This window comes from Oryctolagus cuniculus, chromosome 11, assembly GCF_051225735.1.
Source record: "Oryctolagus cuniculus isolate XC-2025 breed Fujian yellow rabbit chromosome 11, ASM5122573v1, whole genome shotgun sequence".
Lineage (NCBI taxonomy): Eukaryota > Metazoa > Chordata > Mammalia > Lagomorpha > Leporidae > Oryctolagus > Oryctolagus cuniculus.
The window spans coordinates 53,230,501-53,360,252 of record NC_142877.1 but is presented as its reverse complement, the minus strand read 5'-3'; the positions used below and the strand labels follow the sequence as shown (position 1 = coordinate 53,360,252).

Here is a 129,752-nt window from a genome sequence, read left to right as displayed (position 1 = left end):
TCGCCGCACCGCCACTCTCAACCACACCCCCACCCCGCAGCCGCCCACGCATCCAGGGCCCTGACCCACAGGCTCCCCGCCTCCGTGTGCTGTGCTGCGCACACACATGCACACACGTGAACGCACACAGCCCTGGCCGCCCAGACCCCATCCTCCATGGAGGCTGCATGTCTGCTGCCCCTCACTTCCAAATCTCTAAAGCAAGAGCAGAAAGCAAGAAGGAGAAATCCCAGAGGTCAAGGGGATTCGGACAGAAGTGAGGAAAGGGAGGAAGAGGGGGCAGGATGGAGAAGGGTTGGAAGGGGAAGCTGTGTGTGCCCTGCGCGCCCTGAACCCAGGCCTGGGAGCTGCTTCGGCAGCTCTCGCCTCTCTCCTTCCCTCCCTCCCTCCCTCCTCCTGGGGGGGGGGGGGCTCCCTATCCAATTAACAGAGAAGGCGCAATCAAGGGAAGTTGTTAATTTGCTGATGCTCATTAGGGGCTCTTAGCACGGAGGCTGTTGAGGTCTGATGGTGTCAGATGATGAACACGGAGGGTGCGGGGGACCAGAATTCCATCGCTAGCGGCTCTCGCAGCCCTGGGAGAGGAAAGATGAGAAAGAACCTGTCGTCGTGAGAAGGGGCGGGCGCAGTGGAAAGAAGGTGGAGGAGAAGTTGTGAGGGGCTGCGAGTAAGGGGTACATACGAAAAGAACAAGGATCTGTCGATCCGTAGAAGGAGTATGGAGCTAGGAGGGATGTCGGGATCCACAGACGGCGGCCTGAGCTGCCCAAAGGAAGGGAGACTCTTCAAGTGTTAGGCTTGGGGAGCTGTCCAAGCAGCACCAGGCGGTGCCGGCAGGCTGTCATGTCTCTGGGCAGCCGCTGGGTGGCAGCACACTCCCAGATACTCAGCATCCACTCAGGGGGCATTTGGGAGTGGGAATCCTCCTGGGAGGGTCCCAAACAGGGACCCGAGGAAGCGCGGGGCAGAGTCTGACTCCTGAATTCCAGATGTCCTCAGGGGGAGGGGAGGAGCACTTTGGAGCATCTTGGAATTTCCCCAGCTCCCCACACTGGCAGGCTGAGTGACACGTGGCGCCTCTTCAAATGGCAGCAAATTGCTTCAGTCACCTGGGAGCTACTGAGGGAGCAAGCAGCGGGGGTGGAGGGAAGGGGATGAGGTGAGGCGGAGGCAGGCCAGGGCTGATCGAGGCCAAGGAGGAGTCGGGAAGAGAGGAGGCAGGACCAGGGGATCTCAGCTTCCAGACCTGGCCATGCTGCCCATTAGCACGGGCAGGGCCTTTTCTGAAAGATGGAGATAATATTGGTTTCACATGACTTTTTGAGGATCACATGAGCTGATGCATGGAAAATGCTTAGTACGTTGGCTTGTGCTTAGAAAATAACTATTACTGTTCGCGTTTGAGTGCAGCGGTAAAACCACAGCCTCCAAACTTAGAAAGTGTTGTCTTTTTAAAACTTTTTCTTTTAACGTATTCTCAGGGGCTGATGCTGTGGCATAGCTCACTAAGCTTCTGCCTGCGGTGCCAGCATCCCATATGGGCACCGGTTCGAGTCCCAGTTGCTCCATTTTTGATCCAGCTCTCTGCTATGGCCTGGGAAAGCAGTAGAAGATGGCCAAAGTCCTTGGGCCCCTGCACCCATGGGGGAGACCCAGAAGAAGCTCCTGGCTTCTGGTTTCAGCCTGGCCAAGCCCTGGCTGTTGTGGCCATCTGGGGAATGAACCAGTGGATGGAAGACTCCTTTCTTTCTCTGTCTCTCCCTCTCTCTGTCTGTAACTCTGCCTCTCAAGTAAATAAATAAATGATTTTTTAACTTGTTTTTCTTTAATTGAAAGACAGAGAGATAGAGACAAAGAGAGATCTTCCATTTGCTGGTTCACTCCCCGTAAATGGCCAAAACAGCCAGGTCTAGGCCAGGCTGAAGCCAGGAGCCAGAACTCCATCCAGGTCTCTCACAAGGGTAGCTGGGACTCAAGTATTTGAGCCATCATCTGCTGCCTCCCAGTCTGCATACTAGCAGGGAGATGGAATCAGAGGTGGAGCCAGGACTCAGACCCAGGCACCCTGATATGGGATGTGGGTGTCCCAAGCAGAGTCTTAACCCTCCTAACTGCTGCCCACCGTGGGAAGTGCTTTCTTATGCATGACCTAAATCCCTCATGCTGTTGTTTCTTCTTCATTTGAGCTGAGAAGGGTTCCACCTTTCCCCCAATCCCCTACCCCAGACTTTTGCCCCATTCCTGCCCTGTGACTTGCAGCAAATCACCACTGTGGATTTTCCTGGGTCAAGCCCCACGATTGGCTGTGGGAGCCATGGTGAGAAGGGACTGTCCTCAAAATCTCTCAATGTCAAGTTGTTGACAGTTGAGTTTAGTGCACAGGCCGGGAGTAAAGGTAAGGCATCGGGGATGGCCAGTGCACAGCGGCAGGGGCCATCATCCTAGCAGAGGGGTTGTAAGGCAGGGGTGAGGGGAAGAGGAAGCTGGGGCTGCCTGTGCCCCCGGGTAAGACTGCACGGAAGGCTTCAAGAACGTGGTTGGTGTCTGCCCACCTCCGTCCAAGCCTTGACAGACCCTAGTTCCTTCAGCATCCTTGTGGCTCCTGATCCGCACTTCATCATCTCTTGTCCCTGTTGCCCCAGGCCCTTGGTGCGCTTCTTCACCTGGGGACTGACAGGAGAACAGGCCTGGTGCTATTCCTCCCTCCACTGCACTGGGGAAGGGCGTCTGGCCAGGACCTGCACCGGGCTGACCTGGATTCAAATCCCAGCTCATTGCACTAGTGCTGTGTGGTCCCAGGCGAGTAACTTAGCCTGTCTGAGGGCGCACCCTTTTCTGCAAGCCATAAAACCCAGCGGATGCCCACGCTGTGGAGCAGGCGAGTGCTTAGCAAACAGTAGGTGTCCCGGCAATAGCAGCAAGTGGTACGCTCATCCCCGAAAGGCAGAGGGAGGGCAAATCCCCCATGCACGGTTCCCTCGCAGATGGCCCCATCTGCTGTAGGTGCCGAAGCGGGGGAGGGGAGGGGAGGCAGAGCGGGGACAAGGCCCCCTGGGATTCCCAGACAGCTCCTCTTCACTCCCCGTGCGTGAAATCGCACGCACCCCAATCTGTCTGCATCCACTTCATCTGCCGGCTCAGCAAATGCAGAGACAATTAAGGAGTTAATTAGCAGGCAGCTGGGAAGGGGCGTAGCAGCACCCCCCCCCACTCCTCCACTCTCCATGTTGCCCCCCGACCCATGACCCTCTTCTCCTCCTGTTTTCTCTGTGTTCCTTTGGAACCCTACCCCCACCATTATCTGCCACTCTTGCCTCCTCCCCCTCTACCCTGCCCATCTCTCCTGTCTTCTCCCCCTAATCTCTCTCCTCTTCCACTCAGCTCCTTGCCCCATTCCCACCCAAGGAATCACCTTCCCCAGCCTTCAGGGACTCCCTTTTCTCCTCCCATGACAGCCCCCTCTGCTCTCTCCAGCCTTCTGCTCTCCTCTCCTCATCACCCTTCCCTCTGCAGTGTGACTTCAGGTCTCAGTCAATGTGCCTTGTGCGCTGGTTCTTGCGCGTGGGGCTCCGGATCTGCTATAGGAGTCGGGTTCAAGGCTGCCTGCCTGCCTGCCTGCCTGCTGGGTGTTGGCCTCTGCCGTCCCACAGCGCTGCTCACTGCTAGCAAATCTTTGGGCTCTCACTCCCCTACTGCTGCCTCTGCCCGGGTCTCAGCAGTTTGTCTCTGCATCTAGGACCATGCCGCAGCCTTCGCCTCCCTCCCCCTCCCCGAGGGGCTGCTGGGGGCTGGCAGGCGGCCACCTTTCTTCCATCACACATCGCGATTTGTGGATCAACATGCCACTTTTCAAAGTCACAGCTTCAGGGATTGAGAGAGAGAGAGAGAGAGAGAGAGAGAGAGAGAATATATATATATATATATGGAGAGAGAGAGAGAGAGAGAGAGAGAGAGAGAGAGAAGATAGAGAAACAGAGCAAGAGAGAGAGAGATGGAGAGAGATCAGGGCCAAGGCAGAGATTAAAAGGGCAGATGGATGCGCAGTTCAGAGGAGGAGAGAAGGGAGGGCGTGGGCAGGGCTGAGGTTTGGAGGAGAGAGAAGGCACAGGTGAGGAGGCATCGATCAAGGGAAAGGGCTGCTAAGGTCCACCCCCGATTCACAATTCTGGGTCTCTAAGAGGAGTCGGTGGTGCAGGGGAGTTCCCCAGGGCTTTTCCTTTTCCAAGAACCTGGCCAGGTTAATCCTCCAGTCCCAGCGCCAACCCCCAGCTGCGCACCTGTACTGGTTGTTTTGGTAGGGGGCTCCGGCTACCCTGGCAGCAGCTCTTTCCTCTGTCTTCCTCTTGTACCCCTTGGGGTGAGGAGCAGCTCCCTGGACTCCCAGAGGGAGGCAGGGAGGACCCTGCAGGAGGCAGGCAGGAGCAGTGGACGGTGCTCAAGCCCAGACCCAGCACCGTGCATTCAGTAGGCACATGCTATTGAGGGCACCCTTAGGCAGGGTCTGGATCTCTGACTTGAGGATGCCGGGGAGCCCAGCCTGAGCCTGGCTAGCACACCTGCTCAACAGTGTCTAAGGAGTTGCATAATCCAGGAGCACCCCTGGGGGCTCTGGCTGGGTGGCAGGGGTCCCCCAGCCTGGGGCGCTTTCCTCCCACAAGGGAACTTGTGCCTCTGAGCTGTCCCCCAGCTAAGCATGGTCTTCCCCTTTCTCCCACTCCCACCCCTAGCTCCTCTGTAGCCTGCTGTCCATCCCCATGGACCCCTCCCACTCTACCCCAGTCCCTCTGGAAGGTGCAATCTCAGCGCCCAGGGCGGCTGACAAGCCATGGAGGCAGTGCCGGTGAATAATTCATGGGGCTGGGAGGCCCTTATCTCCCTGGCCGGCCCCACCCGGGGCCCCTGCACCGGCTGCCGGCCCTCGGCTCCCCGGCTTTATCTCGACGCCCAGCTTGTAACGCAGCCCGCCGTATCGCAGGCAGAAGGGGAGATTAATTTTCTGGTTTTGCATGGGCGGGGAGGAGGAGGGGGCGTGGGGAGGTGCTGGGGAGCAGAAGCTGGGGATCTTTCCGATTTCAGACTCCAGCGGCTTAATCCTCTCCCAGGCTCGCAGGAAGGGGAGGAAGAAGGTGTTGCAAGCCAAATTTCATCATCAGCGGTAGCCCCAACAGAGGGAGGAGGCGGTGAGGGGCACACAGACGGGAGAGGCCGCGGTGCTGGCACAGAAAGAGGAGCTGTCTGGAAACAGGGTGGAAGGCAGGCAGCCCTCCACCTGGCTCGCCAGCGGCTGGAGCTGGGGTGTGGTGCAGGCCACGTGTGCGGTGTGCCCCCGCAGGAATCCTGGGCGTGGGGCATGCCTTGTGGTTGCTGAGACCAGCCTGGTGGCTACTGCTCCTGGCACAGCCCCTGGGGCAGAGTGGTCTCGAGAGAATGTTGTCTCACTGAGGAGTTGAGTAGAGGAATGGTGATGAGCTGAGCAGGCAGCACACCACATGCTCCTGGAATCTGTCTCTGCCAGCTTCTCCGCCATCTGCCCCCCGGGGCCCTGGTACACATAGCTTTGGAGGCTTCCTCATTTTCCTGGGACCTTGTGTTTGACACAGGTCAAAAGCAGTGGCCTGGAGAGGCCACAGGTTCCTGCTGCTTCTGCTTAGACAACCTGACTACCCAGAGGTAGAGGAAGCCACCACCGGTTAACTGAGCATCTATGTATTTACTTTTTAAAATTTTAAAAAAGGATGTATTTATTTACTTGAAAGTCAGAGTTACACAGAGAGAGAAGGAGAGGCAGAGGGAGAGAGCAGAGAGAGAGAGGTCTTCCATCTGCTGGTTCACTCCCTAGTTGGCTGCAACAGCCAGAGCTGCGCTGATCCGAAACCAGGATCCAGGAGATTCTTCTGGGTCTCCCACACGGGTACAGGGGCCCAAGGACTTGGGCCATCCTCTACTGCTTTCTCAGGTCACAGCAGAGAGCTGGATCAGAAGTGGAGCAGCCAGGACTTGAACCGGTGCCCATATGGGATGCCGGCGTAGCAGGTAGAGTCACCACCTGCTATGCCACAGTGCTAACCCCTCTATTTTTAAAAGAGATTTATTTATTTGAAAGGCAGAGTTACAGAGAGAGAGAGAGAGAGAGAGAGAGAGAGAGAGAGATCCCAGCAACCTAGGCCATCTTCTACTGCTTTCCCAGGCACATTAGCAGGGGGCTGGATTGAAAGTGGCACAGCCTGGTCTCAAACCGGTACCCATATGGGTGGCCAGCATCATAGGCAGCAGCTCAACCTGTTACATCACAACCCCAGCCCCTGCGCATCCATCCACTACACACCAGGGCCACAAGCAAGGCAGCCCTGGGTTTCCCATGATCAATCAGAGGTGGATCCTGCCATCAAGGAACCTGCGCTCCAGCAGGGCTGATCAAGCACGTAGGTCATGGACGCTGGCCAGGAAAGAGGTACTCAGAAGGTGCTCAGAGGAAGGGGACCAGCACCACCCAGGAAAGCATCTTGGAGGATGTGGTATTTGAGTTGGATTTTGCAATTTGGGTAGGAGTTTGAATTGGCCGTAATGGCACCGGATGGGGGTAAGGCATTTCAGGGGCAGGTCGAATGTAAATTAAATGATGGGTGGGTGAACCAGGGTGAGACAAAGAGATAGTGGTTTCCTTTGGCTGGCTGGCCAGATGGAACATGAGGGCCAAGGCTGGAAGCAGGTTGGGTGGGGGGAGGGGGCTTGAGGGTGCCTGGCATCACATGGAGGGGTTTGAACTTGTCCCGGGGTTCCCAGGAAGCAGTTAGAAGGGTTTTGAGCAGGAGGAGGTGGTGTGACAAGAGCAGTATTGGAGAAATTTAGGATGATAAATTCTTTCTTTTTTTTTTTGAAGGTTTATTTATTGATTTGAAAGGCAGAGCCACAAAGACAGAGGAAAGAGCAAGAGATTGATCTTCTATCCATTGGTTCACTCCCCAAGTGGTGGCAACAGTCGGGGCTGGGTCAGCCTGAAGCCAGGAGTTTCCTCCAGATCTCCAGCGTGGATGCAGGGGCCTACCCTCCACTGTTTTCCCAGGTGCATCAGCAGGGAGCTAGATCGGAAGTGGAGCAGCTAGGGAAAAAAACCGGCACCCATATGGGATGCCAGCATTGCAGGCGGAGGCTTAACCACAATGCCAGCCCCTGGGATGATAAATTCCTTAACATTTCTGCACTTTTGGGCCTGGAGAGGAATACTCATTATTTTTGTGCTTTGATGTCCAATTTATTAACCTTTATTCAATTATTAACAGTTCCCTAAATATTCTATTACTTATGCAACTAATAAATCAAAAAGTTATGAATTTAGCAAATTATAGTCCCCCAAATATTTAAACATTGATAGCAAGTGGAATAAAACTGTTCATAAATCTATCAGTTTTTATTAAAAGCTTTAACACTTTTAACAGCAGTCTCTCTCTCCCTCCTCCACCTCCTCAATTAAATAAAATAAATAAGGAATTTTTTAGGAGCTGCTGTTGTTGTGCAGTGGGTTAAGCTACCTCATGCAATGCTGGCATCCATACCATCACATGGGTTTGAGTCCCTGCTGCTCCACTTCTGATCCAGCTCCCTGCTAATGCACCTGGGAAAGTGGTGGAGGATGGGCCTAGTGCTTGGGTCCCTGCTACCCATGTGGGAGACCTGGATGGAGTTCCAGGTTCCTGGCTTGGGCCCTACCTGGCCCCAACCGTTCCAGGCATTTGGGGAGTAACCAGCGGATAGAAGATCTCTCTCTTTCTTTCTGTCTCTTTCTCTGTTTCTCTCTGTAACTTTGCTTTTCAAATAAATAAATACATTTTTATTTAAAAAAAAAAAGGAGAGAGAAAGAAAGTAACTTTTTTAAAAGTGAGAGACCCAGATTGAGTTCCAGCTATTAACTTCAGCCTGGCCAAGCCATGTCTGGTGCGGGCATTTGAGGGGTGAACCAGCGAATGGTGGCTCTGTCTGCCTTTCAAATTAAATAAAATTTATTTTATTTTATTTTATTTATTTGAAAGAGTTACAGAAAGAGATGGAGATGGAGAGAGAGGTCTTCCATCTACTGGTTCACTCCCCAGAGGGCCGCAATGGCTGGAGCTAGGCCAATCCGAAGTCAGGAGCCAGGAACTTCTTCCGGGTCTCCCATGTGGGCACAGGGGTCCAAGGACTTGGGCCATCTTCTACTGCTTTTCCAGGCTGTAGCAGAGAGGGAGAGGGGCAGCCGGGACTCGAACCGGCACCCATTAGGGATGCCGGTGCTTCAGGCCAGGGCTTTAACCTGCTGCACCACAGCGCCAGCCCCTAAATTATAAAATTTAACGCAGTCAAAACACACACTATTACAATGATTGCACAAAAGAAAAAACTTCACCCATCACAAAATCAGCATCGTGAATTTCAATTTCTCCATTCAATATTTCTAATGTGACTTCCTTCCCTCTCATTCTTGAATCTGCCCCGGGCGGGATTTTCCTGACAGCAGTGTGTAGGCTCGCCTTCGCCTGCCGGTACCAAGAGCAGACTGTGGAGTGGAGGGGCCCTTCAGGGAGTCTTCCAGAACTCCTTACACATTCCTTCCCCAGAGGATTGGCCTTCTCTGGGCTCAGACCAATCTTGGTTCTCGTGTTGTGTATGTGACCCTAATCTGTTCCCCGACGTGATTAGTTCAAGAGCGCCTTATCTTTGCAGGCCAGCCCACCTTGTAACCACTGTTCCGAGTGGGGCCCGGTCTGATGCAGTTACGTGGTGAGTCCTTGGTCACTGGTTAGCTGGAATCACATCCTTCCCTCCCCATCATCTGCTAAGACCCACGCTATTGTCAGCGGAGCACCGAAGCAAGCTTCTAAGACGAGGTATTAAGGGCCTGAATTAGGGCAGTGGCGACGGAAATAAAAAGAGAGGACAGTTTTCAGAAACTCCATGAAGGCAAAATCGACTTCTATTAAACGTGGGATAATAGTTACCTCCTAGAATCAAATGAAAATACTTGTGAAGCCCTTTGTGCTGGATAAGCACCCTTAATTCCTGGTTGTTTTGGCTTTTGTTGTTATGTTGCTATTAGGGGCTGGCCAAGGACAAATACCTTAGGGGCTCACCCAAATTTAGGGGGTGAACAGAGGAGGGGAGGCAGGCCAGGAGGCTGAGAGAACCGAGAGAGATTGGTAGAGAGAGGGGAGAGGAGCCAAGAGAGAGGTGTGTGCGGAGGCCAGCAGAGAAGTGCAGCTTTGAGCTCGGTGGGACAGCATGCATGTCTCTGGGGACAGAAGAAAAGAAATGGAGAGGTTGGTGGCCTGGGCAGACCCAGGAAAGGAGGCACGGAGCCTGGGCTCCTGACCAAAGTCTCTCTGCTGTGACCAGGGCAAACAGGAATTATCTGCCCTCTAGCTCAGCTGTCACCCTCCACTCAGCCTCCAACCCTGTTCAGGAGAAACACCATCCCTACAACTCAGAACTGGCAGTCTTTGGAGATTACCTATACCACTATTCTCCTTTAACGTGGCACAAGGGACAGTGAGGCGACAGAGCAGAGGGGGCATGACCAGGGAGGGTCTCCTGACTCCCAATCTAGGATTGTGTTCCCTTGTCACTCAACCAGTTGATCCTACTGGAGGAGAACTTGGTCCCCCAGCCACCTGCAGAGCCTGTCCCCTATACTCAGGCTTTATTTCGGCTTCTAGGCTTAGAAGCCCTGGCTTTGGGGAGGTGTTAGGGGGTTGAACTGCAGAGATGAGGCTTTGGAAAAGACTGCCTTTTTCTGTTCTCAGCCAAGATCAGTGGTGCTGTGGCGATGTTTGAGGACTCGGAGGCGATGGGGAGAGGTTGGAGGCAGAGAGACAGTAGAGAGGCTGGGCTGCCGCTGGGCTCGGCGGAGCTCTGGCTTGAAGCCCACACAAGGGATTGAGAGTAGGAAGCTGGCGTGATGGTGGGGCAGGCTGTCTACAGGGCCGTGGCCTCTAGACCAAAGACAAGCGGGCTCAGTGCAAGAGGGTACCGCCACCTTGACAGAACCACGGCTGACACCCCCCCAAGCTGGCAGTACCCTCATCTCCCCTGCACCCCTGCCCCTATTCTGTTGATGACCGCTCTCTGTTTGGTGACTACTTAGCCTAAAGGAGAGCATTAGCCAAGGGTTGGGAGTGACTGGCAAAGAGAGAGTGATGGGTAGGGAAGACTTCAGGGGAGTGGATATGGACTTGGGCCTGCAGTGTGGTAGAGGAGGTTGGGTCTTGTAGTTCTGGCTCCAAGCCAAGCAGATTCCTCAGCTGATGTCCTGTCTGCGGGATGCACTTTCCCAATGTCACATGGACACAGGACTTTGTTCTCAGACACCTTCATGTCCCTTTCTAATCACACCTTGGGTACCGCTATCACTCTCCAGTGTTCCTCCTGCACTGTCACCATCACCTCCCTGTATTATTGTGGTAGGCAGCTAGCTGCTTAGCTGGTTCCTGGTGCCCCTTGCCCCCTGTCACGGATGCCACTGTGTCATCCTATCCCTGTAGGCATGGGTCGTGTTTGATGAGTTGCTTCTAATGAAGAGTCTTTGGGAAAGATGACGGGATGTTGCTTCCTTCCTGGGCTCTCTCCCACCTGACTGGGGAAAGCCAGCTGACACACCATCAGCTACTCCATGGAGAAGCCCACGTGGCAAGCGACTGATGAAGGTCTCAGGCCAGCACCCTGCAAGATCCAAGAGCCTGAGAGGAACTCAATCCTGCCAGCAGTCATGTGAGTGCCCTGGAAGCAGATGTTCCTTCGTGGAGACAACCGATGAGAACTCAACTCCAGCTGGCACTGTGGGAGCCCCCTGGTCAAAGACCTTGGGCTAGAGGCACCTGGCTAAGCCATATCCAAGTTCCTGACCCACTGCAACTATGAGATATGAAATGCATGTGGTTTTGGGCCACTCAGTTTTTGGGGGGGTGCAATTTGATACATAGGTGACTATTTTTTTTTCCTAAAGATTTATTTATTTTGAAAGTCAGAGTTACACAGAGAAGGAGAGGCAGAGGCAGAGAGAGAGAGAGGTCTTCCATCTGCTGGTTCATTCCCCAGCTGGCTGCAACGGCCAGAGCTGCACCAATCCAAAGCCAGGAGCCAGGAGCTTCTTCCAGGTCTCCTGCGCAGGTGCAGGGGCACAAGGACTTGGGCCATCTTCTACTGTTTTCCCAGGCCACAGCAGTGAGCTGGATTGGAAGTAGAGCAGCTAGGACACAAACCAGCACCTATATGGGATGCTGGCACTGTAGGCGGCAGCTTTACCCGCTACACCACAGCACCAGCCCCCTAAGCTAGCATCTTAACCACTGCACCAAACACACACACCCCAAATACAGATTCCAGTGTAAGCCTTGTCACCAGTCATCAGCACCAGCTGCAAAAGTCTTTCTGGCACAAAATATGTCCCAGACCCCATACAAGCCCCGAGATTACAAAGAGGTGGAAGACCAGGTTTGTACTGCCAGAGAATCAGCTGGAATCAGGATCTGTTGATTAAAAAGCAAATGGTGAGTCAAACAAGGCTGTGCTTACTGCCAAGGTAGGTCAGGGGATAGGGAAGGCTTCAGGGAGGAGGGGCACTAATCAGTGTGCTCTGGAGAGGCAGTGGGGGAGGGGGAAGCCTTGTATGGGCTTGATGCTGCAAGTCCAGAGCAAAGTGAGGGGTTCCAGCAGGAGGGGAAGGCCAGGGCCACACAGGAGAGCAATGGGAAACAAAGTTGCAACCAGAAACAGAGCACATGGAGGCGTGATGCATCCTGCATTGGCCCATAGCTCTGTGCTTCCCAAAACATGGTGCTCTGTGCTTAGTCCGTCAGTGCCATCCTCTTAACAGGTGAGAAACCTATGGCTTCTGACTATTGAAGGATCCGCCCAGTTTTCCAGCGCAGCCTCATGGGGGAGACAGGCGCCAAATCCTCTGCTCCAGCAGGAGGCAGTGTGGAGCGACGGGAACCTGTCACCCCCCCACTCCCACCCCAGTCCCAGTTCTTTCCACCCAGGGACAAGCTCAGCAGTGACTCCCACCTCCCACACGGCTGTAGACAGCAGAGAGCCCAACACCACAGGGGGCTTGGCACGTGGCAGCCTGGTAGCAACTGTGAATTCTGTCCTCGCGCACCTTGTCCGTTCAGAGGCTGGGCACATGCTTCTCGCCCAGCATCCAGGCAGGCCTGCCCCACCCGCACAACTACAGTGGGCACCATTCCTGGGTGGACGTGGGGTTAGGAAGAGTTAGGAAGGAAACACTGCTGACCACCTGCTTCTAAAGCTTCTCCTTCCAGGGGCGGGTGAAGATGCCACTTGGGATGCCGGCATCTCATGTCAGAGGGCTTGGGTTCAAGTCCTGATTCTGTTCCTGATTCCAGCTTCCTGTTCTTGTGCACCCTGGGAGGCAGAAAGTGACGGCTCAAGTACCTGGGTCCCTGCTACCTACATGGGAGACCCTGATTGAGTTCTTGGCTCCTGGCTTTGACTTGGCACAGCCTCAGCTGTTAAGGGCTTTTGGGGAGTGAACCAGTGGATGGGGGAGCTGTCTCTCTCTCTGCCTTTCAAATAAAATGACAATTAAGAAATAAAAAAAATTTAAAATTAAATGACTATTTTATACAGAAGATAAAAATTAATAAAAAAAAATCTCTCCCCTTCCAGGATGTCTTTCAGGATTGGTTCAATGGCAGGTGATGGCTAATCCTCTTTTTTAAAAAAATGATTTATTTATTTTATTTGACAGGCAGAGATATATATAGAGAAATCTTCCATTCGCTGGTTCATTCCCCAAATCGCTGCTGGGCCAGGCTGAAGCCAGGAGCCAGGAGCTTCTTCTGGGTCTCCCATGTGGGTCCAGGGGCCCAAGGAACTGGTCCACCCTCCACTGCTTTTCCCAGGCCATTAGCAAGGAGCTGGACCAGAAGTGATGCAGCCGGGACTGGACCGGCATCCATATGGAATGCTGGCACTGAAGGCGTGACTTAACATGCAACCGAACAGTACTGGCTCCCAATGGCTACTCCTCTTACTGTAGGTCTGTTTGACCAAGAAATTGCCAAGGCAAGGCCCAGAGCTGGTATCCTAGGACTGGAAGGAACTCTCTGGAGCCCTGTGAAGCCCGGGCCCAGCAGGCAGCAAGGAGCGTCCCGTGAACCCTAGTGTCTTGAAGATGCTGCCCTCGTAATTGTTTGCAACTTGAACATCTGTGGCTCTGTTGGCACTCACTCCCACCCTAGTACACCTCTCTTATGATCTGCTCCACCCCATTTTCTAGATGAATGAGTAGGAGCTCGGAGAGGGTACGTGTTGTTGCCTGCGGCCACTGATCACACTGAGCTATCCAAATGCCGTGTTCTCGTCCCCACGTACACGCTCCTGTGGCTCAAAGGGGCTCAGTGACTTGCCCGTGCTTGGAGGTAGTCAGGGGTTAGAACCGGGGTCTCCTTTCCAGTCCTTGGAGAGCAGTGTTCTTTCTGCTCTGTCACCCTGCACCAGGTTAAAAAAAACTGCTGCAGCAAACAAGGCTGGCGATGGAGAAGGAGAAATGACATGAGCTGGAACCCCACGGGTGACTGCGCAGGTCAGGGTCGATGCATTAAGCGAGCTGGGACGCCAGGGTCCCCAGTTGATGGTGGGGGGAGGCCCAGCCTTCCCCCTGCTCTGTCAGGCCTGGGGCTGCAGGCTGCCAGTGCTCCTCCATCAAGACCCCCGGAGAGCCAGAAATCAAATATTCCTCCTCCCCGGCTCAGGCAGCCTTATTGCCATTGACAGCAAATGTATTGCTCTAATCTGGTCTCATTCTGCCGGGATGGGCTCCACTGTGCCCTCCTCCCTCCCAGCCTTGCCGGTCTCATGGAGGCGGGAGGGAGGCGCCGCCGAGGACCAGAAGCAACAACAGGGTGGAGAGGGAGGTGCAGGGGTTGGGCTGTAAGTGGGGCAGCTACAGCGATCCCAGGCTTGATATGGCTCAAAGACGCTCAGGATTGGAGGGGAGGAGGGGTCCGTGGTGAGGGAGGAGGCAGGCCCTGAGGTCCCAGCACACAGGCTGCGAGTGTGTGTGTGTGTGTGTGTGTGTGTGTTTTACGGAGCCGGAATTCCAAGCTTGGGCGATGGTGCGATGCTTCTGTTGACTGTCAACAAGGACGCTCTCCCAAGCTTGGAATTTCGGCTGCAGTTGACCTGCCCTCCTGTTCCCAGGCAGCCTCTGCTCTTCTGCCTGCCTCTCCTGCTGCTCGCCCCTGCTTAGCAGCAAACTCCAGAGAGGACGGGTGGGATGGAGCAGGCTTGGGAGGGGCTCAGCCCAGGGGGCCAGGAGCCTAGGCCAGGGGCAGAGGGGCAGGTGCAGCAGCAGTGTGATTGTGGGAAGGGAGTCACAGCTCTGAGCCAATGGAGGCTCTTGAGGAGCCACATGGTGGCCTGCTAATGGGGTGGGCGGGACTGAGGAGTGGGTGGCTGGAGGCCTTGGGTCCTTCTTCCCTTCTTTCACCAGCACGTCTGTCTGGTCTGTCTGTCTGTTCATCCCAGGGTAGGGTGAAGTCCTTATGTCCTACCACGGTGAGCACATGTCAGTCTGGGTGCACCTGCAGGCTGGGTCTGGAAGTTTTCTGGATCCCAACAGTGGGAGAGGGTCTTAGGGGTGTATGTTTGGGGTGGGGGGCGGGGAGCCAACTTCTTTCTTGGAGAAGCTCCTGCCTGCAGGGACGGAGCTGGGTCACAGCTCAGAGCTCTGCCCAGGGTTCCAGAAGGGATGGAGGCTGTAGGGGGAATATTGGCCTCTCCAGCCCTCTCCTCTGGCCAGGAGGTGCTGCCTCCGCCTGCCTGGTGAGACAGACCCTTCCCAGTTCCTTCCATAGGAAGCTCCGCCTCCGGTCTGTCGGTCCCCAGCTCCAGTTTCTGTGGCTCCAGGCTTGGGACAGCCACCCCTGCCTCACCAGGCACGTTTTCTTCCCTCGGGGCCCCTTCTTATATGAGGAGAGCGGAGGTGAGATCTTCGAGCAGGTCTAACCTGATCGGGGAGGCCACTCACTGCCAAAGAGAGACCGCGAGAGGAAGTCACAGCCGCCCACACTCCAGGAGCATTTGCTACTTGCCGGGCACAGCGCAAACACAGCGGTCCCGCCTCCCCACTAGGGTCTCCCCTATGGGGGGCGTGCAGAAGGTAAACATCTCCTCACACAGGTTGCAAGGGGGCGTAACCGGGCATAGAAGGCAGGCCAGCACTGGGCGGTGGCCTGGCCTTCCCCGCGCCCCCCTGGCTGCCCAGGGCACCGGGACAGACCCTCGGCTCCGGCGATAGTCCCTCGGGCGCGGCCTCGGGCAGGCGGCCCAGCTCTGGGGGCGTAGGGCGCGGGAGGTCCCCACGTGCCCAACGCCAGGAGCGTGAACACCATTAGTGGCTCCCGCACTGCCGCAGGTGCAGGAAGCGGCCAGAGGGGGGCGCCCGCCAGAAGAGAGCGGTCGTGGGACAGCAGCGACCCCCCTGGCACCCCACCCAACTGAATAACCAACAGGAGAGTCCCCCTCGAGCAAGGGGCAGAGTGGAGAAGCGAACCCAGGCTTTCTGGCACCAGAGCGCGTGCTTTTCAAATTACGGGTGGGGCCCAGGATGCTGTCCCCACTCAAGAGCCATTTCTGGGAGAAAGGGAGTTAAGAGTCCCCTTAAGAGACCAGGAGGAAGCACCTGGCTCCTGGCTTCGGATCGGCACAGCGCCGGCTGTAGCGGCCATCTGGGGGCTGAATCAACGGAAGGAAGACCTTTCTCTCTGTCTCTCTCTCTCATTGTCTAACTCTGCCTGTCCAAAAAAAAAAAAAAAAAAAAGAGTCCCCTTAAACATACACACACACACAACATACATCACACCATGGGCACCACACACACATACACCACACCACACGCACACAACACACAGCACACATCACAGCATCCACCACACCACACACACACACAATACACAGCACGCACCACACCACAGCCCACCATAGCACACCACATCATACACACCACAACACAACACATACATATACCACACACAACACACAACACAGCACTACACACACCACACCACACATATGCACCACTTCACACCACACATACAGCACACCACTACTCACAGCACACACTCTACCACATCACACACACACAGTACACCACACATGTACACCACTCCACACCACACACACACTATACACATACTCCATACCACACCACACACACCACAGCATCCACCACACTACACACACATATACCACACATACAACACACAGAATACAATACCATACAACTCTCAACACACCATAACATCACACACACACAACACATAAACCAAATCGCACCACACATACCTTAGACACAAAACACACCACACCACACACTACTCACATCATACAGTGCACATACACACACTTACCTTTGTTTTCCTCTCCCTGGACTGGTGCAGCAAGGCAGGAATTTGGGAGCAATGGGCGGGGTGCTGTGGGGGAAGGGAAGCAGGGGAAGAGTGTGTCTCCAGCCCCCTCCTATCACTGGGTGGTGGGCATAATGCTGCCACCATCCCGTAGAACTCAACTCTCCCCAGCTGGAGTAAGGATTGGAGCTGCAAAAGCAAGAGAACAGGGCCTGGTGCTGTGGCGTAGCAGGTAAAGCCATCGCCTTCAGTGCCGGCTTCCCATATGGGCGCCGGTTCGAGTCCTGGCTGCTCTACTTCTGATCCAGCTCCCTGCTGTGGCCTGGGAAAGCAGTGGAAGATGGCCCAAGTGCTTGGGCCGGAAGAAATTCCTGACTCCTGGCTTCCAATTGGCCCAGCCATTGCAGCCATCTGGGGAGTAGTAAACCAGTGGACGGAAGACCACTTTCTCTCTCTCCCCCTTTCCCTCTCTGTAACTCTGCCTTACAGATAAATACAATAAACCTTATAAAAATAAATAAATAAAAACAAGAGAACAAAGCAGTGAATGAAAAGCATACCACATACACCACACCACATCACACACCACACACACACACACCTGGAAGTTGCCTGGAAGTTACAGTCTAACAGAGAAAACAAAGAGTATGTACTGAGCATTGACAATGTGCCAGGAACCGTGCAAAGTGTTTTACAAGATTACCTCATTTATTCCTTTCCTTTTTTTTTTTTTTTTAAAGATGTATTTATTTATTTGAAAGGCAGAGTTACAGAGAGGCAGAGGCAGAGAGAGAGAGAGAGAGAGAGAGAGGTCTTCCATATGCGGGTTCACGCCCCAGATGGCTGCCAGGAGCCTGGAGCTTCTACCAGGTCTCCCACATGGGTGCAGGAGCCCAAGGACTTGGGCCATCTTCCACTGCTTTCCCAGGCCATAGCAGAGAGCTGGATTGGAAGTGGAGCAGCTGGGACTCCTACTGGCACCCATATGGGATGCCAGCACTGCAGGCAGTGGCTTTACCCGCTACACCACAGTGCTGGCTCCTCATTTATTCCTTTCAACAGCCCTATGAGGGGCGGGCATTTAACCTGGTGGCTAAGACATCTCAGATCAGGGTGCTTGGGTTTGGTGGCTGGGTCTAGCTCATGCTGATGCCGAGTGCTGATAGCTGAGTCCCTGCCACCCATGTGGGAGACCCGGATTGTGTTTCCAGCTTCCAGCTTTGGCTCCAGCTCAGTCCCAGCCATTGAGTGGGGGGGTAATCCGGGGAGGGGGGCAGAGCAGGAGGTGAACCAACAAAGGGAAGCTCTATGGCCGGCGCCGCAGCTCACTAGGCTAATCCTCCGCCTGTGGCTCCGGTACTCTGGGTTCTAGTCCCGGTTGGGGAGCTGGTTCTGTCCCGGTTGCCCCTCTTCCAGGCCAGCTCTCTGCTGTGGCCCAGGAAGGCAGTGGAGGATGGCCCAAGTACTTGGGCCCTGCACCCACATGGGAGAACAGGAGGAAGCACCTGGCTCCTGCCTTCGGATCGGCGCAGCACACTAGCCGTAGTGACCATTTGGGGGGTGAACCAATGGTAAAGGAAGACCTTTCTCTCTGTCTCTCTCACTGTCTAACTCTGCCTGTCAAAAAAAAAAAAAAAAAAAAAAAAAAAAAAAGGGAAGCTCTGTCTGTCTCTCTAAAACACACACACACAACCCACAACAATCCTACTAAATAGGTGTTGTTATTATTATTTCCATTTATAGGCAAGCAAACAGAAAGACCAAACAATGAGGCAGGCAGATAGGACAGGAGTTCCAGAGGAGCTTATAGCAAGGGCTTGGAGCCAGGGGTCAGAGAGGCCCCTGCGGAAGGCAGTGGAAGTCCAGCTGCCCAGAAAGGTGAGCAGAACTTAGCAAGTGAAGAGGCAGCAGGGGCCAGGAAGGGCGCTGGGGCAGATGGAGCAGCAAGGGTGAAGTTCCTGGTGCACTTGAGGAATGCAGACCCCAGAGGGCCTGGCGGTGCAGCTAGAGCGGTGAGCAAGGGTGCATTAGGAGAGCGTTGTTCAGGACTTCGGTCTTCATGAAAGAGCCGAGTTGACGTCATTCATGGTTTTGTACAAGGAAGAGGCATGTTGAGAATGGAATTTAACTTGTTTTTAAGAGATTTGTTTTACTTATTTGAAAGACAGTTACAGAGAGGCAGAGGCAGAGAGAGAGAGAGAGAGAGAGAGAGAGAGAGAGAGAGAAAGTCTATCATCCACTGGTTCACTCCCCAAATGGCCACAATGGCCAGAGCTGAGCCAATCCGAAGCCAAGAGCCAAGAGCTTCTTCCAGGTCTCCCATGCAAGTGCAGGGTCCAAGCACTTGGGCCATCCTCCACTGCCTTCCTGGGCCACAGCAGAGAGCTGGATCAGAATTGGACCAGCTGGGACTCGAACTAGTGCCCATATGGGGTACTAGCACTGCAGGCCAGGGTTTTAACCTGCTGCATCACAGCACCAGCCCCTTAATTTTTTTTAACAAAATTTATATTTGAGGAGGATATATATATAGAGAGAGAGAGAAAGAAAGAGAGAGAAGAGGGAGGGCTCCCATCCACTAGTTCATGTCCCAAAAATGCCCACAATGGCCAGGTCTGGGTTAGGGCCAGAGCCAGGAACTTAGTCCAGGCCTCCCAGGTGGATGGCAGAGACCCAAACACTTGAGCCATCCCTGCTGCCTCCCACGGTGAGCGCTAGTAGGAAGCTGGTGTCAGGAGCCTGAGCTGGGAATTGAACCCAGGCCCCGCAGTGAGGTCCATGGTGTCTTAACTGCTACACCAAATGCTTACTCCTAGAATTGTATTTTTATTAAATTAAATTAATTGATTAGTTAATCTGACAGAGTTAGACAGTGAGAGGGAGAGAGACAGAGAGAAAGGTCTTCCTCCCGTTGGTTCACCCCCGAAATGGCCACCACGGCTGGCACTGCACCGATCTGAAGCCAGGAGCCAGGTGTTTCCTCCTGGTCTCCCATGCAGGTGCAGGAGCCCAAGCACTTGGTCCATTTTCTACTGCCCTCCAGGGCCACAGCAGAGAACTGGACTGGAAGAGGAGCAACCGGGACTAGAACCCGGCACCCATATGGGATGCTGGCGCCACAGGCAGAGGATTAACCAAGTGAGCCACGTTGCCAGTCCCAGAATTGTATTTTTAAAAAATCACACAAGAGGGGCCTGCACTGTGGCATAGCAGGTAAAGTCGGCGCCTGCAGTGCTGGCATCCCATATGGGAGCCAGTTCTAGTCCCGGCTGCTCCTCTTCCAATCCAGCTCTCTGCTATGGCCTGGGACAGCAGTAGAAAATGGCCTAAGTGCTTGGGACCCTGAACCTGTGTGGGAAACCTGGAAGAAGCTCTTGGTTCCTGGCTTCGGATTGGTGCAGCTCTGGCCATTGCGGCCATCTGGGGAGTGAACCAGCGTTTGGAAGAACTCTCTCTCTCTCTCTCTCTCTCTCTCTGCCTCTGCCTCTGCCTCTCTTTTAACTCTGCCCTTCAAATAAATATTAAAAAAAAAAAAAAAAGATCACCCAAGATCTAAAGAATTCAAGGCCAGAGTAAATAGTGTCGTTACACTAGGCTGCTGATAGTAGACAGGAGAACAAAAGACGCATTCTTAGAACTGTGCTCAGTGATGGGTGTCAGGGAGTCGGCGGAGGCATTCCTCACCCTGTTTCCTCCCTCAGCCTGGAGGTCCAACCACTGAACACGCCTGTTTCATTTTGCTCATTGATCTCATGAATGTCTTCCCCTCTTCAGAGTTCCCCATTCTCCGTCCAGCCTCATGCCACCTCATACACATTCTATGTAAAACACAAGTCAGTTAAGTCAGTGCGACCCTCTTCTCGTCACTGGGTCTAGTACGGGACAAAGTCCAATCCCGACCATGCCCGGGTCTCCTCCCCTTTCTCAGGGCTGCCCACTGACCCCCAGCGCCCCACCCGAAAATCCAGGTAAGAGTTCCCTCACAACCCTAATCCTTCGTCAACTGCTTGTGTGTTTATTAAACACACACTTGCCTCCTCCGTCAGTGCTCATGTGATCTTCCCTTTGCCAGGAATTTGCCAACCCTTCTTTCTGGTAAATTCCTATTCACATTTCATGTTCCAGTTCGGATATCAAGTTCCTGTAGGCTTTTCTAACACCCTCCCCCCAGATAGGATTAATTGCTTCCTCCTCTGTGCTCCCAAAGCACTTTGCACCCATCTCTGTCCTCACATAGTCCTTATTTATTCTACTCTTAAGTATCAAGACAAGGCTAATGCAATCAGTGAGTGCTCCTGACCCTAAAAGGATCAAATGGGATCATATGAGTACAGCTAATATTTCCTTTCTTCATCCCTTTCCTGATAATATTAATAACAATCTGTATTACAGTTAGCAAGCATAAACTTTTTATTTTATTTATTTATTTTTATTTTTGACAGGCAGAGTGGACAGTGAGAGAGAGAGACAGAGAGAAAGGTCTTCCTTTGCCGTTGGTTCACTCCCCAATGGCCGCCGCGGCCGGCGTACCGCGCAGATCCGAAGGCAGGAGCCAGGTGCTTCTCCTGGTCTCCCATGCAGGTGCAGGACCCAAGGACTTGGGCCATCCTCCACTGCACTCCCCGGCCACAGCAGAGAGCTGGACAGGAAGAGGAGTGACCAGGACAGAATCGGGTGCCCCGACCGGAACTAGAACCTGGGGTGCCGGCGCTGCAGGCGGAGGATTAGCCTATTGAGCCGCGGCGCCGGCCCCACAAGCATAAACTTTTTTAAAATGACTTTTTTTTTTTTTTAAGATTTATTTATTCATTTGAAAGTCAGAGTTACACAGAGAGAGAAGGAGAGGCAGAGGGTGAGAGAGACAGAGAGACAGAGAGAGAGACAGAGAGAGAGACAGAGAGACAGAGAAAGAGGCCTTCCATCCACTGGTTCATTCCCCAATTGGCTGCAATGGCCGGAGCTGCACTGATCCGAAGCCAGGAGCCATGAGCTTCCAGGTCTTCCCACGGGGGTGCAGGGGCCCAAGGACTTGGGCCATCTTCCACCACTTTCCCAGGCCATAGCAGAGAGCTGGATTGGAAGTGAAGCAGCCAGGACTCAACTGGCACCCATATAGGATGCTGGCACTGCAGACGGTAGCCTTACCCACTAGTATAAACTTTACAACATACCACACACTGTTTCAGATGGTATTATTTCTCTTTTATAGTGGGAGGAGGTTAGGAGTGGTAGAAACTGATAATGGTGCAGTATTCCACCCGCCACACAAGTGTGCTCCACTGCTATTTGTTTAAACAGAGTCCAGCTTTCCATTTATAAATCCTGCGCTTTTTAATTTTTTTAAAAGATATATTTACGGCCGGCGCCGCGGCTCACTAGGCTAATCCTCTGCCTAGCGGCGCCGGCACACCGGGTTCTAGTCCCAGTAGGGGCGCCGGATTCTGTCCCAGTTGCCCCTCTTCCAGGCCAGCTCTCTGCTGTGGCCAGGGAGTGTAGTGGAGGATGGCCCAGGTGCTTGGGCCCTGCACCCCATGGGAGACCAGGATAAGCACCTGGCTCCTGGCTCCTGCCATCGGATCAGCGCGGTGCGCCGGCCGCAGCGCACCGGCCGCGGCGGCCATTGGAGGGTGAACCAATGGCAAAGGAAGACCTTTCTCTCTGTCTCTCTCTCTCACTGTCCACTCTGCCTGTCAAAAAAAAAAAAAAAGAAAAAAAGATATATTTACTTATTTTGAACATCAGAGTTACAGAGAAAGAGAGAGAGAGAGACCCAGAGAAATAGTCCATCTGCTGGTTCACTCCCCAGATGGCTACAATAGCCTGGACTGAGACACACTGAAGCCAGGAGAACCTGGGGCTTCATCCAGGTCTCCAATGGGGGTGCCAGGGGCCATCTTATAAGTCTTTTCCCAGTGCATTAGCAGGGAGCTGGATCAGAAGTGGAGCAGCTGGGACTCGAACCAGCACCCATTTGGCATGCCGGCATCACATGCGGTGGTAGCTGTGCCACAGTGCCAGCCCCTGCAATTTATGTTTAAATTGATAAAAATTGCTTTTATGTGTGATGTACAACATGGTGCTTTGATGTGCAAATACATGGTGGGATGACTGAATCAAGCTAATTGATATATCCATTATCCCACATATTTGCATTTAATTTCTTGGGTAAGAACATTTAAAACCTACTCTCTTAGCAACTTTCAAGTACACAAAACATTGTTATTAACTGTAATCACCATGTTGTACTATAGATCTCCTGAATTTAATTCCTTTGCGTAAGTGAAATTTTATATCCTTTGAACAACATTTCCTCACCTGCCACACCCATCTGTGATCTTTCTATTAAACTCACAGCTTCTTCTCATAATTGAGTAGTAAATTCAATGAGGTACAGACACCAGTACAGGGAGAAAAAGAAAATGGAAAGTTTAAAGTACACCACATGTAATAAGGATGCAACTAACATAAAATGTATTTCTCACTGCAGGCCCCAACTTTTTGCTTTCTTAAAGATTTATTTTATTCATTTGAAAGACAGAGTTAGACAGAGAGGGAGAGAGAGAGAGAGAGAGGAGAGAGAGGTCTTCCATCTGCTGGTTCACTCTTCAAATGGCCACAATACTCAGAGCTGGGCTGATTTGAAACCAGGAGCCAGGAGCTTCTTCCAGGTCTCCCTCATGGGTGCAGGGGTCCAAGGACTTGGGCCATTCTCTGCAATTTTTCCAGGTGCATTAGCAGGGAGCTGGATGGGAAGTGTAGCAGCTGGGACTTGAACTGGTGCCCATACGGGATGTGGGGCTTTAACCTGCTGGGCCGCAGCTCCGGCCCCAATGGAAAGTATGCAAGCCCCTGGACTGAGCTCTAAATAACATTTATTAAATGGAATTACAGCACTTTCACTTTATATTTATTTTTGTTTCCTTGAGTTGGTGTCTCCATTCCTGGCTACAGAAAAGCAGAGACCATGTCACCTGTATTTTTCTGATTCTTAGCAGAATGACTGTTGTGTGAAGTTGGTGCACTTAATGTGTGTCAAATGGAAGCATAAATGAAGATATCAGTGAGTGAAAGAACAACACAATGCAGTAAATGTAACATTTTTTATTCACGCATGTGCACCTTTCTGGGGGTACACTGCAATATTTCAACACATGTAACACAGCATAAACTGATAAACCAGGTTACCAGTCTCCCTGCTCCCCCAAACTTCTTCCATTTTGGGGGTCTACAAACCCCTCTCATCCAGTTCTTTAAATAGTATATACCACGTTATTGTGATCTCCTGTCTCCCAACAGCCTTGTGGGGCACTAGAACCTATCCCATTTGTGTTTTGATAGTATTTATCCAAACATCCTCTATCCACCTCTGGTATAGTTGAAAATGACAACTGTTACACACTCTTCCGGAATTTTTCCTATTCTAAACCCGACACTGTTTAGTTAATAGTGTCCAAGAATCCTGTTTTCCTGCCAGGGTTAGGCAAGATAGCCAAATTATAAGCACTCAAAAAGTACGCTTGCCCTCAGTCAATATGGCAACCAGCATGACTTCAGAAAAGGGCGCCGCGAAAGCAAAAAACAAAGTTGACCTTAGTCAAAATGGCTACTTTTGGCGTCGCTACGAGAATGCGCATGCGCAATTCTGTTCCCGCCCTCCCCCCCGCGACCCGACGCCTGCGCCCGGCGTAAAGGGGCGGTGTGGGAGGAATCAATTTCTCTGTGATTGGTTGGTGCCGGATTTCAAACCGGAGCTGGCGGCGCGGTGCTGCTCTGCCGTTGGGTGAGGCCCGGAGGGAAGTGGAAGGCGCCCAGGTGGGGCCGGGCGAACCCCGCTAGGTGAGTGCTGGGGACTGCGAGGCGAGGGGCGTGGGACGGCTTGAGCGGTGGGAGCTGGGGGCCGCGTTGACAGCCGCGGCGTGTGGGAGCGGGCCGGCAGCCGCCACACGGCGGGGCGTCCCTGGGGCGGGGGCCGGAGGTCGCGGGCTGGTCCCCCGACGCGGAGTGCGGGGGACTGCCGGGGGCGTGCTTCCGCCGCACCTGCCGCGGAGCGTACGGGCGGGTGGGGGCAGCACCCTCCATCCTGGAGGGGCCGGGCCGCCGCCGCCCCTCTCCCGCCCTGCTGACTGTCGTGGTGACCTGGCCTTCCCGTCCTCGCCCTTAGCCTGGGCGTCGGCGAGGCTTTGCTTTGAACACATCACGCACCTTTCTGTCCGTGGTATTTCATCCGTGGCGCGAGTAGCAAAGTGGAGTGGGTGCACAGATAAGCCCTTGGCGGGGGGACTTTAAATGACTTTCTCTTGAGTATGTAGGACAAAATTTTTTTTTTTTTTTTTTTAGTTAGTGGAGGTGTTTAGAGAAGGCGCCTTTCCTGTAGTTTAATCATCCAACAGATTTTTCTTAAGTGCACAGTGTAAAACAAGCTTATGTGGCCTTAAAGTCGTTTATTTGGGGTGATAGAACTTTAAAAAAAAAAATAAAGCAGTGGTGAGTGTGGTGGGCCTACACAGTGTCGAGAGCTCCGTAGATCAGCACAGCTCTTCTTAGAAAACGTTTCGGTCATTATCAAGAGCCAGCGTCAGTTTTACACCCCATACAGTAATCCCAGCTTGGAAATCTAGTCTAACGAACACAGCCCTCCCACCCTGAGAAAAGCACTGTTCCATAGGGATGCTGATTCGTTCAAGAAATGTCAATCACTTACCAGTGTTAGGCATTGGTTTGGGCATCAGGCATGAACAGGACAAGACACAATCTCTGCCTTGTTGGACTTTCAGCGATTGCTGGAGGCAGACAGTAAAACTAATAAGGAAATACGTGTTAGTGCATTGGAGGAAAAGAGAGCTGGGAAGTGTGGGGGAAGAGGCTGGGATTTCACTAACATTGGTTGACTAGGAAAGGCCTTGCGAGAAAGACATTCGAATAAAAGAGGGAGCTGAGGCTGTGTCCACACAGCGATGCCAGGCAGAGATACTGAAAATTACCTGAATGTCCAGAGAAGGGAACAGTTAAACAAATAGTTGATCATCAATTTTTTGGGGACTTAGAGGAAACATGATAATAAGAATCAAAGCCACAAAATTGTGTATAATCTGTGGCTGCCACTCAGAAATATGAGTATAGTAGGCAGGGATTGGATAGGGAGCACATGGAACCATTTAGAGTGGTAAGGTTTCGTTTCACTTTTTAAAGAAAATACTTTTTTTGGACATAGAAAATGGACAGTAAGGGGGACTGTTTTTCTGTCTGCCAAATGCGTGTTGCAGGGCATGAAGAAGAGCGTTCTGTACTCCAGGGTTAGGGCTGTACTTCACTGTACTTCAGTGAATTGGTGGAAGCATTCTTGGAGAGGTGGGGTTGGGAGAAGAGCTTGGCATGCTGACCTGCTAATACTTTTCCAAAAGGATCATAATTACCTCGTGTTTTATCATTCATGTTGGACTGAGGACATCCTGTTCACTCTTTCTGTGATTGATTTGCTCATAAACACATTGGGTTTCAAGATAGCATTCCTTGGCCTGCCCATTGTCTGGAGAGTTGATACGGAGAAGCAGAAGCCAGACCTTTGGGAAGGGGAGTTGTTCTGAAATGCTCTCGCTGGAAGTATGGAGGTCGTCTTGAGGAATGACTCCTTGGCAGCAGGGATCCTGTCGTGTTGATTTCTTGGCCATCTTCAGATTTAGCAATGTCTGTGAGAATGTTTTTCATTAAGACACATTCCTGTGAAACTCAAAGCGACCTCCCCTTGCTTTGCTGTTACAATATTTAACACCCTTGATGCATCTGAAAACCCTGATGCTAGATAAATGTCTTAGATAATGCTTTTTAGGGGGAGGAAGAAGAGAAGAGGAGAGAGACTTCCCAGGATGCCCTGCAGTAAAATCTGCGGTAGTCTGTTATTCTGAAAGATGATGTCTGTCTCTTGGCTGGGTGATTGAAATTAAATTGGGAACTCAAAAGCAATCACATCAAGCTGAGACTCTTTCATGGTGTTGCCAAATTGCTCCCTTAGGGACGCTCACAGACTGGGGGTCTGGGAGACAGTGACTTCTCCACCTCTGGGGCTCCCCATCAATAACAGCTGAGAGTCTCCGGCACCTTTTTCCTAAAAGTGCTCCACAAACTGATTTCCTTGCTACACACGGGGACCATTTCAGCTTTCCCCGAGAGGCGATGCAGCCTCTGTTGAGGAGGAGCCACAGCTGTTTTACAGCTGCACAGCTACAATATGACTCTGTTTTTGTATTAGTGTATCTCCTAGCTGTGGAGCTAAATTATACAGGGGAAGAAATAAACAAGTACTCAGGAGGGTGAAAACACTACCCAGCAGAATTAAGACCAGTTTCAACTGATTTGGAATAGGATGAGTAAGTTTTAGCTTTGTGAGTTACAATTTGGCAGAGACATGAGTTAGTATTGTTGCAGACTGATTTTTTTTAATCTATAAATAATTCCTGAGAGTCACTTCTGTAGAATGTTAGTAGAGCTATATGGTCCTCCAGCATGTAAAGCAAAGAGGATTATATTTTGCTAGCACTGTTTGGGGATGACCCCAAGTAAACCTATAGGAGGGAAAAAACTAACTCTTCAGAAGCAACAAGCCTCATCTAGAACAGCTTGCTGAAAAGCCGTCTCCTGGCTTCTTTCTGGTTGGGTTCTAACTATAGTCTGTGTTTTATATGTGATACTCTGTGTGTGACATGGTATGCCTTGGCAGAGGTGTCTGAGAATGCAACATATGTAGCCTAATTGGTGTTTTTAACATAATAATATCTCTCTAGTGTTTCCAGTGAAAAAAACATGGATTTTGGATTGAGATCTGGGTTTTAATGTGAGCTCTACATTTATTAGTCATTTAAGGTCTCTGAGTCTTAATTGTTCATTGCATGCAAAATGGAGATAACTATGTTTGACTAACTATGTTAGTCAAAATTCATGTAAACAAAAAACATGTGTCTGGTGCCTAGTGTAGTGCCTGAAACACTTCAAAGGCACCTACTGGTTTCCTTTCTTTCTAACTGTATAGAACTATGATTAAAACGGTCTAATGTTCTCCATGAGTGATAGCTGAATGTGGAGATAGCCTAGACAGCCTCTGGAAAATGCTAGATTTGGGGATCACCGTTCTAGGATGCAAATAACAGCTATCAGAACAAAAACTGTAAAAATCTACTTCCTGTCCATTTTTTTTTTTTTTTTTGACAGGCAGAGTGGACAGTGAGAGAAAGAGACAGAGAGAAAGGTCTTCCTTTTTGCTGTTGGTTCACCCTCCAATGGCCGCAATGGCCGGTGTGCTGCGGCCAGTGCACCGCGCTGATCCGAAGCCAGGAGTCAGGTGCCTCTCCTGGTCTCCCATGCGGGTGCAGGGTCCAAGCACTCGGGCCATCCTCCACTGCCTTCCCGGGCCACAGCAGAGAGCTGGCCTGGAAGAGGGGCAACCAGGACTAGAACCCGGTGTGCTGGCACCGCAGGCGGAGGATTAGCCTATTGAGCCTTGGCTCCGGCCTTCCTGTCCATTTTCATAATCCATGCCTTATATGTTGATAGATTCAACTTACTAATTTATTAAGTTTTTACCTATGCTAATTTGCAATATTTCATGAGGCAAATAGGGCAGATTTTTTTTTTTTAAGATTTATTTATTTATTTGAAAGTGTTACACAGGGGGAGAGAGAGAGAGGAGAGGCAAGGAGAGAGAGAGGTCTTCCATCTGCTGGTTCACTCCCCAACTGGCCGCCACAGCCAGAGCTACACCGATCTGAAGCCAGGATTCAGGAACTTCTTCTGGGTTTCCCACACAGGTTCAGGGGCCCAAGGACTTGGGCCATCTTCCACCACTTTCCCGGGCCCATAGCAGAGAGCTGGATTGGAAGTGGAGCAGCTGGGATTTGAATCGGCGCCCATATGGGATACTGGCACTGCAGGTGGTGACCTTACCCAATATGCCACAGCGCTAGCCCTAGGGCAGATGTTATTGTTCCTCCTTTATAGGTAGGTCTCAGAGTTGAAGGGAGTTATCAAAGGTTTTTAGTACTAGTAGACAGAAGACCTGAAGCTCCCAACCCCCTCAGCTGTTGTTTTTGTTTGAATCTGTATTACTGTAAGTGTTGAGGGAGAATGGATGTTCTTTTGACAGCATCATGGAAGGATGTGTTTGTGTGTACATGCATCATGGAGGGGGTGTGTGGGTATACATATATCATGGAGGGGTGTGTGTGTGTGTACATGCATCATAGAAGGATGTGGATGTGCGTGTACATACATCATGGAGGGGTGTGCGTGTGTACATGCATAATGGAGGGGTGTGTGTGTGCATGTACAGGTGTGTACACACTTATTCTCTGATTTCCATTTATCAATTACTTATGTGCAATCATCATGTTAAATACTGCATGTCTGTATTTTTAACATAGTAGTGCCAAATGTAAGGTTTCTCCCTGCAAACTTCCAGCCTTACACCTGTCCCAGGGCAGAAACCTAGTGTAAAGTTAACTTAAAGTACAAGCAGTATGCCTGAGTGGCAACTCTGTAAAGCATTGGGGGAAGGGCTGGAGGCAGGGACGTCAACTGAAGTGAGCGGTGACAGCCGCCTAATACATGCGTGAAAGCAGAGTCTGCAAGGCTTGGTTATTCTTGTAGGAAAGGGAGGCTCCAAAGGTGATTTTGAAGTTTGGAAATGAGTTACTGGGAAAATGATAGAACACAGAAATCAAAATCGGGAGTCAAAGGGAGAGGGGCTAGAGTAAGTCAGTGGGTAGCGTAGGGTAGATATTGGTGAGGGGGACAGGGAGAGCATGTCTCAAAATCCAGTTCATAAGGTAGGGCATCCCAGGCAAATTGAGAGCTCCAGGACTGGAGTTAGGGGAGTGTGGCTCAGTCTGAAGAGACAGTGGTAAGTAATGGCTCAAGTAGAATAGTTGGAGAGGTCAGAAGTCTGAACTTGAGGGAATGTCTGGTACAGAGAGGGAAGAGTAAAGAAAAGTCAGTAATCAGGCTGTTCGTAAACTCTGAATCTGGAGGCTGAGGGTCTGACACTTCAGGGTCGCCTCTTTGTTGCTTTATAACAGAGCATGGGGAGTTTAGTTGAACTACCTTTAGGACTAGGCGTCATTCAAGGAGTTCAGTGTAGATTGCCTTAGTTGTATGTATACCAGTTGCATGGTGAGGAGATGCCCCCTTCTGCACCATGGGTTCTCTGTGTCTTTTTTTTTTTTTTTTTTTTTGTGAATAGTGAAGTTGTGTTTTCTTTTTTTTTTTTTTTTTTTGACAGGCAGAGTGGACAGTGAGAGAGAGAGACAGAGAGAAAGGTCTTCCTTTTGCCGTTGGTTCACCCTCCAATGGCCGCCGCGGCCGGCGCGCTGCGGCCGGCACACCACGCCGATCCGATGGCAGGAGCCAGGAGCCAGGTGCTTTTCCTGGTCTCCCATGGGGTGCAGGACCCAAGCACCTGGGCCATCCTCCACTGCACTCCCTGGCCACAGCAGAGGGCTGGCCTGGAAGAGGGGCAACCGGGACAGAATCCGGCGCCCCGACCGGGACTAGAACCCGGTGTGCCGGCGCCGCAAGGCGGAGGATTAGCCTAGTGAGCCGCGGCGCCGGCCAGTGAAGTTGTGTTTTCAAGAGTGCCTCTTTCCAACCTTTACTCCAGGGAGTGGTGTGTAAAGAACCAAGGGGAAAAGAATGGTAGACTGGAGAAACCTAGCAAACTGAGGAATATTTTAGGGGGCCTGTCACAGTCTGTTCCTCCCACTGCAACAAAATCCTTTAGACTGGGTAGTTTATAAATAATAGATATTCATTTCTCACAGTCTGAGAAACCCCAAATCAAGGTGCCAGAAGATTCTCTGCTTTCTGCTTCCAAGATGGCACCTTCTCTCTGTTCTCACTTGGCAGAGGGCAAAAAGACCCAGACAGGCTCCCTCAAGCTAATCCTGTTACCTCCTAATCACTTCCTAAAGACCTTACCTCTTTTTTTTTTTTGACAGGCAGAGTGGACAGTGAGAGAGAGACAGAGAGAGAAAGGTCTTCCTTTGCCATTGGTTCACCCTCCAATGGCCGCCACTGCAGCCGGCGCACCGCGCTGATCCGATGGCAGGAGCCAGGATCCAGGTGCTTTTCCTGGTCTCCCATGGGGTGCAGGGCCCAAGCACCTGGGCCATCCTCCACTGCACTCCCTGGCCATAGCAGAGAGCTGGCCTGGAAGAGGGGCAACCGGGACAGAATCCGGCGCCCCAACCGGGACTAGAACCCAGTGTGCCGGCGCCGCAAGGTGGAGGATTAGCCTATTGAGCCACGGTGCCGGCCTGACCTTACCTCTTTTTAAAAATTTTTTTCTAGAGATCTATTTTATTTATATGAAAGCCAGAGTGACAGAGAAAGGGATCTATCTTCCATTCACTGGTTCACTCCCCAAACGGTGCCAGTGGCTGGAGCTGGACTGTGCCAAAGCCAGGGGCCGGAATTCCATCTGAGTCTCCCACATGATGGCAGGAGTTCAAGCGATTGGGCCATCTGCTGCTGCCTTCCCAGGTGCATTGGGGAGTTGGCTCAGAAGTGGAGTAGCTAAGGCTCCCACGTGCCCATGTGGAATGCTGGCATTATAAGTGGCAGCTTAACCCACTGCACCACAATGCTGACCCCTTTAAGTTTTATTTATTTTTAAAAAGATTTATTTTATTCATTTGAAAGACAGAGTTACAGAGAGAGGTTGAGACAGAGAGAGAGAGGTCTTCCATCCACTGGTTCACTCCCCAGATGGCCACAACAGCCGGAGCTGCACCAATCTGAAGCCAGGAGCCAGGAGCTTCTTCTAGGTCTCCCATGCGGGTACAGGGGCCTAAGGACTTGGGCCGTCTTCCACTGCTTTCCCAGGCCATAGCAGGGAGCTGGATAGGAAGAGGAGCAGCCGGGACATGAACTGGTGCCCATATAGGATGCTGGCGCTTCAGGACAGGGTTTTAACCTGCTGTGCCACGGCGCTGGCTCCCCCTTTAAGTTTTTTAAAGAAAGTTTGCTGGGTGCAGCGCTGTGGTGCAGTGGGTTAAAGCCTCAGCCTGCAGTGCCAGCATCCCATATAGGCGCCGGTTCGTGTCCTGGCTGCTCCTCTTCCAATCTAGCTCCCTGCTAATGTGACTGGGAAAACAGTAGATGATGACTCAAGTGCTTGGGCCCGGCACCCACATTGGAGACCTGGAAGAAGTTTCTCACTCCTGGCTTTGGATTGGCTTGGCTCTGGCCATTGTGGCCATTTGGGGAGTGAACTAGTGGATGGAAGACCTCTCTTTCTCTCTACCTCTCTCTGTAACTCTTTCAAATAAATAAATCCTTTAAAAAATCATCCTGTTTTTAAAAAAAATGAATCCTTTACTTATCTGAAAGTTAGAGTGACATAGATAGATAAATAGATAGATATCTTCCACGCTGGTTCATTCCCGGAATTCCCACAGAAGCTGGAGTTTGACCAGGCCAGTTCCAGGAACCTAGAACTTCATCCAGGTCTCCCACATGGGTAACAGGGACCCAAGTACTTGGACCATCATCTGCTGCTTTCCCAGGTGCATTAGCAGGGAGCTGGATCAGAAGTGGAGGAGCTGGGACTTGAACCAGCACTCTGAATTGGGATGTGGGTGTTCCATGTAGTGGCCCAACCTGCCACGCCACAATGCCTGCCCACTCCCCACCCCCATCTCTTAATAGTATTGCATTGGGGATTAAATTTCAACGTGAGGGACACAAACATTCAAACTGTAGCAGGAACAAAGGATCAGGCTGTAGTGTCACCTAAGACAGAAAGATCTTCCATCTTCTGGTTCACTCCTCAAATGGCTATAACAGCCAGGGCTGTGCCAGGAGCCAGGAGCTTCCTCTTGGTGTCCTACATAGGTGCAGGAGCCCAGGAAACTGGGCCGTCCTCTGCTGCCTTCCCAGGTGCATTAACAGAGAGCTGGATTGGAAGTGAAGTAACTGGGACTTGAACCAGCGTGCACGTCGGATGCCAGTACCTCATCTTTGCTTCTGTCCTGTAGCTCCTGGGTGTGTTTGCCTGTTTTGTTATATTGTTAGATCCATGGGCATCTCCATGACTTCCAGATCTCTTCCTGCCAGTTTTAATGCTATTCTTTTGGCTTTGTTCTTAGTTTATAGAATGATCTTTGTAATAATTGTGTTGGTCTGGATGCTTGGCAGCTTGCTGTGATTATGTAGCTTGAAACAGAAACATTGCCCTTTGAAAATCTTGGTTCCCAGCCCTGATTCAGGTATATCTTACATCCAGGCTTAGAATTAAGAGCTTTTCTTGCTATCAAAGCAATCATCATATGCGTACAAATGAATTATTCTGTCGCATTTAGAACATAGCATTGTATTAAAATAGTCTGTTGTCCTCTGTGGTTTTCCTTCCTTTTTTTCCCTTTCTTGCCCTCATAGCTCATGGTACAACCTTAATTTCAAAGTCACTAAAGCTTCATAAAAGAATTCTTAAAATTTTATTTACATGCATGAAATGATCTGGATTAGGATGTTGAAACAGTGGTTAGGAGGAAAATGTAAGGAGAATCCTTTAATGATGTTTCTGAGGACATTCAATTTTACAAATTTGACTTTTTATTTCCTTGATAATTTTAAGAACATTCAGTTAATGTCTTTCTTGACTATTAAATGAAGATCTTATTTCTTCCAGGTGTTTCCTGTTAATTCTATTCAGAGCAGAACTGCCCTTAAGGACACCATTTTTAACATAGTATCAATAGGTCTTGGGTAGGGGTTAGAGAAAGCCTGAAACTCACTGTCCAGAACTCAGTAGCAGATGCTTTTTCCTTTGCCCTTCTAACTGTGAAGGTGGTGTATTGTCTCTCTGATGCCAGAATGTGGTACAACATAATCCTTTGCCTATAGTTAGTACAAATTTATTAGACGTACTCCCTGCGTGCTGTCCCGCAGAGAGCCCTGCATTACAGAAATAATTCTTGTGCTGCTGACCTGGCGATTTCCCCACTTAATCACTTGCGTGACGTCATCTGTGCTGTTGGTGGGAAATGTGCTGACCATGTCCTGCCTTTTAAAAGGCAGTTTTAACAGGGGCATTAGCGCCAAATGAAATCAGAAAGCAATCTTTTCGGTTACGTTGTACGTTGTCGACGTCCAGATTAAAATGGCAGAAGTGTTTTATTAATCAGCAGGCTTGACTCACAGGAACCACTCTGTGTGGTCGGAGTTGGTCACAGAGAACCCAGCTGGCCTGCCTGTTCCCAGTTGCCTTCTTCCTAGCTCCGCAGTGATTGCCTAGCAGCGGGAAGCGATGGAGGCAGGAAGGAGTGTTGGAGGCAGAGGTCTGGGGCGGCGTTCTAGTTTCTAACAGTCTGAAAGCATTCTGACTTTGTTTCTCACACACCACGTCGGGCTGTTGGTTTGGAATTCTTGTGTTGGTAGCTACAAATACAGCGTCCAGATGTGGGTTCCTGATGGCTGTCCTGGGTTGCTGCTGAAGCCTTTGCTGTGGGGAGAAAGCAGGACCCCTAATGCATATTTGATTTCTCGGCAGGAAGATGGATACTATGATGCTGAATTTGCGGAATCTGTTTGAGCAGCTTGTGCGGCGGGTGGAGATCCTCAGTGAAGGAAATGAACTCCGTAAGTCATTTTGAGCTGGCCTGTGTACGGAGAAAAGACTGATTTCAGGTTTGGGTTTTCTACAGAGCTGAAGGGTGTTCCTTCTTAGGGGTGGTTTCCACTTGAGTTACTTGAAAAGAAAGTAGGGTCCCTTACCATGGTCGGAGCTCAATGCACAGCCTAAGTGGTGACTGAGATTTTTTTCTGTAGTTGCTCCTAAGTGGGTTTGACCCAGACTTTTCTCATCATCGAGGTCGTTTTTCCACTGAGTAGTTGGCATTACTTTCAAGTTTCATTTTTGTACCATAAACTGGGGAAAAAAATCTGGATTTCCAAGGCTATTACTTTTTACTTTCGAGTGGTAGTTTATATTTTTTATCCTGTGCTTTCTTAGTTTTATTTTTTTAAGGCCATCTATTGACTGGAACTTAGTTTTTAAATTTTTTTTAAAGATTTATTTATTTATTTGAAAGGCAGCTACAAAGAAAGGGCGTGAGGCATGGGGCCGGTGCTGTGGTGTAGTGGGTAGTGCTGCCGCCTGCAGTGCTGGCATCCCATATGGGCACCGGTTCAAGTCCCAGCTGCTCCACTTGCGATCCAGCTCTCTGCTGTGGCCTGGGAAAGCAGTAGAAGATGGTCCAAGTCCTTGGGCCCCTGCACCTGCGTGGGAGACCCAGAAGAAGCTCTTGGCTTCTGGCATCGGATCAGCACAGCTCTGGCTGTTGTGGCCAACTGGGGAGTGAACCAGCAGATGGAAGACCTCTCTCACTCGCTCGCTCTCTCTCTCTCTGCCTCTCATTCTCTCATTCAGTGTAACTCTGAATTTCAAATAAATTAAAAAAAAAAAAAAAAAAAAAAGGCGTGAGGGAGCGTGCACTTCCATCTGCTGGTTCATGCAACAGCCAGGGCTGGTCCAGGCTGAAGCTAAGAGCCTAGAACTGCATCTGGGTCCCCAGCATGGGTGCCATGGGCCCAGGTACTTGTGTAATCTGCTCTGCTGCTTTCTCAGGTGTGTTAGTGGGGAGAGAGCTGGATCAAAAGTGGAACAGCTGAGATTAGAACTGGTTGCTCAAATGGGATGCTGGCTTTGCAGGTGGCAGCTTAACCCACTGTACTACAACATTGGCCCCCTCTATAAAACATTTTTGGTTGAAGAAGAGAAAGAAGTAATTTCTCTCTCTCTTTTTTTTTTTTTTTTTTTTTGTTAGAGATTTATTGATTTATAAGAGTTACACAGAGAGAGGAGAGGCAGAGAGAGAGAGAGAGAGAGAGAGAGGTCTTCCATCTGCTGGTTCACTCCCCAATTGGCCGCAATGGCCGGAGCTGCGCCTATCTGAAGCCAGGAGCTTCTTCTGGGTCTCCCACGTGGGTGCAGGGGCCCAAGGACTTGGGACATCTTCTACTGCTTTCCCAGGCCACAGGAGAGAGCTGGATCAGAAGTGGAGCAGCTCGAACTGGCACCCATATGGGATGCCGGCGCTTCAGGCCAGAGCTTTAACCCGCTGCGCCACAGCGCCGGCCCCAGAGTAATTTCTTTTTGAAGTGGGAACTAGGCATCTGCCTTAGCCTTCTTTGTGTATTTGCTGTTTAGTACTAAATGGTTGAGATTGGGTAGAGAGCTGAGGGGAACAAGGAGGTCTGGAAAGTGAGTTAGCGAGAAAGGAAATGGAGCTGATAGCCCTGATGCATGGGATCGAAGGGAATGTTCTGGAGCAGCTTCTCTGTGGAGTAAGCTCTCCTAGTTCAGATTTTCACCAGTACCTATTTTAGTAAATGTTACTGTCAAGCCAGGCTCACTGCTATAAAAATAATGTGAGAACTGTGTCTTGAACTCTCCTTAAATCTCCATGGTACTTAGTAAAGCATTTTGCTTATGCCATTCAGTATTTTCTTTAAATTGATGTTTTTAATAGCTTATCCACTTACAGGCCTTTTAAAACAATATTCTATTTTCTCTCTCTGATAGCTGCTACATGACCCTGTCATGTGGTGTCAGCTCAGTGACAGCAGTGGCATACTAATTAGGCTTCTCTTTGAGGTCACATCATCTTAGAAGGTAGATTACTTTGGAGTCCAGAGGGGTGGGAGAAGAGTATGAAATAAGAACTTTTGAAACTCAGGTTTAGGGCCCAGTGTTGTGGAGTGACGGGTTAAGCTACCACCTGCAAATCTGGCCCACGAGGTTCAAGTCTTGGCTGCTCCACTTCCAATCCAACTCCCTACTAATGCTCCTGGGAAAGCAGTGGAGGATGGCCCAAGTGCTTGGGCCACTGCACCTATGTGGGAGACCCAGAAGAAGCCCCTGGCTCCTGGCTTCAGACTGGCCCAGCTCTGGCCACTGCAGCCATTTGGAGAGTGAACCAGTGGATGGGAGATCTCTCTCTCTCTCTCTAATTCTGCCTTTCAGATAAAAATAAATCTTTTTTAAAAAAGGCCTCAGATTTATTCCACAAACATTTTATGAGAACCTATCAAAGCTTCTAGCCCATATTGAGTTTTGGGAAAGGGATAACTAAATGGCTTCACAGGGAAAAGTAGGGATTGAGTTGAACCTTAGGTGCAGGTCAGGATCCCAGGAAGCAGAGATGAGAGAGGGCATTTTAGGTCAGCAGCATCCTGAGTGTAGGGAAGAGGCTTTAGGGTATGAGGGGAATAGGAGTTGGGGGAGTGATACAATCAGAGCCAGGTTTGGGAGGATTAACCTGACCGACAGAGACTGTGAGAGGTGGCAGCTGGGAGAATGCTGAGGAAGGAGATGGTGGCCGTGGCTCTGGAAGGAGGCAGCAAGTGCACTGACTGGAGTGGAGGCTGTGAAGATGGAGACAGGGCATGGTTGAAGACACGGGTGGTGAGAACTCCAGCAGGAGGCAGCTGATAGAATATGGAGGCCCAGAGAGGGGTCTCAAGGGGAGGGTCCTGACACTAGTGCTGGGCTGTTGACGGGTATTTCTGGGTCTGTTTCTCCATCTGTAAAATAGGAATTTAAATGTCTTTATCTCCTTTATGGGAACACTGAGGGGATTTGGAGATAAATTGAGATACTGGCTGTAGAAATACTTCTGGAAGGGATTTTGCCAACCCTCCACCCTCAAAAGAAAAGCATAGGACATTTATTTTTGTAGATATAAGTAGATTTCTATCTTCCCATTGATTTCTATTATAAAATAGAGGAACATTTCATCCCCTTCTTCTAATCTGTAACTTGGGATGTTGGCCTTTGAGAAAGTGAAGTAGCTCAGTCTTTTTTAGACTCTAGAATTTCCTTTGTGCAAGTATCTGTCCTCTTTTTATTTTTTTTTTTTTTGTAATATTTTATTTGTTTACTTGAAAGAGTTACAGAGAGGTAGAGAGAGAGAGAGAGGTCTTCCATCTGCTGGTTCACTCCCCAATTGGCCACAGTGGCCGGAGCTGAGCTGATCCGAAGCCAGGAGCTTCTTCTGGGTCTCCCATGTGGGTGCAGGAGCCCAAGGACTTGGGCCATCTTCCACTGCTTTCCCAGGCCATAGCAGAGAGCTGGATCGGAAGAGAAGCAGCCGGGACTAGAACCGGCACCCATATAGAATACCCACTATGCCCCAGTGCCGGCCCCCTCTCCTCTTCTTAAGTCTTGAGATTTCTTCCGCGCCCAAGAATCCTTTTGTTCTCCCCCTCCTCTTCCTGTTTATTAATATTTTACTGGTAACAGAAGTTCATAAAATGAATTAACCAAAAATTTATTTTCATTGCCTTGGTACAGATATTTTATTTTTCCGTTATGAAAGATCAGAATGAGACAGTGGTGTTGTGCAGCAGGTTAAGCTGCAGCCTGCATTGCCGACATCCCATACAAGCACCAGCTCCGTGCTAATGTGCCCTGAGAAAGCAGTGGAAGATGGCCCAGGTGCTTGGGGACCTGCCACCCACATGGGAGACCCAGATGGAGTTTCTGGCTCCTGGCTTCTACCTGACCCAGCCCTGGCTATTGGGGCCATTTGGGGACTGAACCAGTGGATGGAAGATTGCATTCTCTCTTTCTCTCTGTCTCTCCCTCTCTCTCTATAACTCTGTCTTTGAAATAAATAAGTAATTTTAAAAAGATTAAAATGAAAGTTAATGTTCAATTAAAGTTATTTTAATAATCTAGGGATTTTGTTTTCCCCAGTATACATGGTTTTTATCTTCTTTTTATTTATTTATTTAAGAGACAGAGAGAGTACCTGTGCACTGGTTTACTTCCCAAGTGTTCTTAATCGCCTCCCAGCCAGGCCTGAAGCCGGAAGCCAGGAACCCCATCTGGGTCTCCCATGTGGATGGCAGAAGTCCAATCACTTGAGCCACCATCTACTGCCTTCCAGGGTGTTCATTAACTGGGTTGGAAGCAGAATAGCTGGGATTTAAATCAGGCACCCCAATATGGGATGGGGACATCCAAAGAGATGGCTTAATGCCTGGCCACTATTCATTCAAAGTAGAATTGTACATAGAAGTAATTTCATTTCTTTTCTTTTCTTTTCTTCTTTCTTTTTTTTTTTTTTTTTTTTTTTTGACAGGCACAGTTAGAGAGAGAGAAAGGTCTTCCTTTTTCCGTTGGTTCACCCCCCAAATGGCTGCTACAGCTGGCACACTGCGCCGATCTGAAGCCTGAAGCCAGGAGCCAGGTGCTTCCTCCTGGTCTCCCATGAGGATGCAGGGCCCAAGGACTTGGGCCATCCTCCACTGCCTTCCCGGGCCACAGCAGAGAGCTGGACTGGAAGAGGGGCAACTGGGACAGAATCCGGTGCCCCAACCGGGACTAGAACCCGGGGTGCCGGTGCCACAGGCAGAGGATTAGCCAAGTGAGCTGCGGCGCTGGCTACAAGTAATTTCTTAATCAGGTATACAGATGTTCTGAGTTTGGTGTAGCTTAAACTAAGCTGGACCAGTAATTTAATAATCTGTACTGTTAAAGTAAGAACTACTTCCTTGAAATGAACTGATGTTTGATTTGGTTTGGCTTGAGTCGTCTTCATCCAGTTCAGTTAGACTTGAAATGTGTGGCCAGTTAACAATGTATAGAACTTAAAACTCCAATTGAATAAGACTTATCAAGAAGGAGTATCCTAAAAGACGAACAGTTCAGCAAAATTAGGTCAGATAGAAATATTTTCATTCTTTGAATTTAGAAAATGTTTGAGTACATGCAGCACTGTATTTAGAAATATGTGTAAAAACGGGTCTGGTGCTATGGCATAGAGGGTAAGCTGCGGCCTGCAGTGCCAGCATCCCATATAGGCGCCAGTCTGAGTCCCCGCTGCTCCACTTCCTATCCAGCTCTCTGCTATGGCCTGGAAAGCAGCAGAAGATGGCCCAAGTGCTTGGGCCCCTGCAGAAGAAGCTCCTGGCTCCTGGCTTTGGATCTGCACAGCTCTGGCCGTTGCGGCCGTCTAGGGAGTGAATCAGTGGATGGAATGACCTCTCTCTCTGCCTCTGCCTCTCTCTAACTCTGCCTTTCAAATAAATAAATAAATAAATATTAAAAAAAAAGAAAAGAAACACCAGGAGGAAGCTCCTGGCTTTGGATCAGTGCAGCATGCTGGCCGTAGCAGCAATTTTGGGGGTGAACCAACGGAAGGAAGACCTTTCTCTCTGTCTCTCTCTTGCTCACTGTCTAACTCTGCGTGTCAAAAAAAAAAAAAAAAAAAAAAAAGTAATTGACCACAGCGGGAGGCTATAAGGTTTTTGGACTATAGTTTCTTCTGTCACAGGGGTGGGTGTTTGCAGCTCCTAAGCCACTGCTGCGATGCCTGTGTGCAGTATCACAGTGCTTGGATTTGAGTCCTGGCTCTGCTTGTGATTGCCTCTCCTGCTAATGCAGATCCTGGGAGGCAGCACGTGGTGGTCAAGTAGTTGGGTCCCTGCCACCTACATGGAGACCTGAGCGGAGTTCCTGGCCCCTCGCTTCTGCCTGACCCAGCCCCAGCTGTTGAAGGCATTTGAGGAGTGAGCTGGTGAATAGAACAGCTCTCTCTGCCTGTCTGTGTTTGTCTTTCTACTTTCAAATAAAAATAAATAATAAAAATTAATAAAATTTTAAAAAACCACAGAAGTATACAGATCGAGTGTGGTGAGCCTAGTGGTTAAGATGTCTACATCCCACACCGCAATGTGTTCAGGTCCCGGCTCCGGCTCCTGATTCCAGCTTCCTGCCACCTGGTAGACTCTGGAGTCAGTGGTGATTACTCAAGGTCATTGGCTTCCTGCCACCCAAGTGATCCTCCTGGCTCCTGGCTCTGGCCTTGGCCTATCCATGGTCGTTGCAGGCATTTGGGGAGTGAACCAGCAGATAGGAGCTCTCTGTCTCTGGGTTTCTCAAATAAAAGAAATACTCAAGGGGTCAATGTTGTGGCATAGTAGGTAAAGCTGGTGCCTGCAGTGCGAGCATCCCATTTGGATGCCAATTTGAGTCTGGCTGTCCCACTTTCGATCCAGCTCCCTGCTAGTGGCCTGGGAAAGCAGCAGAAAATGGCCTAGGTACTTGGGCCCTGACACTATGTGGAAGACCCAAATGAAGTTTCTGGCTCCCTGGCTTTGGACTGGCCCAGCCCTGGCGGTTGGGGCTCTACTACTTCCCCAGGTGCATTAGCAGGAAGCTGGCTTGAAAGTAGAGCAGCCGGGATTCAAACCAGCGCGCATATGGGATGCAGGTGCCACAGGTGACAGTTTTACCTGCTATACCACAGCACTGGCTCCTTCCAGGAAATTTTTGAAGAAGCCTTGAATTGTTTTATTTTTCCTTAAGTTAAAGAAAAAAGTCATTTGTCCCAGACTGTTAACTAAACCAGTATACTGTTTAAAACTGAATTGTAATACTTTTTTTTTTTTTTTTTAAGATTTATTTACTTGAAGGGCAGAATTATGGAGAGGGAGAGACAGAGAGAGAGAAAGAGATTTCCCATCTGTGGGTTCACTCCCCAGATGGCTGCAATGGCCAGGGCTGGGCCAGGCTGAAACCAGGAGCCTGGACCTCCCTTCAGGTTTCTCATGTGGATGCAGGAGCCCAAGAACTTGGGCCATCCTCTGCTGCCTTCTTAGGCACATTAGCAGGGAGCTGGATTGGAAGTGGAGTAGCTGGAACTAGAACTGGATGTTTGCGTTGCAGTTGGTGGCCTAACCCAGTATGCTACAACAACCAGCCCCAATGCTTTATTTTTTGATCCTTGGTATTTGTGTTGACTCTATCCTATTTTGTTAACATTTGTTGTCTGCTTAAAACTAAAGTTTCCTTGTGACTTAGTTTCCCTAGAATGAGTTAGGTATCCTAATTTGTAAGTTTGAAAATCAGCCAAATTATGAAAGTTGCTGAAAAAAGCACTGTATTGTTTCTGTACTGCTAGGTTAAAATCAAATAGAAAAAGTGCCCTTAATACTTAGGAATCTGCTAGCTTTGTGTGAATTTGGCCTAGTTTTCATTTATAAACTGGGTTAGTTTGACCAGCAACAGATATACACTTTGGGACTTTCCTCCATGATGCTGATAGAGAGTGATGCTTAAAGATGGATTAAGGTTAACTAGAAAATTATAAGACACTTGCAAATACATTGTGGAAGAATAGTCTTTGCCAATAACAGTTGATAAGAATGAATGCCAGGGCTGGTGCTGTGGTGCAGAGGGGTAAAGGCCCAACCTGCAGTGCTTATATCCCATATGGGTGATGATTGAAGTCCCAGTTGCTCCACTTCCGATCCAGCTCTCTGCTATGGCCTGGGAAAGCAGTAGAAGATGGCCCAAGTGGTTGGGCCCCTGCACCTACATCTGAGATCTATAAGAAGCTTCTGGTTCCTGGCTTCGGATCATCTCAGCTCTGGCTGTTGTGGCCACCAGCAGGTGGAAGACCTCTCTCTTTGGCTCGACCTCTCTCTATAACTCTGTCTTTCAAATAAATAAAGTAAATAAATTAAAATAAGCAAAAGATAAAATCATTTAAAAAAAAAAGAAAAAGAATGAGTGCTGTCAGGGTTATCTTGCTTTGAGGTTCTGTATTGGAAGCGACACTTTGTTGGAAGTATCTCTTTGTAGACACTTGGAAAGAGTCCACATTCTGTTATTAGTGACTTTCCAAAGCTAGTATGGTCTTCTCTTTTTTTATAAAGTAGAATGTTTACATGCCCTTCAGGGCAGTGTTAAACAGCGAAAGCAAATTGGCTGTTTACTTTCAAATCAATATTCATATAATTATATAGCTGAATGGAGATGCAAGCCTAGACATCTATAATGTTAATCTATATCTACTAGAGCATATTGCAGCAGTTACGTTTGAATTTGCTGTTCAACATCTCTCTGGCCCAGCACTGTGTAACTGTAAAGGAGGCTGTTTTTGTTTTACAGCTGTAACTGTCCTGGTGTGTGACAGCTGCCCCAAAGGTGTCTTCCCTTTAGTTGCATTCTGTTCAGGAGTTTTCAGTGTTGGTGTTACATCTGGAGCCAGGTGACTGATGAGTTACATGTTCCACAGCAGATGCCACTAGCTAAGCCGAAAAGTAAGTGGCCCATTGAAACAGGAATTGCTTCCTGCAAAGCTCTCATCTAGAGTGCAGACCTATCCAGAATCTGCTCCTGGTTTTCAGCTGGATTTGCCCATAATTCAGCTGGGGTCTTAGTAATGTGTTTGGAGTAAGACTAACTGCCATGACTTAAGAGCAGTTGTACTCTGTTTGGCACTTGAATTATTAAAGTTTCCTCCTTTCCTCAGAATTCATCCAGTTGGCAAAGGACTTTGAGGATTTCCGTAAAAAGTGGCAGAGAACAGACCACGAGCTGGGGAAGTACAAGGATCTTTTGATGAAAGCGGAGACGGAGCGAAGCGCCCTGGATGTGAAGCTGAAGCATGCGCGCAATCAAGTGGACGTGGAGATCCGACGGAGACAGCGAGCCGAGGCGGACTGCGAAAAGCTGGTGTGCACCATGCTCTGTGCTAGGACAGGATGACCGCAGTGGGGAGCGTGGTCTGATAATATTTCTGCTTGTTATGTGTGCCCAGGTTCTTCTTCTACGTTAGAGAACTGAAAGTGACCTATCCTTTACAACTTGCCCACTGTTGGAGCTGAAATTGCAGCCTAGGAGTCCTGTTCTCTGTAGTTTGAAATTTAAATTTTTTTTTTCTTTTAGACTTAAAATGATTGCTTTAATAAGCAGATTTAAAATGAAAATTTTAAATTTTTCAATTAGGGGTGGGTGTTGGGTGAAGAGGCTTAAGTCACAGCTTGGGATGCCACAACCCATATTGGAGGGCCTGGGTTGAGTCCTGGCTCCTCTGTTTCCAGGCCAGCTTCCTGTCAGTGCACACCAGGGCGGGCAGCAGATGATGGCTCCAGTGCTTGGGTCTAGCACCCATGCAGGACATCTGGATGGAGTTCTCATCTCTTGGCCTTGACCTGCCATCCCTGGCTATTGTGACCATTTCAGGAATGAACCAATGAATGAAAGATCTCCCTCTGTCTCTCTGCCTTTTACATAAAATGAAAGCAAACAAACATTTAAAAAACCAATAAAATATTAAAATTAAGGTGAAAGGCAGGGAAGTCCCAGTGTACTTGATCAGTCACAAGTTGGTGATCATTCATTATTTATTACAGTACTTCTGAGAATACCTTCATCCTTATGTGAATTGCTGGTACTTTGTCACTGATACAAGCCAAACAGCTCTCAGTCTTTGCTTCGTCAGTGCTGTCTCCTTCAGAGTAAAGAGCTGGGTGCACTCAGCCAGTTGAGCAGTGTGGCTGACAGTGATGGAGACCACTATCATTTCCATGTGCCAGGGTGGGTCATGGTGCAGAGGGAAGCCTTTCTGCTGAGAGACTACTCCGTCCTGTACACAGTTCGATGCCTCAGCGAGCTCAGATTGTCTGCTTCCAGTGTGTTACAGCTTTGTATCTATTTTAATGCATTTTGCTCCACTATTTAGAAAGGTGGGTGGCTGCTCTGATCCATAGAAGCAGCCCATAATTGTCCTGATAGGAATGACACTAAAGTGGTTTTGCTATGTGAGATCTATTTTAGGACTCTCATTTTTACATTACTGTCTTGGATTAGCTGTTTGATCCAGAAGTCTTAGAACAGAAAGCCCACTGTTCCAGGTAGGGTTCGTTTTACCAGTCAAATCAGAGACACAATCAGGGCTTGGTGTGAATTAATATGCTGTTGGTGTAGCAGCCCTCCTGAAGGCCCATTTGCATAATGCCATATTTTAATGTCTTGTGGTCTGCCTGTCCCATAAATCTCAGGTGGAATTTTCTCCCCTGGCTGGGACTGAGGTTTCACTTTGCTTTGGTCTGTAGGAACGACAGATTCAGCTGATCCGAGAGATGCTCATGTGTGACACATCTGGCAGCATTCAACTAAGCGAGGAGCAAAAATCAGCTCTGGCCTTTCTCAACAGGGGCCAGCCATCCAGTGGCAACGCCGGGAACAAGAGGTGGGGGAACCGCATCTGTGGCTGTATGATCATGAGCAACACAAGTGTCAGAAGTTCTTGTTATCTGAACTCTCAAAATATACTGCTCCTGGAATGTGTGCTTAATAGAGCAGAAGACTGGAGGGTTAGGGAATAAAGGCACAGATTCCTCCCTGTTTCTTATATTTTCTTATCTTTCCTTAGGATATTGTTTCACCCTGGATAAAACTTTGATGTTGGTGCTAAATTGCACATCAATAACTAATCCTGCACATTGCTACGAAACCTAAAGGTGAAAGTGGCAGCTCAGCAGTGCTTTCAGTGTTTACTCTCCAGAGAGCTCTTGTAGCTCCTCTGGTTTAGAAAGGTGCCTGTGAGCCCAGCCTGGACAGTAATTTCAGTTGTACTGCATCACCATTTAAAATAGTCTCAAGCAGGCTTTGGATTTAGCACCCCCAATACAATAAGTAGAGAAAGGTCAGCATTCTTAGAGCTATTTGTTTTGTTGCCTGATTGTTTTATGGGGAATCTTTATAACTAAGAAGATGTATGGGCTTAATTTCTTAAAGCTAATGCTGGGTAGTACTCTCTATTGTAGAAAGCAGCCACAACTGGGATCAAGGGAAACTTCACCCATTAAACTTCCTCGTGAATTTTTAGCAGCCTGTAGTAGGAACCCAGCAGGGAATAGCACCCACAGGCTTGACTGTTGCCTGAAGCAGCTGTGACAAGACCTTTTGTTACATGACTTCTGCTGAAACAGCAGCCGCGTTGCATCAGTACTCATGCAGCACACACATTCTCCCATGAAAACCGTAAAGAGCAACCGCCCCCTGCTAGGGTTTCAGCTTGTGGTTGTCTCCATAGAGAAGCTAGTGCCACGAGTCTGCGGTGTGACCCAGCCAGGGTACTTGTTCTGAGTGATGGTGGCTTTTATGTTCTGCAGTCTTCCATGTCTAACACTGCATTGTTTCACTCATCTAGACTGTCAACCATCGATGAGTCTGGTTCCATTTTATCAGATATCAGCTTTGACAAGACTGATGAATCACTGGTAATAACATTTGATCTCCTCGCTTATCTACCTTTCTTACCCCTGTTCCCTCAAGCATCTCTCCCGCCTTCTCCTCTGGACAGACTTTATTACCCTTTTATTAGTTGATGTGTTATAGATTCTGAGCTAGCAATTTAAAATATAAATCAACACAGGCTGTAAGAGATGGGCTTATATATTTGTTTAGTTTCTGGAAGTGAGAATATAGAATTCAGGATTTGGTATGAGGTTGAGTTTACTTAATGGATCTCTGTGAGCAGCATGTCCTAATTGATTATATCTTGACTTATTTATTAAAGCTCCAGCTAGCAGTAAAAAAAATTTAGCAAAATCATGTCCAGACAGAGTTTGTTTTCTGCTCTTGGGGTAAATAAGACTTGTGCCTTATTTCTGAGTCTGTTTGGTTCTTTAGAAAAGTTCAGCCATACTTCACAGTTAGAAGAAACCAGCATACCAGCACTTTAGCCAGAAGTTTGTGAAGAGAGTTTCTAGGCACTGTAGAATGCTTTGGTCAAGAGTGGCTCACTTGTGTGCGCCCTGTTACTCCACAGTCATCGGGCAGCGCCCTTCTCTTAGTTCATGGGCATTTCTGCATGAAAGGTGGTCCCCTGATTTCATCTTGGAAAGTCAAGAGACTGTCACTGATTTGTGTGTGTGTTCTGTTGCTCACTGAGAACTGGCAAACAAAATAATAAATCAGAGGAAGTTATCGGTTGCTTTTCTGATACAGCAAAATGAGAGAACTGCTTTTACATGGCTAGGAGTTTTTCACCCAAAGTTAGCATGTGATTGAGAGGAAGATGGCCATTTTATAGATACAAATATTAGGCATCACCTTCTGGAAAACAGCAATGATAAAAGAATGGGTATGGAATGTATAATAGAACCAGAACATGTTATCAACTGGTTTTGGAGCCAGATTTCCAGATATGATGTTTGTTGAAGTTACATCATAACAACCAGTAGCTAAATAACTTGGCCATGAATTAGAGAAGTTAAATTTATTTACCTATGATACCGTTTGCTCTATGCAACTGTTTCTAGATCCTATGTTTTCAGGAAGCACCAGGAATAAGGAAATGAATGCTAATTAGCTACTAAAATGGATCCAAGTGGTTAAAATAAGTATATTGAAGCTAGACCATAGCAAAGGCCAAATAATGCTTCAGCGGTGAGCATCTTTTTAGGACCCAAGGAGGAGGGATGACTCGGAGATATGAAACCTGAACTGGGACGTTTTAAGTGGCAGTACTGCACAGAACATTTGGTTAGACAGTAACAATCCCTTGAGGGCAAGAATCACACCTAACACGATCAGTATAGTGCCTAACATCCTGTAAGTTTTAAAACTAATTACAAAAATAATCAGAAATAAAGGACCAGGCACCGGAAGTAATCACGGCAGAAGGTGATTCTTTAACCTTTTCTTGCCTCTGTGGTATTGATTCCTGATTCTATTATAATAGCTTCAATTTTTGAAAGAAAGCATATTAACTTCCTGTAACTCTGCAGCTAAAGCACTTGAGACCTTCCCTTCACACCCACCCACCACCCCCCATCGTAAGTTGGGTGGTAACTTGAGCAGCCTTTAAAGTTCACTACATTTATTTGCACGGGAATAGGCAAGGCCTAACCAAAGAAGGAAATTAATGCAGTGTGATTGTCAACAGGATTGGGATTCTTCTTTGGTGAAGACCTTCAAACTGAAGAAGAGAGAAAAGAGAGTATGTATAGTTTCTTTAGTTTTTTTTTTTTTTTCTAAAGTAACAATAAGTTTCCTTTGGAAAATTTGCCATGAAATTACATTCTGACACGTTGTTCTAGCCATTGTTAAATACATATTACAAATCAATTCCTGCTGTGGTGGGGAGTGGTATTGATAGTCTTTGAGGTAGTAACTCAGGATGGGATGTTGTTCCCCTGGCCTGGGCTGTGCCTCAGTTCATTCATACAGTAGAAAGGGAAATGCTTAAGTTGTTTTCAGGCTGTCATGTGAATTTTTATGCAGGACTTTTGTGCTGTAATATAAGCTTAAGATGAAATGTGTGTATAATGGGATACAGAGACCTATCTGTGTGTGCTTGTTTAGGGTATGTAATGTGTTTCCAAAGACTTCACATCCTTAGATAGGATTACAGCTCTCCTTTTTTGTGGCACTGTCATCCGAATTTCTCCAAAGCTTGTTCATTTTTTCCCCCTTAGGGCACTGAGGGTATTTTTGTGTTGGTACAACTTACTCTTCATGTGGAAATGGGTATGAGAAAGAGCACATTGTTTATTTACTGTAGGACTTGCCAGCATATCGTCTGATAGAATGGTTTTAGCTTATGTGCTTTGAACCTGTTTGGCACTGAAGTTACTGGTCTTTGCTCCCCTCTCCAGCGCTCTAACAGCCGGCAGTTTGTTGATGGTCCCCCTGGACCTGTAAAGAAAACTCGTTCCATTGGGTCCACAGTCGACCAGGTAAGAATAGTAAGGCCCAGAGAACTGTGGTCTGTTTTTGTCTGTCTGTTTGAAGATAGATTTATTTATTTGAAAGTCAGGGCCAGTGCCGCAGCTTAATAGGCTAATCCTCCACCTGTGGCGGCAGCACACCGGGTTCTAGTCCCATTCCGGGTGCCAGATTCTGTCCTGGTTGCCCCTCTTCCAGGCCAGCTCTCTGCTGTGGCCTGGGAGTGCAGTGGAGGATGGGCCAAGCGCTTGGGCCCTGCACCCGCATGGGAGACCAGGATAAGCACCTGGCTCCTGCCTTCGGATCAGTGCGGTGTGCCAGCTGCAGCGCACCAGCCATGGTGGCCATTGGAGGGTGAACCAATGGCAAAGGAAGACCTTTCTCTCTGTCTCTCTCTCACTGTCCACTCTGCCTGTCGAAAGAAAGAAAGAAGGAAGGAAGGAAGGATGGATGGAAGGAAGGGGTTAGAGAGAGAGAGAGATATACAGAGAGAGATCTTGCGTCCATTGGTTCACTCCCCAAATGGTCCCAACAGCCAGGGTGGGGCCAGGCTGAAGCCAGGAGCTTCTTTCAGGTCACCCACGTAGGTGCAGGGGCCCAAGGACTTGGGCCATCCTCCGCTGCTTTTCCAGGCACATCAGCAGGGAGCTGGATTGGAAGTGTAGCATCTGGGTCTTGAACCGGTGCCCATATGGGATGCCGATGTCACACACGGTGGCTTAACCCACTACGCCACAACGCTGGCCTGGAACTGTGGTTTTGAATACAACAGCAATTAGTTGTCTCAAGCATTAAAAACTCCTTTAAGTCGCCGGCGCCGCGGCTCACTAGGCTAATCCTCCGCCTAGCGGCGCCGGCACACCGGGTTCTAGTCCCGGTCGGGGCGCCGGATTCTGTCCCGGTTGCCCCTCTTCCAGGCCAGCCCTCTGCTGTGGCCCGGGAGTGCAGTGGAGGATGGCCCAGGTGCTTGGGCCCTGCACCCCATGGGAGACCAGGAAAAGCACCTGGCTCCTGGCTCCTGCCATCGGATCAGCGCGGTGCGCCGGCCGCAGCGCGCTGGCCGCGGCGGCCATTGGAGGGTGAACCAACGGCAAAAGGAAGACCTTTCTCTCTGTCTCTCTCTCTCACTGTCCACTCTGCCTGTCAAAAAAAAAAAAAAAAACAAAAAAAAAAAAACAAAAAACTCCTTTAAGTCAACATTATAGTGTTAGTTTGAGATCTTTGATGGGAGTTTTCATATATAACAGGAACCTTAGCATTCATGTGAGTGGAAATAGTCCTATTAAGTAATCAACTATCAGCTTTATGTTTGATTCTGAGTTGCTTGTGTATATCCTCCTGTGACCTATATTTACATTATAAAATAGGACATTTCAGCTTAAGCATGTTTTGGACTATGGTCTCAAGTCTTGGCCAAGACTCACCCACTCCGAACTACCCTGTAATGAAAGGAAAGTTAGACTGTTTCTGTTCATCCTTCCCTTCTAACTACTTTTCTTGCAGGGAAATGAGTCCATTGTTGCGAAAACTACAGTGACTGTTCCCAATGATGGCGGGCCCATTGAAGCCGTGTCTACTATTGAGACTGTGCCATACTGGACCAGGAGCCGAAGGAAAATAGGTATGTTGTCTCTGTGACTAAATTGTGTAAACTGGGTAAAATTTGGGAACATAGTTTCCAAGAACCCTCCTGAGTCAGAGACTGGGTGTTTTGGGTAGTTTCTTACTGTACCTGCTTAGAACCTGAGATTGGTTTGTGTCATGCTTAGCCTTTGATTGCCAGCCTGGCTACTAGAATGAAATTTAGTTTTCCTTGAAACATTTTTTGGTAATTTTTGCATAGCCATTGATCTCTCTCTCTCGTTTAAAGATGTATTTATTTGAAAGGCACAATTAACAGAGAGAGAGAGAGATCTTCCATGTGCTGGTTTACTCCCCAGATGGCCACAAAAGCTGGTATGGGATCAGACTGAAGCCAGGAGCTTCTTCCAGGTCTCCCACATGGATATAGGGGTCCAAGCACTTGGGCCGTGCACTGCTGATTTCCCAGACTCATTAGCAGGGAGCTGGATTAGAAGTGGAGCAGCCGGGACTTGAACTGGCACCTGTGTAGGATGCTGGCATTGCAGACAGCAGATTTACCTGCTATGCCACAATGCCAGACTCGAGTCGCAGGTTATTATCTGTCAATTATGTTAAAATTGGAGCTAATATTCAGAATAACCAAATTCTTTTTGCTTTTTTAAATTTAATTATTTGAAAGTCAGAGTCACAAAGATGGAGAAGGAAAAATATATAGAGAAATCTCCCATCTACTGGTTCACTTCCCAAATGGCTGCAGAGGCCAGGGCTGAGCCAGGCAGGAGCCAGGAGCCCCATCCAGGTCTCGCACACGGATACAGGGGCCCAAGGATCTGGTTCAACTTCTGCTTTCCGAGGCTCATCAGCAGGGAGCTGGATTGGAAGTGGAGCAGATGGGACTCGAACTGGTGCCATATGGAACACTGGTGCCAGCGGCCCAACTTGCCATGCCACAGCGCTGGCCCGGATAAAATTCTCAAGAAGTAAGGCTTAGAGTCATCATTGTGGTGGAGCAGGCTAAGCCTCTGCCTGTGATGCCTGCACCCCGTATGAGTGCCATGGAGTCCTTGGCTGCTGTACTTTCTGTTTCCTCTACTTTTAAATATCAATTCAGTTATTTAAAAGGCAGAGTTACAGAGAGAGAGGGAGACACAGAAAGAGAGATCTTCCATCCCCTGGTTCACTCCACAAATGGTTGCAATGGCCAGGGCTGGACCATACTGAAGCCAGAAGTCGGGAGCTTCATTCAGGTCTCCCTTTTGGGTGCAGGGGTCCAAGTATTTGAGCCATCCTCTGCTGCTTTCCCAGGTGGATTAGGAGGGAGCTGGATCAGAAGCAGAGCAGCTGGCACTCAAACCAGCACCCATATGGGATGCAGGTATCACAGGTGGTGACTTAACCGGCTGCGACACAATGCTGGGACCCCTTTACTTTTTTTTTTTTTTTTTTTTTAAGCTTTATTTGTTTGACACTGACTGCTCTGCTTTTGATCTGGCTCCTTGCTAATGTACTGGGAAGGCAGCAGAAGGTGACCCAAGTACTTGGGCCCCTGCCTCCTGTGTAGGAGACCCGGATGGCACTCCTAGCTCCTGGCTTTGGCTTGGCCCAGCAGCCACAACTGTTGTAACCATCTGAAGAGTGAACCAACAGATGGAAGATCTCTGTCTCTGTCTAAGTAGCTCTCTTCTTCTTCTTCTTCTTCTTCTTTTTTTTTTTTTTTTTTGTTCTTTCTTTTTAAGATTTATTTATTTTGAAAGTCAGAGTTAGAGGTCCTCCATCCACTTAGGTGGCCACAATGGCCAGTGCTGGGCCAGGCTGAAGCCAGGAGCTTCTGGGTCTCCCAGGTGGGTGGTGGAGGCCCAAACACTTGGGCCATCCTCTGCTGCTTTTCACAGGCCATTAATAGGGAGCTGAATCAGAAATGGAGCAGCTGGGATATGAACCAGCACCCATATAGACTGCTGGCTTTGCAGGAGACTGCTTAACCTGCTATGCCACAATGCTGGCCCCTGTAACTGTGCCTTTCAAATGAATAAATAAATAAATTTTTAAAATAAAAAATGCACAAAGCTTAAACTTACTTGTTTTCTAGGTACTTTACAACCATGGAACAGCGATTCTACCCTGAGCAGCAGGCAACTGGAGCCAAGAACGGAGACGGACAATTCAGGCACGCCCCAGAACAACGGAGGGATGCGTCTGCATGACTTTGTCTCTAAGACGGTAAATCTCTGATCATTCCTTTTCCTTTGGGGCATATTCAATTTTTTCTTAAAAATAGCATTTTCTGTTTTTAAATTTTTATTTTACTTGAAAGACAGAGTTACAGAAAGAGTTGAAGAGAGAGAGAGAATCTTCCATCCACTGGTTCATTCCCCAAACGGCCACCATGGCCAATCCTAGGCCAGGAGGAAGCCAGGAGTCCAGAGCTGCTTCTGGTCTCCCATGTGGGTGGCAGGGGCCCTAGCACCTGGGCCATCTTCTGCTGCTTTCCCAGGTGCATCAGCAGGGAGCTGGATGGAATTGGAGCAGCCAGGACTCAAACCTGCACCCATATAGGTTGCCAGCATCTCAGGTGGAGGCTCAACCTACTACTCCACAGTGCCAGCCCAACATTCAGTTCTTTTAATTGTGAAAATAACTTACCAGGAAGAAGTTTCAATAGAAACTTCCTTTCTCTGTCCAGACTGACTCTTGAGGGAAAGCTACTGGTGACAGGGAGGGTATTTTGTGAATAATATGAAATTAAAGCAGCTTTGCAGAACAGTTGTTTGTACTTTTTAGTGATACATGTTTACATGTTACATTTGAATACAGTGCTTTAGACTTTCAGAACATTTTAACTTCGTACCATGTGATCCCATTAAAATCCCAAGCAAGCAAACTAGGTCTCGGGGAGTTAATTGACATGTTTGTGCTGTGTGTTAGTAGGAGGTGAGTTTAATGCGCGGCTTTTCTGACCCCTCCTCAGCACGTTCTTTCCATAGTTCCAGGCTGTTGACATCTAGCTGTATGACCTTAGGCAAGTTACTCAAGCTCTTTTTGATTTTCTTTATCTTAAAATGAAGAAACTAAAACCTACCTTAGAGGATTGTGTGAGAATTACATAATATGTATAAAAGGTTTGGGAAGTTGTTTGGCACATACCAAATGCTCAGTGAATGTTGGTTGATGATGATATTTTCTCGCTTATGCCGCTCTGTTCCGTCTCTCATGTTTTATCCTCAGGTTATTAAGCCTGAATCCTGTGTTCCATGTGGGAAGCGAATCAAATTTGGCAAACTCTCTCTGAAGTGTCGAGATTGTCGTGTGGTTTCACATCCAGAATGCCGGGAGCGCTGTCCTCTTCCCTGCATTCCCACTCTGATGGGCACACCTGTCAAGATAGGAGAGGTATGACTTGTGGATTTGTCTGCTTATTTAATTTTTTTTTTTTTTGGACAGGCAGAGTAGATAGAGAGAGAGAGACAGAGAGAAAGGTCTTCCTTTTGCCGTTGGTTCACCCTCCAGTGGCCGCCATGGCTGGCAGCTGCGGCTGGCGCACCGTGCTGATCCGATGGCAGGAGCCAGGTGTTTCTCCTGGTCTCCCATGGGGTGCAGGGCCCAAGCACTTGGGCCATCCTCCACTGCCTTCCCAGGTCACAGCAGAGAGCTGGCCTGGAAGAGGGGCAACCGGGACAGAATCCGGCGCCCTGACCAGGACTGGAACCCGGAGTGCCGGCGCCGCAGGTGGAGGATTAGCCTATTGAGCTGCGGCGCTGGCCATTAATAATCGTTTTAAGCCAAAATCCCCTCGCCATGATACACTATGGAAAAATTCAGTTATGTAGAGGAATTAGTGTAACTAACTCCTGCTTCCTGTTACTTAACTTCCTGTTAGTTAACTGTTGTTACTCATGTCTTTTTTTGTTGTTGTTAAGATTTATTTATTTGAGAGGTAGAGTTAGAGAAGGAGAGACAGAAAGATCTTCCATCTGCTGGTTCACTCCCTAAATGGCTGCAGCAGCTGGAGTTGGGCTGATCCAAATCCAGGAGCTTAGTCCGGGTCTCCCATGTGGGTGCAGGGGCCCAAGCACTTGGGCCATCTTCTACTGCTTTCCCAGGCCATAATAGAGAACTGGATCAGAAGTGGCCAGTGCAGTGGTGTAGCGGGTAAAGTCACCGCCTGCAGTGCTAGCATCCCATATGGGCACCGATTCAAGTCCCGGCTGCTCCACTTCTGATCCAGCTCTCTGCTCTGGCCTGGGAAAGCAGTAGAAGATGGCCCAAGTCCTTGGGCCCCTGCACCCACATATGGGACCCTGAAGAAGCTCCTGGCTCCTGGCTTCAGATCAGCACAGCTCTGGCCATTGTGGCCTACTGGGGAGTGAACCAGCGGATGGAAGAATTCTCTCTCTCTCTCTGCCTCTGCTCTCTCTGTGTAACTCTGACTTTCAAAGAAATAAATAAATCTTTCAAAAAAAAACAAAAAGAAGTGGAGCAGCCGGGACTTATCTGGTGCCCATATGGAATGCCAGCCCCCTCATGTCAGTTCTTAACTTATCAGTATCCTCACCTCTCCTTGCTGATCCTGCCTATTGAGTTATTTTGAGGCAGTTTACAGCCATCATGTAATTTCTTTTTTTTTTTTTTTTCAATAAGATTTATTTATTTATTTATTTGAAAGTCAGAGTTACACAGAGAGAGGAGATGCAGAAAGAGGGAGGTCTTCCATTTGCTGATTCACTCCCCAATTGGCCGCAGTGGCTGGAGATGTGCCGATCTGAAGCCAGGAGCTTCTTTCAGGTCTCCCATGCAGGTGCAGGGGCCCAAGGACTCGGTCCATCTTCCACTGCTTTCCCAGGCCATAGCAGAGAGCTGCATCAGAAGTGGAGCAGCTGGGACCCGAACCGGCACCCATATTTGATGCCGGCACTGCAGGCAGTGGCTTTATCCACTATGCCACAGCACCGGCCTCCATTATGTAATTTCGTCTGTGAATATCTGTCATGTTATATATTCCATACTAGGTTATTGAGACGAGGTTTCTCATTTCTAAAAATCAGTTAAATCAGTTAAATTTATTATGTAAGCACCATTAGCAAGGATCAATGCAAAGTAACTGTGCTGCTATCCACTCTGTCATAAATTAAAGGTTATTTCCCCCTAATCTTAAGAGTTCTTATTTGCACATCTGCTGTTGCACAAATTCTCTGTAATATAGAACTCTGTTAGAGGGCCGTGAAACTCTCCTCTGCAGGTAGGTTGGTATCATGGTCATCTATGAGGTGTGTTAAATCATTTTTTATACTGCAAAAAGTTAAATTACAAAGAAGGTTTTTTGTTTTTGTTTTTTTAAGATTAATTGATTTGGCCGGCGCCACGGCTCACTAGGCTAATCCTCTGCCTGCAGCTCTGGCACCCCAGGTTCTAGTCCCAGTTGGGGCACCGGATTCTGTCCTGGTTGCTCCTCTTCCATTCCAGCTCTCTGTTGTGGCCCGGCAAGGCAGAGGAGGATGGCCCAAGTACTTGGGTCCCTGCACCCGCATGGGAGACTAGGAGGAAGTACCTGGCTCCTGGTTTCGGATCGGTGCAGCGCTGGCCGTGGCAGCCATTTGCGGGGTGAACCAACGGAAGGAAGATCTTTCTCTCTGTCTCTCTCTCACTGTCTAAACTCTGCCTGTCAAAAAAATAAATAAAATAAATAAATAAATATTGATTGATTTGAAAGGCAGAGTTACAGAGAGAAGGGGAGAAAGAGAGAGCACAATATATCTTCCATCCCGTGGTTCGGTCCCCAAATGGCCCCAATAGCCAGGGCTTGGCCAGGTAGAAGCCAAGAGCCTGAACTCCATCTGGGTCTCCCACATGGTTGCAGGGGTCCAAAAACTTGGCTGTCTTCTGTTGCTTTCCCAGGCACGTTAGCAGGGAGCTGGATTGGAATTTGAGCAGCCGAGACTCAAACTGGCGGCCATATGACTGCTGGCATTGTGTGCAGTGGCTTAACTCACTGTGCCACAACGCCAGCCCCAGGAGTTTTTCCTTTTTACAGTATTTATTTTAAAAGCCATACCTATAATTATATTATATTATATTATATTATATTATATTATATTATAAGCCATACCTGTAATCTCATTATTGCTCATTATTGTTGAAGAGAAAGAGGTAATGGTTATGGCTGATAGTCTTATTACCTGTTTGCAAGGGGTTTTTAGGACCATGAATTGGTCCTAGTTTGGAGGTAGGAAAAGAAACTGAGGATCTGTGTTTGATATATGCTTTGGCAATAGCAATTTCTTTTTTTTTTTTTTTTTTTAAGATTTATTTATTTATTTAAAAGTCAGAGTTACACAGAGAGAGAAGGAGAGGCAGAGAGAGAGGTCTTCCATCCTCTGGTTCACTTCTCAGTTGGCCACAACGGCCAGAGCTGTGCCAATCCGGAGCCAGGAACTTCCTCCAGGTCTCCCATGTGGGTGCAGGGACCCAAGGACTTCGGCCGTCTTCCAGTGCTTTCCCAGGCCATTAGCAGAGAGCTGGATAGGAAGTGGAGCAGCTGGGACTGGAACTGGTGCCCATGTGGGATGCTGCACCATAGGTGGCAGCTTTACCCACTATGCTACAGTGCCTGCCCTGGCAGTAGGAATTTAAAAGTAGACATGTTGTCCCATCCTGAGGGTTAGTGGAGGTAGTTCTTCACACGTGGTTTTTCAGTGGTAACTTGAAGCTCCTTTCACAGGGAATGCTGGCTGATTTTGTGTCCCAGACCTCTCCGATGATCCCTTCCATCATTGTCCACTGTGTAAATGAGATCGAGCAGAGAGGGCTGACTGAGGTAAGAATCGTCCTGACGACGGAATGAAATTGCTATTTGTGTCAAGCAATTACGTGGTTCTTAAGTAAAAGTGTCGTCTTTATACTAGACAGGACTGTATCGGGTCTCGGGCTGTGACAGGACCGTGAAGGAGCTGAAGGAGAAATTTCTCCGGGTGAAGACTGTCCCCCTGCTCAGCAAAGTGGATGACATTCATGCTGTCTGCAGCCTTCTGAAAGACTTCCTTCGAAACCTCAAAGAACCTCTTCTGACTTTTCGGCTAAACAAAGCTTTCATGGAAGCCGCAGGTATGGGCAGATCTTAATATTTGAATGTGAATTCCAGCAAGGCAGAATAAATTTCCATTTTTTTTTCTTTACTGCTTTATCCACTACCCAATACAGTGCCTGCAAAGGGTAGGCACCCACAGGTTTGGTGGATGAATAGCTGCATGTGTATGTCCCCCATGCCTGATTGCTGTCTTTCTACACCATATAGGATAGTAATAGGTTTTCTCTCGCTCTGGTTTTTTGGGTCAAGTTTCAGGTTTGTCCTTTTGATGTTAAATCCATCTTTGATTCCTTTTCTTCTCATTCCACACCCAATCCCTTGTCAAGTCTCATCTGCAGGGGTGGGCACTTGCCCAGTGGTGAAGATGCCCCCGCCCCTAATCAAGTGCCTCAGTTGGAGGCCTTGCCCTGCTCAGATTGCAGCTTCCTGCTAACGCGACACCCTGGGAGGCTCATGTAATTGAGCAGCTAACTGATTGTTCTACTTCTGCCATTCCCTCTCCAGGATGATCTTCATAAGGAGCTAGAATGGCCCTTTTTACAATTAAATCCTCCAGAGACTTCCCATCATTATCAGAATAAAGTCCATGCCCCCCCCCATAGTTGGAAACTTCCCAAGTGGTTTTTTTTTTTTTCTTCTTTAATTTGAGAGGTAGAGTTACAGACAGAGAGAGGGAGAGACAGAGAGAAAGGTCTTCATCTGCTGGTTCACTCCCCAAATGGCCACAGTGGCCAGAGCTGGGCCAATCCGAAGCCAGGATCCAGGAGTCTTCCAGGTCTTTCACTGCTTTTGCAGGCCATAGCAATGAGCCAGAGGAGAAGCCAGAACTCGAACTGGTGCCCATATGGGATGCTTGGTGTCTCAGGTGGAAGCTTAGCCCATCATACCACAGAGCAGCCCCCCATACCCCAAGTCTTTTTATTTCAGGATTTACTTATTTTTTTGAAAGACAAAGAGGGGAAGAGATAACAGAGGGAGATCTGTCTGCTGCTTCACTCAAGGACCCTACATGAGGGGCTGGCATTGTGGTGCAGTCCCAGCTGCTCTGCTTCACAGGCAGCTCCCTGCTAATGTGCCTGGGAAAGCAGAGGAGGATGGCCCAAGTCCTTGGGCCCCTGCCACCCATGTGGGAGACCTGGATGGAGCCCCAGGCTCCTGGCTTCAGCCTTGATCAGCCCTGTCCATTGTGGCCATTTGAGGAGTGAACCAGTGGATGGAGGAACTCTGTCTGTATCTCTCTCTCTCATTCTCTCTCTCTGTCCCTTTCAAATAAATCCTAAATAAAAATAACTAAGTCTTAAAAAAGATCGAATGTGATTTGGCTTCTGGTTATCATTTTGTTCCCACCCCCTTTTCTTCTTTCCTTCCCCCGCAGTGGAATCTTGAGTTCCTTACTGCCCACCTCGAGGCCGTCACATTTGTTGTTGCCCAGCCTGCATTACTGCTACCCTAGACGTCATCGTGATATCTCCTTCATTTCTTTCAGGCTTCTCTTCCCTGACCACCTTGTCTAAAGTAACAGTTCCCATTGCATTACAGCTTTAGTCTGCTCTGTTTTCTTTATTGTACGTATTACTACTTGATACCTATTTGTTCTTTGAATGTGTATTTGAAAGGCAGAGAGAGAGTGAGTGAGCTCCCAGGCACTGGTTCACTCCCCAAAAGCCTACATCTGGAAGCTGGGATAAAAGCTGGGAGCTGGGTACACAATCCGGGTCTCAGCTTGTGGATGGCAGGACACATATATTTAAGCCATCACCTGTGGACTCCCAGGATGTCCACTATCAGCAAGCTGAAATCTGAGCAGATCCAGGACTCAAACACTTTAATATGGAATGCAGGCATCCCACATGGCATCTTAGCTGGTAGCCAAACACCTGTCCCTGTGTTTCTTTGTCAACCAAATCCTCCAATAGAACGAACAGTCTACAAGGCAGGGGCTGTGTTTCCTTCTGCTGTATCATTGGTCCTTAGAAGAGTGCTGGGTGCACAGTAGACCCTTAGATATGTTTTATGAAGGAACACCTTGATAACTGTAGTTAGTTACTGCAGCTGTATCTACCTCCCAAACACATGGGTTGCCAGCTGTTTTTCCTAACAGCAAGGGCCTATTTTTAAAAAGTTCTGACTCGTAATATTGAGCTGTTGGCCAGTATCCTGCTTGCTAATGAAAGTAGAGTCTGATGTAGTCATGAACCTAATCAGAAGTTCCAGAAGCTTACTGTATAGAAGGGACTTTGTGGTCGATAACTCGGAAGCCCGCTGTCAAGGGAAAGAAGTTTAGGCCTCTCGGTGCTTTCTTTTCATTTATAGAAATCACAGATGAAGACAACAGCATAGCCGCCATGTACCAGGCTGTCGGTGAACTGCCCCAGGCCAACAGGGACACATTAGCTTTCCTCATGATTCACTTGCAGAGGTGAGTGCAGCAGAGACTTGCTCTGGGAGTTGGGGAATTTTTCAAGGGGAAGATAATACGAGTTGGGTCTTAGGGAGTGTGAAAGGCGAATTGTTTTCTTGTACAATTTATATTTTGGTCTGCATTTAAGTAGAGGAGAAAGTCTTCTAATTTAAACTCTTTTGCTTAGAGTGGCTCAGAGTCCAAACACTAAAATGGATGTTGCCAATCTGGCTAAAGTCTTTGGACCTACAATAGTTGCCCATGCTGTGCCCAATCCAGACCCGGTAACAATGTTACAAGACATCAAGCGTCAGCCCAAGGTAAGTGTGTGTGCATGGGTGCCCACCTGTGGGCTCCTGTTCACTCCAGAACTTGTTTGTAGCATAAGAGAATGGTGAGAAGTAAGCTCTGTTTTGGAAGTTGGCTGACGTATGTGTTGGCTTTTAGGTAGTAGAGCGCCTGCTTTCACTGCCCGTGGAGTATTGGAGTCAGTTCATGATGGTGGAGCAGGAGAACGTCGACCCCCTGCATGTCATTGAAAACTCCAATGCCTTTTCAACACCCCAGACGCCAGATGTTAAAGGTGCGGCCCAAGTTATGTTTTTCCCCAGACTGACTCCCTCTGTTTGGTCATATGCCCTTTTCCTACCATTGCTAGAGCTGCTTGAAATTTATATTCTTGTATAAAATATTAAGTTTACTTTGAAAGTTTTAACATTAAAGGAAAAACTTGTACAATTCTACCACCCTAATATACATATATATTTTTACTTTTCCATATCTCCTTTTATGTATTCTTATTGTCTATCAGATATTTTAGTTTATAATTTGTTCTTACTTCATGTAGCATATTGTGAGAATTTTTGTTACTGTGTAATCTTATTTTTATGGTTGTAAACTACAGTTTTCATATTGACATTTTTTGTAATTAAATATTATCCTGTGTAGCATGTGTATATAACACTATACATAGTTGTCTATTGGTATCCACTGGAGATGGATTTTCGGTCTCCCCTGCCACTACAATGGATACCAAAATCCTTGGATGCTCGTATCCCTTATGCAGATATACAGTGGTGTTTTATTTGCATATAACCTACCCACATCCTTGCATATACTGAACCATCCTGAAGCCAGGAACCTGGAGCTCCATATGTGGGTGGTGCAGGGCCCAAACACTTGGATCTCCTTCAGCTGCTTTTCCAGGTGCATTAGCATGAACCTGGATTGGAAGCGGAGTAACCAGGACTCGAACCAGCTTCATATGGGATGCCAGCATCGCAGGCAGTAGTCTAACCTGCTATGCCATGTGCTGGCCCCATGCATAGTTACTTTCTTTTATTTTTTTAAAGATTTATTTTATTTGAAAGGCAGAGCCAGAGAGAGAGAGAGCGCTAGAGTGTTTCCATCCTCTGATTCGCTCCCCAAATGGCCTCAACAGCTAGGGTTAGGCCAGGCTGAAGCCAGGAACCCAGAGCTTCCTCTGAGTTTCCCACGTGGGTACAGGGGCTCAAGTGCTTGGGCTGTCCTCTGCTGCCTTCCCAGGTGCATTAGCAGGGAGCTGGTCTCAAACCAGTGCCCGTATGGGGTGCTGGCATCATATGTCGAGGCCTAACCTACTATGCCACAATGCTCGGCCCCCAGGTTCTTTGTTTCAAGTGAGCCTTCTGTTCCTTCTAGTATAGGTAAAAACCAAATGTTCAAATGTTAGGTTTATGAAGTCTGGAGTTTGAAAATGGCCTAAATCAAGTGAATGTCAGATATTTATTTAGTGGTTGCCCACACAGTTTAAAAGATGTACTAGCATGTTCCAAAATGATGACAGAGATGATCTCTGGGATTTTGCCCTTAAGTGCTTCAGAGGATGGTCAGCCCAAAAGTGGCCATCACCGAATGCTTTGTTTATATAAACCCCCTCTTTTCAAATATGTCTTCCCTTTGATTTAAGTGAGCTTCCTGGGGCCCATGACCACTCCTGAGCATCAGCTTCTCAAGACTCCTTCGTCTAGCTCCCTGTCCCAGAGAGTCCGCTCCACCCTCTCCAAGAACACCCCCAGGTAGGCCTTCTCCAGAGATAACGAACGCTGCTTCCTTGGGCTTCTTTCTTTCCATATTGGTGCTTCTTGAGAGGAACATTGAATCGGGTCTCAGCTAGCAACTAGGCTCTCAAAGGAGACGTGGAATAGTAAGGATCCCTTCTCTTTAGAAATCGGTTAGAGACAGAGACGGGACACACACAGGACTCCCACCCCGTGGTTCACTCTTCATATGCCTGTATTACAGTGGCCAGGGCTGGAGTTGGGAACTCAACTCAGGTCTCCATGTGGGCGTAAGGAACCGGTTCCCTGAGCTGTCACCACTGCTTCCCGGGGTTCATGTTAGCAGGAAGCTGGAGCCAGAGCTGGGAGCTGAACCCAGGGACTCCGATGTGGGATGCAGGCATGTTGATTACGGGGCTGATCCTTTAGAGAGGGCCTAAAGGCCTGTACTCATCCTCTTCTCATCTCAGGCAACTGGGCATACCTTACAAAAGAGCTGTGTGGGTGTCCTACTCTGGATTCGTTTCATTAGCTAATAGAGCTGGTTTATTCACTGTATTTTATAGAATGCTTTTCCAGTTCATTATCTTTTTTTGTAGATTTGGGAGCAAAAGCAAGTCTGCCACCAACCTAGGACAACAAGGCAACTTTTTTGCTTCTCCGATGCTCAAGTGAAGTCACGTCCGCCTGCTACTCCCAGCGCTGCCTGCAAGTACAGGCGCACCTGTACTCTGCACAGCCTCCTGCACTCGTTACTGCTTTTAGCATTCTCCAGGCTTTTAATCAAGTTTAATTGTGCATGAGGGTTTTATTGAAACTATATATATCTCCCTCTCCTCCTCAAGTAACACAGTATCAGCACCTTGTGCTAGCTGTTAGGCATCTTTAGATGGGAGATCTTTGCAGGATTAAAAGGGGTGGTATGGAATTCATTGCCATTCTCTTTGGGGTGGAGGGCATCCCTTGGGCTTAAAGCCAAGTGTCGCTCATGGAATACCCTTTCTCTGATGTTATTCAGAACTCATTTTCATGAGACAATGACAGAACTCCTATATTTTTGATGAAACTGACTTGTCTCATGGTGGGAAGTGGGAGGGCTTGGTAAAGGTTAGAGGATTTAGGGTGACTTCTCAGAACTTGGGAGTTCCCATTCCACATTATGAATTGAGCTACTGTGTGGAACTTTGCTAAAAATGGGATAGGTTGAGGATGGAACTAGAGATGGGAGTATGCTTAGCTTTAATTTGGATTAGGTCCTAATAGCACAAAATGGCACAGCCTTTTAAATGTGATACTGCAACTCGTATTTATCTGTAATAGGCTGCTTTTTTCGGTCTTGGGTTCAACTGGGGTTGAAACCAGTTTGTTCTTCTAAGGTGAAATTCATTCTGATATTTGACCCTACAGCCCTTCTCTTCCCCTCCCGGGCCCCCCCCCCCCCCAACCTTGTCTGGTTGAACCCTAGTTCTAACATTCAGTACATTGTCTATTTGGCATCCCAACTAACAACTAAGAGTAGGCTGTAAGGGAAGATTGTCAATATTTCATGTGGCGAGAAAAACCACAGTTGTTTTGTGTTTGCACTTTAGATGCTAAAATTTTCCCATGGAATTTATCCACTTCTAGATAAATGTGGGTTTCTTCTATTAGAGTTATTCTTGATGTCTGTAAAAATGGGTTTCTTCTATAGAATGTGTCTGGACCATACTCACCTTTGTCTGTAAAATACATATTTGGAAAAGAGTAAATAGCTTTTTCAAAATGAACATGAGGTTGGTTTTCTTGTTGCAGAAATAAACCCTCAATGCCTTTTTAGAAAATACTTTGCAGGGCTGGCCTTGTGGCATAGTGTGTCCTGACTGCTCTACTTCCGATCCAGCTCCCTGTTAATGGCCTGGGAAAAGCAGCAGCAGATGACCCAAATATTTAGGCCCCAGCACCCATGTGGGAGAACCGGATGAAGCTCCTGGCTGCTGGCCTTGACCTGGCCAGCACTGGCTGTTGTGGCCATCGGGGGAGTGAACCAGCAGAAGGAAGCTCTCTATCTCTCCATCTCTCTCTCTGTTACTCTTCATTTTCAAGTAAATAAATAAATCTTTAAAAGAACAAAAGAAAGAAAACATTTTTCCCATATAGTGTTCTGTTTCTGTTATTCACCTCTGTTTCCTTCTTTCTGAACCTAGCCCAGTATTACCAGCACTAGTTGGTTTCTTTCTTCCTCATTCAGTCTTTTTTGTCCAGAGTGAAATCCTGGATTCGTCCTATGACTGTCTCCCCCTCATTTGAAGAAACTGCTTTAAAGAAAAAGCAAAACTTTAAAACAAGTCTGTAGGGACCAGAGCGGTACAAATTAAAAGACAAACCGGCTCTGGCTGGCTGCCTGCCTGGCACATCCTTCGCTGCTGGAAGTGACTCTGGAGTGAGCGGGGATGATTAACCGAGGGCACCTGCACTTGGAACTCTGAAGCTGGCGAGCAGAATGTATCTGAGATTGAACGTAAACAGTTGCAGGCTTAATATGTAACTGTGGAGAGAGGAGGCAACCTACTGGCTCTTTTCCCAGGAGGGGGCAGCTCTCAGCATGGCCCATCTGCCTCAGCCAATTGGCAGAGGTTGGGTCCCATCTCCTATTCCATCCCCCAGCCCCAACACACACGCACACACACGCCTGCTAAGCTTTATTTTTTTAGGCTTGTCCTAGATGCTACCTCTTTTCTTAGGTTTTTGCAATCCTGACGTTGGCCTGGCTCCATGTTTGCTGTTGTATAGTATCTCCCCAAGGTGCATTTGAAGTCACTAATGTAGAGGAAGTAAATGGATTGTGTAACGTTAGCGAAGGCAAGACGACCCTGTGCAGGAACTGATGGCCCATTAACGCAAAAGGAAATGGCCCCGTGTGTCAAATGTTGGCAGCAAGTTGCTTAGTTTTTGGGCTAGGCCAAGAGACCTTGGCCATGAGAATCGTTCTGATGTTAGCAAAGGGAAATTTGTACCCACCTTCATGTGGAACAGCCCAACTTTTGAGAGCTTTCTTAATTCAATTATTCTTCCTTGATGTGAGATCCGTGGAAAGGGGTCCAATGCTTCAGGGTGGCTGTCACCCATTTCTTGCTCCTAACCCTTCCTGACACTACCTCTTACAATGCAGTCCAGCTTTACTATCCCATTGGCTGATCATGGAAATCTTTAGAGATTATTTATTTGAGGTGCCAGCGCTGTGGCGTGGTGGGTAAAACTGCCACCTGCAGTGCCAGCATCCCATATGGATGCCAGTTCAAGTCCTGGCTGCTCCACTTCGAATTCAGCTCTCTGCTAATGTGCCTGGGAAAGCAACAGAAGATGGCCCACCAAGTGCTTGGGCCCCTGCATCCATGTGGGAGGCCTGGAAGAAGCTCCTGGCTCCTGGCTTCAAATCAGCCCAGCTTTGACCATTGTGGCCGTTTGGGGAGTGAACCAACAGATGGATGCAAGTGTGTTACTGTGTTTGTTTTTTAAGAATTTCTCTCCCTCCTTTTTTATTTATTTGAAAGGCAGAGAAACAGATCTTCCATACCCTGGTTCACTCTTGTTGTTTTTTTTTTTTTTTTTTTTTTTTTTATCTTTTATTTAATGAATATAAATTTCCAAAGTACGTCTCATGGGTTACAATGGCTTTCCCCCCCATAACCTGGTTCACTCTTAAGATGCCTTACAACAGCTGGGACTGGGCCAGGCTGGGCCAGGTGGAAGCCAGGTGCAAGGAACTAGATCAGGGTCTCGCATGTGGGTTCCAGGGACCCAAGGACTTGAGCCATCACTAGCTGCCTCCCAGGGTGTGCGTTAGGACGAAGCTGTATCTGGAGCAGAGGTGAGACTTAGACCACATATGCCACTGTGGGCATTGCTGGCTTCCCACGTGGTGACTGAATTACTGCATCACAACAGGTGCCCCTTAACTGTTATCTTGGCCATTAAGACCAAAATGTCTGCCCCTCAGGTATACTTGTTATTTTTGTTTTTTAGAGCATAGTCTGCATGCCACTCCTGGCTTCATCATCGGCCCTGCAGCATTGCTGAGTAACAGAGTTAATCTGTCATTCCATGTTAAGCATCGATGAGTCCATTGTCTTTTTTTAAAAGATTCATTTGGAAGGCAGAGTTAGGGAGGGGGAGGGAAGGAGAAAGGGAGAGGTCTTCCATCTGCTGGTTTACTCCCCAAATGGCTGCAATGACTGGGGCTGGGCCAGGCCAAAGCTAGGAGCTTCATCCAGGTCTCCCATATGGGTGGCAGAAGCTCAAACACTTGGGCCATCTTCCTCTGCTTTCCCAGGCACATTAGCAGGGAGCTGGATCGGAAAATGGGGTGGGGAGGCATCGTAGCATAGCATCACCAACATCCTGTCTTACTGCTGGTTCAAGTCCTGGCTGCTCCACTTCTGATCCATCTCCCTGCTAATGTGCCTAGGAAAGCAGTGCAGGATGGCCCAAGTGCTTGGGCCCCTGCTCCCATGGGAGACCTGGAAGAAGCTCCTGGCTCCTGGCTTCAGACTGGCCCAGCTCCAGTGGTGGTGGCCAACTGGGGAGTGAACCAGTGGATGGAAAATTCTCTCTGCCTCTCCCTCTCTCTCTAACTCTGCCTTTCAAATAAATAAATCTTTAAAAAAAAAAAAAAAAAAAGTGGAGCAGCCGGGACATGAACTAGCACCCATCTGGCCATCCTCTGTTGCATTTTTCTGAACGTAGGTTCTGTTGGGCATCTTCTAGGAGAGCTGGGTTTCATCACAGTTGAAGACTTGCTGGGGGTGGTGTCCGTTCTCTTGGGTCAACTTCGTCAGCTCTGCTGGAAACAGGGCAACAGCTTCTTTGTTGGCAGACACAAGCTCTGTATCCTGACTGCCTAACCGTCCCTTACTTGCAGTCATGGTGTCATTTGCTTCAGGAGCTCCCTTGCCAAAGTTGGTGTATAGGCCCCAGTGCTTTCTGGTGTAACAGGTCGCCATCAAATTGGAACACAGTTTCTGTTCCTGTCTTTTATCCACAAACAAAAAGGCTTTTTCATCTTAACTGAGCACTCGTCACTCACCAGGGCCTTAAGTGTGACAGCAAAACTAGCACACATTTGTTTTTCCTTCACAAGTCATAGATAGATTTGTTCTTATTGCAGATCTTAAAACGACCTCAGCGTATGATTTCTGTTTGCTTTACTGAGAATGTGCGCTTTTCCACTTCAGGAAAGCACTCTACAGCTTTTGTTTTGGCATATCCAAATTGCCAGCAGCCCTGTTCTTCTTCTTCTTCTTTTTTTTTTTTTTTATAGGCAGAGTGGACAGAGAGAAAGGTCTTCCTTTTGCTGTTGGTTCACCCTCCAATGGCCGCCGCAGCCGGCGCGCCACGCTGATCTGAAGCCAGGAGCCAGGTGCTTCTGGTCTCCATGGGGTGCAGGACCCAAGTACTTGGGCCATCCTCCACTGCACTCCTGGGCCACAGTAGAGAGCTGGCCTGGAAGAGGGGCAACCGGGACAGAATGCGGCGCCCCGACCGGAACTAGAACCTGGTGTGCCGGCGCCGCAAGGTGGAGGATTAGCCTAGTAAGCCACGGCGCCGGCCAGCAGCCCTGTTCTTAAGTAAGAACACCACGCTGTGCTAATGAAACAATAGAGCTGATGACCAAGGGACTAAGAAGACAGGGACCATCTACGGTGTGGACACGCTGGACAAAAGGACTGATGCTTCACATCCTGGGTGGGACGGAGTGGATTGGCAGAGGGTTCCGTCACGGAATTGTTTATTTCTGGAACTTTCCATTTAATGTTTTCAGACTGCAGCTGACTGCAAGGACTGAAATCACAGAAGCTGTCAAGCTGTGGATGAGGAGGGACTGCTCTATCTAAACATACACACACACACGGCGTATGCTTTCTTACTGGAAACGTGCTGGGTGGTGCATTGCTAGGCCTGCTATGCTGTGGGGGTTTTCCTTTGTAAGGTTTATTCATTTCATTGAAGGGGAGGGGGACCTCACTTCAGTTGTTGGTTCACTCAAATTCCCACAACAGCTAGGGCTAGGCCAGGCTGAATCCAGGAGCCAGGAACCCCATCTGGGTCTCCGACATGGGTGGCAGGAGCCCAAGTACTTGAGCCAAAATCTCCTGCCTCCCAGGTGCGTTAGCAGGAAGCTGGATCAGAAGTGCAGAGTAGCCAGGCCCTGACCAACGCCAGATGTGGGATGCAGCCATCATGTGCAGCAGTTTGACCCCCTGCACCACAGTGCCTGCCGCCATTTTTTTTTTTTTTTTAGACTTTTTTATTTATTTGAAAGAGTTACAGAGAGAGGTAGAAACAGAGAGAGAGGTCTTCCATCCGCAGTTCACTCCCCAAATGGCTGCAACAGCTGGAGCTGAGCTGAAGCCTGGAGCAGGAGCTTTCTTCTGGATCTCCCACACGGGTGCAGGGGGACTTGAGTCATCTTCCACTGCCTTTCCAGGCACATTAGCGGGGAGCTGGATTGGAAGTGGGGCAGCTGGGACTTGAACCAACACCCGTATGGGATGCCACCGCTGTAGGCCAGGGCTTTAACCCGCTGCGCCACAGCACAGGCCCCTCAATTTTTTAAAAAAATATCTATTTATTTGAAAGAGTGAGCTCCCATCTACTGGTTTAGTTTTATTGCTCACATGAGCCAGGGCTGGGTCAGGACAAAAGCTGGGAGCCAGGAGCAATCAAGGTCTCCCACGTCTGTGACAGGAACCCAATTGCTTGAGTCATTGTTGCCTCTTAGTTAGGGAAGCTGGAGTCAGGAGCCAGAGGCAGGTACTGGACCTCAGCACTCCCGGGATGGCACTCGGCCATGCTCACTGCTAGATCAGTCCCCGCCTCCTGACTGGTGTCTAAGCTGCGAAGCACCTTTTCTGGGGCTCTCAGCGTGAGCAGAGAGAGCTGCTGTGCTAGGCCGGCTCTGAGCAGTGAGCAGCGAGCGAGGTGCAGCGTTCGGTCACTCTCCATCAGCAGGCTTTCGTGAGAGTCTTGCTTTGACTCAAGATTCCAGATACTTGGTGTGAAAAGCTTTTAAGCATACAGAGCTGGGGCCATGTTAGCCATTGTGCTTATAGTGTAAACAGGTTTTGGGGAATGGCTGCTTAACCTAAGAACTTAGTAATGTTTGGTATGCTCTCTATAGCAGGTGTATTTTGTAAATAAGTGAAGGCGCCAGGCCAAGAGGTCCCTAACTTGTATAATTTATAAGGCACTGGTTCTCAGAGCTCTCTTTGTTGATAGTTTCAACATGCGGAAGCCATGGTGACCTCACCAGGAATAACCTTGTAGTATGTGGGCACTTTGTCCACTGTGATTGCAGGGGTTGGGGAAGGAGGCCACTTTTCAGGGACCCTGTTGGAAAAAAGGATTTTCCCATCTGTCTACCTTTTCCCTCTGTCGCTCTTGCCAGGCTTCATGTAGCTACCTTGTTTTCTGTTCTCTTTCTTTCTATTTGTTTGAAAGTCAAAATTATAGACAGAGAAGGAAGGAGAGACACAGAGAGAGAGAGCGATCTTCCATCCACTGGTTCACTCTCCAAATTGCTGCAATAGCCAGGCCAAAGCCAGGAGCCAGAGCTCTATCTGAGTCTCCCACATAGGTGGCAGGGGCCCAAACAATTGGGCCAACCTCTGCTGCTCTCCCAGGCCATTAGCAGGGAGCTGGATCAGAGGTGGAGGAGTCGGGACTCGAACTGGTGTCCATATGGGATGCTGGCACTGCAGGCTGGGCTTTACCTGCTACGCCACAGCGCCGGCCCCTCGGTGTTAACTTCATATCTCACACAGTTGGGCCTCCATCTGTGTGCTCGGCTGACGCATATAAATGGCTATTTAGACGTCTAATAAAGCACTTACCAGTTAATGTCCTCTCTGGTCATCACTGAAGATGGAATTAAGAACGGATTCTCCATAAAGCCTCTAGGAAGTGTAATTAGGTGATTTACCATGCAAAGTGCTTTCACTTCTGTTTTGATCACCACACCTTTGTGAAGTGGGCAGGACATGTTGCAAATTCAGGGAGATAATTTGGCCCAAACTCCCACAAGCTAATGTACAGTCTACCTGGGGTTCTCCTGGAAATTACAACTCAGTCTGAGGTCAGCCATGGCACTTGCTATGGCTTCAGCATTGTGGAGATCGTTTATATATTATTAGGCCCTCAGGTGCTAGTAAAAGGCCTTTGTTCAGAGTCAGTATATTTGTATTTCATGCAAAGAAAGATTTTTTTTTTCAGAATGAAAACTATAGGGGCCGGCATTGTGGCATAGCCGGTAAAGCCACCGCCTGCAGTGCTGGCATCCCACATGGGTGCTGTTTTGAGTCCTGGCTGCTCTACTTCCGAACCAGCTCTCTGCTATGGCCTGAGAAAGCAGTAGAAGATGGCTCAAGTCCTTGGGTCCCTGCACCTGCATGGGAAATCCGGAGAAGGCTCCTGGCTCCTGGCTTCAGATCAGCCCAGCTCCAACCATTGTAGCCATTTGGGGAGTGAACCGGTAGATGGAAGACTTCACTCTCTCTCTCTGCCTCTCTGTAACTGCCTTTCAAATAAATAAATAAATCTTTTTTTGAAGATTTATTTATTTATTTGAAAGGCAGAGTTACACAGAGAGAGAAGGAGAGGCAGAGAGAGAGAGAGTCTTCCATCTGCTGGTTCATTCCCCAATTGGCTGCAATGGCCGGAGCTGCACTGATCTGAAGCCAGGAGCCAGGAGCTTCCTCCAGGTTTCCCACATGGGTATAGGGGCCCAAGGATTTGGGCCAGCCTCCACTGCTTTCCCAGGCCACAGCAGAGAGAAGTGGAGCAGCCGGGACTGGAACCAGCACCCATATGGGATGCCGGCACTGCCGGCGGCGGCTTTACCCACTACGCCACAGTGCCTGGCCCCCAGTAAATAAAAAAAAAAAAAAAAAAAAAAGGAAGGGAGCAACTATAACATGAGCACCAGCATGGAGAGGGATGACTGTGTACATCCGGGAGCTCCTCCCATTTTTACAAGGTCTCTGAAAGGCACTCCCGCCCTCCAGCCCTGGAGCCCACTGGGAACTGTGTGCGTGTAGGAATGCACTCAACAGCAGGGTGGTCCCCACAGCAGGGAGGCCCAGCTGCTGAGGAAAGTATTTGGGGTGATTGGCAGGATGGAGGAGCTGGGCCTGGTGACCCAGGAGAGGATGAGCTGGTGTGAGCACGTGAGGTCGCTGCTGGTTCTTGGTGGCTGGTCTGTTCTTGGGGCACCCGTGTGCATCCTGTGTGCCCTGAAGCTCAAAGCCAAAGACAGGCAAGTGTCTGAGCCAAAGGCATAAGCCCGCTTCCAGAAACGTGTCAGCGGATTAGCTCGTCGACTTCGCCCCTGAGTGGCATCAGCTCTCACCCTGTCTCCCATTCAGCGTCTGGCTTTGAGAAGTCGTCGAGTGATCTCTCTTGAGCAGCCTGCTCTATGCCAGGGCTTTCGGAGGGCTGTGGCGCTTTCTTCCTCAGCCCTAGGGCCCAGTGCGTGCTCTCTCTCCAAGAAGCAACAGTCTGTCTGTTATTGTGTCCATGCACCAGCACACCTGCCGGCAGAGGACTGCTTTAGACCCAGAGGAGAGCCGGCTCCAAGAAGAAGGAGCCTGGGTGGGTAGTGCTTTTGTTGACGAAATTACCAAGTGCCTGTGTCCTTCAGTGAGTATTAAAGCCGGAGTTGCTCCTATCACAAAGAAAGCTCTTTCTCCCTGGGAGATGGCAAGTGGTTCAGATTTCAGGAGAAAGAGAGAGAGGGAGAAAGATAAGGACTGGGGTTTTTCTTTCTTACTGGAAAGCAGAGCCTGGGGGTGGCGTTGCTTCATAGAGCCGCTGTCTCCCGTCCCAGGGAGCTGGCCGCTCTCTCCTCCCGGGTTAATATACATTGACTGGAGCTAAACGCCCGATGCTCTGGACAGAGTCCAGCCCCTCAGCCAGGCAGCCGCACCGTGGAGATACAGCTGCTGGCATTAAAGGGCTAAGCCCTTTCCAGCTGCTTTGCTTTAATGGGAGCCGCCTGCAGCCGCCAGCTTAGCGGAGCTGTCCTGGCCCGATTAGGAGGCGATGACTCATCTCCGCATCTTCCCAGACCCTGCTCTGGAAGCTTGGGAAGAATGCCGTGGTGGGCTGAGAGGGGCTGGGGCACACGGTGCCGAGTGCCAGCCCATCGTGGCCACGTAGGGCTCCCACCTTGGCCTGCTTTCTTTTGTTTGGCCTCTGTGGAAAAAAAAAAAAAAAAAAAAAAACCAGGGTGCTCTTCAGTGGGCTTGCGGGCGTTGAGAGAAAGGAGGTGCTCCCCGCCAGGGGAAGCCCACTACGGAGAAGCTGGGGCCACAGCAGACGTGTGGCATTGACACCCGCGGCTGATGGTGTCCGTCCCTTGACAGGAAGTGAGAAACTTGAATGTCCCCAGTATGAGCCGTCCTCTGGCTTCCCACTCCGCTTTTCATTAAAACCCAATCTAAAGAGCCAGGCTTTGAAGGAGAAATGATCATTTCATTGATTGTAAAGGTGTGCTTTAAAAATATGTTGTTAACATCTCTGGAACTGGGTCGGCTTATAATCGATGGCGCCTTACAAATGGAACGCGTGTCTCTCCTTACTTGGTGTCTAATCCAAACAATGGTGCAGCTTACAGTCGATGCCATTTGTGTTGAAAGTGTTCGCCGTCCACACGAGCCAGGCCATTGGCTGCCCCAGAAGTGCAGAGCCTGCCACTTTGCCAGGATCAGAGTGATATGGAAAAAGGGGTTTCCCCCCAAGTGTGAGGGAAGCCGAGTCTGCCGGCCCTGACCCCAGAGCCATCAGCTGTGACCCCTGAATCAGAAAGAGGGAGAGGCATCGTGAGTCAGTGACACAGTGGCAGCACAGGACATGTGAAGGGGAGGGGGTGCGGGTGCCAGCACCAAAGGGATCACGGGTAACTAATCGTCTGCTTGGGCAGGGATTGGCTGCGTGTATTGCAATCCTTTGTCCAGTTTTCTCACCAAATCCAGCATATCAGAAGGTGGTCTTGGCTCCCTGAAATGGGAAGACCATAATTTGGAGAGCAAAACAGCCAAAACACCAGTCTTGTAGGACAGAGAGGAAGGCCAGGGAAACCATTCCTTGAAATGAATCGATTAGGCTGGTACTGTGGCACAGTGGGTGAAGCCACCGCCTACAGTGCCGGCATCCCGTATGGGAACCGGTTCTAGTCCCAGCTGCTGCACTTCCAATCTAGCTCTCTACTGTGGCCTGGGAAAGCAGTAGAAGGTGGCCCAGGTCCTTAGGCACCTGCATCCACGTGGGAGACCCTGGAAGAAGCTCCTGGCTCTTGGCTTTGGATTGGCACAGCTTTGGCCATTGCAACCATCTGGGGTGTGAACTAGTGGATGTAGGACCTTTCTCTCTCTCACTCTCTCTCTGCCTCTGCCTCTCTGTAACTCTGACTTTCAAATAATAAACAAATAAATCTTTTTTTTTAAATGAGTTGATTGAAACATGATTTTGTTTAAGTTGGGGTGGAGACAAGTGTTCAACGAATTATAAAGTAAGCTGTTCAGAGGTGGGCAGAGTGGAGTGGGGGGTGGGGGGCTCAAAGCGGGGCTGGGGGAGGCAGCTCCGAGGCCCTGCCAGGAAAGGCAGCTATTCCCGAGCACAGGAAGCACCTTGAGCCTTGCTCCACAACCGGACACCCCCACTGCTGTCCTGTCCACGAGGGAGGGCCTCAGGGTCCTAGCTTCCCCTCTGGCCTGCTCTACCCCCCGCCAAGCCCTGCCGGCAGCTGCTGCTTTTCTGCCTTCCTGGGAGCTCTGAAACACCGTCTCTCATCCCCCCCTTTTTCTGCTCATTAACTGCAGTCTGGTGGTCAGTGCCCCCTCCCGTAAACCCCCTTTGCTGACCTGCCACGCCCCCCCCCCTCAGCTTTTGCTGTGAAGCCAGGAGTGGGTCTTGGCGTCGGCTGCCCCGGGCGGCACAGTGTGGTCGGACACTGCGTCTCCATCAGCCCTCACTGCGTCCCTCCCTGGCTTCCTCTGTGACATCGCGGGGGCCGGCAGGTTAAAATCCCTCAATACTAAGCCGTCTCCTCCCTGCGCCTGTTTGCTGCCCTCCCAGTGCTGCTCGGGAGCAGAGCTGCAGGCCCGGGGGCCCGAGGCCATCCCTTCCTGGACTCCGAGGAGTCTGCCCATCAGAAGGCCCATCAGCTGGTTCCCGATCACTTGGCCTCATTACAGGCCACGGCCATTCGGTCCCTGCCTCCCCTTGAGCTTGAACTTCCCCTTGAGCTCTGATGTCGGCTCCCTTTTTGTTTACTTAGGTTTCTCCTGAATTCCAAGTCCTAGAAGCCTCCTTTCCTTCCCTGAAGCTGCTCCCAGGCCAGCTCTCCCTGCTGTGACCACTCCAGGGCTGCACACCCAGAAAGCCCTCTACCCACCCCACCCCACCCTGAGACCCTCCCCCTCCCCCCTGCTCCTGCCCCCCATATACATGCTCACCCCAGGCTGGGCCTGCAGCGTGGAAACCATCCCTAATGACTCCGGCCTCCTTAATAACTGCAGGGGACACAGGGCTCAGGGCGGATGAAATGGAATCCACTGTGATGGGTACCCTAACACCAGCCACCGCTGTCCCAGTCCCGACTGTGTGACACGGGTGGTGCGAAGCACACACAGGCATCTCTGGCTGTTCTTCCAGCATCCTCACAAACAAGTCCATTTTCCAGATGAGGAAGGTTGAGGCACAAACCCCTAAGTAACTTGCACAGTTACTTGCTCAGCAAGTGCCTTGTCAGCCTCTGTTTGTTTATGGGGGTGGGGTTTGCTTGTCTTTTTAACCTTGGTACACAGAATCCTTTAGGTCAGAGTGACTTTCTTAGGCAAGCGAAGGTCTCTGAAGGCTTGATCTTCGTCTTCCTGGGTCCTCGGAGAGTGAAGGTCTCAGCCTGCTGCTCTCCTGCCTGGAGGCTGCAGGTTAAAGACCAACGGTGGGGGGTGGGAGCCGAGAGGGCTTCCTGCCAGCCGATCTGGGGCGCGTGCAGCCCGGGCACCAGTTCCACATCATCTGCTCCCGCTAAGACAATCAGCAACATAAAAGGCTAATTGTATTAATCACCAAGGCACAGGCCTGGCCCCTCCCCGTGGGGAGAATCATGAATTGCGATTGCAGATGGCTCCGCTGATGGAAGGCACTGCTCAGCAGGGAGCAGGGCCAGAGCAGATTACAAACCATTAATTAAAAACTTCCCGTGGCAAAAAACGGGAGGAAGGGAATGTGCACACCGCCCCCCACACCCCCGTGGCCTGCCCGGCTGGGCCTCTGTTCTCGCTGGGGCCGGGGGATTGTGATGGGGAGGTCTGGGTCCCCAGCCAGATCCGCCGAGGTTCCGCGGCCCAAAGGCCAGCCCTTCTCTCATCCAAACAGATGGCCGCTGTCCTAGGCGGGGGCTCCGGGGAAGGAGAAGCTGACCTTTGGTTCCTTATTGCGGCGGTAACCTTTGCTGCGCTTCAGCATCTAACCCAATTCCTCACTCTCGGGGAGCTTCCATCTCCCTTACAGAGGAGAGCCTCGAGGGGAAAAGGGTCCCAGCTGTCCCGGGCCCCGCCGCAGCCCTTTGTGCTGAAGGCGCTTTTCTGGACAAGTTGGTGCACGCCCAAATACCTGCCTGAGCACCCTCTTTCCAAGCCCCGCCTGGAAGCCTGGACTTCCAGAATTTTCCTCCTCTTGATCAATGGCTGCCTCTCCTCCCTCCCTAGCCTCCCAGCCTCAGTCATTCATTCATCAAACTTTTACTGAGCACCCAGTGTGCACTTGGCCCTGGCGATGCAGAGATGATTCGTCAAGGAGCTGAAGCGCCTGCTGCAGGAGCTGCCCAGTGCCCACACCCTGGTTTCCTGCTTCCTCCTGCGGTTGCAAAGCTTGCACAGGCCCCTCTGGAGCCCTGGTGTGGAAAATTCTACGCGGGAACTGCGGGGGGAGGGGGACCTTAGGAGCCTGGACAGCTGAGCTGGGTGACCTTTAGCAAGTCAGTGATATCCTCTCTCTGCACACGAACACACACATACACACATGCACACACACACACGCGCGCACACTCACATTGCCTGCTGCCCTTGCTCGTAAAAGGGCACCGAAAGCCCTGAGCTCTGAGGAGTAGTGAGGACGGATGCTGGGACCCAGCATGGAGGACCTGGGTGGCGCTCTACACTGGCAATGTGGCAGGATGCCTAGCACAACTGCTGGGGTCCCAGGCCCCCAGACTCAGCCCCTGCACTGGGCACGGGCTGGGGCAGCTACCCTGTGCTCTGCAGCTCCTCCCCCCACCCCAACCCCACTCCCGGCCCCAGCCCCTGGGGAAACATCATAGAAAAGGACCTATCTTTTGGATGGATTTGGTTGCTGCATCTCAGGGTGCCATGGTGACTGGCACCATAGAGATGAGCAGAACTGACTTTTATTGGCTTGGCTCCGCAGTCCCCAACCCCCCACCCACCGAGCGCCCAGGTCAGCAGACCCAGGAGAGGAGGAGGCAGGGTGCTTGATAAGTAGAAGCCAAGGAGATGAGAAAAACCCACTCCCCCCACCCTCTCAGTACAGCTCTCTCCCTCCTCCCACCCCTCGCCAATAACACTTGTATCAAACCCAAGAATTACAAGAAAATCATCATGGTAATTTATTGGTGGTTGTTATTCTACCATTTTCACTTCCAAAAGCATTTTTTTCTAATCTCTTGTTTGTTTCCACAGCAATTCCTAGGGGGAGGATTGTGTCCATTTTACAGCTGGGGAAGCGAGATCCAGATGGGACCCCAGCCCCAGGGTGGGGTAGATCCACAGCAGCCTTTAAGCCTTAACGGTGCAATTCCGCATCCTGCGCTCGAGGAAGTGCGTCTGGGGTCTTGGTTTCTGTGTCGCCCCCGTGGTTAAGCTTTACAGGGCTCCTGGTAGTGATGAGAACAGGGCTGGAAACAGCTCCTTCCTTCTTGGGCCTGAGTCCTGATCTGGGGGTTGGAGTGGAAGGGGGCCTCGCCTCTCCAGAAGGGTAGTGGGGTGGAGGGCGGGGCAGGCACTGGGGTGAGACCACTGTCCTGGATCCTGCAGGGTGGGACCTCCTGGGCATTTGGAGGGGTGAGGAGGAGCTTCTGGAACTGTAATCTCTGTACTCAGGAAGCCCCGAGCAGCTGAGGCCAGCGGGGATGGGGGAGGTGGAGTCCGGGCGGTGGGCGGGAAGCCCGCCCCTCCCTCAAGGGTTCCCCATATGGCTGAGAGCTGGGCTTCTTTTTTTTTTTTTTCCAAGATTTATTTATTTTATTTGAAAGGCAGAGTTGCAGAGAGAGAGAGAGAGAGAGAGAGAGAGAGAGAGAGAGAGAGAGGGAGAGGGAGAGAGAGAAAGAGGTCTTCCATCCACTGGTTCACTCCCCAGTTGGTTGCAACAGCTGGAGCTGTGCTGATCCGAAGCCAGGAACCAGGAGCTTCTTCTGGGTCTTCTTATGTGGGTGCAGGGGCCCAAGCACTTAGGCCATCTTCCACTGCTTCCCCAGGCCATAGCAGAGAGCTGGATCAGAAGTGGAGCAGCCAGGACTCAAACCGGCACCCATATGGGATGCCAGCGCCGCAGGCAGTGGCTTTATCTGCTATGCCACAGTGCCAGCCCCAAGCTGGGCTTCTTAAGGGCCTCTGTTCAGACTCTAATCAGAGTGGTTCCCCTGGCCCCAATTCCTTTTCCCTCAGGCCTTGGGGATCTGGAGGGCCCCCCGACTCTGCCAGGGTCTAGCTGCGTAGAGAAGAGGGGATGGCTCACGGAGTCCCCCTGCCTCCCTATGGACTGCCCCCCTGCTCTCTTGGGGTAAGGGTGAGCGCTTCCTTCCCCTCCCACCCTGCTAGGACAAAGGCCCACGCCTCCTCCCATGTCCCCCTCCTCAAACCCCCCTCTCCAGGGCCAGCTCCAGCCAGGTCGTGCACGGCACCCCCTTGGAAGCCCAAAGGCCGAGGGCTAGGCCGTGTCGCACACACTCAGCTCCGTGTCCCTTGAACTGGCCCGGGCTGCTGTTTCTCGTGTGCCCATGAAGATGGTCAGGCGCTCGGCCAGGGTCTTGGTATCAGGGAACAGGATAAAGTTGTAGATGAACGAAGCCAGAACAGCGCCCGTCAGGGGTCCCACCCAGAAGATCTATGGAGACAGAGACAGAAGGTGGCACCCCACCCAGGAGTTCTCAGGAGCATAGGGGCTTTGGGGGTCCCTGCCTGCTTCTCAAGTTCTGACGTGGTCTCCCAGGAACTCCCCAGCCATGCACAAGGTGATAAATTGAGAGCCTTCCATGCAGCCCGCCAGGGCCAGTCTCGCCCACTCCCACCTCCCCTCCCGCAGCCCCAGTTTTAGTCCCGAGTCTGTCTCGGCGGCAGCGTGTGGCTATTTCTGTGTGTCTTTTTCTATATCCAAGCTTGAAAAGTGGCCCAGCTGGAGATGGAAAACCTGGGCCAGGGCTAGCCAGTCCCCTGGGTGCCCTGGGATACTTAGCCCTGGGCGGGGGGCTGACTCACTCAGCCTTCCCAGTCTAGGGGGGTCCTCCCCACGCCAAAGCGGCTCAGGATGGCCTGGGGGCGCCGCTTATCTCCCCGAACCACACAGGGCCCTTTGCTGGCAAAACCCAGCCTTTACTGCCTACTGCCGTTAGGCGAGGTCTCTTCTTTCTCCCAAGCGGCCAGCGAGGGCCTCACCCAGTGCACGGTGAACTTTCCGACGACGACGGCAGGACCGAAGGAGCGGGCCGGGTTCATGGAGCAGCCGGTGAAGTAGAGCTGCGAGGAGACAGGGTGCTGTGGGGAGGCTCTGAGCCCGAAGCACAGAGTCCCAGACCCGCCGCACTGCACACCGCCGCCCCGGCCTCCCGCGCCGGACTTCCAGCACGTGCGCCTGCACGGCCTCGCTGCTGTCCTGTATTTACCCCAATGAGGTGGCCCACTGCCACAGAGGCCCCAATTATGGCAGCCGGGGAACCCGAGGCCTGGCGGCTGTCGGTGGAGGCGAAGACGCAGAGCACCAGCTGCAGGGTCAGAACCAGCTCCACCGCCACCGCCTGCCCGGTGGAGGCGTCATTCCGCACCTGGTGGAACCGGGACAGACGTGAGAGTGGGTGCGGGCTCCACCTGCGCAGCAGGACCGCTCCGCCCACCCCCGGGGGCGCCGGCGGGTGGGACGCAGGACCCTCGCAGAGCTGGAGCTGGAGGAGAGGGTTCAGGGAAGTAGAACTTAGACTGAAGAAGCGATCCCTGTGGCTTCTTCTCAGCTTTCTGACACCACAGTCCATTCCTATCCTACCCAGATAAGGCCAAGGTCAGGTTGCTCTGCGTGCCAGGGCCGGCTGTGAGCTGGTGTGGAGCCTGTGGCTGAACCGCTTTCTCCTTGCCTCCCTCTCCTCCGGCCTGGCACCCCACCCTTGCTTAAACTACCTCCCCTGGCCCCTGCCAGGTGTCCCCTGCCCATGCACCTGCCACTCGCCCCTCCCCCCGCTCCACCTACCATGTTGATGGCGAGGGTCTCTCGGATGTCTCCTGGAGTGACCCCGTAAAGCAGAGCGGCTCCCGCAGTGGCCCCCGCCAGCTGAGCCACCACGTAGGCCACAGCTCGGGGCAGAGAGATGTGTGAGCCCACGAGGAAGGCCAGCGTCACGGCGGGGTTGAGGTGGGCCCCGCTGGCCTTCCACGAGATCTGCACGACCATGGCCGTGGCCATGTTGAAGGTGATGGCAGTCTGCAGTACAGAGGGGAGTGCCGAGGGCCATTTCATGGCCGAGCCCACGCCAAAGAACACATACAGCCCCGTGGCCAGGAACTCAGCAAACAGCGCCCGGCTGATGGCCGCCCAGAGCGTGCATGCCAGCCTGTTTCCTGAGCAGCATGTCGCCGGCTCCATGTCTGTGCCTTGCGTCTCAGCTGTCGCACTCTTGCTCCAGGGCCTCTGCTCTGTCCCCTGTGTCTCTGCCTGGCTCTAGCTCTGCGCACTTCTCTGGCCGTCCACCTGCCTCTCTTTCACCACATGGCTGTCGCGAGGAACGTGCTGCTCCCACGGGGACAGTAGGTTATGTACGCCTCGGTGGTGGTGTGAGGGGTGGTGCTGTGTGCCTGCTCCACTCTGAGCTCAGCTGACAGGACAGGGTGCAAGGACGGAGGTGGGATAAAGGGTGCTCTTGGGCGCTGAGCTGGAACCGTGCAGGAAGTTTTCCGAGCCTGGCTGAACCCGGCTCATGCGGCAGGTAGAGGTCTTGCCCCAGGGTTGCAGGTTCAGGGCACGGGAGCAGGGGGGAGACCTGGGGAGCATTGGATTTCCAGGGCGTTCTGTCCCCAAGGTCAGCTTAGATGGAGCAAGATCACTCATCCCAGGGGCTCCTGGGCTAGGTCCCCTCCTCCAGGCTCTGTCCCCAAATTGGCTGAGTGCTCTGAGCTCCTAAGATGTGAAATTGAAATCCTGCTCACAGAGAACAGAGCCCACAGCCCTCAGGATGTGGGCCTGGGGAGGGGGCAGCGGGGCAGACGGAGGAGGGGCTTATTCCACAGCTTCTCAAACTGGGTCAGCCCCTACCCATGGCAGCGGGCGCCTCTGCTGTCCAACGTGGGAACATCCAATGGCCTTCACTCTCCCTCCATCCCCCCGCCTCTCCCAGGGCTCTCTGGGCTTCTCCCCCCTCTCAGGACGGGGAGAGGGGAGAAATTCCTCTCATTTGGGAATCAGAGCAGCTTACCCACTTTTGGGCCATGCTGGCCCTGGGGTCAGCCTTGTCCTAGGCTCTCTCCTTGAGAAGACAGCAGCGCTGTAAGAACATCCACCTGGCCTCGCCTGCCCACAGGTGTCCCTGCTGTCCCCAGGCTCTTAGATGGGGCCCTCCCCTCTCCCGGCCCCCTCGGCGCTCCATGGGTGGCAGGCACCTGGGCAGCACCTGGGCCCTCCTCTCCCTCCGTCCCTGGTCCCATCCCAGTGTAAGTCCTGCTGATTTTGAATCCTAACGATTCCTTCTCTGTGCCCTCCTTGCCACCCCCGCCACCCTGCAGCCACAGCCAGCCTCTCTGCTCCCTTGCTCCGCTCCAATCAATTCTCCACACTGCAGCCCGAGTGATCTTTCTAAAATGCAAATCTGATCCTGCTGCTCCCTGGCTAAAATCCCTTCAAAGCCTCAGTCCCTCTGGAAACTCCACGCCTGGCTTACAAGGCCCTCTGCGATCCTCTTTCCCCTCCCCTCTCCCTGCTCCTCGCCTCACCCTTACCCATGGGGGTCTCCCCTCTTTTTTGGGGGGCCCTTTCCATGGGTAACTCCTATCCCATCCTAGGGTTCAGCTTCAAGGCCACTTGCTCATTCCCTGGGTGAGGACCCCCCCACTGCTGTGTGCACTGCAGTCACCCATGGGGGGCTTGTCCCAGTGTTAATGTGTCTCCCCAGTGTGACTGGAGCTGAGACCTATCCATTCCTTCGTGGAGTGTCTTGCATGGAGACTGGCCACAATGAGTGCCGGGGTAGCATTCACGGAATGAGGTCATGCGTGCATGAATGAAATTTCTTGACTTCCTGAAGGCAAATGACTTTTGTGTCAGCTTCATTTCAGCCTGTGATTCTTCTTTCTTTCTTTCTTTCTTTCTTTTTTTTTTTTTTTAAGATTTATTTGAAAGGCAGAAGGAGTGGGAAGAGAGAGAGGTCTTCCATCTGCTGGTTCATCCCCCAGGTGGCCGCAACAGCAGAAGCTGCGCTGATCCGAAGCCAGGAGCCAGGAGCTTCTTCCAGGTCCCCGACGTGGGTGCAGGGGCCCAAGGACTTGGCCATTTTCTGCTGCTTTCCCAGGTCACAGCAGAGAGCTGGATCAGAAGTGGAGCAGCCGGGACTTGAACCAGTGCCCATATGGGATGCCAGCACTGCAGGCATTGGCTTTACCCGCTATGCCACAGCGCCGGCCCCTTATTTTCTTTTAAATTATCTGTTTGACAGGCACAGAGGCAGAGATGGAGAGAGCTCTCATCTACTGGTTCACTCCCCAAATGCCTGCAACAGCTGAGGCTGAGTGGGCCAAGGCCAGGAGCCAGGTCTCCCACGTGGGTGGCAGGAACCCAATCGCTGCTTCCCAGCATCTGCACAGCAGGAAGCTGGAGTCAGGACCTGGAGGCGGGCTGTGTGGGATGCAGGCGTCTTATCTGGAACCTTAACAGCTGGGCCGCGCGCCTGCCCCTGGTCTGTGAGTCTCACAGCCTTATACCCACTCTCATCTGAGACTGAGCCCTCTGCCCCCTCCAGGTGAGACACCCCAACTCTGGGCCTCGGGTGCTTCCCATGTGCCCTCAGTTCTTGTCCAATCCTTTGCTCCTCCCCTTCTCCTCCTCCCGCTCCGCCAGCCTCACTGCACCTTTCCAGGAAAGCCCTTTGAGCTTGCTCTTGGCCGTGCCCCTCCCCTAAGAGCCCCCCCCCCCCAAGCTCCACTTTTTCCTGCACACCTCCCCCGCCCCATCTGCTCAGCTGCTGGAACTGCTGCTCTGACCGCCCGCTCCCCGGCCTCATCAGGGGTGGCGGCTCTGCTCAGCGACCCTCCCATCATCCCCAGTTGCCGCCCCCACACTTCATCCTCCCCCCTCCACTCCCCTCAAGTGCCCTGCTCACTCTGGCAGCCCCCCCCCTTGGAGAGCCTGGCAACCAGACTTCCTGTATCCTTTCTCCCCAGCCACAAATGCACCTGCAGCCCTCAACAGCGGCCCCTGAGTGTTGGAGAGGAGGTGGCTCTTCTCTGCATCCAAGTCTGAAGGGGAGGGCGACCCTTGTTCCTTGGCTTCCTAGGAGTGACTGGCACCCTCTAGAGGCCGTTGCCAGGCTCACCTGTGGCTCTTGTTCCTGGGACCCTCCAGGCCAAACACAGAGCAATGCAGAGTATGGTTTTGGAGTCCAGGGTACAGTCCCTCGCCATGGCACTGAGCTCTGGTTCTGCCTGCCCCTCCGCTCCCCGGGCCCTCGCCCTACCACGGCACTAAGCTGCTGGCCACCTCCTGCTCCTCCCACTGCACAGCCAGTCCCCCTATGCTCCACACAGGCCAGGCATTTGTAGTTCCCCGGAATGAGCTTTGGAGGTTCTGTGTGCAGGGCTTGGAACGCTCTCTTCCCTGTCTCTGTTTTAAGACTGCTCAAGCGCAACACCTCTAGGAAGCCTGCCGTGATTTCCTCCCTGGCAGGGTGAGGGCTAGCTGCAGGGAGAACTCAGGCTCGAGCAAGGCCAGGGGCTAGCTGTGGCCTCTGCTTCCTCCATGGCCCGCCTCCCACCCTGTGAAGGGAATGACGGGGTGTGGCTGTGGGGGCGCCCTTTCCCCTGCCTGGAGGCTATGCCCCTGTACCCCAGGGGTACTTCTCCCCCTCCTTCCCCACACACAAGGAGTGGGCTGGAGTGCAGACCCTCAGCACTCCCTCCCTGGCCCAATTCCTGTCTCTTGCCAGCTCCTGCTAAGACAAGCCAACATATTTTGTTTGTTTTTTAAAGATTTATTTATTTGAAAGGCACAGTTACAGAGAGGCAGAGGCAAAGAGAGAGAGAGAGGTCTTCCATCCGCTGGTCCACTCCCCAATTGGCCACAATGGCTGGAGCTGCGCCGATCTGAAGCCAGGAGCCAGGAGCTTCCTTCAGGTCTCCCACGTGGGTGCAGGGGCCCAAGGACTTGGGTCATCTTCTACTGCTATCCCAGGCCAGAGCAGAGAGCTGGATCAGAAGTGGAGCAATTGGGACTCGAACCGGCGCCCATGTAGGATGCCAGCACTGCAGATGGTGGCTTCACCCTCTGTGCCACAGCGCCAGCTCCAAGCCAACATGTTTTGAATACTGTTGTGTGTACAGTTGCTTCAGTTCTGTGACCACTGAAGCCCCATGTATAAGAGGGGCTGTTAACGACAGCTTCCTGTGTGTTAGCAGTCAGCATGCTTCCAAGTCAGAAAACTGAGTGTCAGATGCCACCCCCCCAATACCCACACCCATACACACACACAGCCGGGCGGCGGGACTGGGCGGGCATAGGACAGGCTGTGGCAGCACCTGCACCCCTGCTCCAGGCCCTGGGGGGCCCAAGAGCATTCAGTGCGGCCACAGCTCTTGTCCCCAGCTAGCCTGCTGGATGGAGCAGGGCCTCCGTGCGCCCCGCCTGGCCTGGGACAAGGTCCTTCACCCTCCAGGCCTGTCTTCTCCACCTACACCGCCAACGTCTGCCTCTCCTCCATCTCCCCATCACTGTCCCCAGTGGCAATCATGGGGGAGAGGCAGACAGGAGGTGTGTGGGGGGGGGGCGCCTCTGGGGTTCCGTCTGCAGGTGGAGCTCAGACTCAACTACGGGACTGTCCCGTGTGCCTCCTTGAGCACGTGTGGGGCCAGGCACGGATGCATCACAGATGGCCCGTGCGCTCGCTAGACCTGAAGGTCGTTGCGCAGCTCGGAGACCCGGAGACCAGCAGGGTCGGGGTGTGCTGGCGTGCACTGGGCTCCGCGCTCGCAGCCCCATGGCTCAGGGAGCTCAGATACTAAGGCCGCAGCGCCCCCTGCTGGCCACGTGTCCGCCCACAGCTCGGCTGCACCTTCGCCTAATGGGCCAGCAGGGTTCATTGGCAGGAAGCAGGGTCTGTGGCCCGTGAGCCCGCTGTTCACCCTCAGGGGCTTGGGCACGCTTCCCCTGGGGGCCGTCAGAGAAAAGGAAGCGAGGCCAACCTCCCGGTCCTCTGTATCCGGGTCTTACAGAACCTGAGGGGGAAAGGCTCCCCTGTCTTCCGCACCCCAACTAGGCTGCACCCTGCTGGCCCCAGGGCACCTGAGTCTGAAGCGCTCACTCCCCGTGCTCTCCCTCCCGGTCCCCCTTCCCACTAGAGCGCTCCAAGACCCGCGCGGGGAGGCGCCGCGGTGTGGATTCGGTGGCCGAGGGCCCCCTCTGCTGGCCAGCGCTGGCCCTTGCAGCCAGCTCTCCATCCCGGGGCAGCCTAGGGGGCCTTGGGCGGGTGAGGTGGGCACGATAGGGGAGGGGGGCTGCTGCCCCCTACCGTTCGGCGTAAGCTGTAAGAACACGATGCGGCCCGGGTAGATGGGGGAGGGGCTGCCACATGAAGCTAAAGTGCAGGCGGAGGTGACAGAGCAGCAGCGGCTCAGGTCTCTGGGCAGGTGTGTGTCCATGGGCGTCCTTGTGCACCGCTCTACTGAGTCCTCACTCTCAGTGCCTGGCTGTGATTGCACAGTGTTTATGCCACCCCCCCAACCTACACACACACACACACACACCGGGGCCATTCTCATTTTCTCCCAACAACCCGCGAGGCAGATTGAAAGTACTCTCACTGTGCAGACAAGATCGTGAAAGCTCAGAGCGCTCATATTACACAAAGGGCAGTGTGTGAAGCCCCTGCACCCACATGGGAGACCCGGATGAAGCTCCTGGCTCCTGGCTTGGGCTTGGCTCAGCCCTGGCCATTGCAGCCATTTGGGGGAGTGAACCAGCAGGTGGAAGATCTCTCTCTCACTCTCAACTACCTTGCAAATAGATAGATCTTCAAATCTATGGACTCCAAGCAGCTTCCTTAACCATGACGCTTAGGCTGTGTGCTGAACTGCTTGCGTGTGTGACTTCTGCCCTTTCTCAGGTACACCTGGCCCGTCCATCCGGGCACCTCAGACCCTCATCCCAGCTGCCCTTCACAGCCACCCTGGGAGAGCATTATTTAGCCACGTCTCGCAGATCAGGCAATGGAGGCTCGCCCAGGTTAAGGACACGGCAGGCAGAGGCAGGAGAGGGGAACCCTGGGAAAGGCCAGGGCCGGGCTGGGCTGGGGGCTGGGGCTTCTGCCTCTGCCCGAGGCTCCCAGCCGGGTGTCTCTGCAACTCTGAGGTGTAAAGACGTGCGCCCAGGTTTTGCACACTGTCTCCGTGATGGCAGCCAGCTGGTCACCTCCTTGGCATCTCAAGGGGCTGTGGCTCGTTCTCATCTCCACCCTGCCTGGCACACCCTGGCTCTGGGGCCAGGCCCTCCTCAGGTGGCAGGGCCCTGCCACAGCCGAGGGGAAGGGTGGTTCAGGGTGGGGTTCCCCCACCCCTACCCGCACCCCGGTCTCTAGTTCCACTTCTGTATTCCGTCTTCTCTCGCTTCTCCCTCTCTCCTCCCGTGACCTCTCTGGTTCTCTAGGTCTCTCCTGCCTCATCTTCCTTTCTTCCCATTCAGGACTTGTCCTGCAGCTCCCTGGAGGAGCCTGGGGGTAGGCTGGGGGGATGATGGGGAGAGGGTGGGGTGACCCAGAGCAGAGGTGATGGCCGCAAGCCCCCGAGAAGAGGCTGCTGGGGAGAGGTGACATGGAACGTGAACATCAGTGGTTTATTGGGAAGCCCCCAACCCCACCCCCAGCAGCCCCACCCCATGCGTCTCCAACCAGAAATAAATAAGGTGGTACCAGCAGTGGATGAGGGTGCGCCTTGGCCACCTAGGGCTCTGGCTCTTATGGGGAGGTGGGGGCGCACACTGCAGGCTGCCCCTTCCCGGCCCAGCCTTGAGCCACCTGCAAGCTTGGCACGGCGTTCGCATCTCTAAGGTCTGATCTCATGACAGGCGCCCTGTCCCCCGGAGAAACCCCTCCCCACCAAGCCCTAGCCCCCTGGCCCCAGCCCCAGAGTCCCTCCACGGTTTCCTGCTCCCTTGGCTCACTGTGCAGCCTGGGGAGGAGCCAGCACCTCCTCCTCAGCTGAGAGGAGCAGCTGGGGGAGGGGGAGCCTTGCTGTCCTGGTTGTGTTCTTTCTTCGCCTCCGCGGTTCCAGGCTAGAGGGGCCCAACGCTGCGCTGCTCAGCGGCTGGTCAGCTCCAGGGTCTTCTCCCTGTGCTCTTCCCAATCCTCCTCCGGCTCATAGGAGCCCTTGACGACGGCCACGCGCTCGCTGAGGCTCAGGGAAGTGGGGAAGAGCAGGTAGAAGTAGAGGATGGCGGCCAGGATGGCCCCCACGATGGGACCCACCCAGAAGACCTAGTGGAGACAGGGTGGTGGTCCCAGGCTTCAGAGAGCTGCCCCCCAAGAGGGACAGGCAGGCTGGCGCCCACTCCCCACCGACAGACATGTGGATACCCCCCCAGGCCCGGGCCCTCAAGGGGCAGGCACCCGGGGCAGGCACCCTCCCACCCCACTAAGAGAGACAAGTGGACCTGCCCAGGCCACAGATGACGTTTGGACACTCTGAGAGACAGACGGACAGAATTCCTCCCCCCTCCCCGCACAGACAGAGAGACTCAGACCCTGCAGGGAGTGATCAGCTCTCTCCCAGAGGTGACAGACCCCAGAGACGCTCTCCCAACCCCTCCGCAGGGTGCACCATGAAGCATCAGCACAGACAGACACCCAGACACCCCGAGAAAGAGACTGTGTACACATGTACGCATGGGGGTGCTCACAGCAAGTCAGCTCGGATGCCCCCTAGGTATGCATGGGGGAAACACAGCTCCCCGTCCCAGTGCCCAGCCCTGCCCCTGCTGGCTGCCTCCTGTCCCCTGGGGCCCACCCCCAAGCTCTAGGCCATGGGACCCAGAGAGCCTGGCTGCCAGGGGCGGGCAGGACTCACCCAGTGCGAGGGGCTGAAGCGCTTCATCACTACAGCCGGGCCGAATGAGCGGGCTGGGTTCATGGAGCAGCCGGTGAAGTAGATCTGAATGGGGAGAGGCAGCGGTGAGCAGGTGGTAGCCAGGGTTGGGCTCGGGCCCCAACCCCCAGCTCTCCTCTCTTCTCTCTGTCCTGGATATGGCCTTGAGCCCCCTGGCCCTCCCCTCCACACTTACGCCCACCTTTCCTCAGCCCAGCAAAGGGCCTGGGGATCTCAACCTTGGACTTGGCAGTCTGGAGGGGACGCCATTCCCGGGTCTCCCGGAACCCCAGCCGCCTGTCATCACCACTCACCCCCACAAGGTGGCCCAGGGTGACAGAGAGGCCGATGGACAGGGCCGGGGAGCCCACAGGGCTGGTGCGGCGTGAGTCGGTGGAAGAGAAAATGCATAGCGCCAGCTGGAAGGTGAGGATCAACTCCACCACCACGGCCTGGCCCGGTGTCGTGTTGTTGTTGAGCTGCAACGGGAAGGCGTGTTAGGGCCCCTGCCGCCTTCTGCTCCCAGGGTCGGTGCTTGGGAAGCGGGGCTTTTGGCCTGCGAGGACACCAAAGGCTTGGGCACCCGGGAGCCAAGTCCTGCGCATGTCCTGGAAAAGTCGTTTGCTGGAGACACAAGGCACTTTACAGATTGCATGAGCTGGAAGCCTGGGCCTGTGTCCAGGGGGCCGTGTCAGGGGAGCTGTTCCTGCATACGGTCTTGTCAATGGCTCTGCCGTCCCCAACCCCAACACCCAGGCATTTACCCTCCCTCCCGTGGGCAGCTGCCCAGTTTGCCTACTGCAGACTGCCCCCAGCCTCCTGCCCGTGCCAACTTCAAACCCGTCTCTCCAGTGTGGCTGACTCACGGCCTGACAATGGCCACAAAAATCCTCCTCTGTGTTTGATTAATGAACCCAGTTTGCATGGGACTTGGAGGGGACTGAAATCCAGGGCTGCTGGGTGAGGGGGCAAGGCAGTGGGGGCAGGGGGAGGGGCAGGGAAAGGGGGAGCCATGACTCAATAGGCATCACATTAGGGGCTCCCATCCCAGGTCCCATGACACCTGCTGTGGCAGGTGTGTAACCATCCCTGAAGACCGGCTGAGAAAAATGAAACACAGTCATGATCACACAGAGCCCGGACCGCAACCCACTAGCTGGGGGCACAGCCGGTTGGAGGGGGGGGGGGTCTCGCCAGCCTTACTCTGGAGAGGCCTCGAACTTTCCAAAGGAGTGTGTGTGCCCCAGGTGGGCCTCCCCGCTACAGCCCGTCCACTCCCCAGATGGGACACAGAGGCCCCTGTCCCTTGGCGCCCGGCACTCACCGCGTTGACAGCCAGGTTGCCCCGGGCATTGAGCGGCGCCAGTCCGTAGAGGATGCCAGCACCAGCGATGGCGCCCACCAGCTGGGCGGCCACGTAGAAGACGGCCCGCAGCAGCGAGATCTGGTTGCCCACGAGCAGGGCCAGGGTGATGGCCGGGTTGATGTGGCCGCCGCTCACCGGCCCCAGAGCCTGCGCCAAGGTGCCGATGGCCAGGCCGAATGCCAGCGCGATTTGCAGAATGGAGGGCAGCGCCGACGGCCACTTGAGCGCCGAGCCCAGGCCGAAGAAGACAAAGATGAGGGTGGCCAGGAACTCGGCAAACACGGCCTTGAGGAAGGCCACGGAGCACACCTCCTTCTTCATGGTGGCCGCGGGCCCCTGGTGGCGGCGGCGGCGGCGGCGGTGGCGGGGGGCGGCGGCCGTCGGGGCGGCGGGGGGCGTCCGGCTGCGCGGCGGCGCGCGCTCTGGGGCGCCCTCTCCGCGGCAGGCGGCCTGGCGAGGGCCGGGCGGGGGCGCGCTATATAGGGGGCGGGCGGCCGGAGGCGGCGGCAGCGGCGCGGGCGCGGGGGGGCAGGGGGCGGCCCCGGCGCCCGGGGGCCACCGCAGAGCGCAGGGAGGGGCGCGCGCGGCCGCCGCGGGCTCGCAGCTGCCCCCAGCCCCGCGCGTCCCCGCGCCGGGGCAGCGGGCCACCCGCCCGGGCCACGTGACCCAGACAGGAGCGGTGTAGACCGGCCCCGCGCCCGGGGTCCCGCGCATGGCGCGCTGGGGGTGCCTTCCGTGCTGGCTCCCGCGCCGTGCGCGATGCGCTCCGCGGGAGACTGGGCGCCGTCTGCGCTGCTGTCCGGCGGCTACCTCGGCTGGTGCTGGACCTCCGTCCGTGGTCTTCGCCTTTTCTTTTCTTTGCGCCCGTGTTCCAACTCCTCCTTTTCCTCCTGCGACCCGAGCATCCTGACCTGGCCTCACCCCCGGCTGGGCCGGAGTGATGCAGCTCCCTGAGGCCCGCGCCACTCAACTCGAGGGCGGCCGGCGGCGGGGGCGGCGGGGCGGTCCAGTCGTCGCGGACTCGGCCCGGCCCGGCCCGGCCCGGAGCGGCGCGGCCAACGCGGAGGCGTTTTTGCAGAGTGGGACGTGTGCCAGCCTGGCCCGGCGCTGAGCAATCCTCGACGCCCAGGAGCTCGGCAGTACCCGGGGGCGCCTGGCCCGGGGTGGGGGTCCTCCCAGCACGGCCAAGGGGTGCGCGCTGGGGCGGGGAGCTGGAGACCGAGGATTTCCCTTGCCCGCAGGACGGGCTGGGGCTGGGATCGGGGAACAGACCTGGGGACCTGCGGGCGGGAGCGATTTGGGGAGGGCAGAGGCCGGCAGCCCCCACTCTGAATCTCAGGTTTCCTCCTAGTCTCGATTTCTCTCGGCTCCTCTTCCTTGCAGCCCTCACACGGGCTGCCAGTCTCTGTAAGTTCTCTGTGTCTTGCTCGCTCGTTTTCTCTGCCTTTTCCTTTTTTTTTTTTTTAAGATTTTATTTTATTTTATTTGAAAGGCACACGGCAGAGAGAGAGAGGAGGGGGTTGGATCTTCCATCCACTGGGTCACTCCCCCTGATAGCCACAACCGTGGGAGCTGCGCGCCATCTTCTGGGTCTCCTATGTGGGTGCAGGGGCCCAAGGACTTGGGTTATCTACTGCTTTTCCCAGGCCATAGCAGGGAGCTGGATAGGAAGAGGAGCAGCCGGGACTCGAACCCTGCGCCCATATGGGAGGCCGGCAGTGCAGGTGGCAGCTTTAACCACTATACCACATTGCTGGCCCCAGCCCTAGTCTGTTTTTATCTTTCTTCATCTCTCAGTTGCTATCTGTTCTCTCACTGTTCCTCTGTCTCTTTTAGTTGCTGTTCCTTGTCAGTTTCTCTGTCTCTGCCTCATCTTCCATGCCTGTCTTGTGGTCTTTTTCAGTCCACCCCCCCCCCCAAGTCAGATCCTCCCACCGGTGGGCTGGGTGATGCTCTCTCCCAGTTCCCCAGCCCCCTCCCTCTGAGCACCCAGCCCCTCTCTAGCCCGCCTGGCTCCTCTGCTCTCCAGTTTGGCATGTAGGGAATGAGGCTGGAGGGCTCTCCAGGGCTTACAGGGAAGGGCCAGGACCCACCCTGCCTCTCCTGCGATGGGGGCCGCACCCACGGCTTGCCCCGTGTGTGTGTGTGTGTGTGTGTGTGTGTGTGTGAGAAGCACTCAGCCTGGCACAGCACTCAGCTGAGCCCTCTCCTGTTGTGACAGTATGTGACAAAGCCCCCCTGAGGGTTGGAGCCAGAGGGTGCAGCAGAGAGACAGCAGGTGCCTCTGCCTGATACGGAAAGGAAAGCCAGGGACCTGGGGAATTGGGCTCTGGGCTCAGCTCCGTGGCAGCTAAGTGGCCAAAGAAAACAGGTGGCCAGAGAAACCCCACTATTGTTCCCCATTTCCTGCTAGGCTGGCTCCTCCCCCTGGCCTCTCCGCCTTAGGGCCTTAGGTCTGTCCTTTCTTCCTCCGGTCCAGAGCCCTGCCCCTAGCACAGTACCACGACTGTACACAGGATTCTCTCGGAGGCTTGGGGCTCAGGCTGGACATGACCTTGATGGGCTTAGGGGCCCTCAGAGAGACAGGCTTCTTCACAGCTGAACCTGCCTCCAGCCCGCACCCTTCCACTTTCTTTCTCATCGTGTTGCCCTCAAGGAGCACTCTCCGTGAATTCACGGCTCTGGGACTCCATCATTTGGGGTCGAAAGGACCCAGAGGTGCTCACAGCAGGTGGGGCCAACCAGGGGAAGCTTTGACCTGAGGATTTGTCCCTTGCAGCTTCAAGGCCTGGTGCTTGCTTGCCGCTTTATACATTCCCAATATACTCCATAAAAGGTATCAACTGTACTAGGCCTGCCTGTGAGATTTAATTGCAAGGAGACATAGACTCAGAGGGTACTTGCCCAGGATTGCACAGTGACCTGACCAGAGATTTGTGCATTGCCAGGCAGACCGGGAGGGAGTAAGCCGGAGGAGGCCAGAGGAGCACCCACAAGAGCACCCGTCAAGAGCACCCACAAGGGGCAGCTGATTCGCTTTCCCAGACTGCACACGCAGGCCCTTGCAGCTCTGCCAGTCATCAGGGCCACTCTGTGCCCAGGTTATCGCAGGAAAATGCTGGAGCTCTTGTGTCCTGGAAGTGTCTCCCCACCCCCAGCCCCCCAGGCACTCAGGCTGTGGCCTGCCAGCTCCAGGGGAACACTAGCCTGCGGCCGTTCTCCTAGGGGCTAGGAGCTGCTGGGGAGAGCCCCTTCCGTTCCTGTCCTGAACGAGGGGTCTCGGGATCTTCCGGGAGAAGTTGTGGAAGGAAACAGCACTGGTTGGCAAATGAGCATTTATTGAGTGCTTACTATATGCAGAGCACTGTGATAGGAAAGATCCAGGCAAAAGCTACCCCCCCCCCCAACCAAAGGGCTTACACTGTGGCTGGGAGGGAGGCATCGTATATACACACATCACAGCTTAAAGACACAAACCAGCATGTAACATTTGCAGGTGCAAAGTCATTTGGCACAAACTGGGGATGTGGGCGTGGATGCTGTCAGAACCTTGCGGTCAGTCACCTCCCCCTCTCAGCGTGGGGACTCCTCTGTCCCCAGCTTGGGGACCCGGAGGCCTGTCCACCTGCCTTCTGCCTGGTTTGGGATGTGGCTGGGGCCACCTTCCTGAGTGCTCTTCAAGAGCAGAAACCAGTCCTGGGTTTCGTTTTTTTTTCTCCTTTTTTTGTTTGCTTGTCATGTTCTCCCTGCTCTTCTGCCACCCTCTGTGTCCCCCACAAGATACTGGCTGGGGTGGGCTGGACAGGCCTAACCTTGTGTTCTGTTTCTGCCAGGTGCTCCCAGGAGAAGCCCACGACTTGCCTTCGTGGCAAGATCATGGGATTTTTGCAGAAGGAGACTTGGGTTTAAGTCTTGGCTCTGGTATACAGCAGCTATGTGATGCCGGGTCCTCTTAGTCTAGTTTCTATCAAATACAAAGGACAATATTTGCTCTGCTGGCCTCCCAGAGTGAGTAGTTAATCACGGGATGATAAGGGAGTGCTTTGGAAATAGCAAAACCCTTGACCTTCCCCCACTTCGAGAATTAGTTGAGCTAATTCGTGGAAGGCACCTGCCAAGTGTGACCCTGACTCTCCATTTTTCCCCACTCCCGTCATTTAGCATTTTCCTTTAACCTTGACCACACCTGGGCTACAAGGGTTGGAAGTGGTGGGACTCTCACATTTAGTTTGTGGGGAGGTGCAGCCCAGGAAGTGGAACAGAAATAGCCACACATTTCTTGGAACCTCTTGGATCTTTGTTGGTGCCAGGGGGTGGCAGTGAGGTGCCCCGAGACACATAGAGACGGGCTGAAAGACACTTGGCTACTGAGAGGACAGCCCCAGAGGTCACCGAGGCCTCTGGCTCCACCCCCCTGCAGCTGTCACTGGCCGCGGAGGGTGGGACAGAGTGGCTGGGCCTGGGTGGTAGCAGGAGTCAGTGCGGGCTCAGGGCAAGGAGAGGCCCAGAGGTGTCTGCCTGGACCTTGGGACATCCAAGGTTCACCTTTGCTTTGACCTCCAAAGAAAGATTAAGGAGGTGGAGGGTCAGGCTCCTTCTACATCCTCCCCCGCGCCCCAGGAAGCAGAAATAATGAAAATGAGCCTAATAATGCGTGATAATGGCATTAGGAATTAGAGTTCACACAGCCTCTTTACGTGCATCATCTCACCTAATCCCAGATAATCGCATTTGAGAACCACTGCGCTGCCCAGAAACTCGCAAGCCTGGGTTCTAGACGCAGCCCTGCCACTGTGTGACAAGGCTCTGATCCTGTCCACAGTAGCTGTTCAGTGCTGGGAGCCAGAGCGGGTCTGGCGGAGGAGGACCTGCCGGCTGTGGGGGGAGGGGGCGAGAGTGACCGGGAGATGGGCAGGTGTTGCCTGGTGCCCATGGCTGCATGCCTGAGTGCCTTGCCCAGCCAGCCATAGGTGTGTGCTGGACGAAAGGGTTCACTTGCGAAACCGCGTGTCTGCTTTCAAGAAGTGTCTAGTTGCAAATCTCCCCTCTCCGAAGACAAAAGGCCAGGGGCCCATGAAGGGCGTTCCTTTTTCTCTGCCAAAACGGGAAGCTAATCTCTGAGTCTGGGGCTGGGCTGAGGCGGGGGTCCCGGGCATGCGCAGGCCTGCTGCTCTTTCTGGAAAGACCTCCCTCTGGGTAGCAGGGAAATCCATGGCCGCTCCGAGGCCTGTTTTCTGCTTGACACCTCTCTGCCTCCATCCAGTGTCCTTGCTAGTCTTGGTGGTGGTGTGGTGGAGGGGTGTTGGCCCAGGGCTGCAGCTTGGGGAACTTTTTGATGCGGGCAGGGTAGGAGTTGGAAGCAGACCCCTCTCCAGGTCTGAGGGCTGCATGGCGCAGAGCACCCCCCCAACTCCCGCAGAGGGAGTGGATTTATTGCAGGTGTATGTTGAGGGGCAGGGAAACAGAAGGGTGAGTGAGAAGTCTGCTAGTGACACCTGCTTGAGGTCGGAGGCGCGGGGGAGAACACGCAGACACGTGCACACACACACATGTGCACACCAGCAAAATCCAGCGCCCCTCCCTCCCACGGGGGGGTTCTGTGTATTCCTCGCCAGCGCCTGGGTGCAGGCCTGCCTACCTTCCCTCTGTCTCTCCCTAGCTCAGCCCCCTGTCCTCCGCCAGCAGTCAAGGGTAGCCAATGGGCCGCCCCAGCCTCAGGGCAGGGGCTCTGCGGGAGTGTGTGTGTGGGGGGCTCCCCGCTACCCTTGAGACCCTGAGACCCCCGAGGCCAGGGCTGTGGCGCATGTTGCAAGCGACTGCTCTGCGCTGGGGTCAACTTCGGACTGGGAGGGCTGGGCTGGCGGAGGGGCGCGCTCAGGCCTTGCTGCCCCGCGGCGGGCTCTGCGGCGAGTGCAGCTCCACCGACTGCCGCCGCCGCACCTCGCGCTCCTCCCAGTCGGCGTCCGGCTCCAGCCCCTTGAGCACCGCCAGACGCTCCGACAGGCTCTTGGCCGAGGGGAAGAGTACGTAGTTGTAGATCAGCGAGCCCAGGATGGCGCCAACCAGGGGTCCGACCCAGAAGACCTGCGGGCGAGCAGAGAGGGGACTGGCAGCGCGCGGGGAGCAAAGGGGACCCCCTCCCGCCGCCCCGCCTGCCGCCGCCGCCACGCACCGGGTGGTGAGGGTGCGGGGTCCTGGATGCGCTGCCTGCGTCGAACTCTGATGCCAGCCCTTTACTTGGCCTCTCTGAGCCTGTTTGCTTTCACTGAAACAGTGCCTGCCTCCTAGGATGGTCGTGAAATGGCTCAACAGCAGCAAAGTGCTTAGAAGAAGGCGCCGCACAAGCTCAGAACCGCGTGCGTGCTCATCAGTCTAAGAGCCGCTGTCTGCTGAGCTCCTGGCGCCGGGCACCCTGTTACCCAGGCAGCCTAACTCAATTTCCCCAAGAGCTGGTGAGGTGCCCACTTGTCACGCTGTGGAAACGGGGTCTGAAAGGCCGACCCCAGGAGGAGGAGGAGGAGGAGGGTTGGGGCACTGCAGCAGCTGAACCCCTCCCCCCACCCCTTCCAGCCCTTATTCCCCTCTGAAATGGGTTTCTGGGGAAGGGGCAAGGGAGGTGGTTTTTGGCATTACCCAGTGGTCATCAAACTTGCCGGTGATGACAGCGGGGGCCAGGGAGCGGGCAGGGTTCATGGAGCAGCCGGTGTAGTAGATCTGTCATGGGAAGAGGGGGTGTCAAGGAGAGTGAGGTGAGATGGGCCCAGGGGGGTGCCTCCCTTTCCAAAGCCTTTAGGGTATATGGAGTCAAGCCCTCCAGGCCATCTGTCCCTCTGGGGTTCTGTGTAGGGCTGTGACCTACCCCGAGGAGGTGGCCCAGGGTCACCGAGAGGCCAATGGAAAGGGCAGGGGTGCCCACGTTGTCGCTGCGGCGATCGTCGGTGGAGGCAAAGATGCAGAGCACCAGCTGCAGCGTCAGGAAGAGCTCCACGGTCACGGCCTGCCCAGCTGTGGCGTTGTTGCTGAGCTGGGGACAGAGGGGGGGGGCAGGCTGAGCACGCTCCCCCTCCACCTCTTGCCCCCACCTTGCTGCCCACCTGCAGCAGAGGCTCCAGGGAGGCCTCTGGGCTGGGAGCCAGAACACCTGGGCTGGCCTCCCGATGCCTTCTTCCTGGGCCCCTGCCTTTGGTGAGACGCCAGGGCTGCCTGTGGTCCCCAGGCCAGAGGTGGGAAAACTGACTGCCCGGCCCCTTAGGTCTGGGCGCGGACCCTGTGCCTGCGTCTGCAGCATGAGCGCAGAAGCGTGCTCAGATGTGGTTTTGCTTTCTGAAGAACAAGAAGGGAAGAGGTTTCCATGGCTGCAGGGGGCTTTGGACAGGGACAGGAGGGCCCTCCTTGCTCCCTAGTTGGAAGACACTGGGGCAGCCAGAGGCCTGGAGTCTTTTTTTTTTTTCCTGTGGCCAAAGGGCTCCCAGGAAGGCGGTCCAGGAACTTGGGAACACCCCCTCACCACGGCACTGTCCCCTAATCTTCACCTGCTGCACCCTGTGGGCTTGGTCCTGTGCAGGTCAGGGTGAGGCCACTGGAGCTGTCTATCGCGGTGTTGGTGCACCACGTAGAGGGGCCCGCAGTCCCAGCAGACCCCGCTGTGGGTAAGATGAGAACTTGCGGCTGAGCGAAGGGAGGCAGTTTCACAACCCAGCCACACCCTACACAGGATTTCTCCCGGGTTCTCCTCCTGGCCTCTGCGCCTTGCCCTCAGGGGCTAGGCCCTGTGTGAGGGGAGCTGCATGGCTCTCAGCTCCCACGTTCCTTCCCCTGGCCCGAGCCCCTCCCCCCCAACACCCAGGTCCTCATGGGCAGGCTGGTTCTATAGCCTCAAGCTTCCTGCTGATATCCACCGTCACAGCCTCTAGGGGACAGGGAGAAGAGCTTTGGAGGCCTCTGGTCCATCTAGTTATGTTGGGGACAATGAAGCAGATTTGGGAGGCCTCTGAGGACTGGCAGTGACAAGGGCAGCGCCCTAGCTGTCCTGCTGCTGGCAGGTGGCGGCTCCGCGGGAGACAGCCTGGACATGGCTATGGGGTCAGACAACTCTGGGTCCATCGCCGGTTGCTGCCACCTGCCACAGCGGTCCTGTCATTTGGGCCGTTTGAATGCTGAGCCTCTGTCACGTGGGGAGACCACAGAATTTACCTTACGGTGTTGAACGAGGCTGAGACGGCACAGGGCAGATGCACATCAATGGCAACTTCCTGGTGGCCAGGCTGCCTCTCCCAGAGGACAACAGGGACAGGCTGAGGGCAAGTCAGCCCCACCGCTGCCCCCCAGCGGGTTCTCCTGGGGGTGGGCCCACTGAGGAATAGCTGGCAGGAGAGCCTCCCAGACCTTCCCTGCTGAGGCCCCCACTCAGCTGCAGAGAGAGGAGCAGGGCTGGGGGCTCCAGGGCGCCCCTGCGGAGAGGGGCTTGCTGGGGTGGTGCTCTCAGGAAGCCCCTCTTTCTGTCCCACTGGGGCTCCGCTTGCTGCTAATGGCGCTAACTTCGCGCTCAGTGGAAATCGGCACCTGCTCGGTCGGCCAGCTGCCTTGGCTGCTCTGGTGTTTTCTAAGCCCTGGATCCCCAGCCTCACCATACTTCCCACTCTGAAGGGGAGAGAAACCCCCGGGGTGCAGAAAGACCACTTGTGCAGGGCAGGGCGTGGCCATGGAGGCTGGGCTGTTTGCTAGAAGCCCAGGGATGCAGCCAGCGAAGAAATGCGGGGAACTGAGGCACAGAAGAGGTGATTGCTGTTCTGGCTTGGGGCAGGGGTGCAGAGGGCATATTGCATGGAGGGGAGCGCATTCAGCCCTCCCCACCCATACCTCGCAGATTGGGGGCGGGGGAGTGAACCGCGCTACCCTCAGCTTCCTAAGAGCCCAGGCTGCCCACAGCCTCAGCAGCTGCCTCCCACAAACTTCTCCAGCATCCAGAGGGAGAGACCCTACCCCTGAAGCGTTCCTGCACCTGCTAGAAGCTGAAAGAGCGTTCCATCTCTCCCCTCTGGGGAAGACTGCACGGCTGCTGTGCTCTGGGGACCCTGCCCCTGCTGAGCCCCAGCCCACGTGGGCATGGAGTCCAGCAGAACCCTCGACGCTGCTCTTCCTCCGCGGGCCCCCGGACAGAAGGTACCAGCAGCCCTGTTTTCTCCGCCGTTTCTGCTCTCACACAATTGCCCCTTCCGCTGGGCTCCTGTCTAGAGCCTCATCTTGGTCTCTGTCTCTGTCTCTGTCTCTCTCTCTCTCTCTCCACCCAGAGCCACCTGCATCTCATCATTCGCCAGGGGTGGCCCAAGGTCCACCCGCCGTGGACGAGGGCGAGGGTCCAGCTGTACTCACGGCATTGACAGCCAGGTCGCCACGGACCTCGGCCGGCGTGATCTCGTGGAGCAGAGCGGCCCCGGCCACGGCCCCCAGCAGCTGGGCAGCCACGTAGAAGGCAGCTCGGAGGAAGGAGACGTGGCAGCCCACCAGGCAGGCCACGGTCACGGCAGGGTTGATGTGGGCCCCGCTGACGTGGCCCAGAGCCTGCACCAGGGTGCCGATGCCCAGGCCAAAAGCCATGGCGATCTGCAATGTGGAAGGCAGCGCCGATGGCCAGTTGAGGGCTGAGCCCAGGCCGAAGAAGACAAAGAGGAGCGTGGCCAGGAACTCGGCAAACACCGCCCTGGAGAAGGCGATGGACCGAAGCTCCCACATGCTGCGGGCCCTCCACGGGTCTCCCGCCTCTGCTCCCTCTCGCTCGCTCCCTCTCGCTCGCTCCCTCTCGCTCGTTCGGGGCCTCGGGGGAGGCTGGGCCTATATAGAGTCCCTCGGCCCAGGCCTGGGCACGTGCGATGGAGGCGGAGTTTAGGCCAGCGCCTCCACTGTCCCTGCCACCCCTGCCCCACTCCCACCCCTGCCCACTGCACGCCTATCACCCCATCTTGGCCTTCACAGCTGACTAAAGTTCCCCATTAATGAACTCCAGATAAGGCTTGACGTCCCCTGATTTTCCGTGTTTGTTCCCTCAGTTACCCCAGGCCTGTCGCCGTGGGGCCTCCCCTCCCCCACGCCAAGCTGCGGATGGGAACCCCCGAAGGGGAGGTGGCTGGGGGGAGGACCCCTCTTTCTAACTCAAAGTGGTGGCTAAGGTGCAGGGCACCCCCCAACACACCCACCCCAAATTATGCGCGAGAAATGCCAGAGTCGCCCGTCTTGGGGGTGGATGCCCACCCTCCCCCCACCCTTCTGGAAGGAGATGGAAAACAACTGGTCGGCTTGGGCCAAATTTCCAAGGCAAAAATGCTTGGTGTCTGTTCTGTGCCTGCTTGCTTGTAGTTAATCGCCCGTAAGCCATTAAGCTCTCCCTCCTCCTGGAAGCCCATTCAAGGAGCAGCTCCGGCAGCCTGGAGCCAGCGGTGGCTTCGGGGGGCCTTGGGGACCCTGGCCCTGGCTGAAAGAGTCAGCGGAGGAGTGGGGGGGGGTCAGCTCAGAGCTTCTGTCCCAGCACCACCTTGCTCCGTCTCTGGACTTTGTAAAATGGAGGTGACGCCTGCCTTGGGGCCTTGGGACTCGGCGACATGAAATCCCCTATGACACGAGCACAGAGTGGCTGCGCCTGGTCACGGGTGGAGGCCAAACCCTTGTAGCAGTCGCTCAGAGTGCTGCTTACGTTCTTACGTGTTGGGTTCCCCAGACTCACATATCTGGGGCGGGGGGAGGGTGTCCCAGGAGCACTGGGGGCATCCCCCAGCCCCCAGAGCCACCCATGTCGCCGGAGGAAGACATTTCTCTGGGGTAGTGAGCTGTGGCGATCCAGGGAGGCCAGGCCGCCCAATAGGCAGCTCTCTGGCATGGGTGCCCACCCCTCCCAGGGATACCGCCTCGTACTGGGGGCCCTGCACACCACCAGGGCCTTGGAGGCCCCTCTTCCCTAATCCTTCCAGGCTCGTTCCCTCTCCTGGGGATCCAGAGGCAGCAGTGGGCTTGGGGTGGGATCCGGACAGGCTCTGGATAGTGCTGTAGCTCCTGGCCTATGCACCTCTTTACGAAGTAGAATACCTTGTCTTGTGTCCCAGCCTGAGGCCTGAGGAGTGTGAGTGACTTGGGGACGGTGGTCCAGCAAGTTAGAGGCTGAACTGGAACTGGAACTGGGTCTCGAGAGTTTCCACCACACCCTTGGACTGCTGAATCACACTCAGCCTCAGTCTTCCTATCTGGACAATGGGACTAAAGATGCCTTTCCCACAGAGTTGTTTCTGAGAATGCAAGATGCGAGCATGCACACGTGAACTTGTAACTTCTTTCCAGGAGGAAGAGGAGGAGGAGGGTGAGGAAGAAGAAAACGAGGCCCAACCGAAGGAGAGTCCTGAAAGGGCAGGAGCTCTTGTGGGCGTGTTCTCGGCTGTGTTTCCAGTACCTGAAACAGCAGTGCCACATGGGGACCTGGCCCTGGTCCCAGAGGCTCGGGGAGAGAGACTCAGAACAAGTGTGTGTGTGTGCAGCTGGGGGGCAAAATCCTGTCATGTGAAAGGCATCCGAGGGTCTGGCGCTGTGGTGTAGCGGGTAAAGCCGCCGCCTGCAGTCCTGGCATCCCATATGGGCACTGGTTCAAGTCCTGGCTGCTCCACTTCTAATCCAGCTCTCTGCTATGGCCTGGGAAAGCAGTGGAAGATGGCCCAAGTCCTTGGGCCCCTGAACCCATGTGGGAGACCTGGAGGAAGCTCCTGGCTCCTGGCTCCGGATCGGTGCAGCTCCAGCCATTGTAGCTATTTCGGGAGTGAACCAGCGGATGGAAGACCTCTCTCCCTCTCTCCCTCTCTGTGTCTCCCTCTCTCCCTCTCTCCCTCTCTGTGTCTCCCTCTCTGTAACTCTGCCTTTCAAGTAAATAAATCATTTTAAAAATGCTTTCTTGAAGTTGGAGGCAGAGTCATGTGGATGCACTGAGTTCCATTGAACCATACATTCAAAAATGGTTATGGGAGTGGGGAATAGGGTGCTGTGGCTTAGTAGGCTAAGCCTCTGCCTGCGGTGCTGGCATCCCATATGGGTGCCTGTTCATGTCCCAGATGCTCCTCTTCCAGTCCAGCTCTCTGCTATGGCCTGGGAAAGCAGTAGAAGATGGCCCAGGTGTTTGGGCCCCTGCACCCACATCCACATGAGGGATCCAGAAGAGGCTCATGGCTCCTGGCTTCGGATTGGCTCAGCTCTGGCTGGTGCGGCCACTTGGGAAGTGAACCAGCAGAGGGAAGATCTTTCTGTTTCTCCCTCTCTCTGTCTATAGCTCTGCCTCTCAAATAAATAAATAAATAAAATCTTTTAAAAAATGGTTACAGGGGAGGGGAGTGGCATCGTGGTGCAGCAGATTAAACCGCTGCCTGTGACTGTAACATCCTATATGGGAGCACAGGTTTGAGTCCCAGCTGCTCCACTTCTGATGCAGCTTCCTGCTGATATGCCCAGGAAAGCAGTGGAGGATGGCTCAAGCATTTGGGCCCTTCCTATTTTCAATATGTCTTTCAAATAAATAAAATAAATTTAAAAAACCAGTTACAGGGTACAGGTTTGGCCTGGCAGTTAAGATACTGGTTAAGATGCTCGTGTCCCACTTGGATTCGTTTGCCAGCTCTGACTGCTGACTCTGGCTTCCTGCTCAAGCAGCCGGTCCCTGCTCCCCACATGGGAGACATGGATGGGGTTCCTGGCTCCTGGCTGCAGCCCAGCCCAGCTCTGGTCATATCTGGGGAGTGAACGAGCAGATTGCAACTTTCTCTTTGTCTCTCTCTGTCTCTGAGTGTCGCTCTGCTTCTCATACAAATGAATTTAAAAAAAATTAAAGTGGGGCCGGCGCCACGGCACACCGGGTTCTAGTCCCGGTTGGGGCGCCGGATTCTGTCCCGGTTGCCCCTCTTCCAGGCCAGCTCTCTGCTGTGGCCAGGGAGTGCAGTGGAGGATGGCCCAGGTGCTTGGGCCCTGCACCCCATGGGAGACCAGGAAAAGCACCTGGCTCCTGGCTCCTGCCATCGGATCAGCGCGGTGCGCCGGCCACAGTGCGCTGGCTGCGGCGGCCATTGGAGGGTGAACCAACAGCAAAGGAAGACCTTTCTCTCTGTCTCTCTCTCTCACTGTCCACTCTGCCTGTCAAAAAAAAAAAAATTAAAGTGGTTAAGATGGCATGTTTTATGGTGTGTGTATTTTACCATAATTAAAATATGTAATGTTTTAAAAATTAAGAAAAGGAAAAGGGAAACAGCATAGGTGTGTGGCAGGTAAAGCTGTCACCTGTGACCCTGGCATCCCATATGAGTGCCGGTTCACGTCCCAGCTGCTCCACTTCCTATCCAGCTCCCTGATAATGGCCTGGGAAAAGCAGCAGAAGATGACCCAATGGGGGCTGGAGCTGTGGTGTAGCAGGTAAAGCCGGCGCCTGCAGTGCCGGCATCCCATGTGGATGCCGGTTCGAGTCCCGGCTGCTCCACTTCTGATCCAGCTCTCTGCTATGGCCTGGGAAAGCAGTGGAAGATGGCCCAAGTCCTTGGGCCTCTGCCCCAGTGTGGAAGACCCAGAAGAAGCTCCTGGCTCTTGGCTTCGGGTCAACTCAGCTCCGGCCATTGCGGCTATTTGGGGAGTGAACCAGCGGATGGAAGACCTCTCTCTCTCTCTGCTTCTCTCTGTCTGTAACTCTGCCTTTCAAATAAATAAATCTTTAAAAAAAATAGAAGAACAAGATGGCCCAAGTCCTTGGGCTCCTCCTTCCCATGTGAGAGACCCGGATGAAGCTCCTGGCTCTCGGCTTCAACCTGGCCCAGCCCCCCCTTTGCAGCCATCTGGTGATCGTGAACCAGAAGATGGACAGACTCTCCCTGTCTTCCCTTTCTCTCTGTATCTCTGACTTTCAAGTAAATAAATAATGAAAAAAAAAAAAAAGAAAGGGAAAACTACCATAAAATACCTTTGTTATCATTTGGGCAAGAAGTCTTTTAGATTTACTTGGATGTCAGCTTCGAAAGTCAAGATCACTCTGTGCACGCAGACGCAAGGAACTCACAGAGGAACAAACGGGCAGTGAGCGCTTGGGCCCGGATCTCCTCACATTGGCGAGCCCAGCTCTCCCGAGCCCTCTGCAACGCGGAGGTGGCGGGGGGGGGGGGGGCTTCTTCCGTCTTTGCAAGCTGGCTTGCTCCTTGCAGGTTTCTCTCCGAGCCTCAGATGCCCGCTGGGTGAGCTTTCTGGCAGGTGCTCTCTTGCTCCACAGGGCGACGGCACTCGTCTTGCCCTTTTCTGTAATAAAACAACACGGTGCCCACTCTTCTTCGGGTCTCATCAAAACATCGGGCAGCTGTTTTGCAAGAATATATACGAACTGTCATTGCTTAATGCTAGCTGCTTCCCCAAGCCCGATTCCTGCTCTGCACCTTTGCAGACACGCAGCCTTGTGTAAATGCCAAACCGCAGTGTAGCCTTTTTGAGGACATTTTAAACAGCAATTAAACTGAACACACGCCGGAAAGAGAGGGCAGGGAACTCCCTTGACAAAGTTTAGGTAGGCACAGGCTTTGGAGGCCTCCCCCAGCTGCCGTAGGAAATGAAACAAGGAGAAAATCTCAAGCGCACCTTAGAATGGCTGAAATACAGCAGTTAGACCATGAAACAGGTATTCAGCGTCTGCTCCGCCACGCGGCGTTTTGGCCGCACTCGCCTGTGTTAGCTCTCGAATCCTCGCAGCTAAATGGCATCATCCAGGATTTTCCAGATGAGGAGACAGGGAGCTCAGAGAGGTTGAGTTACTTTCCCGAGGCCACATAGCTAGGAGTGGGATTGTGAGAGGGAATCCCTACCTCGCTGAGAAAAAAGTGGGAAAGAGAGCTCTGAACAATACATGGATTGGGGGCGTTGTTTGCAGTGGCTTGGTGGGGAGGGGCTGGACCCTAGAAAGCGGAGGAGTGGGGGAGGAGGTGTGGGGGGGCTGGGCCCCACTGGCGACTGACAGCTTCCTGCATGGTCCCTGGGGGGTCGGGAACAGTGGGTCACGTGTCCCAGGAGATGCTGGGATTGGGGACTGAGGGAGCAAACACAGGGCACACCCACAGTGGGGACACAGTGGGCCGGAGTGGAGAGCAGGCCCAGGCCCAGGCTGGCTAGAGAGGGGAGATGTGCTCACTGCCCACCCCCACCGCCCACCCCACCCACCAAGGAGTCTGGGACGCATGTGGGCTTGTGGGGTCCACACAGGGCTTGCGGATAAAATGCAGTTTGTCCACGCAAGTTTGCATTTCAGATAAACAACAGGAGATTGTTTAAATAAATTCTTTCTTTTATCAGAAAGCCAGAGAGACAGAGGGAGAGGTCTCCCATCTAATGGATCCCTCCTCAAATGCTGCAGCAATCGGGGTGGAGCCAGACCAAAGCCAGCAGCCTGCAACTCCATCCAGGTGTCTCCCAGTGGGGACAGGGACCCAACTGCTGCCTCCCAAGGTGCGTATTAGCAGGAAGCTGGAATCAGGAGCGGAGCCGGGACTCGAACCCAACCTCACCAAGGAGGGATGCGCGCGCCCCCTGCAGCATTTTAACCCCTGAGCCAAATACCTCCCACAAACATTTAAGGTCCAAGTATATGCCAAGAAATAATCGGGATATACTTGTGCTAAAAACGCGACTTGTTTTTAAAGATTTATTTTATTTATTTGAAAGACAGAGTTAGAGAGAGAGAGAGAGAGGCAGAGGCAGAGAGAGAGGTCTTCCATCCGCTGGTTCACTCCCCAATTGGCCACAATGGCCGGAGCTGCACCAAGCCGAAGCCAGGAGCTTCCTCCTGGTCTCCCACGTGGATGCAGGGGCCCAAGGACTTGGGCCATCTTCTACTGCTTTCCCAGGCCATAGCAGAGAGCTGGATTGGAAGAGGAGCAGCCGGGACTAGAACCAGCTCCCATATCGGATGCCGGCGCTTCAGGCCAGGGCTTTAACCCACTGTGCCACAACGCCAGCCCCCACAATTTGTTTTACTGAAGGCCTGGGGCCAGGCATGTGACAAACTAAATTCAAAGACTTTTGGAGATGACCCTTATGAGCCCTATTTTATACAGGAAGAGGGAGAATGCAAAAGCTGCCCAGGCAGTGAAACAGCATGGAGGAGCCGTGAACCCAGAATTACAGGCTTCACCAGACGGTAAGTTCACTTCCCCATCCAAGCCCCACCTCCAAGGCCAGATGACGCTCACAGCTGGGTCCCCGGCAGGGCAGGGATGGTGGCAAGGCCAGGCTCCTGGGGAGATGCCAAGGTCCCCCTCCTGCCCTAGGGTGGGGCTCAGGGATGAAGGTGGGGTCTCACCTAAGCGCCATGGCTCCGCACTGCCCACAGGACAAGACAGATCCTTGGGTTTGGTGTGTTGCCCGTCAGCTCCGACATGGCTACACGTTTCCTCTGTCTGCGACAAACCTTTGTGCTTGAGGACCTGCAGTAAGAGATGCATTTCAGCGGCCAGCGTGGTGGCACAATGGGTAAATCACCATCTGCAGGGTCGACATCCCACATGGGCATGGGTTTGAGTTCTGACTGCTCCACTTCTGATCTAGCTCCCTGCCAAGGCACCTGGGAAAGCAGCAGAAATGGCCCAAGTATGTGGGCCCCTGCGGCCATGTGGAAGACCTGGAAGAGGCTCCTGGTTCCTGGCTTTGGACCAGCCCAACTCTGGCTGTTGCAGCCATTTGGGCAGTGAACCAACAGATGGAAAATCTCTTTCTCTCTCTTTGACTTTCAAATAAGTAAATAAATCTAAAAAAAAAAAAAAAAAAGAAACACATTTACTATCCTAACCTATAAGCATTATCTTTTAGATAAATAGACAGGCAGGAAGATAGGTAGATAAACAGACAGGGACAGACAGATAGATAGGTAGAGAGAGACAGACAGGAAGGTAGACAGGTAGGTAACAGAAACTCCCATTCGCAATACAATATTTCTGAAGTGTGCTGTTGTAAATCATATTCTATTATACATAAAAGTAACACAAGGGGCTGGCACTATGGCAAAGTGGATAAAGCCCCCCCCCCCCCCCCCCGCCTGCAGTGCCAGGATCCCATATGGAAGCCAGTTCGAGTCCCGGCTGCTCCACTTCTGATCCAGTTCTCTGCTACAGCCTGGGAAAGCAGTAGAAGATGGCCCAAGTGCTTAGGCTCCTGCACCCACGTAGGAGACCCAGAAGAAGCTTCTGGCTCCTGGCTTCGGATTGGCACAGCTTCGGCCATTGCGGCCATTTGGGGACTAAACCAGAGGATGGAAGACCTCTCTCTCTCTCTCTCTGCCTCTCTTTCTCTCTGTGCGTAACTCTTTCGAATAAATAAATAAATCTTAAAAAAAAAAAAAAGTAACTCAAGGCACAAAAACTAAATAGATTCCATGACCCACACATGGGCTGCCACTCACGGTTTAAAAACACTGCTTGAGGGGCCGGCCGTGTGGCTCACTTGGTTAATCCTGCGGCAGCAGCATCCCACATGGGCTCTGGGTTGCTCCTTTTCCAGTCCAGCTCTCTGCTGTGGCCCGGGAGTGCAGTGGAGGATGGCCCAAGTGCTTGGGCCCTGCACCCGCATGGGAGACCGGGAGGAAGCACCTGGCTCCTGGCTTTGGATCAGTGCAGTGCCGGCCATGGTGGCCATTTGGGGAGTGAACCAATGGAAGGAAGACCTTTCTTTCTGTCTCTCTCTCTCTCTCACTGTCTATAACTCTACCTGTCAAATTAAAAAAAAAAAAAAAAAAAAAAAAAAAAAAAAACACTGCTTGAGATGCTGCAGAAAAGTCACTGTCTCCCTAGAACGGGTTTCCTGTCACCCCAGGAACACATACTCCTGCTTGTCCACTACTCTGCCCCACCCTATTTTCATTTGGGAGACACACACACACACACACACAGAGTGTGTTCCCACCCACTGATTCACTCCCACTACAGCTGGGGTCAGACCAAGCTGAAGCCAGGAGTCAGAAACTCCATCCAGCTCTCCCAGGTGTGTGGCAGGGGCCAAGCATGTGAGCCATCACCACTGCTTCCCAGGGTGTGCACCGGTAGGAAGCTGGAACTGGAGCCGCAGCCAGGGCTTGAACCCAGGTGCTCTGGTGGGGATGTGGGCGTCCCTGCCAGACTGTACTCCCAGAGGACAGGGACTCTTCCTGGGTGTGCTGGTCACTGCACCCTGGCGACCACCATGGCACCAGCTCACAGATTGCCAGCCCTCATCCACCCAGTGCAGCCTCGCCCCAACCCATACCCTCCGTGTGACGGCCACTCAGGAGTGGACCTGATTCAGGGAGAAGCTGATTCTTGGCGCTTGGGCAGGGAACGGAAGTGTGCATTTGGGCTTTGGTGGGGCAAGGAGGGGCCGGGAACAAGTTGGCCCATGTCTGATGTGGCTTAGGGGTGAGCCAGGAACGGGGGTCGAGGTAATGCATTCCTGGTTCTGGGAGGGGTCTGAGCAGGTGGAGGTGAGGGCAGGAGTCCAGGTACCAGGGGAGGAGCTAATAGGGTCCCGGGCAACTCTGCAGGAAGAGGCTGCTCGCTAGAAAAGCCCCCTACAGGGCAGCAGCTGGGAGCCGCTGTGGGCGCTGGCGGGAGGGGTGGCCAGCCAGAGGAGCAGGGACAGGGGACACATCTCCTGGCACGACCCCGGCCCCTCCTTTTCCTGCTCTGAACGCCTCGTTCCTGGCTTCTTCGCCACCGACACATGTAGGGGGAGGGAGCCGAGGATCCAAGGGAAGTCCACCCCGGGTTGGGGGGGGGGCGGGGGCGGGGGATGCTCGCCCCTCTGCTGAAGGCGGGAGGAAGGGGTTTGCCAGCTGGCTCAGAACAGCCAGGAATGTGGATGCCTGAGTCAGGCCGCACTGGGGTCATTAGCAGAGATGGGCGCTGGCCATAGGCAACGCCCCTTGACCTAGCGCAGAGAGGTCACCGCAACCTGTTCACCTCCGCACTCAGAACAGCCAGGCCTGCCTCCCGCATCCATGCAGGCCCCTGCAGGACCCCGTCCCGGGCCTTTCACCTCCACCCATGCCTCTTCCTCCCCCCCTCCCCCCCCTGCCCCGCACCACGGCCCCCACCCTCGCCCGCCCTGGCCCCTGAGCAAAGCGTGCTCAGCGTGGTTCGGCTTCCGGGAGGCCCCTGCCGTCCTGCCCCACGGCGCCGGCGCACTCTGCCTCCACCGCAGCCAGGATCCCGATGTCCCCACGATGTGTCTGGGCGCTGACCACGCGAGCCATATCTAATTCATCTTTGTGCTCCCATTAGGTCACCTGTGATTGGTGTGGAGCACACGCTCAAAAATAAAAAAAAGTTTGCCAAATGAACTAAGATGTTTGCCCGATGTCAGACAGCAAGGAAGCAGCCATCCTTCAAGCCCATGTCTTCCTGGATCCCAACCCAGCCCCACACCCTTCGCCGTCCTCCAGGAAGCCTTCCTTGACTTACTGGTCAAAGCAGTTTACTCTCCTTCGCCCCCCTCCCCCCGGAGAATCCTGGGCATTTGGGTGTGTTCCTGTCCCCCGTCCCTGTCCCTTTGTGCTTCCTCAACCTGGCTATGGTCCGTCCTCCCCAGCTCTGTGAACGAATGCAGGTGTGCACACTGAGGGTGCAGGGCCCTGGGAAGGAACCTCAGCTGACTTTGTCTGCTCACGGGCCCTTCCACCCCGCCCCTCGCTGCTGCTCATCCAGCCATGGTTCCGCCTGACACTGGGTGCCAGCCCAGGCTGCAGCGTTCTCCCCGGGCAGGTCCAGGTGGGGTGTCTAATCCTCTGCCCAGTTTTGCTGCAATTCAATATCGGCTTGTGGCTTGCCAGCTACTCTGCTGTGGGGGCAGGGTGAAGCGCTCCTGAGGGCTTCCGGGGTGCCCCTCGGGCTGGCTGCACTCCCCAGTGGCCTTGGGAGGGGAGGGACCCGTGGCCTCGCCAACGGGACAAGTCCTGGATGTCCAGTGTCCTGGGCGTGGATCCAGCTCCACTCCCGCAGCAGCCTGGCCGTGGAATACAGAGCCGCTGAGGCTCTCCACGCTGCCGTGGGAGTCTATGTGGAAGTACCAGGTTCAATAACCATGGGTGGAGGCTTCCCGGAGGACTGGGGGTCCTGGGGGCCCATGTCTGACCGCCTGCCCTCTGGCTGCTCCACTGGCCCGTCTCTCTGGTTCTGCTTTCTTGGGGTGAGACTGCTCGTGGTCTTTAACCACACAACACACAGTTACTGAGCGCCAACTGCATGCCAAGCACTGCCTGGGCTTTTGAGACCCCTCCGGGGACACAGCTATCCAGGATCCCCGGCCCAGGACCGCTTACGGGAAGGAGGGGCTTGTTCAGCTGAGCTGAGAGGCCCCTCTTGGTGCGTTCCCCACCTGAAACCACCCGAGTGGAAAGAGACCAAAAGGAATTGTCAACCGTGGAGAAAGCGTCATGCTTGTTCTCACGTGCCACCTGCACCCGCGCCCCACCCCCGCGGCTAGAGGTGTGTGCCCTGCCTCCAGATGGTAAGCACAGACCCAACACATGACCCCACGAGTCCGCTTCTTGGTGCACGTCCAAAAGAATCAAAGCCAGATGTGCAAACAAGGCCCTGCACACAGAGTTCAGAGCCTCACAGCCAATGGGTGAATAAGCGGAGCGAGCTACGTGAGCACTGGGGAACATGGCTCTGCGGTCAGGGGGCAAGGAGGTAGGGATCCAGGACCCCCTGCCCAGAGCAGCCTGGGGCAGGGGGAGGAAGGAGTGCCTCCTGGACATAGAACTTCCTTTGGGAGTGACGAAATGCTCTAACCCAGGTAGCAGCAGCTACACAACTTGTGAATCTGCTAAATCCCACTAAGTTGCATGGTGTGCGTTGGTTGACATGGTGGTTTTTGTGTTATGTTACTTTGCAGTTCCTCAAAGTGTGTGCTGTGCCATCCTTGGCCACAGTGAGTCCCTGGTCCTGCCTCTGGTTCCCCCAGGGCCTTTGCACGCCAGCCGCCTCCTTGGGCTGCTCATCCCTGTTCTCTTCTCTTAATTTACACCTTGTCATCCTTCCAATCTCGGCTTGACCATCACGTCATCAGGGACGGTCAACTCCCTCCATCAGATGCTCAGAGCCCCATGCACCACCCAGAGGGGCCCTTGGTTCGGTCGTGGTTGTGACGTTCATGTGATGAATCCCTCCCTCCCCCCACTACACTGGATGCTCCAGGAGGAACCTGCATCTTCCTCCTCCTCCTTCTTTTTTTAAGATTTATTTATTTATTTGAAAGTCAGAATTACACAGAGAAAGGTCTTCCATCTGCTGATTCACTCCCCAATTGGCCACAATGGCCAGAGCTGTGCCGATATGAAGCCAGGAGCCAGGAGATCCTTCCAGGTCTCCCACACAGGTTCAGGAGCCCAAGCACTTGGGCCATCTTCTACTGCTTTTCCAGGCCATAGCAGAGAGCTGGATCAGAAGTGGAGCAGCCAGGACTTGAACCAGTGTCCATATGGGATGCTTGCACTTCAGGCTACAGCTTTATGCACTGCGGCACAGCGCTGACCCCACCTGCATCTTTCTGCTCCCCAGCAGATCCCTGGGGTCCAGTTCAGTGCTTGGCACGTGGTGGACACTCAATGAACACTCAGAGTGCACAAATCAATGATAGTGCCTAATGGATTTTTTTTTTAGAATTTATTTATGCATTTGAAAGGCAGAGTTATGGGGCAGAGTTGGGAGAGACAGAGAGGTCTTCCATTTGCTGGTTCACTCCCCAGTTGGCCCAGCTGGCTGAAGCCAGGAGCTTGGAACTCATCCGAGTCTTCCATATGGGTGCAGGGGCCCAAGCACTTGGGCCACTCTCCACTGCTTTCCCAGGCGGGTTAGCAGAGAGATCAGAAGTGGAGCAGCCGGGACTCAAACCGGCGCCCATATGGGATGCCGGTGTCACAGGCAGTGGCTTTACTCACTACAGCACAGTGCCAGCTTCCTCTTAGGGGGTTCTAACCCAGCTCACACAGCCTCAGCTCAAATATCTTTCCTAAAACGACCTTGGTCCCTAATCACAGCTGCACTGCCGGAGCCCACTGACAGGTGGGGACGAGGCCAATGGCGGCTTGAGACAGCAGCGGGAGAAGCAACCAGGTGCAGGTAGCCTAGCCATGGGGATGGTGCTCAGGCAGTCTTGGCTCATGGCTGGCGTGAGGACGAGAAGCAACAAGTGGAGAATGGTCTGGGCAGGAACAGCTGGAGCCCCAAGGAGTGCCTGCCGTGAGCACACGGGCCAGGCACACACCAAGGCTTGCAGGTGCATGTCAGGCCCACGGTGGGAGCACAGGGATGGATCCTAGGGACATTAAAGAGGGGCAGGGGCCAGTGCTGTGGCATAATAGGTTAAGCCTCTGCCTGCAGAGCCGGCATCCCATATGGGCACTGGTTCAAGTCCTATCCACTCCCTGCTAATGTACCTGGGAAAGCAGCAGAAAATGGCCCAAGTGCTTGGGCTCCTGCACCCATGTGGGAGACCTAGAAGAAGCTCCTGGTTCTTGGCTTTGGATCAGCTTAGCTCCCGCCATTGCGGCCCTTAGGGGAGTGAACCAGTAGATGGAAGACCTCTCTCTCTCTCTCTCTCTCTCTTTCTGTCTGTAACTCTACTTCTCAAATAAATAAAATAAATCTTTTAAAAAGAAACAAGAAAGAGGGGTCTGGAGGGGCTTGGTAGCAGGGCTGGGTTTGGCTCCAGGGAGAGGGAGGAGGGACAGAATGTGTTTGGGTGTGTGCTTGGGCCCTGCCCCGCTAGGCTGCAGTAGGGATGGGGGGGTGGTGGTGGTAATAGATGACTTGAGCTCTGGTGTCCTGATGTTGACATGTTGCTGGCCAGGGAGAGAAGGCGTGGGCAAGGGTGGGTGGCAAGCAGATGGTGGGGGAGGGGAGGTGGGGGGGACGGGGACACTGGGCTTTTAATGATTATGGAGGAGCCAGTGACCAGTGGGTGGTTAGAGAGAGAGAGGTGGGAGGGAGTAACGGATGAAGATCCCTGCCCTGAGAAAGGAAAGGGTGGGCTCCAGATGGCGGAGCATCCCAGCCAGGAGGGAGCTGGAAAAGTGGGGTGCAGAGTGGAAGGGAGGTGGGAGCAGGTGGTGGGAACTGCTGGCTTGGAGCTGCTGCTGGCTCGCCGTGAGGATGGAGCAGGGCAAAACAGGGCCTGGGAGGGTTGGGAACTCACTGCCCACCACCAAGAACTGAAAGGACCTGCGGGAGTTCAAGGCCATGGCCAGCTGGGCCCCGCATGGGGGCTCCCTGCTCTCCAGCCGGGCTCAGCACCTGGGGGAGGAACAGAAGCAGCCCAGAGGTGGAAGGGGAGGTTGAGGCCATGCAGAGCAAGTAGCAAGGCTTGTCACAGGTGGGAAGATGGCCGGGGAGAGGGGTGCTGTGCACAAGTGAGCAGATCCTGGAGCAGGGGGGTGTGGCCTCTCCAGGGGTCGGCCCCCAGCACAAAGGTGATTTAGAGTCCAGCCTGTGCCTCTGGCCCCGTGGGCGCCTCACATTCAGGTCTCTGCATGTCTTGCCCCTGACCACAGAGACCTGTCTCTGCGGGGGCCCGTCAGCCCCCACCCCTGCTGCCAGAGGGAACACAGGACCCCTGCCCCCAGCTCCCCCTCAGGTAATCTGTTCCTGTTCCATCCCTGTGGGCAACTCCAGCCCTGGCCTCCTCTCCCGTGCGGCCCACCCTGGTGTTTCCTGCATGTTCAAGCTCTGCCATATCCCCAGACTGTGTAAGTGGCTGCGTCTTCTGGGAAGGTCTCCACCCTCCTGGCTGGCTCCTTGCTCCCACCTACCCTTCCTCCAGGAAGCCTTCCTTGATGTACCAAGACTGCCCCTCCTGGGTGTTCCTCTCAGCTCTCAGTTTCCACAGCTGTCGCACACTCTGACCACCTCTGCTCCTCCTGGCCTTACCCTCTGTGGGGACACAGGCCTGGGGCTGGGTCTCCAATGCCTGGCCCCCTGTGGACCCTCAGTCCTGGCGTGCTGTGTTGGAGGGGGCTGGGCTGAGCTGCAGATGGTCTTGTGTACTTTGGAGGAACCATGGCTTGCTCCTTTTTCTCAGTGACTTCTTGGGTCAGATATTCTGGGGGGGGGGGGGAGAGAGAGAGAGAGAGAGATGGAGATGCCACAGATACCCACAGCAGTAGGGGCTGGACCCTGGCCAGGGCAAGGAGCTGGGACCTCAGTCCAGGTCTCCCATGTGGGTGGCAGGGACCCAGTCACTTGAGCCATCACCACTGCCTCCCAGGGCGCACACTAGCAGGAAGCTGGCATTGGGACTCTAAGCTGGACACTCTGATATGGCACACGGGTGTCCATTGTCTTAATTTCTGGACCAAACACCTGTCCCTTGGAGGGCTTGCAACACTGCAGTGGTCCCTTGCCATGGAGGCCTTTCTGTCCGAAGCAAGGGTGGCTGAGGGTGGGCCCCTAGAAGCTGAGAAAGTTCCTTGGGTGACGCTGGGCCAGGTCCCAAGCAAGTACTCTCCTAGGCTGAGTTGCTGGCCACTCAGAAGTGATAGCAACCAGTCCTGGGATTCTAGCCGCGGTATGCTGGACCCTGAAGGTGCTGGCCCCTCCTCCACCGTGCCCGCCACTGCCACCCGCCACCACTACCCACCATCCCACCACCCCTGCGGCCACACATTCTCAGCCCAGCTCTATCACAAGGAACCTGTGCCTGCAGATAGGAGCTCCCAGCGCTGCCGGCCGTCCTGCCGCCACGCACAAGAGTCGTGCTTTTGCATCCAGACCCCTGCAGGGGCCCTGGTCCTGGGGAGTCTTCTCAGCCTCAGAGGTCAAGGTCTGTGGTCACACCCATGCTCTCAATGACCCCAGGGGCTTCTCTGGAGCTCCACTCAAAGGCCTTGGGGTGTGTGTTTCTGAGGGGGTGATCCATACAGGAGCTTGGGGCTCTCAGCATGTGCCCAAGTCGCCCCTTGGGGAGCTCCTGTTTGTCCACTAAAACACAATGCAGTTGGATCTGGTGTTGTGGCATAGCGGGTAAAGTTGCCGCTTGGGACACTGGCATCTCATATGGCCGCTGGTTCAAGTCCTGGCTGTTCCATTTCTGATCCAGCCCCCTGCTAACATGCCTGGGAAAGCAGGGAGGATGGCCCAAGTGCTTGGAACCCTGTCACTCACGTGAAAGACCTGGATGGAGTTCTAGGCTCCTGGCCTTGAACTGGTCCAACCTTGGCTGTTGGGGCCATTTGGAGAGTGAACCAACAGATAGAAGATCTCTCTCTCTCTCTCTCTCTCTCTCTCTCTGTGTGTGTGTGTGTGTGTGTGTGTTCCTCTCTCTGTAACTCTGCATTTCAAATAAATAAATCTTAAAGAAAAGGACAAAACCCACCAAAATGCTGGAGTGGCATTTGGCTTAGCAGTTAAGACACTGGCTGTGATGCCTGTGTCTCACGTGGGAGCACCTGAGTCTGTCTTGAGGCTGCTGACTCCAGTTTCTTGCTAGTGCGAATCCTAGGAGGCAGCAAGTGATGGCTCAGGTCCTCGGGTCCCTGCCACCCATGTGGGAGACCCGGATGGAGCTCCTGGCTCCTGGCTTTGATCCAGCCCAGCCCTGATTGTTTCTGACATTTGGGGAGTGAACCAGTGGATGGGAGTGCTGTCCTCTGCCTGTTTCTCTGTTTCTCAAATTGGAAAACAAACAGTGAGGCCCATAACTCAGCCTCCCAACACTCCCCTCCCCGCCACACACAGCTTCAACCAGGTGAGTTTTCCATTGTCCCCAGAATCAGCCCCCAGGGACCAGGGTCCCAACGACTCACTTTGCTTCTGAGAGTGGCACAGCCTGCAACACACATTCAGAAACAGGGTTCTAAACCCAGAGCGCCCTGTGCTGGTGTTCCAGAAACTGCTCCTCTCCCAAGACTCCTATCCAGACTTCTCCATCCAAGGCCACCCATACCTGCCTCACCCTTCACCCCTCACAGTGCAAGGCCACAGAGACAGAGCCTGTGCTGGATGGGTGAACCCCAGGGGAGGTTCTCTGTGCCTTGACACTAAGTCCCACATTCTCAGCAAGCCCAGGGGAGGGGGGCAGTGCAGGGGAGCGAGCCTCAAGCCTAAGCTGGGGCAGCCAGGTCTGCAGCAGGGGCGGGCCCCAGAGCAGGGATCACATTCCTGAAGAGCCCCAAGGGTTCTCTCCCTAGACTGCTGGGAGCTGCCCTGCACCCAGGGAGCAATTAGCAGTCTCCACCAGCAGCTTCCTTCTAGCAGGGGCCGGGCAATGGGGGCTGAGGTCAGGGGAGGGGCACACCGCACCCAGCTCTGCAGCCAGTTCCAGGGAGCGCTGGGCAATCCCAGACTCAGAGCTGGTTCCCCGGGCCCAGGGCTGCACGAGGGCCCGGATGCGGGTCCTCAGACTAGGGACCGCACTTCACCGCGAGGCCCTGGCTCCTCCCAGGTCCCCCCTGCAGTCAAGCGGCTCAGCTCTTGCCTCTGCTTTTGGACGGAATGCGATCATCCCCCCGCGGCTTCGCTTGCTATCTGCTGCAGATCTGAGTCCGCGCTGTCTGTCTGGCGGCTGAGGAGAAACGGGGGTGGGGGCTGGGGAAGGAATCCGCACATGGCGGCGGGGACCTCGGTTCAACGTAGGCAAGTGTTGGCCACTCCAGCCCTGCAGAGGATGGAGCCGCGCTCCCGAGAGGGAGATTTTCCCAAGGCTACACAGGAGACCGCGGATGGACATCGAATTTGATCGCAACTCCTCTGAGCTCTCCACCAGGCTACCTGCACACTGCTAGGTACCACAGAGAGCTTGATACACTGCATTTTGCTCGCGTGGGTCTCTATCTTCCAAATACGCTCTTGAAGGGCAGGCATTTAGCCTAGCATTTAGGGTACTGGTTAAGATACCGCGTCCCACGTCTGCAGGGTTTGAATCCTGGCTCCAATCCTGATTCTAGCTCCCTGCTACTGCAGACGCTAGATGCAGGGGGAATGATTGACATCCTAAGATAGGTCCCTCCCACCCACGTGGACCACCAGGATTGAGTTTCTGGCTCCTGGCTTCAGCCCTGGCCCAGCCTGGCCATGGTGGGCATTTGGAGAGTGAACCAGCTCCCATCTGGGAGCTTGCTCTTTTTTTTTCTCTCTCTCTTTTTTGTCTGTCTTGCAAATAAAAAATAAGTGGGGCTGGCGCTGTGGCACAGCAGGTTATGCCCTGGCCTGAAGCACCGGCATTGCATATGGGTGCTGGTTTGGGTCCCAGGTGCTCCTCTTCTGATCCAGCTCTCTGCTATGGCCTGGGGTAGTAGTAGAAGATGGCCCAAGTCCTTGGGTCCCTGCACGCATGTGGGAGACCCAAAAGAAGCTCCTGGCTCCTGGCTTTGGATCAGCGCAGCTCCAGCCACTGTGGCCAATTGGGGAGTGAACCAGTGGATGGAAGACCTCTCTCTCTGTCTCTACCTCTCTCTGTAACTCTTTCAAATAAATCTTTAAAAAAATAAGTAAAAATCCAACACTCAGTGTCTGCTAAGAGAGTCCGAACTCCTTGATTCCACTCACATAAAATGCACAAGCAGATGAAAGGCATCATGTCACAGGCAGGGATCCCCCAGGGAAGGTGGTGACTGGAAGGAGGATGAGAGGCTGCGGCGCTGGCCACGTCCTGTCTCTCCATATGGGTTCTGCTTATACAGGTGTGTTCAGTGGGTGACAATGCACCAGGCTGTCCACTGACACCGTGGTCATTGTAATGTATGTCTGTATAAGACAACTAAAGGTTTTTAAATTTTCTACTGAAGTAATCAGTAAATACTCATCTTGATGGATGGAAAAAAGCACACTGGGACTACTTAATGCCCTAATGGTCAGAGTCACACCTGCCCACCCTGCCCCGCAGCTTGGCCAGTCAGCCACAGGGCCCAACAGGTGCAGGTAGAAAATTCTGCATTTAGGGGCCAGCGCTGTGGCGTAGTGGGTAAAAGGCACTGCTTGCAGTGCCAGCATCTCATATGGGTGCTGGTGCTAGTCCCAACTGCTCCACTTCTGATCCAGCTCTCTGCTATGGCCAGGGAAAGCAGTGGAAGATGGCCCAAGTGCTTGGACCCCTGCACTCATGTGGGAGATCCAGAAGAAGCTCCTGGCTCCCGACTTTGGATTGGCACAACTCCGGCCATTGCGGCCAATTAGGGAGTGAACCAGCAGATGGAAGACCTCTCCTCTCTCTCTCTCCCTCTCTCTCTTTTTTTTTTTTTTTTGACAGGCAGAGTGGACAGTGAGAGAGAGAGATGGAGAGAAAGGTCTTCCTTTTGTCGTTGGTTCACCCTCCAATGGCTGCCGCAGCCGGTGCGCTGCGGACGGCGCACCACGCTGATCCGAAGGCAGGAGCCAGGTGCTTCTCCTGGTCTCCCACGGGGTACAGGGCCCAAGCACTTGGGCCATCCTCCACTGGACTCCCTGGCCACAGCAGAGAGCTGGCCTGGAAGAGGGGCAACCGGGACAGAATCCGGCGCCCTGACCGGGACTAGAACCCGGTGTGCTGGCGCCGCAGGCGGAGGATTAGCCTATTGAGCCACAGCGCCGGCCACTCTGTCTCTCTTTCTCTCTCTGTGTAACTCTGACTTTCAAGTAAATAAATAAATCTTAAAAAAAAAAAAAGAAAGAAAATTCAGCATTTAGCAATAGGCAAGCTGCACTGGGACCATAGGTTCTGGATCAGTTCCCAGGGGGCCTCCTGCTACCCTGGCCACAGTCTGCAATGACTAAGGATCCTCGGGAGATACCCAGCCTGGTGACAGAGAGAGGGCCTGTGTCCCCTGAGGAAATGCAGGTCTAGGGCCTGTGGGACCTGTGGGTGGACTCATGGGGACATAATCACATCTCTCAGATAGTTTCTGATCCGCCCTGTTCTTGGAAGAAGAATGTCCCTGAGCACTTGAGTGGATGGGTATGAGAATGTGCCTGCGGCGGCCGGCGTTGTAGCACAACGGGTTAACCTGCCTGGGATGCCAGCACCCCAATTGAATGCTGGTTCAAATTGCAACTGCTCCACTTCCCATCCAGCTCTCTGCTAATGCACCAGGGAAAGCAGCAGAAGTTGGTCTAAGAATTGCAACCCAGATAGAGTTCCAGGCTCCTGGCTTCAACCTGGCCCAGACTGGCTGTTGCAGGCATTTAGAGAGTGAACCAGTGGGGGCCGGTGCTGTGGCGTAGCAGGTGAAGCCACTGCCTGCAGTGCTGGCATCCCATAGGGGCACCGGTTCGAGTCCAGGGTACTCCACTTCCAATCAAGCTCCCTGCTAATGCACCTGGGAAAACAGTAGAGTATAGGCCAAGTCCTTGGGCCCCTGCACCCACGTGGGAGACCTGGATGAAGCTCTTGGGTCCTGGCTTCGAATCAGCACAGCCCCAGTTATTGTGGCCATGGGGGAAGTGAACCAGCGAATAGAAGACCTCTCTCTCTCTCTCTCTCTCTCTCTCTCTCTCTCTGCCTCTTTGTGCCTTTCAAATAAATAAATAAATAAATCTTTTTAAAAAAGAGAGAGAGAGAGGGAGAGAGAGAGTGAACCAGCAGATATAAGCTCTCTCTCTCTGCTTCTCCCTCTCTCTGTAATCCCACCTTTCAAACAAACAAATCTTTTTTTTTTTTTTTTTTTTTTTTTTAAGAATGCGAACACACCTTTGCATGGCTCTTCTGCCTGGAACACCTTGCCTACCTGCCTGAAACCTTTCAGTCCCTGGCAGAATTCTAGGCATGACTCGGTTCAAAGGCCTGGTGGGGCCCGACACTCCCCTGTCCCCGGGCAGAACAAATGCCTGGCTCCACTTCTGGGCCCACCAGGGTCCTGGCAGCAGCCCCACTGACTCAAGAGCACCATGGCTGGCTGCAGTTTGGGCACTTTCAGTGTGAGAGGCTGTGGGATGCCAGCTCCCTGCCAGGGATTGTTTAAGGAATGGATAATGCGCCCGCCCATGGCTCTGGGAGCATGCGTTAGAATTGATTTGAACTAATCTCTCTAAACAAAAATCATTAGCAGATTAATTGAGACTCCTGTTTGGAGTGCTAATTTGAAGTGGAATAATCTTTTCAATTCAGCAAGATCCAATGCTCTGATAAAGCCTGCCACTGGATACAGTATCGATTGAGGCCAGGCCTGGCTGCGGAGTGCCTGCGTAGGCAATTCATCCCTAATTCCTCAAGCAATTTAGACACATTTTTCTTTCATTGACAAGCATTCTAATGACTGTAATAAGGCAAGGAAACCTCCGGTGAAACAATATATGATTACTCTTGTCAATAGGTGTAGCCGTGAATTTAATGAATGTATTTCCTAAGCCTTTCTTTGTTAAGGGTGTTTGCCCAGGTTCTGATCTGAACATGCGCCTCACCAATGACTCAGTGGTACTCCGTGTCAACCAGGCTCTGTGCCAGGGTTCGTGGAAAATACCTCGCAGTGAAGAAGAAACGATACCTTCCCTCGGCAAGTTCATTGTTGGGTGAATTTGGTGAGCCCAGGAACCTCACTTGAACACGAGACACCGGAAGAGAGTACTCAGAAAATGTCCCAAGGAAGGCAAATCCTGGGGAAACTCTCTGGAAATGAGAAAGATTATTTCGGCTGGAACAAGTTGAATATATTGTGATTTTGTCAAAGGAATATGTAAAGGTGGGCATTTGACCTTAGCCATGAAGATGCCACTTGGGACAGCCACAGTCCCATATCAGAGGGCCCAGGTTCAAGTCTAAGCTCTGATCTCAACTCCAGCTTGTTGCTGATGTGCACCCTGGCAGGCAGCAGGTATGGGTCCATGCCACCCACATGGGAAACCTGGATGGAATTCTAGGCGCCTACCTCAGCTCTGGCTTTTGCAGGCACTTGGGGGAGTGAACCAGCAGCTGGGTGCTCTGCTTTGTCTGTCTCTCACAAACTTTTTTTTTTTTTAAAGATTTACTTATTTATTGAAAGGCAGAGTTACACACAGAGAAAAGGAGGGGCAGAGAGAGAGAGAGAGAGAGAGAGAGGTCTTCCATCCACTGGTTCACTCCCCAGTTGGCTGCAACAGCCGGAGCTTCACTGATCTGAAGCCAGGAGCCAGGAGCTTCTTTCAGGTCTCCCACATGGGTGCAAGGTTCCAAGGACTTGGGCCATCCTCCACTACTTTCCCAGGCCATAGCAGAGAGCTAGATCAGAAGTGGAGCAGCCGGGATTCGAACCGGTGCCCATATGGGATGCTGGCACTGCAGGCAGTGGCTTTACCCACTATGCCACAGCGCCAGCCCCTCGAATACATTTTTAAGAAGTAAAACATTTTAGAAATAGTCCCATGTATTTTTCCTTCTATGAAAGTAACTTGTGCTTCAGATTAGTTGAAAACAATCTTGAAAAAGAAGAACCAAGTTGTAGAAGTCACACTTCCTGATTTTAAAACTTCTCGCGTGTGCATGGTTGTACTCTCCATCATGTATCCAGACTGTGCTGCTGGCATAAGGAGAGATGGAACTCACTGTCCGGAAACATACCCACGGATTTATGCACAATCAGCCTTCCACAACTGGAGAAGTAAATCTTTTCAACCGATGATGCTGAGATAACTGGGTATCTACAGGCAAAAGAATGAATCTAGACCCTAAACAAACAAACAAAAAAAACTAAAATTATCAAAAGGGGTTGGTGTTATGGCACAGCTAAGCCACCACCTGCAGCACTGGCATTTCATATGGGCGCTGGTTCATGTCCTGGCTACGCCACTTCCAATCCAGTTCCCTGCTAATGGCTTGGGAAAGCAAGAGAGGATGCACCCACGTGGGAGACCCAGATGAAGCTCCTGGCTCCTGGCTTCAGTCTGGCCCAGTTATGGCCATTGACACCATCTGGGGAGTGAACTAGCATATGGAAGATCTTTCTCTCCCTCTCTCTCTCTAACTCTTTTTTTTTTTTTTTTTTGACAGGCAGAGTGGACAGTGAGAGAGAGAGACAGAGAGAAAGGTCTTCCTTTGCCGTTGGTTCACCCTCCAATGGCCGCTGCTGCCGGCGCACCGCGCCTATCCGAAGGCAGGAGCCAGGTGCTTCTCCTGGTCTCCCACGGGGTGCAGGGCCCAAGCACTTGGGCCATCCTCCACTGCACTCCCTGGCCACAGCAGAGAGCTGGCCTGGAAGAGGGGCAACCGGGACAGAATCTGACGCCCCGACCAGGACTAGAACCCGGTGTGCCGGCGCCACAAGGCGGAGGATTAGCCTAGTGAGCCGCGGCGCCAGCCTCAAATAAATAATCTTAAAAAAAAAAAAAAAAGGAGGCAATTCTGACTTAAGGTACAAGAGAGATGAATCTTGAAAACCTTGCTAATGTGAAACACCCCGGGTGGGCAAATTCACGGAGAGAGTAAGCCAATGAGCGGGTGCCAGGAGGAGAGGGAGGGGCTGCTGGCGGGCGGGGCTCCTTTTGGAGGAGAGGAAAACTGCTGCAGGCTGTGCAACCTCAGGCCTGTGCTCCAGTGCACTGGGCCTTCGCCATGGTGACTTCCAGATTCTGTGAGTTTCTAATTATTGATTCTGAAAGACTTATCTTTATTTGAAAGGCAGAGTGACGGGGGCAGGGCAGGGGGGAGAGGTCTTCCATCTGCTGGTTCACTCCTTCAGTGGCTGCAACAGCTGGGGCTGAGCCAGGCTGAAGCCAGGAGTCTGGAACTCCATCTGGGTCTCCCATGTGCGTGGCGGGGTCCAGGCATTTGGGCCATTGTCTGCTGCTTTCCCAGGTGCATTAGCAGGAAGCTGGATCGGAAGCAGAGCAGCCGGTGTTCAAGCCAGTGCTGGGATTATGGGATGCTGGTGTTGCAAGCAGTGGCTTAACCAGCTCCGAAACAGTAAAGGAGTATGTGTGTGTGCGTGTGTGTGTGTTGTTTTAAAGAGAAAGCCTCTTGCTCTCCCCTGGAGGATATCACGGGTGGGAAGGAGCCATGGACAAAAGAGAGCAGGGTGCATGCAGCCAGGGTCCGCTCCAGGGGAATGGGGGTGGGGAGACTCAATTCCAGCACAGTGCACATGAGGGCAAGGCAGGGGCACACCAAGTTCTGGGGCAATCAGGCTGCCCGGCACGAGGAGTCCATAACTAAGGTTGTGGGCAAGCCCCAGTCCTGCCCTCTGGGAGTTGATTTATCATAAATCTGTCATCTGAAAGCTGCTTGCCTAGGAGAGTAACAGCATTTGCAAAATGCTCTCCAGGTGTGTGCCGTGTGGCAGGTGCTCTGTGTCGGGCACTGGGCACAGCCCTCTGAGCTGGTGACCTGTGTTGTGTTCCCCTAGCTTAGCGGGTTTGCCCAGGCATCCTGGCTGCAGAGTGGAGGGGCTGCCGGCCCCCCGGCGAGGGGAAAGACCTTGGAGCTCACATTCTTTGGCTACCATCCCCACCGAGCAGACCACGGCTGCCTTCCGCAGCATGGCCTTGTGGGGCCAGCCATGGGGCTGGGCACTGGGGCCATGGTGGTGACTAAGGCAAGGCCTGCCCTAGGGTAGCAAACAGCACAGAGACAGGAAATGAGCTTGGATGTCATTGGCACTGCACAAAAAACCAAAGACCAAAGCTTTGAGAGAGATTTCAGAATTGCACACATGACGAAGCCCGTTCAGGGTGTGGGCTGGCGCCTGCCTGGGAGCAAAGCCCGCGGTCGCACGCTGTTGTTATGTCCAAGGCCACGCAGCAGCCTAGCAACACTGGGATGCACACCCAGCTGTTGGAGAGCATGCAATTCAGTGCTCCTTCCAGGCGAGCGCCGGGCAGAGAAAAACCTTTCCAGGTTAGCGGACACTCTGCGTGGAACTCCTTAGGAAAAAGAGTGGGGCTGGCACTGTGGCACAGTGGGTAAAGCTGCCGCCTGCAGTGCCGGCATCCCATATGGGCACTGGTTTGAATCCCGGCTGCTCCACTTCCAATCCAGCTCTCTGCTATGGCCTGGGAAAGCAGTAGAGGATGACCCAAATCCTTGTCCCCTGCACCCACGTGGAAGACCCAGAAGAAGCTCCTGGCTCCTGACTTTAGATCTGCTCAGCTCTGGCCATGGCGGTCATCTGGGGTGTGAACCAGCAGATGGAAGACCTCTGTCTCTCTCTCTACCTCGGCCTCTCGGTAACTCTGCCTTTCAAATAAATAAATAAATCTTTTTTTAAAAAAAGAATGAAATGTACAAACACCTCTGGGCATGGGAGCACACTGTTGGGGTCTCTCCCATGCAAGCCTCCAGACCAGAGGGACTTCTGTGCTGGCCCGGTGCTGTGGAGGGCCCGGCCAGGTCCTATACAGCCACAAGCCGGCTCGGGACCTGCGGTGCTGTGCTCCTCCAGGAGCTGGGTCCTGGCCAGCTGCTCTCGTGACCAAGGCTGGTCCTTCTCCACGTCTCTCACCCCATACCCTCCAAGCACACCCTGTGGTGTGTGTGCTGCTACCGCACATGGGGCTCGCACACCTCCGTCGGGGGAAGCACAGGAGGCAGCAGCGACAGCCCACACCTTTCCCAGATCGCACAAATGTCACAGACGCCATCCCAGCAAAGAGCCCTTTCCTAGGAAGGCCACGTGTTCCATCTCGTGGTCCTGGACACAGACATGAATTAGTGCAGTGTTCACAGCAGTGGCCTGCGGCAGTGAAGGCGTGTGAAGCAGACAGATGCCTGTTTTCCACACAGAAGCAGCTCCAGGCCAGCACCGTGGCTCACTAGGCTAATCCTCCACCTGCGGCGCCGGCACACCGGGTTCTAGTCCCGGTCGGGGTGCCGGATTCTGTCCCGGTTGCCCCTCTTCCAGGCCAGCTCTCTGCTGTGGCCAGGGAGTGCAGTGGAGGATGGCTCAAGTCCTTGGGCCCTGCACCCCATGGGAGACCAGGAGAAGCACCTGGCTCCTGCCTTCGGATCAGTGCGATGCGGCAGCCATTGGAGGGTGAACCAGCGGCAAAGGAAGACCTTTCTCTCTGTCTCTCTCTCTCTCTCTCTCACTGTCCACTCTGCCTGTCAGAAAAAAAAAAAAAAAAAAGCAGCAGCTCCAGGCAGATGGCTGTGGCCAACTGGAGAGTGAACCAGTGGATGGAAGACCTCTCTCTCTGTCTCTACCTCTCTCTGTAACTCTTTCAAATAAATCTTTAAAAAAAATAAGTAAAAATCCAACACTCAGTGTCTGTTAAGAATCTAACACTCAGTGTCTGCTAAGAGAGTCTGAACTCCTTGATTCCACTCACATAAAATGCACAAGCAGATGAAAGGCATCATGTCACAGGCAGGGATCCCCCAGGGAAGGTGGTGACTGGAAGGAGGATGAGAGGCTGTGGCGCTGGCCACGTCCTGTCTCTCCATATGGGTTCTGCTTATACAGGTGTGTTCAGTGGGTGACAATGCAGAAACTCCACATGAGGCCAGGGCTCTTTGCTCTGCTTTGCAACTTCTCATTCTTTCCTTCCTGATCAGGCATCTTTCCTTGCTCTGTTCATTCTAAGAGGGCCAGTCAGTTCTTTGGTTCTGCAGGCTGGAGCCCCAGGGTTGAGGGGCCGTGTGTAGTGCAGGGCCTCTTGCTGGTGGGGACTGCATGGGGCATCGCTTGGTGCACAGACAGGTCCAGACCTCCCACTATGGAAGCGCCACGCCGAGGGCTTGCACTCTGTAGGGCTGCAGCTGGGGCTCCTGCGGTCCCAGCCTCCTCCTCCTCACACTCAGGCACTCCTTGCCCTTCCACTCACATCCTCTCGGAAGTGTGCAGTGGAGTTTTCCAGAAACTCCCTGGTGTGCGATGACATCACTGCTTGATGACTACTACAGCGCGTGCTTGTGTTTTCAAAGCAGAACAAGGGGCCCGCGCTGTGGCTTAGGGGCTAAGCCCTGCCCGCGCACTGGCATCCCATACGGGCACTGGATCATGTTCTGGCTGCTCCTCTTCCAATCCAGCTCTCTGCTATGGCCTGGGAAAGCAGTGGAAGATGGTCCAAGTCCTTAGGCCCCTGTACCCGCATGGGAGACCTGGAAGAAGCTCCTGTTCCTGGCTTCAGATTGGTTCAGCTCCAGCCATTGTGGCCAATTGGGGAGTGAACCAGCAGACGGAAGACCCCCCCCCCCCGCCTCTGCCTCTGTAACTCTGCCTTTCGAGTAAAATAAATAAATCTATTGAAAAAATACTCACAGTTAGAGTTTACATTAACACAAGCTCTTCGGGGGTCCTCAGTAACTGTTAAGAATGAAATTGAGAGGCCGGCACTGTGGCTCACTTGGTTAATCCTCTGACTGTGGTGCCGACATCCCATATGGGCGCCGGTTCTGTCCCGGTTGCTCCTCTTCCAGTCCAGCTCTCTGCTGTGGCCCGGGAGTGCAGTGGAGGATGGCCCAAGTCCTTGGGTCCTGCACCCCATGGGAGACCAGGAGGAAGCACCTGGCTCCTGGCTTCAGATCTGTGCAGCACCAGCCGTAGCAGCCATTTGGGGGGTGAACCAACAGAAAAGGAAGACCTTTCTCTCTGTCTCTGTCTCTCTCACTCTCTCACCATCTGTAACTCTACCTGTCAAATAAATTTTTAAAAAAATTTTTTTTAATAAAATTGAGTCTTTCTTTCTTCTTTTAAAGAGATTTATTTAGTTGAAAAGCAGAGAGAGAGAAAGGAGAGATGGAGAGAGAAAGGAGATATTTCTATCTGCTGGTTCACTCCCCCAGTGGTCTCAATGGCCAGGCCTGGGCCAGGCCGAAGCCAGGAGCCAGGAGCTTCTTCTGGGTCTCCCACATGGGTGCAGGGGCCCAAGGACTTGGGCCATCTTCTGCTCTCACAGGTGCATTAGCAGGGAGCTGGATCAGAAGTGGAGCAGCCAGGACTTGAACCAAATGCTTGAGAGCTGTCGGTCTGTAGATCTTAATACCACTTTAAGAAATTTCCAGGATGTAAGGGGTGGCAGTTTACGCAAGGAAATAAAAATATTCTTGTAATTTTGGGGGAACAGCAACAATTTATCCTATGTCATATTTGTACGTGATACATACAGACTGGTTCTCCACTCAGGAATTGCTTCAAGAATTATATCAATTCTTGGTGAGTTGAAGCTTCTCCAAATTGAAATTAATAAAAAGCTAAGTGCCATGATAACTCAAGAGAGGTTTTCTAGGTTCAGTGCTGTTGTGTATGGGTAAAGCTGCCGCCTGCAGCGCCGGCATCCCATATGGACGCCAGTTTGAGTCCTAGCTGCTCCACTTCCAATCCAGCTCCCTGCTAATGTGCCTGGGGAAGCAGCAAAAAGATGGCCTAAGTCCTTGGGTCCCTGTACCCACATGGGAGACCTGGAAAAAGCTCCTGACTTCAGATCAGCCCAGCTCCAGCCATTGCAGCCATTTGGGGAGTGAACCAGTGGATGGACCTCTCTCTCTCTCTCTCTCTCTCTCTCTCTGTCCTTCCCTCTCTCTGTAACTCTGCTTTTCAAGTATATAAAAATAAATGTTTTTTAAAAAAGAGTGTCTAATTTGGCATGACTATAATTTACATTAAGATCTTTATTATAATCTTTATTATAAATGTATAATTGGTGACTTTGCTATGACAAAAGAAAAATAAGCTTTATTGAATAAAAGCACAATAATTACATATATATTTGTCACTCAGCCAAGTAGGCAGATAGAAAGCACTTTATGTAACATTTTGTCAGCTTGATTGCCTTTCAACATTGAGAAACATGAGAGCAGACATTCGGCTTAGCAGGTAAGAGGCTTGTTTCCTGCACTGGAGCACCTGCGTTCCGTACCTGACCCCTAAGCTTCCTGCCGAAGTGCACCTTGGGAGGCAGCAGGTGAAGGTTCATCCACGAGGAAACCAGGGTGGAGCTGCCAGCTTCAGCCTGGCCCAGCCCTGGCTTGTCGTGTTTGGGAAGTGAACGACGATCTCTATCTCTGCCTGTCTCGCTGCCTCTCTAATAAACAGATAAATAAGCAAATAAATAAAATGCAGACACAGGGTATGAGAACTGCCTGGGGTCCTGCCAAGGTCCAGCGTGGGCGTGGCCCTGTCCACTGGGTCGTCACATCTCATGGAAACAGGCAGGTTTCTCCCTCCTCCTCCTCTTGGTCATCTCCTGGAGAGCAAGGTTACGTGCATTCCTCAGCCCAAGTCCTGGGGCTCCCTTCTCCCCCACAAGGTCCTGGCACTGCCTGGGCAGCGTGGAAGTCACCGTCCACACACGTGGGGAACTCACGCAGAGCCGGGAGGGCTGGGAGACCACCCCGGCCCCTTCTCCCACCCCACAGGGCTTGCCAGGAGAGTTGAGTCCCAGGGGAGAAGAGGGGGCGGATCCCCTCCCTGGGCAGGCTCGACCTTGGGAACAGGTGGCCCGGCTGCTCGCGGGGGGTGGGGGTGAAGGTCTCAGACTGCGACTGGGCTCAGAGGCGCTCCAGGCCAGGTGTGGCTAACGCAGCTCGGCTTGCCCAGGCGCAGTTTCTCCACCCAGGTGGCCCATCCGGCCAGGAAATCTGGGTCAGCAGGCCTTGCCCAGACCTCAGCTCTCTTGCCAGACAGCTGCTTTGGAGCCCAACAAGGTGGAGAATGAGGGGCAGAGGGAGCAGGGGCGGCAGCCCCAGGGGGAAGCCGGCTCAGCATCTGGTACCACACAGGGCGTCAGGTCAAGGAAGTCCCAGCTGGCCCCTCTGCCCACGCGGGACCCTGGGATGCACCTGGGTTGTGGGTTTCGAGGACCAAGAGTCATGGCTATGAGCCCTCCTCCTCTTGGTCACCAACATCTCCACCCCCCACCCCACTCACCACCGAACGCCCACACAGGGTGCTGCACAGGGGTCAAAAGGGGATGCTGTTCCCTAACCTCCAGGCATCTCAGGGCTGGGACTCTGCGCAAGCCCCACCCGGGGGAAGCGCAAGGGCACCTGGGAACTCACGGGAGCAGACAGAAGGGTGCAGACAAAGGCAGATGGGTTGTCAAGCCTGAGACTCCCCTGGGGGACAGTGGCGCTGGGGCGTTGGCAGGGCGTGGCCAGAGGCCAAGGCTGTGGCCTGTTGCTAATTCAGTTCTCACCAGCCGCCTGCCAGCCGCTGCTCCAGGCACAGGGTGCCTTTCCCAGGTTTCTAGCCCACATAGGCTTATAGCAGGTGCTGGCTCCGAGCTGGCCAGGTGGGCCTCGGGTGGACTCCTAAGGAGTGTGAGAGCCACGTGTGGGTTAAATGCTAATTGTCTGCTTTATCCTACTTGCTTGCCAGCAATTTTGAGATAGTTTAAAGGGGGGGGGGGGGGCGGCGCCATGGCTCACTTGGTTAATTCTCTGCCTGCGGTGCCAGCATCCCATATGGGCACCAGGTTCTAGTCCTGGTTGTTCCTCTTCCAGTCCAGCTCTCTGCTGTGGCCCAGGAAGGCAGTGGAGGATGGCCCAAGTGCTTGGACCCTGGACCCGCATGGGAGACCAGGAAGAGGCACCTGGCTCCTGGCTTCGGATCGGCGTAGCTCCGGCTGTGGTGGCCATTTGGGGGGTGAACCAACGGAAGGAAGATGTCTCTCTCTCTTACTGTCTAACTCTGCCTGTCAAAAAAAAAAAAAAAAAAAAAAAAAACCTGACACATTTGCAACAAAATTTTGGGAAACTAAAAAAGCAACCAGAATAAGAAACCAATCACCTCTCTGTGCTAAAAATGAAACATATTGGAGCTTCAGGAGAGAGAAGTAATTTTTTTCCTGATAGTAAATACTAATTTACTGTGTGGTCCTTCCTTATGTAAGTGACTTTGATACTATAGTAGACAATGCCTTTAGTGGTAAGTTTTCCCAGGAAAAAAAAAATGTAGTGTTTTTTCCTGTGGTCATTTCTTTTGCCAACCATCAATAGATAACAAGGGTGTAACATCAAAATGGAACTTGGCCAAAAAATTTTTGCCTGAACAGCTAAGCTAATGTGGCTCAAATGTCAAATTTTCCGGTGACATGAACCTGTGCTATGGCAGAACTCAGAACATACAGAGGTTGGGGCCGGTGCTGTGGTTGCAGTGGGTTAATCTTCTGCCTGCAGTGCCGTCATCCCTTATGGGCACCGGTTCGAGTCCCGGCTGCTCCACTTCCCATCCAGCTCTCTGCTGTGGCCTGGGAAAGCAGTAGAAGATGGCCCAAGTCCTTGGGCCTCTGCACCCACGTGGGAGACCTGGAAGAAGCTCCCAGCTCTTGGCTTCGGATGGGCGCAGCTTCGGCCGTTGTGGCCAACTGGGGAGTGAACCAGCAGATGGAAGACTTCTCTTTCTCTCTGCCTCTCCTCTCTCTGTGTAACTCTGACTTTCAAATAAATAAATATAAAAAATTATAATTCTGTTTTGCATTTCTTGAATTATGATATCAAACAGCTTTGTTTCTGATGGCCATTGATACCCCTTTTTCCACAAACTACTTCTATATATTCCCTTGCCTCTCTGTTGAAAATCGCTTCAGTGTTTTTCATAAAATGGAGATTAGAGGAGCACTCACCTTATCAGGTTGCTTACTGTGTGCTTACTTATCCAGCACATCACAATGATCATTAAGTAGTAGCGGTTGCAACTACTCGACTTTTTTCTCCTCTTCATTAAAATGAGTTTCTGTGTGAATTAAGGCAAAATTCTTTCATCATTTGTCTTCTCCATTATTGGAAAAGTGTTTTAAACTTTATTTATTGGAGAGGCAGAGAAAGAGAGAGCTCTCCCATCCATCTCTCCCCCAATGCTAGCCACAGTCGGGGAACCTGCAGGGCTGAGACCAGGAGCTGGGAACTCAATCTGGCTCTCCTTGTGGGGACAGGAACACAGCCACACATGTGAGCTATCCCTGCAGCTTCTGCATTAGTGGAAAGATGCATCAGCCAGAAGTCAGAGGCAGGAACTGAACCCAGGTTCTCTGAGAGGGGACTCCGGCGACTTACCTGCTCGTCCAAATGCCCACCCTGGAAACAGCTTTCTTTTCTTTTCTTTTTTTTTTTTTTTTTTAAGATGTATTTATTTGAAAGAGTTACAGAGAGGCAGAGGCAGAGAGAGAGAGAGAGAGAGAGAGAGAGAGGTCTTCTATCTGCTGATTTACTCCCCAGATGGCTGCAATGGCCAGAGCTGCACCAATCCGAAGCCAGGAGCCAGGAGTTTCTTCCAGGTCTCCCACGCGGGTGCAGAGGCCCAAGGACTTGGGCCATCTTCCACTGCTTTCCCAGGCCATAGCAGAGAGCTGGATCGGAAGTGGAGCAGCCAAGACTTGAACCAGCGCCCATATGGGAATGCCGGCAGTGCAGGCGGTGGCTTTACCCACTATGCTACAGTACCGGCCCTGGAAAAACCTTGTGTATGGTAGTTTTCCACACTGAGATTTTTCTGCAAGTTGTTAAGTAATCATGTGTATCCGTTTTTTCCTTTATGACTTCTGGGTTTTCTCTCTTGCTCAGAAAAAGCTTTCCCATTTCAAAATGAACAACCGATTGGCCCACATTTCCTTGTGGAACTGACAGGGTCTTAGTATATGCAGATCTTTGACCTAAACCCCACAGTCTCCCCAGTAACCCCGGGCACTGCCACCGCCACTCACTGAGTTCTCCCTTGCCCTCCTGAGCGGTGTGGCAATGGCTGGTCTTGCCCTGTGGTTCCCCAGCATGCCCCTAACTTAAGGCTCTTTTGGCTGTGGGGATGGCTGTGAACCTGCTGGCACAGGCAGGTGTGGGGGTGGAGGGGTGGAAAGAGCGCCCAGATTGGAAGAGACATTGGCGCCCTCCCTGCCAACCTGCCCTTCCCACTGTCCGAACACCCTCCCAAGGTGCCCTGGGCCGGGCAGGGCAGGGC

At 52.8% G+C, this 129,752-nt stretch overlaps 4 protein-coding genes across 7 annotated transcripts; 1 reads left to right on the top strand and 3 right to left on the bottom strand.

The window, feature by feature from the left end:
• The first annotated feature begins 24,072 nt into the window (after positions 1-24,072).
• Positions 24,073-62,790, top strand: RACGAP1 (Rac GTPase activating protein 1). Of its 3 annotated transcripts, none has more exons than XM_008256433.5 (17): positions 24,073-24,236; positions 33,937-34,025; positions 42,713-42,915; positions 44,298-44,434; positions 45,398-45,467; positions 47,138-47,191; positions 47,850-47,930; positions 49,423-49,540; positions 51,593-51,723; positions 52,729-52,893; positions 56,219-56,314; positions 56,403-56,601; positions 58,898-59,003; positions 59,173-59,305; positions 59,433-59,568; positions 60,934-61,042; positions 61,624-62,790. In XM_008256433.5, the coding sequence occupies exons 2-17, from the start codon at positions 33,941-33,943 to the stop codon at positions 61,697-61,699; spliced, it is 1,899 nt and encodes a 632-aa protein (XP_008254655.1). In that variant the 5' UTR covers positions 24,073-24,236; positions 33,937-33,940; the 3' UTR covers positions 61,700-62,790. The 3 variants fall into 3 exon arrangements, with proteins under 3 accessions (XP_008254655.1, XP_002711183.1, XP_008254656.1); XM_002711137.6 differs by having other exon boundaries at positions 24,102-24,236; positions 33,941-34,025; XM_008256434.5 differs by lacking the exon at positions 33,937-34,025 and having other exon boundaries at positions 24,112-24,236.
• A 12,897-nt stretch (positions 62,791-75,687) lies between these two features.
• Positions 75,688-79,322, bottom strand: AQP6 (aquaporin 6). The gene is made up of 4 exons (XM_008256432.5): positions 78,533-79,322; positions 77,958-78,116; positions 77,731-77,811; positions 75,688-77,182 (listed from the first exon to the last, which is right to left on the bottom strand). Exons 1-4 carry the CDS (start codon positions 78,923-78,925, stop codon positions 77,006-77,008), a joined length of 810 nt encoding a protein of 269 aa, XP_008254654.4. The 5' UTR covers positions 78,926-79,322; the 3' UTR covers positions 75,688-77,005.
• Positions 79,323-82,493: 3,171 nt separating this feature from the next.
• On the bottom strand, positions 82,494-88,443 carry AQP5 (aquaporin 5). Of its 2 annotated transcripts, none has more exons than XM_089307399.1 (4): positions 87,938-88,443; positions 86,928-87,092; positions 86,596-86,679; positions 82,494-82,728 (listed from the first exon to the last, which is right to left on the bottom strand). In XM_089307399.1, exons 1-4 carry the CDS (start codon positions 88,298-88,300, stop codon positions 82,693-82,695), a joined length of 648 nt encoding a protein of 215 aa, XP_089163525.1. In that variant the 5' UTR covers positions 88,301-88,443; the 3' UTR covers positions 82,494-82,692. The 2 variants fall into 2 exon arrangements, with proteins under 2 accessions (XP_089163525.1, XP_008254653.2); XM_008256431.5 differs by lacking the exon at positions 82,494-82,728 and adding an exon at positions 84,356-86,006 and having other exon boundaries at positions 87,938-88,441.
• A 5,262-nt stretch (positions 88,444-93,705) lies between these two features.
• Positions 93,706-97,790, bottom strand: AQP2 (aquaporin 2). Its single transcript, XM_002711130.6, has 4 exons — positions 97,352-97,790; positions 94,839-95,003; positions 94,613-94,693; positions 93,706-94,063 (listed from the first exon to the last, which is right to left on the bottom strand). The coding sequence occupies exons 1-4, from the start codon at positions 97,709-97,711 to the stop codon at positions 93,854-93,856; spliced, it is 816 nt and encodes a 271-aa protein (XP_002711176.1). The 5' UTR covers positions 97,712-97,790; the 3' UTR covers positions 93,706-93,853.
• Between the last annotated feature and the right edge of the window lie 31,962 nt (positions 97,791-129,752).

Excerpts from the sequence above, each read along its gene's own strand:
- AQP6 (XM_008256432.5), bottom strand. The coding sequence starts at position 78,925 with ATGGAGCCGGCGACATGCTGCTCAGGAAACAGGCTGGCATGCACGCTC. Across the intron at positions 78,117-78,532 it reads AGACCCTCGCCATCAACATG|GTGCGGAATGACGCCTCCAC; the intron begins GTAGGTGGAGCG and ends CGGTTCCACCAG. Across the intron at positions 77,812-77,957 it reads CAGTGGGCCACCTCATTGGG|CTCTACTTCACCGGCTGCTC; the intron begins GTAAATACAGGA and ends GTCTCCTCGCAG.
- AQP2 (XM_002711130.6), bottom strand. The coding sequence starts at position 97,711 with ATGTGGGAGCTTCGGTCCATCGCCTTCTCCAGGGCGGTGTTTGCCGAG. Across the intron at positions 95,004-97,351 it reads GCGACCTGGCTGTCAATGCC|CTCAGCAACAACGCCACAGC; the intron begins GTGAGTACAGCT and ends CTCTGTCCCCAG. Across the intron at positions 94,064-94,612 it reads GCAAGTTTGATGACCACTGG|GTCTTCTGGGTCGGACCCCT; the intron begins GTAATGCCAAAA and ends GCTCGCCCGCAG.
- RACGAP1 (XM_008256433.5), top strand. The coding sequence starts at position 33,941 with ATGGATACTATGATGCTGAATTTGCGGAATCTGTTTGAGCAGCTTGTG. Across the intron at positions 51,724-52,728 it reads ATGACTTTGTCTCTAAGACG|GTTATTAAGCCTGAATCCTG; the intron begins GTAAATCTCTGA and ends TTTTATCCTCAG. Across the intron at positions 56,602-58,897 it reads AGCTTTCATGGAAGCCGCAG|AAATCACAGATGAAGACAAC; the intron begins GTATGGGCAGAT and ends TTTCATTTATAG.
- AQP5 (XM_008256431.5), bottom strand. The coding sequence starts at position 88,300 with ATGAAGAAGGAGGTGTGCTCCGTGGCCTTCCTCAAGGCCGTGTTTGCC. Across the intron at positions 87,093-87,937 it reads GCAACCTGGCTGTCAACGCG|CTCAACAACAACACGACACC; the intron begins GTGAGTGCCGGG and ends TTCCCGTTGCAG. Across the intron at positions 86,680-86,927 it reads CCCTGGGCCACCTTGTGGGG|ATCTACTTCACCGGCTGCTC; the intron begins GTGAGTGGTGAT and ends CTCCCCATTCAG.